The sequence below is a fragment of the Dasypus novemcinctus genome, chromosome 8 (genome assembly GCF_030445035.2).
Source record: "Dasypus novemcinctus isolate mDasNov1 chromosome 8, mDasNov1.1.hap2, whole genome shotgun sequence".
NCBI lineage: Eukaryota > Metazoa > Chordata > Mammalia > Cingulata > Dasypodidae > Dasypus > Dasypus novemcinctus.
Window position 1 is genome coordinate 13,325,042 of NC_080680.1, and position 117,446 is coordinate 13,442,487.

At 40.6% G+C, this 117,446-nt stretch overlaps 1 protein-coding gene across 2 annotated transcripts; it reads right to left on the bottom strand.

Annotated features, from left to right (window-relative positions):
• Positions 1 to 21,362: 21,362 nt before the first annotated feature.
• On the bottom strand, positions 21,363 to 79,882 carry PTPDC1 (protein tyrosine phosphatase domain containing 1). 2 transcript variants are annotated; one of them, XM_058301452.1, is made up of 10 exons: positions 79,832 to 79,882; positions 50,155 to 50,242; positions 38,980 to 39,151; positions 36,898 to 36,978; positions 36,528 to 36,646; positions 35,337 to 35,474; positions 32,244 to 33,487; positions 28,826 to 29,011; positions 26,216 to 26,326; positions 21,363 to 23,356 (listed from the first exon to the last, which is right to left on the bottom strand). In XM_058301452.1, exons 2-10 carry the CDS (start codon positions 50,234 to 50,236, stop codon positions 23,231 to 23,233), a joined length of 2,259 nt encoding a protein of 752 aa, XP_058157435.1. In that variant the 5' UTR covers positions 50,237 to 50,242; positions 79,832 to 79,882; the 3' UTR covers positions 21,363 to 23,230. The 2 variants fall into 2 exon arrangements, with proteins under 2 accessions (XP_058157435.1, XP_058157434.1); XM_058301451.1 differs by lacking the exons at positions 50,155 to 50,242; positions 79,832 to 79,882 and adding an exon at positions 39,623 to 39,950.
• Positions 79,883 to 117,446: the final 37,564 nt, after the last annotated feature.

Here is a 117,446-nt window from a genome sequence, read left to right on the forward strand (position 1 = left end):
GTTTTATTTTTAAAATTTTATTGAAATATGTCACTCATATATGAAAATATATAAACAGTAAGTGTACAGTTGAAGTTGTGAACTTAGAAAATGAACACGCGTAGCATAGTACCAGGTTCCCATACATCAACCCACCACCAACACCTTGCATTGTTGTGAAATATGTTACAAATTATGAAAGAATATCCTCAAAATCTTTCTACTAACTATAGTCCATATCTTACCTTTTGTGTATTTTCCCCCAATGCACCCTATAATTATTTTTTCTTCTTTATTTTCTTTTAAATGTTACGTTTAAAATATATGAGGTCCCCATATACCCCCACCCCCCTCACCGCACTCCTCCCACATCAACAACCTCTTTCCTCATCATGGCACATGCACTGCACCTGGTGAATACCTGTTGGAGCACTGCTGCACCACATGGACAGTGGTCTACATTGTAGTCTACACTCTCCCCCAGTGCACCCAGTGGGCCATGGCAGGACACGCAATGTCCAGCATCTGTCCCTGCAGCACCACCCAGGACAACTTCAAGTCCTGAAAATGCCCCCACATCATATCTCTTCTTCCCTCTCCCTACCACCAGCAGCTACTGTGGCCACTTTCTCCACACCAATGCTATAATTTCTTCCATTACTAATCACAATAGCTCTATAGTAGAATCTCAGTAAGCCCACTCTGATCCATACTCTATTCCTCCATCCTGTGGACCCTGGGATGGCTATGTCCAGTTCCCCTCTACATCAAGAGGGGACTTAGATTCCACACGGACGATGGATGCAATTCTCCTGTTTTGTTTTGTATTTTTAAGGAAGGTACTGGACCCAGGACCTCGTACATGGGAAGCAGGTGCTCAACCACTGAGCTACGTCTGCTCTCCTCTCCTGCTGCTTTTTATCTTCCCTAAGAATTCAGCTGGCTTGGTGCAGGCTTGGACCTGGAGTTTCCCTCCCTTATCAGCTGTGAACTGCTCAAAGATAGAAGCCAGGGTGCGCATGGCTGCCCCGAAGCCCAGGACGGACTTAGAAGACGCTTACAAGCCGAGGGCCGAGTGAAGGGCATCACCGAAAAAGAATTTAGAATGCCGGTTTTTAATTCAAATTTCTAATTAATTGCCCTAAACCCAGGCCTTTCTAATGAATCATTTCTCTTCTGCTTGAAGGCTTATTTTACACAAGGGGTTTTTTCTTCGTGAATCACAGTTTCCAGGCAGCGGCCTGGAGGCTCTGGATGTCAGGATTCCTGTGGAGTAGGACTTCTGGGCACCCTGACAAGGCCATTGCACAACGTGTCTCCCTGCCCCGCTGCGGGCAGCCAGGCTGAAACCTTGCCTAGGTTCTCCGATCAAACCTAGATTTTTCTGCCTTCAAATTAGTTAGTGAGTGCTGGTTGCCAAAATTTTAAATCATTGATGAAAGATAATTATGTGGCTGTAACAGCTTAATCCCTTTTTTGTAAGCTTTAAATATAGAAAGCAGGCAGGCAAACATCTGGTAATAGAGGTTCTATTCTGAATGGGTGCTGGCCAAAAAAAAGAAAAAAAAAAAAAATACAAGCATGAGCCAGAGTCTAGAAAAAGAAAAATAGTGTTTTACTTTTACAAGTCATATTTAGAGACAGAACTGAGGAGGGAAAGTAAGACATATGTTAAAAAAGCAGATTTTTTCCAAACTCAATCACTTGAAATGCTCAGGAAAAATTTGTTTAAATGAGAAATAAATTTCAATTCATTTAAAGATATTTTAGATTATTGAAACAAAGTTTTTCAGAGTTCTCTGGAGATTCAAAATCAACAAACACTAGAACACAGTTGTGAGCTAGACTTTTTTTTTAATCCTTAAAAAAATAACAGTTAAATTATTTAATGGCTTAATGGGTGCAGAGTTTCTATTTTGGATTTGAAAAAGTTTTCATAATGGATTATGGAGATGGTATCACAACATAATGAGTGTAATTAATAACACTGAACTGCACACTTATAAAATGGCAACTTTTATGATACATATATGCTAACACAATAAAAACAAATTAGGGAAGCAGATGTAGCTCAGGCAGTTGGGTGCCCATTTACCACATGGGAGGTCCCAGGTTCGGTTTCGGTGCCTCCTAAAGAAGATGACCAAGACAGCAAGCTGATGTGATGGGCTGGCATGGTGAGCTGATGCAACAAGGAGACACAATGAGGAAACACAATGAGAGACACAACAAGTAGGGATCCGAGGTGGCTCAAGTGATTGGGTGACTCCCTCCCACATGGAAGGTCTTGGGTTTGGTTCCCAGTGCCTCCTAAAAGAGAAAATGAGCAGACAAAGAGAGCACACAGCAAATGGACACATTTGAGCCCAAACAAGGTGGGGTGGGAGAAATAAAAAAATAAAATAAATTTTTAAAAAAATTAATTGAAAAAAAACCACAGTTCATAAGTGGGCATATTTGCATTATGAAAATTCCAATAATACAGCTAAAGCTCAAGGTCCCTTTGCGCATCATGACTTATCTCCATCCCTTCCTGGAGAAAACCTCTTGACCACTTCAACCTTTTCCTTCTAGAATGTTTTTTCACTCATTTACAAGTGTAGAGACTTCATTTTTTAAAACAGCATTATTGAGGTAAAATGGACATACAATAAATGGCACATATTTAAAGAATACAAAGTTTTGACATGTAGACACCCATGAAACCAATACCACACCTGATAGAGCGACCATACCCATCACTCCAAAGCCTTCCTCGTGTCCCTTTCTAGTCCTCCCTACCTAGCCCTCCCCCGCCCCCCGCCCGGACAACCACTGATGCACTTTCTGTCACTATAATGACTTTGCATTTTCTAGAGTTTTATATAAATGGAATAGTGCAATGTGTTCTCGTTTTTTTTTTGTTCTGGCTTTTTTCACTCAATATAATCAGGTTGAGATTCATCCATATCATTGCATATGTCAATGCACCGTTCCTCCCTCCCCTTTTTTTTGAGGGACCCTGGGCTGGGGATTCAATCTGGGACCTCGTATGTGGGAAGCCGGCACTCAGCCACTGAGCCACATCGGCGTCTCTGAGTTGGTTTTTTCATTTGTTTTGCTTGTTTTTTTTTCTCTTTTTTTCAGGAGGCACCGGGAGCCAAGTCAGGGCCTCCCATGTGGGAGGCGGGCACTCAGCCACTTGAGCCACATCCGCTCCCTCTGTTCCCTTTTGTTGCTGCATAATATTCCATGTATGGATAATACTTTAATTTGCTTATCCATTCACCTGTTGATGGCCATGTGGGTTGTTTCCAGTTTTGGGGTATTGAAAATAAAATATCTATGAATACTTGTGGATGAGTCTTTGTAGGGACAGAACTTTCTTCCTTTTGTCCAGGAGTGGAACCATATAATAGGTGTTTATTTAACTTTTCAAGATATTGCCATATCATTCTCCAAAGTGGTTGGACCATTTTACATTCCCACCAGCAGTGTATGAGAGTTTCCGGTTCTCTACATTCTCGCCAACACTTGGTATGGTCAGCCATTTTAACAGATGCGCAGCGACGCCTCCTTGTGGTTACAATTCGTATGTTCCTCATGCCTAATAATGCACATCTTCCCCCGTGCTTATTTACCAACTGTATATCTTTTTTGGTGGCATAGACAAATCTTTTGCACTTTAAAAATTGGACTGTTTTTTTCCTCAGTGTTGAGTTTAGGAGATTTTATGTAGGTTGGATGAAGTCCTTTATCAGATATATGGTTTGCAATGATCCTCTCCAAGTATGTGGCTTGTCTTTTCAGTCTCTTAACAGTGTTTTTTGAAGGAAGAAGTTTTAAATTGCAGTATAGTCCAATTTATCAATTTGCTTACATGGATTGTGTTCTTGGTGGCTTATCTAAGAAATCTCATCTAATCCAAGGTCCTACATATTTTATCCTATGTTTTCTATATAAATTTCATAGTTTTAGATTCTACATTTAGGTCTCTGATCCATTTTGAGTTGACTTTTGTATGTGGTGCAAGATACGGACCCAAGTTAATTTTTTTTCATATAAATACCCAATTGTTCTAGCACATTTGTTAAAAGACTATTCTTTCTCCACTGTGTTGCCTTTGCACCTGTGTGGAAAATCAGGCGTCCACATATGTGCTTATTTCTGGACTCTTCATTCTGTTCCATTGATCTGTTTGTCTATTTTTATACCAATACCATGCAGTGTTGACTGTTCTTCGTTTTCAAAGTTGTTTTGGTTGTTCTAGGTTCTTTGCCTTTCCGCATGAATTTAGGATCAGCTTGTCAATCTCAACAAGAAAAGCCTGCTTGGGTTTTGATTAGGGTTGCATTGAATATATAGATCAATTTGGGGAGAATTGACATCTCTGACCCATGAACAAGGTGTATCTCTCCATTTATTAAGATCTTAAAAATGTCTCTCAGCAATGTTTTGTAGTTTTCAGTGTACAGGCATAGTGAGTTGTGCATGGTGGCCTCCCAAAAGAAATGTCCATTTCCAAACCCCTGGAGCCTAAGCAGGTGACCTTATTTGGAAAAATATTTTTTGCAAATGCAATTAAGGACATTGAATGAAAAGATCATCCTTGAATATCCATATGGGCCCTAAATCCAATGACAATTGTCCTTATAAGAGATACACACAGCAGAGACACAGAGAGAAGAGGAGAAGGTGACGAGAAGACGGAAGCAGAGATTGCTATAAGCCAAGAACTGCCAAGGAACACCTGCAGCCAAGCGACGCTGGGCGAGGCAGGAGGGACTTGTCCCTAGGAACTTTGGAGAAAGCGGAGCCAGCACTGCTTTCAGACTTTGGCAACCAGAACTGTGAAGAATAAATTTCTGATGTTTTAAGCCACCAAGTTTGGGGTACTTTGTTACAGCAGCTCTTAGGAAACTACTACAACAGGTCTTTTAGCTCTTTTTCAGATTTATCCCTACTTATTTCATCTTTCTGATGCTATGGTAAATGACATTTAAAAAAAAAAAATTCAATTCTGACTGTGTCAGCCCCCCAAAGGGGTGCTGATGTAAAGTACCAGAAATCTGCTGGCTTTTAAAAAGGGTATTTATTTGGGGTAAAAGCTTACAGTCACAAGGCCCTAAAGAGTCCAACTTAAGGTTGCTTTTTCACCAAAGGCAGTTACCTCGTGTTGAAGTAGGATGGCCGCCGACCTCTGGCTCGTCTCTGCCTTCCCCCGTGGGCTTCCTCTTCCTCTCGGGGCTCCTAAGTCGTCTCTCTCCTGGCATAGGGCTTGTTTCATTCAGGGCCTCCTGTATCAGTCCCAGCAATCTTCCCTGCCTCAGCTGTAAGCTATCAGGCAAAACTGTTCATCTTTCCCTGGCGTTAGCTGTTTGAGCCTTCTCTTGCCATGGCAGGATCCAAAAATAACAGGGGAGCGGATGTGACTCAAGCGGTTGAGTGCCTGCCTCCCACACGGGGGGTTGTGTCCCAGGGTCGGTTCCCAGTGCCTCCTGAAAAAAGACAAAAGCAAACAACAAGCAAAACAAATGAAAGAACCAACTCAGGGAAGCCTATGTGGCTCAGTGGTTGAGCACCAGCTTCCCACATATGAGGTCCCCAGATTCAATCTCTGGCCCCCAGTACCCCAAAAACAGAATTAAAAAACACAGAGCTCTCCCTTCCTGTATGTCTGTTGGGTTTTTTTTTTTTTTTTTTTAAGATTTATTTACATATTTCGTCCCCTTCCCCTCCTCCCACCCTGCTGTTTTTGTTGTCTGTGTTGTCTTCTCTTTTCATTTTCCCTCCTCTAGGATTCACCAGGATTTGATCCTGGAGACCTCTGATGTGGAGAGAGGTTCCCTGTCAATTGTGCCACCTCAGGTCCTGGTTTCTGCTGTGCTTCACCTTGACTCTCCCTTTCTCTCTCTTTTGATGTGTCATCATTTTGCTATGCGACTCACTTTTGGGCACTGGCTCGCCACGCGGGCACTCGCGCGGGCTCTCGTGGGCACTGGCTCACCATGCGGGCACTCGCGCGGGCTCTCGTGGGCACTGGCTCACCATGCGGGCATGGCTTGCCACATAGGCATTCTGTCTCTTCTTCTTTTTCACCAGGAGGCCCCAGGGATCGAACCCAGGTCCTCCCATATGGTAGGTGGAAGCCCTTTCCTTGAGCCACATCCTCTTCCCCTGTGTGTCATCTTGAGTGTCCCTTTATATCAGACTCAGCAAGGGGGTGGGGACTCAGCCTGAGTCCCGCCCTCTGATGTAATTGAATCTAAATGCCTCAGCTTAACAAGTAATCGAATCAAAGACATCTCCGCTGAATTTAATGAAAAGGGTACCACACCCAGAGGAATAAATTAGTTTACAAACATAATCTTTCTCTTTTTGGGATTCATAAAATAATCTCAAACTGCTACTTTCATTGTCAGTATGTAGAAATACAATTGATTTTTGTATAGTGATATTGTATCCTGACATTTTGCTGAATTCACTTATTCATTCTAGCAGCTTTTCTGTAGAGTCTGTTTGAAGAAACATGTCACCTAAGAATAAGGATGGCTTAAATTCTTCCTTTCCTTCTCCTGATGCCTTTTATTTCTTTTTTCTTGCCTGACAGCACTAACTAAAACCTCTCAGAAAATGTTGAATGGAAGTGGTGAAAGCAGACGTACCTGATTGCCTCCTGCTGTTACAGCTGTTAGCTGTAAGTTTTTCATAGACGCCCTTTGCCAGGTTAAGGAATTTCCTTTCTTTCTTTTTTTTTTTCCTTTTTTAATTTTTAAAATAAACTTAGGTTACATAAATGTTACACAAAAAAACACAGGGGATTCCCCTCTGCCCCACGCCCTAGACCTCCCACATCAACAACATCCTTCATTAGTGTGATGCATTTGCCACAATTGATGAACACATCTGGGAACATTGCCACTAAGGGATGATTATAGTTTATATTGTAGTTTACACTCTCTCCTGCACATTTTTGCAAGTTATTACAAGACATACAATGGCCTGTGTCTGTCATTGCGATGTCATTCAGGACCATTCCCAAATTCCCAAAATGCCCCCAAATTACACCTATTTTTCCCTCTCCCTCTCCTCAGAACCTCCAGTGGCCACTGCCTCCACATCCATGGTAACAGTTCTTCCTTTGCTAGGATCACAACAAGTCTACAGTAGAGCACCTGCAAGCTCCTTTCTATTTCTAGGTTGTGGCGAGATTTTGTCAAAAGCTTTTTCTGAGTCCATTGAAATGATCGTGTTCTTTTTCTTCTTAAGTTTGTTGACGGGAAATTTCCTCCCGGGCTTCCCTGACCAGTGCTCAGCTGCAGCCACCAGCCTGCTCGGTCTCTGCGGCTCTCTTCTCCTGGTCCTCGTTCCTATCGATTCTGGCCGCCTTGGTCCTCCCGGGGCCTTAGCTCCATCTTGTCAGATCAGGGGATCTGCCAGGGGCTGTCTCGATTCCCTCTCCCTTCTGTGGCCTGGAACATCCCCGAGGCAGTAAGTGGGGAGACGGTGCGGCTCCCGCGGTTTGTTTCCCATCTCTCCCCTCTTTGTCTCTCATCGCCTGAGGTCCGTTGTCTTGAACAGCACTGCTGTGTGTGTGTCTGTGTGTGTGTGCTTGGTTGTTTCCGGGGTGGGTAAATCTGGTCCCTGTTACTCTATCTTGGCCAAAACTGTACGTCATCTATAGAGTTTTATGTGTGTGTTTTTTAAATACAGAAGTTGTGGGTTTACAGAACAATCCTGCATAAAATACAGGTTTCCTACCTAGCACCCTACTTTTAACACCTTGCATTGGTGTGGTACATTTATTACAATTGATAAATCTTTATCATTTTATTACTAACTATAGTCCATGATTTAACTTAGGATTCAGTGTCTGTGTTGTGAAGTCACAGATTTTAAAAATTTATTCTAGTAACATGCAACCGAAAATTTCCCCTTTCAATCACATTCAAATACATAATTCAGTTTTGTTCACAATGTGGTACTGTCGTCACTACCTCCCATCAACAAAACTCCCATTGTCTCAAATAGAAACTCTGTACATTTGAATCTTTAATTCCCTATCCCCTATCCTCACCCCATCTCCTGGCAACCTATCGTCTGACTCCATGGGGTTTACTTATATTAATTATTTCACATCAGTGAGGTCACACAATATTCGTCCTTTTTTTTTAAAGATTTATTTTATTTATCCCTGCCTCCCGTCCCGTTGTTTATGTTTGCTGTCAGCTCTCCGTGTCTATTTGCTGTGTGCTGTGCCTGCTTGTCCTCTCTTTAGGAGGTACTGGGAACCGAATCTGGGACCTCCCATGTGGGAGAGAGATGCTCAATCACTTGAGCCACCTCAGCTCCCTGCTTTGTTGTGTCTCTCATTGTTGTGTCTCCTTGTTGGGTCATCTTGGTGCGCCAGCTCACTGTTTGCTCATCTTCTCCAGGAGGTGCCAGGAACTGAACCCAGGTCCTCCCAAGTAGTAGGCTGGACGCCAATTGCTTGAGCCACATCTGCTTCCCACTAGTCGTCCCTTTGTGTTTGCCTTATTTCACTCAACATGATGTCTTCAAGGTTCATCCATGTTGTCGCTTGTATCAGGACTTTATTCCTTTTTAGGGCTGAATAATAGTCCATTGTATGTATATAACACATTTTGTTTATCCCTTCATCGGTTGGTGGACACTGGGGTTGTTTCCATTTTTTGGCAATAGTGAATAATGCTGCTATGAACATCAGTGTGCAAGTATCTGTTTGACTCCCTGCTTTCAATTCTTTTGAAAATATACCTAGAAGTTAGATTGCCAGGTCATATGGTACTTCTATATTTAACTTTCTGAGGAACTGCCAAATTTTATTCCATAGTACCTGCACAATTTTCAGTTCCCACAAGCAAAGAATGAGTGTTCCTATTTCTCCATATCTTTTCAACATTTGTAATTCCACCCCCCCCCCCCCGCCCCTTTTGTCTCTTCTCCATGTCCATTTGCTGTGTGTTCTTCTGTGTCTGCTTGTCTTCTCATTAGGCGTCTCCAGGAACAAATCCTGGGACCTTCTGGAGTGGGAGAGAGGCGATTACTCTCTTGCACCACCTCAGCTCCCTGTTCTGCCATGTCTTCTTGTTTTCTCTCCTCTGTGTCTCTTGTGTCATCTTGCTGCTCCAGCTCTGTGCATCGGCCATCACTCCAGTGCGGGGAGGCATGACTGCACAGGGTGGCACTCCCGCATGGGGTGGCATTCTCATGTGGGGCAGCATTCCTGCATGGGCTAGCACTCTGGTGGGCCAGCTCACCGCACAGGCCAGCTTGCCCTCACCAGGAGGCCCTGGGCATCAAACCCTGGACCTCCTATGGTAGATGGGAGCCCAACTGCTTGAGCCACATCTGCTTCCCTATAATTTTTTTTTAATAGTACTCATTCTAGTGGTTATGAAATGGTATCTCATTGTGGTTTTGATTTGCAATTCCCTAATAGCCAATGATGTTGAGCATCCTTTCATGTTCTTTTTGGCAATTTGTATTTCCTCTTTGGAGAAATGTCTACTCAAGTCTTTTGCCCATTTTATAATTAAGTTGTTTAGACTTTCTGTTGTTGAGTTGAAGGATTTCTTTATATATTCTGCATAGTAAACCTTTATTGAAGGGAAATGGATGTGGCTTAACCAGTTGGGCCCCTGTCTACCATATAGGAGGTCCAGGGTTTGATGCCCAGGGCCTCCTGGTTAGGGCCTCCTGGTGGGGGCAAGCTGGCCCATGCAGAGTGCCGGCCCACATGGGAATGTGGCCCTGTGCAGGAGTGCTGCCCTGCTTGGGAATGCCATCCGCATGGGAAAGCCGCCCTGTGCAGGAGTGCCGGCCAACATGGAGAGTTGGTGCAGCAAGGTGACACAACAAGTGACACAGAGGAGAGAAAATGAAAAGAAGTAGCAAAACAGGGAGCTGAGGTGGTGCAAGAGAGTAATCACCTCTCTCTTCCACTCTGGAAGTTCCCAGGATCGGTTCCTGGAGCTGCCTAATGAGAATACAAGCAGACACAGAAGAACACACAGCAAATGGACACAGGGAGCAGACGATGAGGTGGGGAGGGGGGAAAAATAAATAAAATAAATCCTAAAAAAAACACAAATCTTTATTGGATATGCTATTTCCAAATATTTTTTCCCATTGTTAGGTTGGAATTTTGCTTTCATGAAAAACTCCATTAGGACAACAGATTTAATTCTGATGAGACTCCATTTATCTGTTTTTTTCTTTTGTTGCTTGTGCTTTTGGTGTAACATCTAAGAAACCACTGCCCAACACAAGTTCCTGAAGATGCTTCCTGAAGTTTTCTTCTAGGAGTTTTATAGTTCTGGCTCTTACATTTAGGTATTTAATCCATTTTGAGTTGATTTTTGAATATAGTGTGAAATATGGGTCCCCTTCATTTTTTGCATACAGATAACCAGTTTTCCTGGCACCACTTGTTGAAGAGAATATTCTTTCTCAGTTGAGGGTTGATTTCTGAACTCTTAGCTCCTAGCTCAATTCCATTGGTCTGTATGTCTATCCTTGTACCAGTACCATGTTGTTTTGATTTTGTGACTTTGTAATAAGTTTTAAGATCAGGACATGTGAGTCCTCCAATTTCATTCTTCTTTTTCAAGATGGATTTGACTATCTTGAAATCTTTGGGACCTTTTACCCTTCCATATAAATTTGTTGATTGGCTTTTCCATTTCTGCAAAAAAGTTGTTGGAATTTTGATTGAGATCATGTTGAATCTGTAAATCACATTGGGTAGAATTGACAGTATAACAATATTTAATCTCACAATCCATGAACACAGAATGTCCTTCTATTTACTTAGGTCTCCTTTGATTTCTTATAGCAGTTTTGTATATTTCTATGTATAATACCTTTACATCCTTGATTAGATTTGTTCCTATATATTTGATTCTTTTAATTGCTATTGTTAATGGAAAATTTTTTCTTTCTTGATTTTTTCTTCCAATTGTTCATTAGTAGTGTATAGAAACACTTCTGATTTTTGCCTAATGATCTTGTACCCTGCCACTTTGCTGAATTTATTTACTAGCTTCAGGAGCTTGGTTGTGGATTTTTTAGAAATTTCTGTATATAAGATCATGCCATCTACAGATATGAAAAGTTTGACTTCCTTTCAAATTTGGATGCCTTTTATTTTTCTTGCCTAGTTGCTCGGATTAGAACTTCCAGTACAAAGCTGAGTAACAGTGGTGAGTGGCATCCTTGTCTTGTTTCTGATCTTAGAGGGAAAGCTTTCAGTCATTCACTATTAACTATGATGTTAGCTGTGGGATTTTCATACAGGCCCTTTACCACATGAGGAAGTTCCCTTCCATTCTTAGTTCTCTAACAGTTCTTAACAAGAATGGGTGCTATGTTTTGTCAAACATAATTTCTGGATCAATTGAGATGATCATGTGTTTCTTTCCCTTCATTCTGTTAATGTGGTGTTTTTCATGAATTGATTTTCTGTGTCAAATTATCCTTGCATACCTGGGACAAATCCAACTTTATCATGTGTGTATAATTCTTTTAATGTGCTGTTGGATATGGTTTGCTAGCATTTTGTTGAGGATTTTACATGTGTATTCATAAGAGAGATGGTCTTTCATTTTCTTTTCTTGTGGTATCTTTATCTGGTTTTGGTATGTGGATGATGTTGGCCTGATAGAATAAGTTAAGGAGTATTTCTACTTCTTCAGTTTTTTTGGAAGAGCATGAGCAGAGTTGGTGTTTATTCTTCTTGGAACATTTGGTAAATTTACCATTTATGCCTTCTGGTCCTGGGCTTTTCTTTCTTGGGTGGTTTCTGATTACTGATTAATCACTTTACTAGCTCTTCTATTTCTTCTTGATTTGGGGTAGGTAGTTTGTGTATCTTTAGGAATTTACCCATTTCATCTAGGCTATCTAATTTGTTGATATAGTTATTACTGTATTCTCATATAGTCATTCTTATTTTGGTAGTAGTTTCCCCCTTTTCCTTTCTGATTTTAGTCATATAGAACTCTTTCTCTTTTTCTTCACCTGTCTGGCTAAAAGTTGGTCAGTTTTATGGACCTTTCCAAAGAACCAATTTTTGGTTTTGCTGATTCTCTTTATTCCATTTATTTTTGCTCTAATCTTTGTTATTTTCTCCCTTTTGTTCACTTTCTGTTTAATTTGCCTTTTTTCTAGATCCTCCACTTGTGAGGTTAGTGCTCTGATTTCAGATTTTTTTTTTTAGTAAGTAGGAGGGATTGAATCTGGACCTCATACATGTTAAGAATGCACTCAACCATTGAGCTACACCTGTTCCGCCTCTTTCTTTTTTTTAATGCAAGCATTTAGAGCTATAAATTTCCCTCTAAGCAGTGTCTTTTCTGCATGCCATATATTTTGATGTGTTGTGTTTTCATTTTCATTCCTCTCAAGATATTTCCTAATTCCTCTTTAACCTATCAGTTGTTTAAGAGCATGCTTTCCACCTATTTGTGAATTTTCCATTTCTCCTTCTGCTATTGATTTCCAGCTTCATTCTGCTGTGGTCGGAGAATATACATTGCAAAATTTCAATATTTCTTAATTTATTAAGCCTTGTTTTGTGACCTAAGATATGTTTATCCTGGAGAATGATCTGGGTGCACTTAAGAATGTATATTTTGTTGTTGATGGTTGAAGGGTTCTATATATGTCTTTTAGGGCTAGTTGCTTTAGAGTGTTGCTCAAGTCTTGTATTTCTGCATTGATCTTCTGTCTATATGTTCCACTCATTATTTAAGTGGTAAATTAAAGTCTCCTAATATTAATGTAGAACTATCTGTCTCTTCCTTCAAATCTGTCGGTTTTTGCTTCATACGTTTTGGGACTCTGCTGCTGGATGAACAAATATTTATAATTCTTATACCTTTTTTATATTTTCTCATACCTTATTTATAATTCTTATACCTTCTTGTTGAATTAACCCCTTTATCAGTCCCTCATAACTGTTTTTGGCGTAAAGTCTATTCTATTTGATATAGTAAAGCTACTCATCTCTCTTTTGGTTACCACTTGCATGGTATGTTTTTTCATCCTCACTTTCAACCTACTTATGTCTCTTGTAGACAGCATATGGTCTATTCATGCTTTTTAAAAATTTTTATTTTTTAATCCATTCTGCCATTCTCTATCTTTTGACTGGAAAGTTTAATCTGGTTATATTTAAAGTCACTACTGATAATGCAGAACTTTCTTCAGTCATTTTGTGGTTTAGTCTTTGTAAATCTTTTACCTTTTTTTTGCCCCGCAATTCTGCTAATACCTGTTACCATATTTATTTGATATTTTTGTGTTACATTCCTTCTTATTTTTATCTGGATATATTTTTTATACCATTGGGTTAAAATTTTACATATATAATATTTAACAATCATATTTGATTTGATACCAATTTGACTTCAATAGCATACACATAAACTGTTGCTATACACCTCTGCCCAACTTTTTTGTACTTGTTACACATTTTATCTTTGTAGATTGTTGTGTCCAAAACTACAAATTTATTATTACTTTTTATGCATTTGCATTTTGCACCTGTAGGAAGTAAGAAGTGACATTACATACCAAGAAGTCGAATACAATAAAATACTACTGGCATTTATAAATACCTGAATAGTTCCCTTTACTGGTGGTCTTTATTTCTTTATGCCACTTTGATCCACTGCTGGTGGCCTTTCCTGTCTGAAGAACTCCTTTAGCACTGCTTGTAGGGCAGGCCTAGTGGTGATGAACTCCTTCAGCTTTTGTTTATCTGGGAGTGTCTCAATCTCGCCGTCATTTTGAAAGAATGTCTCACCAGATATAAAATTCTTGGTTGACAATTGTTTTCTTTCTGCACTTTAAAGTATTTCAACCCACTGCCTTCTTGTCTCCATGGTTTCTGATGATAAATAGGCACTGAATGTAACTGGGGCTCCCTTGTACATAACATATTGTTCTTGCAGCTTTCAAAACTTCTTGTCCTTTGCATTGAACAATTTGAACAGTCTGTGACTAGGTATATTTTTCTTCAAGTTTATCCTGTTTGGTGGTCTCTGGTTCCTTGGATGTGTGTATTCACATCTTTTGCTAAATTTGGGAAGTTTTCTGTTATTATTTCTTCAAATATCCTTCTGCCCTTATCTCCCTATAATGCATATATTGGTATTTCCCAGAAATCTCTCAGGCTATTTTGGCTATTTATTATTCTTTTCTCCCCCCTGCTCCTCAGTCTGACTTGTTTCAATTGTTTTGTCTTTGAATTTGCTTATTTTTCTTCTGCCAGCTCCAATATACTGTTGAAACCCTCCTGAGAATTTTTCATTTCAGTCTGTGAATCTCTTTTCATTCCTGATATTGGTGATTCGTATCTTCTTTTTATTTTTGTCAGTCTTGTTACAGGTTTATCAATTTTATTGATTTTTCCAAAGAACCAGCTTTTTGTTTCATTAATTTTCTCTACTGGTTTCCTCTTTTCAGTTTCATTTATTTCTATTCTTCATTATTTCCTTCCTTCTGCCTACTTTCAGTTTATTTTTCTCTTCTTTTTCTGGCTTCTTGAAGTTAGAAGCTAGAGTATTGATTCAAGATCTTCTTTTCTTATGAAGGCACTGCATCTACTTTTTTGTATTTTTTTCTAGTTGTTTCAGTTAAGTGTATGATTATTAAAAGTCTTATATGTGACATGTCCTGTGTGTACAGAAAGGTAAGTAAAACTTCAACCCTCCCTTTAGGAAGGTTTCAATTTAATGGAAGGGTGTGTTGGAATTAGTCAAGGATATAAATGACTATTCTTTATGGGTAGACATGGCAGATGAATGAATGGATAAGAAAAGGCTTAAAAGAGGAGGTGTCATTTGAGATAGGCTCTGACAACTGGGCAGCACTTTGTCTGGCACAGATGAAGAAAGGTACTCTTGGAATAAAAATACATACATGCAAGTGGTTAACCGTAGAACTTCTTTAGAGAATGCCTAATGCTCCAGATTGACTGGTATGTTAAGACAGCAAGAAAAATGGGTTTGGCTCAAATAATAGCGATCCATGATGTCAGAGTGGGGAGTTTTCAAAATGAGGCCTAAGGATACCTGGGGGACCTGAGACATTTTCAAGCCCTTGCAAAGTTAAAACTATTTTCATCATCATATTATATGTGCATTTTTCTCTTTCATGAATGTAAACTGTTACTTGGTACTTACATGTATAGGATTATGAGTTCTGATGGATTAATACTTTATCATTATGTAATGTCTCTCTGCCTCTAGTAATATTCTTTCCTCTGAAGTCTACTTTATCTGATATTAATATAACCATTCCTGCGTTTTAAAAATTATGTTTGTACAATATAGCTTTCCATTCTTTTTAGTTTTAACTTACCTCTGACATTGAATTTGTGTTTCTTGTAGATAGCATATTGTTGGGTGTTTCTTTTTTTTTAAATTAAAAAAAATTTTTTTTGGTGTTTCTTTTTTATCCACTCTGCCAATCTGTCTTTTAATTACTGTATTTAGACTATTTGCATTTAAGATAACTATTGATATGTTAGAGCTTAAGTCAGCCATTTTATTATTTGTTTGTTTCGTCTCTCATTCCTCTGTTTCTCTTTTCTTACTTCTCTGTGGGTTATTTGGACATTAAAAAAATTCCATCTTGGTTTATTCCTTTGTAGCATTTTTTTAATTGATTTTGTAAAAATATTACATTAAAAAAACAATGAGGTCCCATTCAACCCCATCACCCCCACCCCACCACTCCCCCCCCAGCAACACTCTCTCCCATCATCATGACACATCCATTGCATTTGGTAAGTACATCTTTGGGCACCTCTGCACCTCATGGTCAGTGGTCCACATCATGGCCCATACTCTCCCCCATTCCATCCAGTGGGCCCTGTGAGGATTTACAATGTCCGGTGATTGCCCCTGCAGCACCATCCAGGGCAGCTCCAAGTCCCAAAGACGCCTCCACCTCTCATCTCTTCCTGCCATTCCCCATACCCATCAGCCACCATGTCCACTTTTCCCACTCCACTCCAATGCCACCTTTTCTCTGTGGACCTTGGATTGGTTATGTCCGTGGCATCTCTATGTCAAGAGGAGGCTCAGATTCCACATGGATGCTGGATGCAATCCTCCTGCTTTCAGTTGTAGGCACTCTAGGCTCCATGGTGTGGTGGGTGCATTTTTGAATATATCCCTTTCTATAGTTTTCTCAGTGATTATATTCTAGTTATTACATATATACATATGCAATGTAACACAGCCTATTGGTATTGTTTTACTAATTTAAGTGAAGAAACAGTACTTCCATTATGTCCCTATGCCCCCCTACTTTTTAAATATAATTGCCTAAGTTATTTCCTTTCTCTATATTGAGCACATTAGATTGTGTTAATAAATTTTGCTCCAACTACCAAATATGATTTAATAAATTCATGAGGACAGTCTTGATATTTACTTATTTATACCCATTCCAATATTCTTTTTTCCTTTCTGAAGTTCCAAATCAGATTCTGTTATCATTTGCTTTCTGTTTAGAGAACTTCCTTTAGTTATTCTTGTGGATAGGTTTACTAGTGACAAATTCTCTTGGGTATATTATACTTATTTGTCTTCAAGAGTCTGTCCTCAGACACCTCTACTTTACTTTTGAGCCCTTTCAGCAAGTTTTGTTGTTATTCTACTTTCTATTTCCATAATTTCCACTTGGTTCTTTCTCATAACTTATATTTCTTTGCTGAGATTTTCTTTTTCATTTGTTCCAAGGGAAATCACAATTGTTTTTTTCCCCTAAATGATGGGTAATTTAAGATTTTTTTTTAAAGATTTTATTTTTTATTTATCTCTCCCCTTCCCCGCTCAGTTGTCTGCTGTGTCCACTCCCTGTGTGTTCTTCTGTGTCCACTTATATTCTCGTCAATGGCACCAGAAATCTGTTTCTTTTTGTTGCGTCATCTTGCTGCGTCAGCTCTCCATGTGTGTGGTGCCACTCCTGGGCAGGCTGCACTTTCTTTCGCACTGGGCGGCTCTCCTTATGGGGCGCACTCCTTGCGTGTGGGGCTCCCCTACATAGGGGACACCCCTGCGTGGCACGGCACTCCTTGCGCACACCAGCACTGCGCATGGGCCAGCTCACCACACGAGTCAGGAGGTTTGAACCCTGGACCTCTCATGTGGTAGGCGGATGCTCTATCAGTTGAGCCAAATCCACTTCCCTGATTTAAGATTCTTGTCAGATAGATCCAACATCTTGGTGTATGTCTGCTCAACTTCCTGTGGAGTACTGCCAGCACTGGCAAGCACTGACTCATGCCCCCTCACTGCATATGACTGAGGTGGAACTTCAGCTCTCCCTTCAGTCCCTCTGACACCTTCCTGTACTGCCTTGTTGCCTCTGAGTGCTAGTGTAAGTCCAGCTCCCTGCTGGGCCCCACATAGCCCAGGGATGGGGAAGCATCAGGCTGACTCACACCAGTGTGGCTGTAGGGTGTCGAATCTCAGCTCTGCTGGGCTCTTGTAACACCAGGAGAGAGGAGGGTGGGGAAGCTGAATGCCAACTAACCCTGCCTCGCATTGCCCTGCTCTGCTTTGGTGATGCCCCATGGGAGGGATGCTCGGCTCCCCACTGGGCTTTGCTGACACCAAGGCAGGCAAGGCCCGAACGGCTCCCCAGCCCTGTCTCATCCGTCTCTTGGATGCAGGATGGCTGTGGAGGCTCAGCTCTCCACTGCACCCTGCTGACACCAGAGGCTGGGGCTCGGGGATGGGGAGGCAGTGTACTGACTGGCCCTGCTTTGCACCACTTCATGAAGTACCCTTGGTGCCGAGTGGAGCTCCCTGCTGAGCCCCCCTGACACAAGGGTGGGAGGGGGTGTTATGGCAGCACAATGCCTTTTTAAATCTTAGTGCTTTCACAGCCAGAAAACACACTGTATTATTCAATTAATGTCAAGTTTAAGAACAGGCAAAACCAAGATAAAACTAATGCACACAGCATGCAATGGAAGTACTGTGGAGGACGAGGGAATTGATCTCTTCCCCTCTTCCTTGGGTTGGAGGTGGGGGTTAGTCAGGTCCTTGAATTTATTATATTTTAAAGTATTAACTTAATCTTATTTATTTATTCATTTTTTTCTTTCTTTCTTTCCCCCCCCCATTGTCTTTTCTCTGTGTCCATTCACTGTGTGTTCTTCTGCATCTGCTTGCATTATTTGGCGGCCCTGGGAAACTGCTGCGTTTCTTTTTTGTTGCGTCATCTTGCTGCGTCTGCTCTCTGTGTGAGGTGCCACTCCTGGGCGGGCTGCGCTTTTTTCATGTGGGGCAGCTCTCCTTGTGGGGCGCGCTCCTTGCACATGGAGCTCCCTACGCAGGGATGCCCCTGCATGGCATGGCACGGCACACCTTGTGCGCTGCAGCACTGTGCGTGGGCCAGCTTACTACACGGGTCAGGAGGCCCTGGGGATTGAACCCTGGACCTCCATATGGTATACGGATGCTCTATCAGTTGAGCCACGTCCGCTTCCCTAGGTCCTTGAATTTAAATACATTTAACAGGGGAAACGGACTTTGGCCCAGTGGTTAGGGCGTCCGTCTACCACATGGGAGGTCCGTGGTTCAAGCCCCGGGCCTCCTTGACCCGTGTGGAGCTGGCCCATGCGCCGTGCTGATGCGCGCAAGGAGTGCCCTGCCACACAGGGGTGTCCCCTGTGTAGGGGAGCCCCACGCGCAAGGAGTGCACCCATAAGGAGAGCCGCCCAGCCGAAGGAGGGAGCAGCCTGCCGAGGAATGGTGCCGCCCACACTTCCCGTGCCGCTGACGACAACAGAAGCGGACAAAGAAACAAGACGCAGCAAAAAGACACAGAAAACAGACAACCGGGGGAGGGAGGGGAATTAAATAAATAAAAATAAATCTTTAAAATAAATAAATAAATAAATACATTTAACAAAGAGTTAATTAGCATATATTCTATTCTGAGCAATCAGAGCTGAGTTTTGAAGGACATTTGAAATTAAATGGTTGAGAAAGTGTTGAAAATCAATCTTAACAGCATAGCATAAGTAATGGAAGTGTCTACTGCGAAGGAATCTAGGTGGAAGATAATGCAGAACTCCACTAGGGTGATGACAGAGGCAACAGAAAGATGGAGTGGACGAGAGATGGTGCAGATGTGGATATACACTAGCCTGCGGGCAGTCTAATGAGAACCACTGCAGGTCTGTGAACCCGGCAGGGATGACTGAATAAAGGATTCTTTTGTTTCTCCAGCATCAGCAGAGGGCCAGGCACAGAGTAGGCACAAATGTGTTGCTAAAAGACTATATTGTGAGTTCATACTGGTGTCTTCCATTTGTATTGGAACTCTACTGTGAGTATACTGGATAGTCTCACAAAGTAATTGGTTATCTAATCTAGACCTTACAAAAATAATTCAGTCCCAGGAACATGAAGTTTAAAGTTGGTTGAACCAAATGAAATGGCTAATATTTGACCATTCTTTGACCTACAAAAAATGTTCCATATGGTTCAACCTAATGCCTGAATAGTTTAGGTCTTTTTTTCAAAAGAGGAGGGAAAAAAATGATAAAGCTATCCACTAAAATTCACTAAATCAGAACCGTAGGGCATTTGTGCAGACTGCAATCCAATGGTCATATAAGTAGGAACAAACCCTAAAATGTAACTTCTATTCAAAACAGGCGATCTGAAGAGTAAAATTTTTTTCCCCCTTTTTAATCAAGAAAACCCAGAGTCCAGGGGATAACAGTTTCTTCTTGCTATATAAATTCTAGTAGATAAATGAAACATTTATTTTCAGTGCAAAGCATTTTAGGATACTCAAGTCTTATTGGACATAAAATTTCTATCTCTGTAAGAGACTAAGAGATACAACATTGTAACAGATGGTTTAGAATGAAGATTTGCCATAGTTCCACTACTGAATGGCTCCAGTGTGACTACTTATAAATCAGTTTTATTGTAGGTGTCTGGCTAATCAGAGACAGATCATGCCTAAAACCACAACAACAAAAATAATGTACCACTGCAGGACAGGATTTTGTTGAATTTCTCTCCTGCCATTTTATCAATAAACAATTTTCAGCTGTCGAAGCAAAGAGAAGGACTTCCTTCAAGTAAGGTGCTACTAATTTGGGACCCATTTCAAAAAACAAAAAGACCAAAGGAAATGTCATTCTTGATTGACCTGCACTGAGAATATATTAATGCTTTTTAATTTGGAACCAAACCAAAAGAGCTGATGAATAAATTGTCATTTTTAATCAATCCCCCAAGTTATTTGGGGCCTTCAGATGTCAAGAACTTGGGGCATACACTCTGCTTGCTACACCTTGTCCCTGGAAAGGTCTTTAGACTTTTAAAGAATAGTCTGAAATAGCCTGGCTTATCAGCTATCAACAAGCATTTCCCATTTAAGAGAAAATGGAGAAACTTTACCTCTATTGAATTATGGTATATGGTTATATTTATGGTGCTTAAAGCACATACTCTTTCTCAAATAAAACTGAGAAGCTGGCTGATGATATGACCAAGTAGATCAGCACAGTATTTTTGAGTTATACAAGTAGATAAAACAGTCTCTAAATCACTCAAAAGGCATCAAGAAGTCTCTGAATGGCAAGAAATCAAGAATTCATGCACTTCCTTTAAGTGTGATATGTGATATGCATATAATGATATAAGCAAAGCCAGCTCAGCCTTTTCCAGAGGACAAAAAACTTGGGATATGTCCACTGAAGTTATGGCAAGCAATATGTTTCTGACACCATCATGAAATCTACTGTTACAAAGGTCAGTTGGTTCTAATGCCCATTTGACACCTGAATCCCTTCTACAGAGACCCACCAAGCGGTGGCCAGGACTGACAGGGCACTCACTGCTGGGCAGGAGGCACTGAGAGTAAGGAGAGCATGGCTTGGAGTTAGCCAGATTTGGATTGCTTCATGATGCAAATATAAATAATCCTTCTCCCTCAGTCCATCAAAAGAATTAAAAGAGATCATGTATATGCTTGGTCCATGGTAGCAAGTTCTTAATATGGGTATGCTTTTGTCCTCTCCTACTTCTGTTGAGTCAAATTTTGCCACCCTGTATCTCTTCCCAATACATGAGATTTCTGTCCTCCGGAGTTGCTAAGAGCTCAACTAACTCCTCAGGAATATGTCAGCCTCGAGATTTTCCTCAATTGTTCTCCTTCCCTGGACATTCTGAATCAAGAGAAGATACAGTAGGAACTAACTGGAGCTTGGTGCTAGTGACTAACTAGTCTGAAACTCAACCTGCTGATCAGAAGAGCAAAATCTCATCTTTATTATGAGGACATCCTGCCACTCAAGAGCATCAAGCTAAAGAAATACAAGACTAAGGTTATGGGATGTTCTTTTTACTTTTATTCAAATAAATACAATAATTATTTACAGTCTGATTAATTTTTCCCAGTCTTATCTCTTTTTCATGGCTGTTCTAATTTACTTAAGCTTTTAGACAAACCCTGCCATTATCACATCATGACCGTGTAGTATTTGTCCTTTAGTTTGAACTGAATGTTTCAGATGCACACAAAAAAATAGTATTTGTCAAAGAAGCCAGGGTTGTCACCTGCCCACACAGAACCTACTGAGATGAGGATTAGCATTTGTTTTGGTAAAAAATATATTTTCATAATATACTTTTGGATCAAAAAGAATTGTTTTCCCCCTTCTTTACCAGATCAGGCACTTGAAAATGAGAAATTTCAGGAATGGACAATCCAACTCATTAAAATTCATTGGATTACATTTCTTCAGAAAATTAAAACTATGTGAGAAAACTGCATTTAGCATTTGCCATCGTAGTATGATTGATGACTAAAATACTTTTGATGAGCTAGAGCTTGATTTAGAAATGTAGGAGTTAGATTTCATTTGTTCTAAATTAGTCTTGCTTCCCTTGAAATTCTGTCCTTCAGATTAAGTAGTAGCTTCTTTCCTTTGAAATTGGTTAGATTAATATTAATTTTATTAAAAACTACTCTCCTCTCTGTGTCTTGGCCTCTGGTACCTCCAAATATTCATTTAAATAATAGTATGGCTTTAGGTAGTCACCCCTTTTCTTATCTAATGACTGTAGGATGATTATAATCTCCACAGATCAGATTAAATTTTAAAAATCTCAATTCTCTTGGCAAAAATTCAGCCAAAGTTAGGGCCCTGAGGCAAGTGGGTCTATGGAATCTTGGATTTGAGAGGTGAGGGGCTGGGGGTGGGCTTCTCACACTAATACACCGTCAGCATGACTTCTTCCAGCCTCAGAAGTCTGCCTCGGTCAAGTGGTGGTGCCTGGAGAGCAGGGCTGGAGCAGAGCCCCTGGCCCAGAGAGACTGTTCTCCACGTAGCTCTCCTTTCTATGGAATCACTGGGAGGACCAAGGGGAGTCCTGCTTCTTCCCACACTGCCACCTCTGATTCTACTTCCTCTATAAAGATGGCTACTGGCTAGGCAGCAACCAAGTAAAGGAGAAAGAAGTTTGATGTTTTGAGAACTGCTACTGCCTTCTTGTGAGAGCAAATGTTACAGAAGTTCTCTGGAATCTTGACACAGAGAACAAATCTACTTTCTGTAAAGTAAAACAATAACAACAACACAAAAAACCAACCACTTCACATTCAATTCTTTAAAATAAAATTACTTTGAAAAATAATACATTTTGAAACTTTTTGTCACATTTATAAAAAGAAAAGAAAAAATTTTTTAAACAAAAAAAACCCTTCAAAAATGTATCAGCAACAAATATAAAACATTTTAAGACACCTGGTGACTTCTTTAGGTGTATTAAGGGGGAATGGGTACATAGTAAGGTATTATAATTAAAATGATCTATTTGGTAATAACTCTAGGGAGAGTTCCCTCAACAAAATAATTGTTTTGGAAAGAAGAGTTACAATTTTTCCCAAAATGTCAACAAGAATAAGGATGTAAACATTATATACTTAAAATGTTAATACAATGATATTAACTCAGTTAAATAAATAAAATACAGTGGCACCAAATTTATGGCAGTTTTCAACATAAAAAAATGTAGCTCAAGGATATTTAAAAATAAATAATAGTACCAAACAGGAATGATCATTCTCAGAACAAACCAACAGTATTCTAAATAAAGTGCTATGAGAAAAAATAACTCTACAAACTTCAACACATTCATACACGAACACAAGTGTTAGCTGAATCTTCAGGTTTGAAATACGCATCGTGATGGAAAAGTTAGCTTGAATCAAAGTCAGGCTTAGGATTGTCTTTTATCATTTTTCTTTTTTCTTCCAGTGTGTGTTTAAATATTTTCTTCAGAGTATTGTGAACTATTGGCCCATTTTCAGAATCAACATTAACCTGGTGACAGAGAAAATTTACATTCAGGACATTGTAACAAGAGTCCAGTCTTTATTCTGGGAGAAAGAGGAGGGGTAGAGAGAACATGAAGACTGATGAACAAAATTACATATAATTTCTATAACTATACGCAATAAGTTTCGCACATTTATATTAACTGAAAGACTATATTAGAACTACCAACTGTACTGATACCAATCTTTTGAATGAAAACCCCAGATTAAATCTTGTGCCTGGATAGTTAGCATAATCACATAACACCTTGTCATGAAAGCAAGTAGAAAACTGAGTGTGGAGTGAGTTCTTAGTTCAGAAGAGAATTATTGATGGCACAGTAGAAAGGTCTCCTCTAGTGAAGCAAAGCACAGCAGCTTTAAGGTTTGAAATAAGAAGAGCCCCTGCGGGCCACGTGGGGCAGCAGAGTAGGAGTGACCCAAATGGGAAGCCGGGGCTCACCCCTTGCCAGCTGTGTAAACTCGGGTCATAACTAACCTCTCTGGGCTTCAGTTTCCTTCTCTGTAAAACAGATAATGAGACTTCAGGACTTTTGTGAATAATAAATGAAATCAGGTTTATATGAGAGTCTAACATATGCTTAGCACATACAAAAAAACTCAATAAAAGTTAGTTTCCTCTCCCTCTGATGGGAAGGTATCATGTACACATATTTGGATTCTTTCCCCAAGTTCATCACACTCTTGGGTCAGGAGTGATGGTAAGAGAGAGAACCAGAGCAATTACCACACCCCTCCCTGGGCCTCAGAAGGATCGGGGTCACTTGGTCAGTGCTTCTCCTCTCCTGCAATCTCTCCTTTTCTGATGCATCTTTTTTGTTAAAGATTTATTTTTTATTTATTTCTCCCTGCCCACCCGCCCCCAGCTGTCTGCTCTCTGTGTCCATTTGCTGTGTGTTCTTCTGTGACTGCTTATATTCCTGTTAGTGGCACCTGGAATCTGTGTCTCTTTTTGTTGTGTCATCTTGCTGCATCAGCTCTCTGTGTGTGCGGCGCCACTCCTGGGCAGGCTGCACTTTTTCCACACTGGGCGACTCTCCTTACGGGGCACACTCCTTGCTCGTGGAGCTCCCCTATGTGGGGGACACCCCTGCGTGGCAGGGCACTCCTTAAGCACATCAGCACTGTGCATGGGCCAGCTCCACACGGGTCAAGAGGCCCTGGGTTTGAACCTTGGACCTCCCATGTGGGAGGCGAATGCCCTATCTGTTGGGCCAAATCTGCTTCCCTTCTGATGCATCTTGACAAATAAAAGATTATTCCCTTTGTTAAGAATTGTGAAGGACCTGACATCTTACCCTATTTGCAGAAGACATAAGAAGACTCCTGGACTTTATTACTGATGGCAAAGCAAGCAGCATCAAGGCCATGTGCGCTTGGGTTCCCTTGTCCCCAAATCCCACAGGGGTGACCCAGAGGTGGGGGCCAGGTGGATGCTGTACTTTGTATCAAAGCTGAGGAATCCCAGGTTTAGGAAGCCCTAATCTTTTATAAGGCAGCTGCAAGCAAACCCGGCCAACCTTGCCCAAAAGGGAAACATAATCTTTGTTATATTAGACTGCAAAAAGAGGTACTTGGAAGCAGACACTACACAAACAGACACCATACAACCATCCTTGAAAAGCTAGTCTGAACAAAAGCTATCAGTACCTATGCTCATAAGACTGTGCAGATATGTCAGAGACCCATGGAGAACTGTCTCCTAATGTTCTTCTAAACAGATTTAGAACTGGCATATCTAATTTTTACTAACATCCCTTTAAAAATCCAATAGAAGTTGTAAGGAATTTAAGGATTTTTTTCAGTTAAACTCAGAAATTTAATTTTGTTTTTATGATTGTATCGTCTATCTTCCTATTTGTAAAAACTCATTATTAATATTAATAAGTGTTAATCGTTTGCATCCTTAAACACCAAAGCACACCCCTCCCAACTAGTAGACAGCCTCTCAGTCTACAGAAATGTAGATACAAATGTATAGGCCCATATGATTTGTTTTACAGTTCACTCTGGAGACTGTGTGAAGAATGGACTGAAAGGATGCAGGGCAGTTAGTACAATAAAAAATCAAGATGAGAAATAAGGAGAATCTGGAATAAGGATTTCACCTTGGAAAGAGTGGCAGGAGGAAGGATTGGACAAATATTAAAGGGGAGAATACTCAAACATTGTGAATGAGTACAAATAATAATTGTCATTATCATTAATATTTACCCCACTTATTTTTTTCATTCAAAGGTAGGGCTCTTTGTTTAAAGTCACTTTCATATCACATATGAGAGGTACCAAACAAATCAGCTGAGGGCAAAAAGAACTTTTTCTTTTGGCATGAACCTGGCTTCTTTCCTCAGTCAGCAAAGATTGCTGCAAGCCAAAAGGATATAATAGAAAGGAAATAATTTTTACTCTTTGCTTAGGACTTGCCAACCAGGACGCACTATAGAGTCGTCAATGCTAAATTCTCAATAGATGGTTTCTTATTTAAACCCAAGGTAGAAGTGGCCCAACAAGAAAAGATTTTCTGACTCTGACTAGGCACATGATTTAAAAATACTTTCTCAACTCCCAATTGTTTCTCTCTTCTCCTATATAAAAGCTCTTTGTCCCGACATTCTTCTTCAAAAAACCCCACAGTTCAGCTTTTCCTATATCATTGTTAGGGAAACAGTGATTTTTTTGGCTTCAACTCTGCAACTACTTAGAAGACATGTCAAAAACATTTCCATTAAGGGGAAACACAGCTAAATATTTTATTTTTGAGGAGACTGGTGACTTCTGGAATCCAATTTACAAAAATTATGCTCATTTGTGGTCCGGATGGGGGGAAAGGAAAGGTGTCACTTACCTTAGTGAAAGCTTTAATGGCATGGGCAAGAAGAGCTTCCTCCACATCCACTGGAATCGCCTGCAGATTTGCTACACAATGTAAAATGCAAAGAATGGTCTGGTGCTGTCCCTGTTTTTGCAGAAAGCAAAATCAAACAAGTTGTCAGAAAAATGCCTCAGGAAATAAACTCAAAGCAACCGAGAGCAATCTTGGTTGAATTGGTTTGGGACCAAGAACTCAATCTTGAATGCTAAAATAGCTACTAAGAGTTCTACCAAATGTTTGTTAATGCTACATATTAATATAATTTATAAAGCTTGCAGGCGATAATCAGTATCAAAGCTGGTTAGTTATTACATGGAAAGACAACTGAATCTGAAGATCAGTGTGATCTTAAAATCAAATATTTTTCCTAGAAAGATACTGCTGTTACTATTCACTCTGTGTCCCTGGCTTCTGGAGAGTAAGTTTGTCACAAGGCTTAAATGTTTTTTATATTCATTTTCATTCAAAGTTGTGGTTTTGTTATATGTGGAATCTTTGAAAATTCAGCCATAAAGACATGCAAATGTGAACATTCTGAAGTTTCTCTTAATTTTGATTTGTGGTTAAGTTTTTGGGTATAAAGAAGTTATATCAATGGTAGTAGCCTCCTCTAGTATTTGTCAAATGTGTGAAGTACTGAGAACTGTCACAATGCTGGTTTTACTTTTTAGATTATTACTCTATGTAGGTTAGTCCTTACCACAAATGTGCATTTTTAATGAGCTTTTCATGTAACTTTCCTGCAATCTAAAACCTCTTTTAAAATAAAGTTTATTGTATTTCTTTAAAAAAAAAATCAAATGTTTTTCTTGCAGTGAGTTAAATAGATTTTTCCATTCATTTCCTTTAGGCTACTAGAAAGCGACATGTCCTGGTGACACGTGGACAAGTCAGCCAGGCACTGCAGGTCAGTGCCCACATGCCCTGCCCTGTTCCAGACTCCATGGAGGGAGGAGGGGCAGAAGGAAAAGGAGAGTCAGCCCCAGCCCTCCAGGGCACGCAGGTGCTTAGGAAGCAGCTGCTCTCTTACGAGGGGAAAAACCCTTAAGAACGTGTCCAGCGACTTGACTCCTGGAGGCTGTTCACCTTGAAGAAGCAAAGGAGAAATTCCATCACCTTAAGCAGCACACGTTAAAAGCTGCTGGGAAAAAAATCACACCCTTTAGCCCAGGAATTTCACTTCCTGAAATCTACTTTAAGGGCGAAATCTGAAATAAAGAAAAAATTTTGTATACAGATTGTTACAACGATACCTCTAAAAGTAAAAAATCTGAAATTACGTTAATGTTTTATGCTTGGGAAGTGAGGGAAGGGGGGAGGTTAGGTGAGTGAATTGTGATGAAACAGCAAAATATGATGTAATCGAAAGCACTTGAACTTTGTGTCAGAGTGATCTGAGTTTGAGGCCTGCTCTGACACATGTTGTGTACCTTGGGCAAGCTGGTTCCCCTTCCCTTCCAGTAAACCAGGACAACGCCCTCTACCACTCAGGGCAAGCCAGACCAGTAAAGGAGGTCACGTAAATTACTTCCTAGCTCAGCTTCCTCCATAGCCACGCACAAAGGTGAATTTCTTCTCTTACCACCCTGCCCGTTTACCTCTGTAATTTAATTGCTGAGGATATGTCCTAAGAAAAGCACTCAATAAACAGGAAAAATCTCTTGTTCAGAGATGTGCATTGCATCCCTGTGTGTGTGTGCTGTAGCAGCAGATTTTTAGAGAAGATTTGGAAACAGAGGAGAGGATGTTTACACTGCAGCACAACACAGTAGGTAACTCATGGCTGATTATTAGATAATGTTATATCTATTTTTAACTGAAAGTAAAATATCTTGATATGGTTAGAACACTAAATTGTATAAAACTGTGTACAATCAAAAGTAAGTTTCCCTCCCTACCTAGACCCACTGTCTCCTAGCATCCTTCCCTAGAGGCAATCGCCATTACCAGTTTCTTCTTTTTTCTTCTAGAGATATTTTATGTACATAAAAATTACATACATATATGTATACATGAGTGTACATATACACATACACGTTTTAAAAAATATAAGAGTGCATATTCCAAACTACTTCATAGTTTTTCATATTTATATGCTAATAGTAAGTAACCAGAAACAAATACCCAACAGTGAAAAAATGGTTACATAAATTATGGCATATCCCCGTGAATATAACATTATATACCTATAAAGTTATTATTTATGAAAAGCCCATACCATACATGGAAAAATACCTATATAATAATTTTAGGCAAATATGAAGCATAAAATTACATATTAAAATATTTTCATTATTTAAAAATATACATTAATAAAATTGGAAGAAAAGACTTGAAAGTATCTTTTCCAGAAGTTGCTCTCCTGAATGATAGGATGATGGATATTCTCCCTGTTCATTTTTGTATTTTCTAGTTGCCTATACTGAGTATGAATTTCTTCTCATATCTTAGAAAAACTATTAATTACACCTGGATATGGAATTCTGTACGAATGTGCTTTTCTATAATGATTTTTTTTTAGGGTATGAAATTTACATTGAGGGCCTTATTTAAAGTCGTTAATGGATTTGACATGTATTTTACCTTCTCTAATAAAAACAGTGCTTCTGTGGCATCTGCATGCCTGTCAACCAACATGTCGATGTCCTCTTTGGTTATCACAGGCTCCTTCAGTTGTGCCACCCAAGACCACATCAAACTGCACAGGATGAAAGGGTCTCTTTCATCACATATTCTTTCCCAAGCTCCATCTCGGGAATTTAGTTCTTTCTAGAGAGGAAAAACAATAGTGAAAGAAAGAAAGAATGGCACCAACTGATTGACACTTAGTTGACTGAGAGAGTGGACAGGCTCAGTGTATGGACACATGGATCTGGGACTCTATCCCAGCTCCAGGGCTTCCTGGCAGTGACTGGAACTAAGAAAGTCAACTTCCCTAAGTCTCCGTCTGGCATCTGAAGTTCTCCCCCCGCCCCCCAAGGTGTCGGGTTAGTTAACTGAGAACGCAGTTAAAGCTCCCAGCACAGAGAAGGTGCCTGCCCAGTTAATGTAAGTTCTCTACTTCATTTAGAAACCACAGAAACCATTCAGGAAGCAGAATTCTTCCTTTATAAATTCCTGGGGAACACAACAGAAATATTTACTGCAGCGAAGTAGAAAGGTAGATGAAAGCACATAAGTAAGAGAACATTGGTAAATTAACCAGTTTCAGTTTTGACTGAAACTTCAAAGTACACAAAATGCTTTCTTTGAAAGTTGATGAATGTAGTAATATATATTTCTTTCAAATTCCTTTTTAGAATCCTATGTCGTATTTAATAACAAATTCCTGCATTCCAAAATTTGATATGGTGAAAATAACTATTAAATCTTGCTAATACTCCAAATGCCTATGGACAACTTAAGCGGAAGATCTAAAAACGTTCCCTCACAGAAAGCACAGTAAAAGTGATTAATTAATTTCTGACAGGGTTCAGATTTATGTTTTAGCAGAAAAAATATATTTTCGGAATAGCAATAGTCATCATGATTACGACCATTTATTTGCTCATCTGCTCAACATTTACAGACTACTTACCATGTGCAAGGAACTATACAATATATATGACAACCTAGGAGGGCGGCGTTACTGAATTCCAAACCCCCTTTATGGACACATGTACTGGGGCTCAAGAAAGACTGAGTAACTAATACAGGAGCCCAAAGCTAGAAAACAGCAAATGAAGTATTCACACTCACTTTCCTTCCTCCAAATGTCTGTGCTATTTCTGTTATTCTACAGTGATCCTCTGGTATTGGGTTTCTCTTTGTTATCTCATAAACAAGCCAATACTTTTAGTTGTTTATAGTTTTTCATACCCCACAGATCGTGGATACAACAAAGCAGCTTTTTATTCAATTTTCTGTAGCTAATATGAAAAAAAGCTGTGCAGAAATGACACGATTCAAAGACCCTCTTACTAAAATAACTATTGCATCATGTTGTTTTCAGAAATCTTTAAGTGAGATTAGGAAAGACATCATGGGACAATAGAAATTATTATACAGATATGAGTTTGTATCCTGGCTCTGCCACATACAAACCATGTGACCTAGAGCAAGTCACTTCACCTCTGTGAATCTTAGATTCCTCATTTGTCATACTTCATAAGGTGATTGTAAAGATAAAAAAAGAATCTGTAAATAATGGCATCTACTGTACAGGATTTTCATGAGAATCACGTGGAACAATATATGTGAAAGGGCCTAGTATAGGCCACAAGAGTGTTATATTATTGAAACTTTTCCAGAATTTAACTTATTTTTATTACTGAAAGGTCCAAAATAAAATCTAGAAAAAGAGGGGGAGAAAAAAAAGGCCAGGTAATCCAAATGGAAGGATTGTGATCCCCTCCAGAAAACACATTTATATATGTTACATACTGAAACAGACTGGTCCAAACCCAGTACTGAAATAATAGGTCCAGGTGAAGCTCACAGAGAGCATACTGAGTAATCCATGAGTAGTGGTATAAGATTTTTACTCAAAACCCGGAATCCTATTACTAGCTAAACTAGTAGTAAACACAGTAGATGCTCAGGAAATACTTGCTGAATGAATGACAAAGATTTTCAGTCTGGAAAGGTAAGAGTAGGAAACAAAGAAAATAATTTATCTTGGAAGAAAGCAATACACTGAAGCTGTCTGTTCAGCAAAACACTGTAATTCTGATGAACGAAACTTTTATCAAAAATCTTCTCCTACCATACAGTTCTGCTAGTGTGCATCAGTGAGTCTACAAACATAATTTTCAAGATTTTGCATCTGAATCAGTATTGACACTCTTGGAAACATACATACACAAGCCTTGTATATGTTAATGATCTAATATGGAAGAGCAGGTATTAAAATAATTTAGAGCAGATTATAGGGAAGTGGGTATAGCTCAGTGGTTGAGCATCTGCTTTGCATGTATGAAGTCCAAGTTTTAATTCCCAGTACCTCCAAAAAAAAAAAAAAAAAAAAAAAAAGTAGAGCAGATTATGGCTAACAAATCAAGATTTCACTGAGTCAGATTTCTCAAACTCAGGCTCCTATTAAGGCATTTTATCTGTTTCTGATAACTAGGATTATAAGGCCTGTCTCTTTCTTTAGACCAGGTGCTCATTCAGGGCAAAAGAAGTAGTCAAGATGTTTTCCAGTAAAGATACAACACAATGCACAGTGAAAGTCCATCACAAAATATAGTTAAAACTTAAAATTTTGCACTCTAACTTAAGTAAAAGCCATTACATGGACTCAAAGACAATCTCAGAAAAAACTCAAGGTACAAAGGTATTCTGTGGTTATTGCCATTTACTTTCCTGAATTCAGATAGCTGCCCAGTGCCTGCTGCCTTATTACGGCAGGACTGTGAAGTCTAAGAAGAGAGAGTGCTGAGAAGACATCACTCTTCTTTCTAACCCCACACAAGACTTGAGTTAGTAAGCTTTAGAAAATTATTTTATTTTTATCTCCAGGTCAGAAGTTCTCAAAGTGTGGTTCTCCGACCAGCAGCAGCATCCCCTGAGGAGCTGTTAAAAATGCCAATTCCAGGTCCCGTCCAGGCCTACTCACCCGCACGCTAAGGGTGGGGGACATGGCTGAGCAGGCCCAGGATTCTGATGCCAAGGCCAAGAGAAACTTCAAGCCAGTTCCTAAAGGTGTTTGCTGTGGATCTGTCCATAACCACAAACCCATTAAGAGAGAAGAAAACGAACAAGAGCAATGCCTTTTATGTGTCAAGCACTGTGCTAATGTGTCCAATCACTTGTAGATTTAAATGAAATAACATAATCCCTCTGAGTTGTTTCTAGTATATCAGGCTCCCTTTATAGCTGAAAAACTTCAAGTCTGAAAGTTAAGTATTAGGCAAACATGCCTTCAAACTTCTATACCAAATAAATTTGGGGAAATGGGATTTTGTTTTTGCTCTGACATATATATTTCCCACACATAAATAATTAAATGAAATACAAATACCTGCCACATTTCTACCTTCCTTTTTACTTCTTCCTTTTCTACAACCTCGTTTAAATTTGCCAGGGCTTTAGCTGCCAGGATTCTCCTTGCTTCAACACTCATTTCAGAATGCAAAGCAGCGTGAGGAGCTACTTCAGATGGATTTTTGCTGCCTTGCTTTTCATGTACAGCAGAGAACTTTGCTTTAGGAGAAGAGCTGTAGTCCAGAGGGTGGCAGCAAGTTCCACTGTCCTCCACAATGGGCTCCTGGCCCCAACTGCCGTAAGTTTCCACTTGCTGGTGACAATGGTCTGGTTCCTTATGGATATTCGCAAAGTTGGGTGTAACTGGCTCACCCGGGTTGTATAAACCCGAAATCCCAGAAGAAAAGGTTCTACTCCGCTGTACTTCCTTTGGAATATTCCTCCTATTGGAAAGTGGTGAACCATCATCTTTGAGTCCTTCCAAGCCTCCAAACTTGGTCTGATTCCAGAAAGAAAATGTATTGTGTACCAGAGTTTCTCTATTTAATTCTAGTGGTGGAAACTGTGAAATAGAAGAATGGCTTATGGTCTTCTGCTGCTTGAAGTTATGGCAAAACAAAACTTGGGCAGGCACTGTCCATGGCGTCTCCCCTTGCTCCAGAAGCAACTCAGCCCTCTTTAAATCTGAGTCACTATAGCTGAGCCGTCTTTTCAAGTGAGTCAGGGGTTGAAGGCATTCAACATTCCGCCTCTTCCAAAGAGGATCCAGTTCTTGTTCACTGGAAAGAATAACATCCTGATTATCACAAGCTGTGGCCACCGCAGTGGTAGTAAAAGGGCCTGAAGCATCACTGTCCCGCCTCATTAACTCTTTATCCAGGTGCACTGTGACCATCTCAGAAACTGTCTTCTCAATTTCGGCAGAAAGGTCAGGTACTTCTAATGCTTCCTCCTTCACCACTGGCCTGTTCTCAGCTAAGTCCAAAAGCAATTTGCAAACTAGATGAATAATTTTTGGCACATGTTTCAGATACCGTGCCTCATAACCATGAAGCAGATGACGCTGGCGAATTAGATATTGAGCTAAGGTGACAGCATGTGCTTTGGGATCACAGCAAGAAAATACATTGCGAAGAGGAATCAGAAACTGTGTAAATTCCCTTACACACAGAAGCTGTCCTCTAGTTTGTATGGAATTGGGTCGCTTGGCTCGAACAAATAAAATTGCTTGGTCACCAGTCATTCTCGTTGCAAAAACTAAATAACATGCTATTAAAACACCTAAACAGTGAAGAAAAAAGATTAGGGTTAAAAAAGTTTATTTTTTACTTATCACTCCTTGATGATTTAAAATTTGAATGTGTTAAGAAATCATATTTTAGGGACTTGTGTACAAAATCATATTTTGTAGCTTCTATAGAGGTCTTTGTTACTGCACTCCCGGTACTGTACACACGTTTATCTACTTATGTGGCCATATGGCAGCCCCTGCTCCCTGCCTGACTGAACCTTTGGAAAGCAAGGACCACCTCAGCCACCTCTGAGCACTGTGCCTGGCACCAGAACTGGCACGGTATAGAGAAGCATGTGTGGAGTAGCAGAAAGGAACACTGAGTGAACTGGTTACCTGGCCCATCAATACTCTGCACGCAAGACTCCAAACCGGAAGAAGGCAATGCCTGCTTCTGTTTTCCACTCTGTACAGCTCTTTAAATTTTCTACCTGATCTGTGTGTACACATTGTGATGGGTTCTTCTTGGTCCTGCCATCTTTTTCACTGACAGCACATTCCAGCCTGACACTCTTCCTTCTTGGGCAATATTTGTCTTTTAGGATTAGTCACATTCACAATCTACTTTTCTTCCTGACAATTCTCCTTCCAGTTTTGTGTTTATGTTATTTTGTGTTTTCCTCTGGACTATGATAAAACTCAATTTTTCCAAAAGCACTTACTATTAAGGAAGTCAGCCTTACTATTATGAATAATAGTATGTGTTTATGTGTCTTGTTAATGAATATCAAATTAAAATGAATAATTAAGATTCAGTAGTTAATCATTTAATTCGAATATAATAAAAAATTAAAAGGCAAAGTAAGGGAATCTGTGTGATTCACCAGGTTTGTGAAGATCTTGCTACATATTAAAAATCAGAAACTCTGAAAATTGGATGTACCCCCAGTACATAGTAGGGGACAATGTATCTTTATTAGAAGAACATGGCAGATGTTTAGTCTAAGTATGAAATATCTGAGGAGTTAGCATGAGGAAGGAAGATTAAATGTCTTCTTTGTCGTCTTCCAGAGGAGCCAGGTTTCGACTACACGTAAGAGCTCACTATCTCAGTCAGAACCTAGTCCACCGTAGAAGACGCTCACGAACAGGGCGGTCACGTGGTAGGTATACTATAGACGGGAGTTGAGCAGCAGACGTTTGGTGGACCATACAATAAAAATTTCACCTCTGATTTTTATCTTTGTCCTGATACCAGCACTGTAATGATATTATGCTACCTTTTTAAGTAAAATGACTGAGTTTTATATAGAATTCTAGCCACAGACTTGCCTTCACAAACAAAATCCTTACACCTCTAAAAGTAGAAAGCACATGAGCTTTGGAGTCAGAGTCCTGGATTTAAATCTTAGCCCTGCTACTTACTAAATGTAGCAAATTACTTAACCTCTCTCAAACTTCAGTTTCTTCAATTCCCATTGTTGCTCAAGATTTAAAAGGACAGCAGATGGAAAATGTCAAGAACATAGTAAGTGGAACAATGTTTGCTATTTTCGTTATTCTTTCAGTTGAGGTAAATTACATGTTTTAAAGACATTACATATTAAAATGAGGTGATTTTTTTCTTTTAAAGAAGAAAATCAGAAAATCAGTCATCATTTCGTTAGCTTTAGAAACCTACCTGTTCATTAAACATAAACTTTCAAAAATACTCTCATGAACATACAGTTATTATAACTATCTATTTAAGATGATACAAATATCTTTTATTTATTTCTTCCACTTAATTCCAAAGCTTTGGCAGGATTCTGAATAATATTTATCCTCTAGAATCAGGAAATATTATTATTATGTTTAAATATACCAACAAGACAATAATACATACTCCTACAGCATTACCTGTTCGACCAAGCCCTGCATGACAGTGGATAGCTACTCTTCCTTCTTGTAAGGCAAAAGTCATCACCTTCACCATATCTAAGATGGTAGTAAGAGATGCCACGCCATAGTCCTTCCACCCGAAATTGTAGAAATAAACTGGGGAATGAGAACAAGAAAACGAAAAACATCAACATATAGGAAAAATATTTGCAAAGATCTTAGAAGAATATTAGTGAATTTATGAGATGTATAAACTTGTAAGGCACATAGATCTCACTAGGCTATAGAGGACTTAAAAAATAGGCTTTTTATATTTTCAGCAAGCTTATTGTTATTTCTCACAAAGCACATTTTATACTACTTAAGACATTTTCTTCTGAAACTCAGAAAGAAAGAACTATAGAAAAGTAGAAATTACAAATTAATAAGAATGATCCACACTAAAACTACTCAGCTATAGAAGAAAAGCATACAATCTTTTGAAGCATGGAAATGTGTCTAAGTGACTGACAAATGGCTATAGACAGGGAAGTGGATTTGGCCCAATGGATAGGGTGTCCGCCTACCACATGGGAGGTCCAAGGTTCAAACCCAGGGCCTCCTGACTCGTGTGATGAGCTAGCCCACGCACAGTGCTGATGTGTGCAAGGAGTGCCGTGCTGCGCAGGGGTATCCCCCACATAGGGGAGCTCCATGTGCAAGGAGTGTGCCCCATAAGGACAGCCGCCCAGTGCAAAAAAAGTGCAGCCTGCCCAGGAATGGCACCACACACACTGAGAGCTGAGGCAGCAAGATGACACAACAAAATGAGACACAGATTCCCAGTGCTGTCTGACAAGAATGCAAGCGGACACAGAAAAACACATAGTGAATAGACACATAGAGCAGACAACTGGGGGCGGCAGGTAGGGAAGGGGAGAGAAAAAAAAAATGGCTATAGACAGTACGTGAGATTCACCTATATAGAAAAAGGAGCTGGACACAAGCTTCTCAAAAATATGTTCCAAAATTGTATAGGTTTGTCATTTCCAAGCTGGCTTTGAATGATCCATGTTCAATGGACTCCATTCTAAAGCTCCTGTTTACTGAGGGACCTCCGGGATTATTGCATAAAGAATCACTGAGCAGAGCCGAGGAGAGCAGAGAGAAAAAAGCCTCTCAGTGCTATCCTTGATAATTCATCAAGAGGAGTGGTGGGAAGGAACTTACTGCCAGCCTCCATGAAAGCTTCGGGAAGGTAAGTGAAGCCACTTTCTTGTTCCAGAGGGTTCCCACAGCTAGCATGCTCACCAGGACGCTGAAGGTTAATTACTGTTTTTATGCCACAGCTTAAAGGAAAAAGAAAAAAAGTGAGTCATATTGGGAGACAGCAGTAAAAAAAAAACACCAAAAAACAAAAAACATTGTTGGTATTAATAAACATTATTAATTACTCTTAAAATCTTTATTTCTTATTTGAAATAAGCTCTTCACTGCCTACTGTTAAAATGGAAGCACTTTTTCATTTGAAGTAAAAAGTAATGAAAGAAAAAAAACATTAATTCATTTATTGCAATGTGTGAACAACAAGAACCTGTACCTTTGGAACTGCTCGATGATACGGTACTTTTCAATGAGCTCGGTGGACGGGCGAGCCATGGCAAGTACATGATCAGTTATCCTGCAGGAGCGGGAGAAAAGGACTGATGAGATGCACAGGACTTAGAATGCCCAGCTTTAAGGACTTGAGAGAGCAAGATATCAAGCCCCTACTTTTCTATGATTCCAACAATCTTCTTACACAAATCTGGCTTCAGTTTTGCATCACAATTAGGGCTCTAATCCTAGCTTCTTAAAAACCCTGGAAAAAATTCTAGGACATAAAGTATCTGTAGACTTCAGTAAAGTGTTTTCAAGCACTCTCAAGAGATTCTAGCGGTCAGAATGGAGAAACCTCAGCAGGAGGCAAAGGTTAACTGTGGATCAGTTACCCAAAGGATAGTGACTAAATGAAGAGGGTCACTGGGGAGACATGCCGAATTACTGCACCATCTGACAGCAGTTACCTCACGTGTTAAGTGGGGATAATAATGTCCGCCTCCTGGGTTACTGTGAGAATGAAATACAATATGGATGTAGTCTTAAGCACAAACTCTGGTATGTAATGATGAATAAAAGCTGAGGTACTGTACTTTAGCTTTAAAAAAAAAAAAGGCTCTAGTCAGTTGGGCCTGGTTTCACATGCTGGCTTTTCTACTTTCTACCTATGTAGCAAAGTACTTAGTCTCTCTGTACCTCAATTACTTCATAAATAAAACAGCATTAGTAATGCCTACTTCACAAGAATTTTGTGAAGACTGATGAGGATAATTTAAAAGCAGTGAGCACAGTGCCCAGCCTGTAGCCAAACAAACAAATGTTTACTGAATGAATGAATGAATGAATGGACAAAGAGGCCCAATAAGTGGCTGCTCCTGTTAGGGTTCTGGCTCCACTTTGTTCTGTTGGAATCCTGTCCAGCACCTGGCAGAAGATATACAAGGGGTCTTATCAATGCCTTGAGCCCCAGAAGCTGAGAGCAGCAATGGAGACAACTGGGAACACTGGGTAGGGTCCAGAGGATACCCCTTGGTATCTAATGGGGCTCAGTGTTTGGCACTCTCGAAAGGTATTCTTAGTTTAAGATGGAGAGATGTGACTAGAAGGCAGCAGAGGTGAAAAAGACCCAGAGAGTTTAGTCAACAAAGAACCAAAAATACTAATGTGACCGTAAGCTGCATGATTAGAAATGTGGTTGCCTGACTACACCTCAGGAACAATGTTCATGTCTCTGTGTTACACTTTACAAAAGACAATGCAGAATAGAAGATAATCTGAGAGAACAAAATGACACTGGACCCCCTAATTATCTCACTACATATGTAGCCAGAAAATTCAATATGTAAAAATATAGAGTACAAGTTAAAGTGGTTAACAAATATCTAATTTATAAATGTATTCTCGCTGTATAAAATTATTCACTACTGAAGTTCTTTAAACAGAGAATTCCTCTAAGAGCATTTCAAATGTGGTTTTTCAGAATTTTTCAGATGTCACTCAATCAAAAAGGTATACTTGAATAGCAATGATATTAATTCCATTCACAAGCCACAAACAATACAAGCCATCTTATGTTGTCTGTTAAACTGGCAGTTAATACTATTCCTATTAAGGTAGACTTGAAGTATACTAGTGTGAAAATGTGTTCTTTTTATAGAGAATATAGTAACAAAATAAAAATGACACTAAACACTTACCCATATGAAATACTACTTATATACTTTATAATTTCTCACACTTAACAGCTGAACGTTTTTATTATTTCTAACAATTTCTAAATTTAGGAGCTATCTAAATTTCTCACTACTTTGAGACAATTTACTAGCATCATTTCACTTAAAAAATATATAAACCTGTGAGGTTGGTTTTATTGGAAATTGAGGTTCAGAGTGCTTGTGTGAGTAGCCCAAGATCACATAGCATCTCAAGTGGCAAAGCCAGGGTTGGAAGGCAAGAAAACTCTGATTCCAAAACCCCACACTCTTTCTTCCATATTCCACTGCTCTGGCACTACTTATGTCTCCATTCCCTTACCCTCCTCAGCATTAGGCGACAGCTACAGAAGACTGATAGAATCAATTACCAAGATGAGTAAACTCCCCTGATGGCCTGTTCCTGCTCGCTCCAGCGGGCTGGGTTCTCGTACTTGCAGGCCCTGCCACCACATGCCATGGAGCATGCCATGTGTCCAGGAATGACATGTCGTAAACGCTCTCCAACTTTTGTGTACTTTGGTGTTGCGCGTCCTGAATTTCCTAGAACATACAAGGAAGGGAAAATTCAAAATTTCACTCTCCAAATGGATTAGTTATGTGGGAAACAGAACTTGCATTTTAACTCAGGATTGTAAATTCCCTTCATCTTGTCAAGAAAAAACCCATTTCCTTTTCATCATAAGTACATGATATCTTAATATAAAAATAGCTTTTACATACAAAAATCTCCACTTATTACATTGCTAATGAAGAGGAAGAAACTATAAAAGCAGATCTTTTACAAGCGGCTAAGACTTGTTCACAAACTCCATTTTTAATGAAAAACACAAAGCGTGCGATCATTTTATCTCCTAACACATAGCCACTAAAATTCTTAGCATAAAAGACAATAAAAGTATAATATAGAATTAATTGTCAAAGTTTAAAAAGGTATAAACAGCACAACCTATTCACATTACTTATATTTAAATTCAGTGGCTTGGCAATTCATAAGAAGAAAAGCAGCTTTACTTTTCTCGGGGAAAGTTGGGTCTCTCTCCGCACCGCTGACAGCGGACACGGCCACCATCACCTGGAGAGAGGAGGAGGAGAGCACCTTGGCCACAGAGCTGCGCCGCCGCTGCTGCAGCCGCAGCAGAGGGTCCGAGGTGGAGTGCCTCCGGCCCTGGAAAAAGGTGCTGAGGAAAGTCACGGCAGAGAGCCTGCGAGGCGGGTCCTGCATGGTCGCGGGGGCTCCGGGAAGGAAAGAGCTAGAGGCAGGCAGATGTCAACCCCCAGCCTGCTCAGTGATGAAGTTACACTGAGAGACGTGCATCATTCTGTGTGATCTAACAGCTATTCAGGATAGGCTGACTCGTTTCCATAGCGACAAACAAAGAAACTACTGATTCCCATTTAGATCTGTAGAGGCAAAATGCTATATGAATGGATTGCCTTTTGGACACATTGTTCAAATACAGAGAAGAGTAATTTGTACTTTAAACTCATTATTCCTAAATCAGGACTACTCTATTTTGTTTCTCAAACATACTTAAAAGATCTGACTGCTCAAATAATTAACTCCCCAAATACTTCAATGAATTTAGAGAAAACGTCTCTGTGACACAAACATTGCCTTTTATACCACATACTAAAAGGTTTAAATTCTGTAATTCCTTTCATCTCTATTCTCTGGATATTGGGGGAAGGGGGGGGTTCTCTTTCTATGCTTCTCTGGAATGGGGGGTGGGTAGAAAAAAGTTAAATGTAATAGTGTGGGATGTGCTGGGCAATTTATAACATTTATTAAAAGATCACTCAATTTTTCACAATCAGAGATCCCCTATATTTTCTTGATAGAACTGTTAAAGAAACAGTTGGATAGGATAAAGACATCTGTAGGAAGAATTGGGTTTTTCATATCCTGAAAATATGATATTAAATGTCTTCTGTATAAATCATATTCCATATTTTCATATTTTCATTTTCAGGATATGAAAAACCCAAGTATGGCTTATGCCTTGATTTGGATAGTTACAGTAGTCATACCTCTCAAAAACATAATTCTCTGCCTTTTTTCACTGACTATGGGGAAAATAAGAAGCTTAAATAATGCCTTGGGGGAGGCATAGGAAAAAAATTCACTAAGTATCACATTTTTCACGGAACTGGATGAGGGGGAGGTTGTAACTTGAGGAAAAAGGATATAAAGAAAACAGAAACTGGAACAACCGCCCAATGTTCTCATTGTCAACCTCCTCCCTTGTTAACGGTGGCCTGTGCTCTCTGTACAAATGGGATTTCAGCCATTTCAAGCAACCTACGGCCTAAAGCTCTTTTTTGTTTTGTTTTATTTTAATGGTTAAGCTAAGCAAGATCCTTTTTTCAACGCCTCCTCCCCAACAATCTGCACTTTATCAAGTAAGACAGAGACATGGAAGCCCAAATTGCCGTCCAAGTTACTCCTACATGTATAGCACAGGCCCTTGTTATTCAGGACATAAAAATGGATTAAAAAAAAAAAAAGTAACCCAGAAAATACAGCTTCCCTCTCTGGAGGACATTCTAGGTAAGGCCTGAAAGAACCCTCAGGGGAAGACAGGAACAATAGTTCCATTTGACTGTCACGGAGATTTACAGGCGAGGAGAGAAGGGAAGAAGAGGCAAGAAAGGCAAGCTGGAACGCGGTGGCAGAAGGCTCTGACTGCTCAGCCAGGGAGTCGGAGCTTGTTATGTGGGTAACAGGGAATCCTGAAAGGCTTCTAAGGAAGGCCCTGTGCTTCAGAGGGTGCTGCATTCTGGAAGGCTAACCTAGGCTGGAGAGAGATGGTTGGAGGAACGCGTAGTAGCCTCTGCGGGGAGGACCGAGGCCTAACTGGGATGGTGGGCATGCACATGGAGGCTAAGCCTGGATGGGAGATGCTTCAGGGGGATGGATTTGGGTCCTAGAGCAAAGGAGAGAGTGGAGACGATGCTGTGACTTCCAGCTTAAGTGAGTAAGACACTGAAGCCAGTTAACACAGGGAGCCCCTGAGGAGAAGGCCTGTGGGAAAAATGAGCAAGCGCCATTTCAGACTAAAGGTCTTCAGGGCAGCAGCCAGTCCCAGCCCGTCGGTCTGCAGTGCTGTTTGATGTCCAGAGCACTGACATCTCAGGACATCTACACTTACAGAGCTAAGTCAAAAGCAACTCTGCTTTCAACTGTACTGAAGGTGAAAATTAGCTTCATGAAGGGGAGGAGTTCCTTGGACCAAGATGACTAAGGAAGGGGTAGTTTATGTATCATCTCAAGAATAGTTTCTCCTATGAAATCTTAAGAACTGGGCTGACCTCAAATAAACATGTAATAATTGAGCTGACTCAAGATATTATACGGTCAGTGACCCTGTGCCAGTATCTCTGAGGAAGTTCAGCCTAAGGCAAACAAGGAAATCTGAAAGGTGAAAGAAGCCCTTTCAGCACGCTGGCTCACTGTCCCCCAAAACAGGATGCTAGGAATGTGCCTTGTTTTGATCAGGCAAATGAAATGGAACTTTCCCCACTTTCCACTTGTGAGCAGACACAGGGACTTGAGCTTCCACTTATTCTATTAATAGACAAACCAGAAGGTTCACACCCCACTTGTCTGAAAGGTTTCTCCAAAAACTATTCCTTGGCAAAATGCTTGGTTCACAGCAAAATTACTTTTTTTTTAAATTAGTTTTTATTTAGGCTACAAATAGCTTTACAATAGTTAAACCTTAGACTGGCGTCTACTTTTCCATATATCCCTGGCCATCTTTGTTCATAAACATAACATATAAGTTATAACATATAAGTTTTCTGCACATTTGTAATCATACTGCAAAGTCATTTTTTTCCCCTGCTTTTTCTAATCAGTGTAGCAAAAATTTCCCATTTTGCTTTGTTCTCCCTGAAATTTTCATTTAATGAAAGCATAATGATTATGACACATCAAGCTCATGCATGATAATTTATCTAATCATTCCTTTGCTATTAGACATGTAGGCTATTAAAATTTAAGACATTAAACATTTTCCGGACTAGAACCCTTTTATTTCTATCTTTTTCCTTCAGTAAATTCCTAGAGATGATATGATTGGTGATCAAAATTAATTTTAAAAGTTCATACTTTTATTTAGGTTAGTTTTTACCTGTTTCAAGAACCAAGTACGAACCAAGTTAAAGACGATGAAATAAGGAAAGTTTTTGGTAACTCATCACAGGCTTCTTGTTAAGTCACAGAGAGGGTATTAGAATTCTCTATCACAAGAATAAAGAGATGCCAGCTCTAATAAGTTTTTGTGGCAACTTCCCTGACCTCAAACTTTTCACCATTTCCATTATGGATCATCTTCTAACCACAAGTTTTATTCATAGGATGTTGCCAAAAGACAATCACACAAATGACTTTAAAAGGATTCCTTTCCAATTCTTAGGATAAAAGATATTATACTTGTACCAAAGTGGTCTTTATATATTCTTCTTGAAAATACTTATTTTTAAAATTTTGTGGATTGTTTCAAACACCTGTAAGAAAGTATATTTCACCTAAAAATCAATGAAAGCATTTATTTATTTATTTACTTTTAAAGATTTATTTTATTTATTTCTCTTCCCTTCCCCCACATTATCTGTTCACTGTGTGTTCTTCCGTGTCTGCTTGCATTCTTGTTATGCAGCACTGGGAAACTGCTGCTTTTTTGCTGCATCATCTTGCTGAGTCAGCTCTGTGTGTGTGTGGTGCCACTCCTGGGTGGGCTGTGCTTTTTTTGCGCAGGGTGGCTCTCCTTGTGGGGCACCCCTATGCGGGGAACACCCGTGCATGGCATGGCACTCCTTGCATGCAGCAGCACTGTGCGTGGGCCATCTCACCACATGAGTCAGGAGGCCCTGGGTATAGAACCCTGCGCCCTCCATATGGTAGGTAGATGCTCTATCAGTTGAGCCACAACTGCTTCCCCAATGAAAGCATTTAAATTGGGATTAACTATAGGCTCCTAATGATGACCTGTTCAGCTTTTAGAAAGAAACATTTTAATTTTAATTACATTACCAATAGAGGGGGAAAAAAAAACCCAGGAGCATGAAGGTATCTATTTTTAGGTGAACAGAAGCAACAAGACTATTTCCATTTCATGTTTTACATATAAAATGGGAAATTTTAAAAGAGTAATTTTATGAAGGACAGTGCTTTCAACAGAAACTTAAAAGGTAAAAGGCCTGTATTAGTCTGCCAAAGGACTGTTAATGTAAAATACCAATAATCTTTTATAAAGGGTATTTATTTGGGGTAAATACAGTTACCAGGCCATTAAGCTTAAGTTCCTTCCCTCAGCAAAGTCTGTTGCCACGCACTGGAGCAAGGTGGCTGCCGACGTCTGCCAGGGTTCAGGCTTCCTCTTCCTCTCAATGCTCCCTGGTCCCAGCTTCTTCCACTCTCAGCTGCAGGCTGGGCTAAGTCTCATTTCTCTCCGGGCTCAGCTGCTCTGCTCTCTCCACAAGGCCCGCTGTGGACTATCTGCCATGTCTAATGGAGCCTTCTCTCCTTTCTCAGATATCTGATTCTCTGTGTGCTTATTTCCCGGGCTCCAAGATAAAAATCTCCAACTTTCTCTTCCATCGTGTCCTGTCTACTGTGACTCTCAGCCCACCAAGGGGGTGTGGACTCAATGTCCTACTGAGCGGCCCAATCAAAGCCTTAATCATTATTTAATCAAGTAAAAGTGAAATTTCTGAATCCAATCCAATCTAATATACCCAGAGGAACAGACCAGTTCATAAACATAATCCAATATCTATTTTTGGAATACATAAACAATATCAAACTGCTACAGAGCCTTTTTTCTGGAAGGCACGGAGCCTTTGGAACTTCACTATCATAAACTGTTCACCTTTCTGATATTGTTTCCTTCTCCCTCCACAGTTATAGATTATTTGTAGGTCATGAGAAGCAACACTACTGTTGCTTTCCCACTTACTTGCTAACAACTGATGTATTTTTTCTTTCTTCTCTGACAACATATTTTTCAAATTACCTAAGAAAAAATATTTTCATTTTTCTATATCCCATGAAAATAAAATCATAAAGGACCATTTCTTAGTTACATCTCAGTCCTCTCCTCAATTTCATATATGGTATCTCTAGAAAAAACTAGGGGTACAAGAAAAACTAGTAAAATAATACAAAAGAGAATCCACATGCCCAAACCTATGCTTGTCATTACATAAAAGCCTCCTCCCAGAGCAGGAAGACATGGGCGCTGTGCTATCGTCTCAGACAGTTCCTTTGTGGTCACTGGCCTTTGCACATGGGCAATCAGACTTAACCAAATTCAGGATCATATCTAAGGAACCAATAAATATTGGTCATTGCAAATGTGAAATTATCTATATCTGTGATAAGCACAATAATGAAACCCACTAAAAGGCATGTATTAGTACTCAGTCTTTTCTTCTTTAATTTTACGAGTGATTAAAACACTGAAAAGCCTAAGCAGAAACAGAACCTTGCCTGGCAATTTCCTTCTGTACTCAAGATGTCAGAGAGGGCTAATAACTTCTGTTACAACAAACTCATGTAACAAGACTTATAAATTGGGTGGAATTGCAAGAGGTCCATCTATTTCAATTCTAAGTCCAGCAAGGAGTCACTTCTCAGCCCCTTGTTTTCCACCTTTTTTTTGAGATAGCAGGCTCACTTCTCACAAGGCAACTAACCATAGAACTGTTAGACAGCTCCAGATGTTTTTTCTCATGTTCCATTTCTCTATAAACATTAGTTTTAGTTCTTCCCTCTGAAAACTAAAAAAAAAAAAAAAAAACTTCTTGTTGATTTGTAAGGTTTCAAAACACCCAAATTCAATTAGAACTGCCCAAAGACTTTCCCCATTTGGGCTATATTATCTCAATTCTCTCAGACATTCCTGGCATATGTCGTTGTTTCTAGACCCTTCACTACAACACCCTATTCCTCTTAGTGCCCTTCCTACTACCTCAGAGCTAAACTTCTTGAAAGAGTTGACTGCAGTTGCCACTTCCATCTGTGACCTGTCCCATCCTCAACCTATTTAACCCTGGTCTGGCCTCCACTGTCCATGGAAAACTGTTCCTGCCAAGTAAAGTCACCAACGACCTCTGCTTCAACATGGACTCCTCATAGTTCTCATCTTATTTGATGGCTCAGAAGCATGCAACATAGCTGAACACTTCAGTTTTAATTTTAAAATATCTTTTACTTTGAAACAATCTCAAAGTAGAGTACAAAAAGTATATTTTCTTGAACCACTCGAGAATAAGTTGCAGACATGCTGTTCCATTACCCCCACATAAATTACTGTGTATTTCCCATAAAGATGTTCTTTACAATTCCCCCAAATCAGAAAATTATGATTGATTCATTATTGCCCTAGATTCCTCAGCCTTCATTCAAGTTTCACTGATCATCCCAATAAAGTTCTTTAAAGTAAAAGGATCCAGGTCAGAATCACATGTGGTATTTAGTTGCATTTCACTCTAAAACGAGTTCCTCTTTCCTTGACTTTGATGACCTTGACACGTTTGAAGAGTACAGGCCAGTTATTTTGTAAAATGTCTCTAAATTTGGGTTTGTCTGAGGTTTCCTCATGATTAGATTTAAGAAGCCCTGACATTATTAGTGAAAAACGGCATTTATAAACCAGTTTTTGTGAGATTGCTGTGTAAGTTAATAAACATATTTATAAATATATTGTTTGCAGGAAGAAAATTTCTGCATTAAAGCTCAGCCTGCTGAATTTATGATGTAAGCATTATTTAACATGGTATAAAGATGAAAGGCAACAAAAATATCTTCATACTTCCTCTTCCCCTCATTGCAACAAAACCCTTGAACTGGGAGAATTTTATTCCCCTCATTTTGCTTTTCCTCCTTCACCTCCTGGAAACTTATAATATTCAGAGAGTACGTGGATTATGGATCTGAATAGAAAAATACTTTCAGATCATCATTAGCCTACATACCAGTAACTTATGCTCAAAGACAGGATGGAGTTGTAAAGTGTTTTTATAATGCAATATTATTGTTAAGGCAAGGGTTGACTTTTTTATTTTGACGTGGCATGTCCTGAAATAAGCAACAATTCGATATGAAAAAATAAAAGGCTTTCTGTGGAAAAAGTGGCCATGGTGGCTGCTGGGTGCAGGGAAGGGGAGGAAGAGAAGAAATGTGGAGGCATTCTCGGGATTTGGAGTTGTCCTGGGTGGTGCCCCAGGGACAATTGTCGGATGTTGTATGTCCTCCCATGGCCCACTGGATGGAACGTGGGAAAGTGTGGGCTATGGTGTGGAACACGGGACATGGGGTGCCGCGATGCCCGGAGATGTACTCACCAGACGCAATGGATGTGACATGACGATGGGGGAGAGTGTTATTGGGGGGGGGAGTGCTGGGGTGGGGGCGGTGGGGGCGAATGGGGACCTCATATTTTTTTAATGTAATATCTTTTTAAAAAATGAATTGAGAATTTGAAAAAAAAATTTAATGTATGAAAATGGTAAATAGTACCTTATGTTAAAATAGGAAGCAGAGAGTTATTTTGCAATGTTTTATATGCTTTCAATTATTAATAATTTTTCTTTAGCGGCTTGGTTTTAAAAAATAAAATAATGCTATATTTTAAAATACAAAAAAAAAAACCAAACCTGTATTTCAAACATACACTTCTATCTATGTTTGTGTGTCTGTCTGTCTGTCTCTATGTATCCTGAAAACCAAGCGTTCACATTGGTACTACCAATTCAAGTCCCACATCACAGGGTTCATTTTAATTTTGTCCCTTTCTGAAACCTGGCACCCATCACCCTTAATGCATTTACTGCAGCTGCCCTCTGCTTCTCGGTGGATACCTCTCTCCCCCTCTCTGGACTCTGACACCCTAAGGCAGGCTGCGGTTGCCTTCCCATTTGTGTGGATGTCCTCTTCATGCTGCCTGTGCTCTGCTGCCTGTTGTGGGGCCACCTGCCCTACAGGAGCCCCCCTGACCACCCCCAGCTCTGTGTGCCAGGCTTCTATGTCTGGGCTCTGATGCCCTGCATCAGGTTACCTTCCTGTGCAGACACAAACCGCTCAGCCCCCTCCCCAGCTTGCTGGGCTCTGATCCCCTCTGTGAGTCATCACCCCTGGGCACAGGTACCCTCCTCACCCAGATTGGGTCCCACATCCCTCTAGTGTGGAGGCCCACTTTACTTGGCCCCACTCAGTGGCTTTAGGATCAAATTGTTCAGGAAGGAAAGGGAAAGGAAGAAGAGAAAGCTCCTTTTTAAAAAGTATACTTAAGAACAATTTTTAAAAGATACTTAGATTATATAACTGATACATAAAGAAATCGGGGACTCCCGTATATCCTGCTACCTACCCCTCCCACATTTTCCCATGTTAAAACATCCTTCATTAGTGTGGTACATTTAATACAATTGATGAATGCATTTTGGAGCATGGCCACAAAGTGTGTACTGTAGTTTACACTCTCTCTGACTCAATTTTGGCAAGATATATAATGGCCTGTATCTGTTATTGCAATGCCATTCAGGACAATTCCCAAATCCCCAAAATTGCCCCGCATTACACTTGTTTTTCCCTCTCCATCCAGTGCCTCCACATCAATGATAAAATTTCTTTCATTGCTAAAATTACAATAAGTCTGTAGTAGAATAACAGCAAGTCTACTCCAGTCCATCATTCATTCCCTTATCTGGAGGATTCTGGGGTGGTGATGCCCACTCTGCCTCTAATTGAGAGGGGGCTTAGATCCCATGGGGCTGATGGATGGACTATCTTGCTTGTAGATGCAGACTCTCTCTGTTCCCTAGGATGGGCTTTGTCCATCATCATCTTCTTGACAGTTGTCCTGGGTGAATCTGAGAAAGCTCTTTTTTGAATATTCTTTTACATTGGATTCTTTGATTCTACCCTCTTTTGGTTTTCCTCCTTAACTTAAGGAGCTCAATGACTCATTAACTTTCTCCTTTGGAGACTCTTTTTCTTTCTAAATGCTGGTATTCCTGGAGGACTCAGTTTAGTACTGGAATTTCTTTTCACTCTATCCTTTCTATTTGTATGAACTCATATACTCCCTTGGTTTTAGTTACCATCTGATGAATACCAGAATTGTTAGCCTATACCTGTTCTTTGAATTCTAGGATGCTTATTGCTTATCTCAACTTAGATGTCTCTCTAAATAGCACCCCAAACTCAACAAATCCAAATCTTAAAAAATGATTTCCTTAAACACAGCAAATCAACCTATGAGATGGACCTCAGTGTTTCATATCTTAATAAATGGCCCTGCTTTACATCTAATTGTATAAGTCAGAAACCTGGGGATCATCTTTGATACCTCCCTCTTCATTCTTAAAGCCAATCAATCCCAGTCCTGTTCTAATCTCTTAAATATCTCTCAGATCCAGCCTCTGCAAATCCGCTGCCACTTAACCTCACCTGGGCTATTCCAGTTTGCTCCTTATTGGTCTCCCCATGTCAATTTCTGCACATCTTCAGTTATTTTATACCCAAGAACAGAGTAGCGTTTTAAAAAATGCAAATCCAATCCTGTTATCTGATGCTTTAATCACTTCAAAAGCTTTCTTTGTTCTTAAGAAAAAGTCTGAACCATTTCACGTAGTCTACAAAAGTCCTGTATTATCTGGCCTCAGTGAACTTCTCTAAGGACCTTCTTGCCACTTCGTTCCTTTATGATAGAGAGCTCCCCCTGGTGGAGTCGTCAGATTCCAACAAGAACACAATCAACTTTAAGAATTCCCAGCAGGCACTGAACACCAATACCTTTAGACCCTTACTCTTTTACTTTTCTTTATATCAACTAGTCCAGTATTAGGGCGAAAATCCTTTTAAGTTCCCTCTAAAGACTAATATGAAGATGAACTAAACCCAGACTGGGCAGTTACAAAATACTCCAAGGGGCGCTGCCAGGAAAAATTGCTCTTACCTCGTGGCAAACTTCTGGTACCAAAATGGCTGGTACGCAAAATAGCGTAACAATGCCAGAAGGTGTGAGGAAGCAAATGTGGCAATAAGAGTCAAAGTTCAAGCACACTTCCTTGCCTGAGCACCATATAAAAAATAAACAGTGTGGGAAGGTCAGAGAGAAGAGAAAAAAATGGTAAAAATAGAGCTAAAGTGCTTCTGAACGTGCTCTGTAAGTGACACTCGCAAGTAATGACAGAAGAAAGGAAAGGCTGATTCATGCATAAGCAGTTGATTATAGGAAGAAATGTGTAATTTCAGTCTAAGATAATGCAGGAGGAAAGCGCTGTTTTCAACTTTCCTTCTTAAAAGGCCAGGGTCATTATTCAGGATTTTGAAAAGGCGTTCTTACAGGCCAAAACGGTAAGACAGAAATAAATAAAAGACTTTAAGTAGTACCTTATGACTTAGGATAAAGGTGCAATTTAGGATTTCAATATGAAGAATTGAGCCTTTTCTTTCATGTTTATTCACATACAAGTACTTTTATTAAAGTTTAGTTTGCACAAAGAGAACAAAAAGTATACTGAAGAAATATTACCTTTTATGTTTGCAGCATATCCACTGTTATTCACCAAAGTAGCATATGATTGTTCATTTTGTGGCAAGACTCCCGTAGCCATGGTATTCTGTTGGGGAAAAAATTTTTCTTTTTGAAAATTTGCCTTTGGGATATTCATTAATTACCTATAATGTGCTAGACCTGTGCTGTCCAATATAGTATTCATTAGCTAATGTGGCTATTGGGTACTTGAAATGTGACTAATCCAGACTGAGATATGTCGTAAGTCTTAAACATACACAAGATTCCAAAGACTTAGTATGAAGAAAAGAATGATCATTTCAACATTTTTGACTTCCCCAAAAAATACATAATCCAATTTAGTAGTCACAGATTAAATGTACCTCAATTTAAAATACAGATAAAAACAGAAAATATCAGCTAAGGCATTTTTTAATTATAAAATTATTTTCATAAAAGGCAAGTACATAACCCAGACAGTTTATGGGCTTGACCATGATACAACAGAAAGTCACACAGAATACTGAGGTTTTTCTAAATAATAATTTAAATATTTTCTTTTACAAAATCATGTTTATTGTTTGGGCATCGGTGATCAGGGGAGATCAAACACTATAATTTTAATAGCTTATTAAATGGCTATGAGTTTTCTTATAAGTCTCTAAAACCTGTTGCAATTTCTTACACCAATAAATTAATAATGGTAATTAAATTTAGCCCTAATTAATACTTTTCCTTGGAGTATGTGTTTATTTTTGTGAGGGAAAAAAATCACAAATCCTAGTCATCCTTCAAGAATCCTAACTTTACTAACACTTTACTTCTAATTTCAAGCTTTATATGCTCAAAAGGCATATAATTTATAATCTAAGGTCCTGTTTGATGAAGCTGTGTCTTTTCAAAACAAATACTGCAATAAAAACCATAAAGTGATCTAAATGAAAGAAAAAGGAAGAATGCTTCTTGCAGTTTTAATGTCACAATCAAGTATCATAATAATGCAAAATTTTATAATGTGCAGAACATTTCAAATGAACATTATGAAAAAACATGAAGTAAAAGGACTAATGGTACAGTTGTTGCAACAAACTCATTAGCAAACACTTAATCTGAAAGCATTTCCATTAAGATTAGATTTAGAAGAAACATTTTTACTGTATATGACTTTTCATAATTTGGACTATTTTCATAAAACATATTTTGAAGAGAAAACAATTATGACCATGTTAGAATCATGGAATTTTGAGCAGTCAAGGTTCCTGTCCAAGTTTGTTGTTTTGTTAGATGAAGAGTTATGAACTATGTCCCCGAGAAGTTCCCAATTCGTTTGAGGTGGTCCGGCATTTAAGTGATAGAGTGTTGGTGACAAATTAGGACCGGTCATCACTCTGTGAAGATTTCCCTGACCCCACTCTGTGCCCTTCAGCTGTAGAGCAGTGAAACTTGTCTCCGTGACTATCATCTCCCTTAGTACCTTACGGAGTCAGTGAAAGGAGGAAGCATGATTTGTTCATCTTTCAATCTCTCGAGAGGGAAAGAGGCTGGTGGGCAGGAGCTGATCACTGCACATTTGTTGAAGTGAAATGAACCACACTAGACTGAGTCCCTTGAGTCTATTTCATGTCTTATTTATATATGGGTCCTCAATACCTAAAGCCCACTGGAAACATGGCTATTAAAAACATTTTGTTGAATTAATTGTATTCTTTTGTATCACAAAGAGTACAATTTCTTTCTAACTAGCATCTAGAAATTCAAAGTTGTAAGGAGCCTCAGAAGTCATCTTAGAATCCTAAATGAATGCAAGCATCCTCTACAATATCCAGGTGATGGTTATCCTTCTTGCCTAAACAGTAAAAGTGGCATTATTATACAGCTCTGGTAGAGAAAGCTCTTTATAATGTTGCCACTCTCTAATTTCTACCCATTGGTTCTATTTCTGCTCTTTGAGACCACCCAGAATAATAAGCTTTCTTCTATTTGCTTTAGTGTCCTAGGTTGCTCCAGCAAATATCATGAAATACCCTGGCTTAACCAATCGGGATTTATTCCACGAATGTCCAAATCAAAGCATCATCAAGGCAAAGCTTTCTTCCCAAAGACTGGCGGCTGGCAATCCTTGACCCCTCTGCTACAAGGCAAGGCACATGGTTAGTGTCTTCTGGTTTCTCCCTTCTCTTCCTGGTTTCATTGATTTCAGCTTCTTGCTTCCCTAGCTTTCTCTGTCTGCATTGTATTCTCCTGTAAAGGACTCCAGTAATAGGATTAAGACCCATTTTGATTGAGGTGGTCTCACCTTAACTGAAGTAGTCTCATCAAAAGGTCCTACTTACAATGGGTCCACACGCACAGGAATGGATTGGATTTAATAACATGTCTTTCTGGGTGGTTTTCAAACAACCACATCCATATATCTAAAGCTGCTGATCATGCTCCCCTTACTCCCAAATTCTTTCTCCCCAGATTACACATCCCAGTTTCTTTTACCGTTCTTACAGACTTCCTCACCAGTCTGGTATGCCCTTTCCTATTTACACTCAATAGTTATTAATATTCAACTGCCAGAGATGAAGTCTACTCCCTAGATATGGTGTGAGCAGAAAAAAGTCACCTCCCTTCTCCTGGATACTATATGTGACCTATTGTCTTGCCACATTAGCATTTTCAGAAGTCTCAAGATATTCTTTACTTATACAGTAAAAGTCAATGAAAAATACTGGCTAAAAGTGATTTGTAACACATTTTTGAGGTTAAAAGTAGGCATTTACTATGGACAATTAAACATATATAAATGTTCAAAGTGAAATACAATGGTACAGAATGAAAAATAAAAGTCTCCATCTTTTATCCCTCATGCCAAGTTTTATTCCCTAGAGGTAAACAATTTAATCATTTGCTTTAGCTCTTCAGGGGTGGGTCATCACTACAGTGTGCCTCTGGTTCTTATTTTATCATCTTTAGATAATACCATTGAATACTGAGTATAAAGGATGGAGAAAGTGACTCATTTACTTCCCACTATGCTAATTTAGTATAATATTTTAAATTCTTTTGATTATCTTTACAATTTTAAATATCCTTGAACCATTTCTTATTCTATCAACTTTCAACAGTATCTTGATTTCATACTATATAAAACAAGTAAATTAGCTTAACTTGTTTTGCTGTCCACTTGTCCTTTCCCCACATTCAATTTCTACTAGATATATAATTTTTTTTACGTTAAGAGTTTGAACTTTTAAGTTTTAGCTCTATCTATAATTAAGTTTTAAAATATTTTCTCCCATTGTATAGGTTGTCTTTTTACTATCATGATAAAGTCTTGAGGACCAAAGTTTTATTTTGACAAAGTTCCATTTATCTATTTTTTCTTTTGTAGCTTGTGCTTTGGGTGTAAAGTCTAAGAAACCATTGCCTAATATTTCTTAATCATACTATCATAATCATGCAATCTACTTAACCTCTTGAAGATAGTTTTTGCAGAGCACTTTGGATTTCTATTCTAATTTGGACTAAATGTCTCCTAGGCCTACTACACTGTTGTTAGCCTGAGACTCCTTTTAATTGCACCACTGAGTTGAGGCCATTTTTTCTTGGATTCTGCTTTGGCTTTGCAGATTTATCCTCTGTATTAGTTTTCCAGCTGGCAAAACAAATACTACACAATGGATTGGCTTAAACAAAGGTAATTTTTTGGCTTCTGGTTTTGAGACTCAGAGAAGTCCAAATTGAGGCATCAGCAAGTTGATGCTTTTGCGCTGAAGACTGTGGCATCCTGGGGCTGGCTGCCAGCCATCCTTAGTCCTTGACTTTTCTGACACATGGCAATGCACATGGCAGCGTCTTTTCCTTTCTCTTCTGGGTTCCATTGACTTCCAGCTTCTGGCTGCTCTGCATGGCTTCCTCTTCTGTGTCCAATTTCCTTTGCTTATAAGAACTCTGGTCACATTGGATTAAGGCCACCCTCATTCGGTTTGGGCTCCCTTAACCGATAACATCTTCAAAAGTTCCATTTACAAATAGGTTCACACCACAGGGCCAGGGTTGGGACCTGAACATACCTTTTGTGGGGGATGTGATTCAATTCCCAGCATCTCAAGGAATTTTTTCAAAAATATTGAATGGAAGGTAAACTTTCCAGGTCCCTTCATTCTTTAAGAAACTTTATTTGATCCTTGTACTTAGCTGGTAATTTTGCTACAAAGAGAATTCTAGGTTGATTCAGGCCAAAATTTTTTAAGGTATTGTTCTACTATGTTCTTGCAAACAGCATTGCTGATGAGAAGTCTGAGGTCAGTTTGAGGCTTGTGACAGCTAAGCTGTAGGATCTTTCCTTCATCTTCAGTGTTCTGAAACTGTACAAGGATGTGTACTATCAGCAGGTCATTGGTTCACCTTGATTAGTTCCTGGTGGACTGTTTCAACATGCTAAATACTGTCTACTTCAGCAGCTAAAATTTATTGCAGATCATGTACCATAATATTTACATTAAGTGCTTTACTTTATAAAATTCATTTCACTCTCAAAATAACTCTATATACTGTTACTATCGCCATTTTTTTCAGACAGAGAAAGCTTGCCCAAAATCACAAATTTTCTAAGTGGTAGACCTGGCACTTGAATTTAGTCTGTCAGACTGCAAAACTCATGCCCAACACCAATCCACTTCGCCCTGCAGAAAAATTATACCAGTGTATTAGTCAGCCAAAGGGGTACTGATGCAAAGTACCAGAAATCTGTTAGCTTTTATGAAGGGTATTTATTTGGGATAAAAACTTACAGTTATAAGGCCCTAAAGAGTCCAACTCAAGGTTGATTTCTCACCAAAGTCAGTTGCCACATGTTGAAGCAGAGGGTTGCTGATTTCTGCAAGTGTTCAGCCTGCCTCTCTCTCAGCTACAGGCTGGCATTGGGCTTGTTTCTTTCCAGGCCTTACTAGCTGTAGGCTTCACATTATCAGGTGAATGGTTCATCTCTCTTCCTGGGTCTGCAGGATCAAAGTTCTCTCCTCTGCCTTGTCTATGGAGCTCTCTCTCCTCTTGTGTATCTTCTTCTGTGTCTTCTTAAGTGAGTGCAGATTTATATCAGCCCACCAAGAGGGTGGGAACTTAACCTGGATTACACCCTACTGACATGGTCAAATCAAAGCCCTAATCTTAATATAATTTAATCAAAGACATCTCAGTTGAATCTAATGCAATCAAAGGATATCACATCAGAGGTTCAGACCATAAATAATCTCAAACTGCCATACCTGTTTAAGCAATTTATTACAAAGTGTTTCTTTTTTCTCAACCTCATTAATACTGAGTATTTTTAATCCTTTTAACTTTTGCCAATACAACAGGTTAAAAAAGAATGATTTCATTACTGTTTTACTTTGCATTTCTTTAACGAGGCTTAGTAGTTTTTTTTTTAAAGATTTATTTTTTATTTATTTCTCTCCCCTTCCCCCTCTCCCCGCCCCAGTTGTCTGTTCTCTGTGTCCATTTGCTGCAAGTTCTTTTTGTACGTGACATGGGAATCTGTGTTTCTTTTTGTTGCATCATTTATGTCAGCTCTCTGTGTGTGTGGTGCCATTCCTGGACAGGCTGCACTTTCTTTCGCACTGGGCAGCTCTCCTTAGGGGGTGCACTCATTGCACGTGGGGCTCCCCTAGGCGGGGGGCACCCCTGCATGGCACGGCACTCCTTGCGTGCATCAGCACTGTGCATGGGCCAGCTCCTTACACGGGTCAGGGAGGCCCTGGGTTTGAACCTTGGACCTCCCATGTGGTAGGCGGACGCCCTATCCATTGGGCCAAGTCTGCTTCCCTTATGAGAACTATTATTATTCCCATTTTACTGATGAGGGAATCAAGGCAAAGAGAGATCAAGTATAATGCCTAAATCTTGGCTATTAAGTAGTGGAGCTGGGGTTAGAATTCAAACACTTTAGTTCTGAAGCTTCTTTACACATTTTAGTTTCTTCTCTCAGCCTAAAAGGCACTGGAATGCAGCTGCTCTAAGTGTAAGACTATAAAATCCAAACGTTTTTACTAGAATAGTCCACGCTTATTAGCTTTGTGATCTTATGCACATTTATTAACATCTAGGAGTCTCAGTACCTACCCTACCAGATCGTTGTAACAGTTAAGTGAGAGGTACCTAATATGGTGCTTGACATGCTACACAGTCTATTCTCAATATAGCAGCTAAAGTGATCCTGTAAAACTTCGGTGAGGTCATGTCACTTCTCTGTTCAAAACCCTTCTAGTCATCCTACTTAAAATTTCAATCAGTGCCCCCTTCCCTGTGTAATTTTTCTCCATAGAAAACACATCTAACACATTATATAATTTACTTATCTTGTTTATTGTCTGCCTTCCCTCTACCCCCGACCAAAATGTAAGCACCTTGATGGAATAGATTTTTGTCTGCTTCTTCAACTGCTCTATCTCCAAAGCCTACATAGGCACTCAATAAATATTTGTTGAATGAATGTGAATAAGTATCCAATAAAAGGCAGCTGCCTGCCACCACCACCATCATTTAATCTCTCTGAATTTCAACTGTTTCATCTGAAAATAGGATTAGTAATTATGACTTACCTTTCTCAGAGTTATTGTTAAGAGCATATAAATTCTGTGACAGTATTATGCAAATACAAGGAATGGAATTATCCTTATTTTAGTTTTCCAGATCACATTGATATTTCCAACTTCTTGCCGATCTTCACCATAACAGCTTAGTCCTCTTTCTAATTCCCAGAGGGGTGGATTTGTTTTCTTTCAGCCAAATACGCATGATGACAGTAATGTCAACCCTCAGCCCAAATATTTTCTCTTCCAGGATGCCTTCCCTAATGCCAGCTACTAATTACAATAACTAGTACTCATATCAATTACACGTTTTATTCACATCCCCTCATCATACAGGGTTCAGTGAAGATTTTTCTAGGTCTATGTGGCTCGGACGCTATAAAACCAGGCCTCTTAATACACAGTATTTTATCCTTAAAGAATTAAAGCTCTCCTTATGATTCTTCATGTAATAAAACAAAAAATAGATTTATTTTAAACTGAAATACCCTCGCCTTTGAATCTGCAACCTCAAAAAAATAAAACAATGACAGAACTATTTAAAAAAAAAAACACCTTTTCTCCTCAAATTACCGCCAAATGCATGCAGGCAACATTTAAAAATTAAGAATTTTTTTCAGATCCCTCTACCCTTTCTAACAACATTAGTCCTCAGGGAGAGGACTAACGACCGCCCTTAAAATACATTATGCCTGGAGGTAAGCTATTAAGTTTCACTGGCTTCTGTGATTTCACACTTAAATATACCTTAGGGATGGTTCCAAGTTTCTCAGGAGACTAGCTGCAGAGCAGGGAAAAAACAACACTACAGCAGAATCCCCACTATTTCATCATTTAAAGAAATATGTTGTTTGATTCAGACTTTTTAGAAAACATTATGATAAATTAGATGGGTAAAATGTTAACAATTGGTGAAGTTGGTGTTTATAACAGAGGTTTCCATAGTCACTATTTTTTCCCCACAAACATTTACACCTGGCTATTTATTCCGACAGGTTTCAACAAAACTTAAATCAATGACACCACAACAGATACCTGTAAACTCACTCAAGAGGTCAACAATTCCTAATTCAACACATGAGAGTCACCTATAGAGCTTTTTAAACAAATCAGATTGTCGGGCCCCACTTCCACAGGTTCTGATTCTATAGGACTGGGGTAGGACTAAAAATCTGCCATTCTAACTAGTTTCCAGATTATGTTGATTTTCTGAGAACCTCTGCATTAGGTAGATAGTTTGCATTTACCTAACAACAGATATTCATATATAGGTTACTGGTGAAGGGTTCTGTTTAGCTGTCAGACATTAAAAATCTTCTTTTTACAGTTCCTGAGCCAGTCTTCACAAAATCATGAACTGCATTAAGAAGGCCCAGATCTACAAAGAGCCTCCTATTTCTGGGTAAGACCTGGGTACTAATGTCCCTATCAAAATTATTTTAAACTGAACATATCTTCTCTTCTGGAGATGGGGCATTGCTACGTGGGTGAGATCAACAAGAACAAAGATTCTTGCTGTGGTGCTCCACAGATCAGTCACTCTCTGGACATGGTACTGTATGAGACATGAGACACTATTATTTGGCTTCCAAACCAATAGATATTCACTATGTGAACACTTCTTTTAATAAATATATAGATAATATGGATATACAATTATGTTCATCTTTAAATAAATATTTTTGACATACATCATTTAAATTTTTTTCAATCAATAATTTCAGCCAGTTCAACATGAAAAACTTAAAACACTGGGTATAGCAGTATTTTGCCATTTTTCACTTTACTATTCCTATTTATTTATAGACGGGGAAAGATAAGATTTTCTACCTCTTCAATTCTTGAACTATTTCTCATTTAAGAAAATCGGTGGAAAGCAGATATGGCTCAAGGGATTGGGCTCCCACCTTCCACATGGGAGGTCTCCAGTTTGGTTCCCAGTGCCTTCTAGAGAAGAGGGGTAGGACAGGGAGCTGGTGCAATGGGCAGGCATGGTAAGCGGACGCAATAAGATGATGCAACAAAGGAGACACAAAGAGGAAAGACAATGAGAGACACAACAAAAGCAGGGAGCTGAGGTGGCTCAGGCGATTGAGCACCTCTCTCCCACATGGGAAGTCCCAGGTTCTGTTTCGATTCCTCCTAAAGAGAAGATGAGTGGACTCAGAGAGCCACAGCAAATGGACATGAAAAGCAGACAGCAAGTGCAGACAACAAGGTGGGGTATGTGTGTAAATAAATAAAATAAATCTAAAAAAAAAAAAAAAGGAAAATTAGTTATTCTGTAAAACATATTTGAAGGGCTTGATAAGGATGGACTTAAAACATACACAGGTGTGTAGCCCCTTGGAATTTATAAGAATTAGATCAGACCTTCCATAGAAAGTACATAGTATTCCTATTTAAAGAAGTGAACTGTGCTCATATATTAGCCTGCCCTTCCCCCAGAGATGCTGGTGGAAAGATGTTACAGAAACTTATAAAGGAGTAAGTCTAGGGGAACAGATATGACTCAAGTGGTTGAGTGCCTGCTTCCGCATGGGAGGTCCTGGGTTTGGTTACAGGTACCTCCTAAAAACAAAACAAAACAAAGCAAAATAAGCAAAACAAATGAAAAAACCAACTCAGGAGAGAGCTGATGTGGCTCAGTGGTCGAGTGCCAGCTTCCCACATTTGAGGTCCCAGGTTCAATCCCCAGCCTCTGGTACTTTAAAAAAAAAAAAAAAAAAAAAGGAGTAAGTCCATAAGAACTATGAGCTGGAGAGGTTTATCAATGGATTTGATATTTCAATAAGCTTTTGGAAGACAGAAAGCAGTTGAAGTGAAGGGGTCACTAAAGCTGAATGGAAGAACTTGTCGCCCAGAGTATGACCATGAAGAGGGTACCACAAGGAAACTAAAGGGAAGGTAAAAGATTGTCTCCCTGTCAACCTTTCACGAGGTTCTTCATTTAGAATCTGCTGGTAAGGAGGGCTAGTGAGAACTAGGCTGAAAACAGAAGTCGTCTATCTAAGGAACAGCTGTGCCAAGACAAGCTCCCTTTCTACCTCCCTCAAAATTTCTGATCAGAGCAACTGCATTCTGGCACTTCCTTGCAAGCAAAATACTGCATGCCTTTCCTCCAAAGAATGTGAACAGACTGGCCAGGTAAAGCTAAGGCCTTTAATGTAGTTGTTTATACCCTAGAGAAAAACCCTCCTCATTCTGGTTTGTGTAGATACCATTAACCTAAGACCAAAAGTCCAAAGCAAACCCTGCCAGTTGGCAACCCTCACTCATTTCACAGGGTTTCATCTAGCCTCCCTGTGCTAAGCAGAGACCTGCTGGGGAAAAAGACTTAGAGTAGATGGAACCCATAACAGCCATGGAGAATAACCAACCCATTCCTTCCTTCTTAAATGTGAGTCTATAACCAAGCATGACTAGAGAAAGAGAAAACGAGATGCAGAAAAAAAAGATATTAAGAAAACAAAAAATGGATCCTGAAAGAAACAAATAGTTCAAGAAACAGAAGGAAACACTGAAAATCATTCTAATCAGTTGATCCAAAGAAATTTGAGAAAATACTAAGAATACCATAGTATCAAACAAAGTATGATCAGAAAGCAATAAAGCAATCTTAGAAGTTAAATATATAATTGCAAAGATTAAAAAAAAATTCCACAGAGGAGGTAGAAGCAAGTTGAAGAAATTCCATAAAACATTGTATAAAAGGAGAGAAAAAAAAAGAGGAAGAAGTCACAAAGTATCAATAAAAGAGACTGAGCATTTGTCCAATAAGAAATCCAAAAAGAGGAGGTAGGAAAAATATCTGGAAATAAATTATCAAAGAAATAACAGAAAATGCCCCCAAAATAAAAAGAGAAAAACTTCAGAATAAAAGGGGCCAGTATCTATCTAGCAAGATGAATGAAGAGAAACAGTTATATACGCATCCTTGTAAATTTCAAAACACTAAAGATAAAGATTATATTACACATTTCCAGACAACTAGAATCAGATGACTCCAGACTTTTCATGGGCAAAACTGATGCTAGATTACAATAAGGAAATACCTTCAGTATTCTAACAGAAGCTACCAATCAAGTATGGTGACAGAATAAAGAAGCTATTAAAAGAAACCAAATGAAAATCAGCAAGGATATAGAAGACATGAACACAATCAGCAATGGGATCTAATTGACATATTGAGGATACTTCCCCAAACAGAATAAACTTATTTTTCATGCACCAATAGAACATTCACCATGACAGACCATATCCTGGGCCATCAAATAAAGTTTGAAAGATTTAAAAGAATTAAAATGCATGTTTTCTGTATGTTCTCTGACCACAATAGAATCGATCTATTTATCAATTACAGGAATACACTTGGATATACTATATAAACAATTAGAAATTAAATAACACTCTTATAAAGAATCCATGCATCAAAGAGTAAGGCTGAAAAGAAATAACAAAGTATATACAACTGAATGAAAATGAAAATACATGATATCAAAATATGTGGGAGGCAGGAAATCAGTTTTCAAAATGGCAGAGTGTGGACCTTGGTAAACTCACTCTTCCTCTAAATCAATAAAAGTATGGCCAAAACAACTGAAACCAACCATTTCAGAACTCAAGAAATTAATCAAAGCCAGAAAATGAACTGAAAAATTATCTACTAAGAAAACCACTGAAGCTCAGTGAACTCCAGCAGAATAAATTCAAAGGGATTCACAACCAAGAGACATGATGTTCATATCAAGAAAAGTCAAAGACAAAGAGAAACTCTTACAGTAGCAAGAAAAAAATAACTTATCACTTACAAATGACCTTCTGATTATGTCTCATCAGAAAAACTAGAAATTAGAAGATAGATGAAATCTTCAAAGTGTCTACAGCAATAGCTGGTCAACCAAGAATTCTATATCTAGTTAAACTCTTTCAAAAAAGGAGAAATTAAGACATTTCCAGATAACAAAATGTGAGAGACTCTGCTGCTAGCAGATCTGCTACTGAAATACTAGAGGAGACCTTCAGGCTGAAATGAAAGGACATTAGGGGAAGTGGACTTAACCCAGTGGTTAGGGCGTCCATCTACCACATGGGAGGTCCGCGGTTCAAACCCCAGGCCTCCTTGACCCGTGTGGAGCTGACCCGCATGCAGTGCTGATGTGCAAGGAGTGCCCTGCCATGTTGGGGTGTCCCCGGCGTAGGGGAGCCCCACGCACAAGGAGTGCGCCCCGTAAGGAGAGTCACCCAGCGTGAAAGAAAGTGCAGCCTGCCCAGGAATGGCACCATGCACACGGAGAGCTGACACAACAAGATGATGCAGCAAAAAGAGACACAGATTCCCGTGCCGCTGATAACAACAAAAGCGGACAAAGAACACGCAGCAAATAGACACAGAACAGGCAACTAGGGCGGGAGGGGGAAGGGGAGAGAAATAAATAAATAAATAAATAAATAAATCTTTAAAAAAAAAAAAAGAAAGGACATTAGATGGTAACTCAAATCTGTACAAAGAAATAAAGAACACCAATAAAGGTAACTACATAGATATTATGAAAATATGTATAAATGTATATTTGATTATAACACTATTCTTCACCTATTTTAAGATACTTATAAACAAATAATTATACAAATGACTTGATGAGCTTATAATGTGTAAAGATGTAATCTGTACTATATGACAATAACAGTACAAAGGAGGGAGAGGGAATGGAAATATATTGGAGAAAAGTTTTTGTATACTACTGACATAATATTTCTGAACATGTATGTGTGCATCTAACAATAGAGTGTCAAAATACATGAGACAAAGACTGATAGAAATGAAAGAAGAAATAGCCAAATTCATTATTATAGTTAGAACCTTCAACCCTGTGTCTCAGTAATTGATAAATCAAGCAGGCAGAAATTCAGTAAGGATAGAGATGACTTGAACAGTACCAGCAATCAACTTGGTCAAACTGACATTTACAGAATATTCTGTCCAACAACAGAAGTGCACATGGACCATTTACTGAGACAGACCAGCATATTCTGGGATATGAAACACACTAACAAATGTAAAAGAACAGAAATCATACAGTTATGCTCTCAGAGCACACCAGAATTAAATTAGAAATCAGTAACAGAAAAATAGTTGGACAATTCCAAATATATGAAAATTAAACATACTTTAAATAACACATGAGTTAAAGAGGTCTCAAAAGGCCCTACACCTACTCTCCAGTTCATTGGACTTTCCCAAGACAACTAACAAAAGGATGGTGATGGACAACACCCATACCAAAAAACAGCGTATCTACAAAGGCAAGCAAGACAGTTCCATCTATCTGCCCCATGGGATCTAAGTTCCCTTCTCAATCAGAAAGAGTGGGCATCATCACCCCCAAATCCTCAAGATTGAGGAATAAACAAAGATAAGGGGGAAATGCAACTATGTAGTAAAGTAGACTTATTATTCTAGCAATGGAATATAAATGGCAGTAGCCACCAGAGTTTTCGAGGGAAAGAGGGAAGAATAGCTATAACAAGGGCATTTTGGAGACACTGAAATTGTCCTGCATGACATTGCAATGATGGATATAGGCCATTATACATTTTACCAAAACTATAAAATGGTGCAGTGCAAAGTATATATTACAATGTAAACTATAGTCCATGGCTCGTAGCAATGCTTCAATATTTGTTCATAAATTGTAACAACAGTACCACACTAATGAAAGATGTTGTTAAAGGGGAAAGTGTGGGAGGGGGTGGGGATGGGGCATATGGAATTCCCCTGTATTTTTGATGTAGCATTTATCTAATCTAAAACTTCTTTAAAAATAATAAAAAAGGTCCCCCAAAAAATTTAAAAATATTTTGAACTAAATAAAAATGAAAAAAAAAAACCTTACCAAACTTTATAGTATAAAGCTAAAAATAGTGCTTAGGGAGTGATACATAGTATTAAATGCATATAGCAGAAAAGAAGAAAGCTTTAAAATCAGTAACCTTGGCTTCCACCTTAGGAAACTGGAGAAAGAATAGCAAATTAAATTAAAGCAAGCGAAGGGAAGGAAATAATAAATATCAGAACAGAAATTGAAGTAATTGGAAATAGGAAAACAGAGAAAATAAAACTAAAACCTGGTCCTTTGAAAAGACTAGCCCAAGCTAACCAAGAAATAAAGAAAGAAGGTACAAATTACCAATATAAAGAATAAAAGAGGCCTATAATTAGTACTAGAATTGATAGGCGTATGTCCAAGAGACTTAAATCTTTGGTTTGTCCATGTACCAGCTGGGCCCTGAATCTCAACAGAGTTGCAACACCTACTCTCCAGTTCATTGGACTCATCCAGGACAATTAACAACTCCCTGATGGACAACGATCATCCCAAGGAACCAAGAGAGTCTACAACTGCAAGCAAGAGAGTCCCATCCATCTGCCCTACGGGATCGAAGCCCCCTCTCAATTAGAGATGGAGTGGCATCACCATCCCAGAATCCTCAGGTTTGGGGAAAGAATTATGGACCAAAATAGACTTACTGGTATTCCACTCTAGACTTATTGTGATTCTAGCAATGTGGAGGCAGTGGCCACTGGAGGTTCTGAGGGCAGGGAGAGGGAAAAACAAGTGTAATATGGGAGCAATTTTGGGAATTGGGAATTGTCCTGAATGGATGGCAACAAGAGATACAGGCCATTATACATCTTGCCATAACCTACAAAATCGTGTGCAGGAGAGTGCAAACTACAGTGTAAACTATAATCTACGCATAGCAGCCATGCTCCAAAATGTGTTCAATTGTAATGAATGTACCACACTAATGAAGGATGTTGTTAATGTCGGAGAATGTGGGAGGTGTGGGAATCACCTTTATGTTTTATGTAACATTTACGTAATCTAAAGATCTTTTAAAAAAATAAAAAATAAAAGAATATAAGAGGGTCATCCTTAGTGGCTCTTACAGACATTAAAAAGATAAAAAGGGAACATTATGAACAACTTTATGCCCATAATTTTGATAATTTAGATAAAACAAACCAATTCCTTGAAAGACACACATTTCTGAAACTCACTCAAGGAGATATATTAATAGGAACAGCCCTATATATAACAAAGAAATTGAATTAGTAGTAAAAAACCTCCCCCCTAAAGAAAACAGCAGGTCCAGATGGTTTCACACCAAACATTTTAGGAAGAAATAACACCAATTACATACAATCTCTTCTAGAAAATAGAACAGGGGGAAAGACTTCCAAACTTATTTTGTGAAGCCAGCAATACCCTAATAACAAAATCAGATAAAGACATTACAAAAAAAAAGAATACTACAGACCAGTATCTCTCATGAACCTGGAGGCAAACATTAGCAAATCAGATCTAGTAATATATAAAAAGGATCATAATATAATATATTATCATTCCAGCAATGCAAGACTGATTCGATATTAATAAGTCAACTGATGTAACTCATAATAGACTGAGAAAAATCACATGATTAAATTAATATGTGTAGCAAAAGCATCTGACAGACTTTAACAACTATTCATGATAACATCTCTCAAAAAACTAGAAATAGAAGAGAACTTCCTTAACCAAATAAAGACAATTTTTTAAAAAATCATAGCTAATATCAAACTTAACAGCACGAGACTGAATGTTTTCCCCCTAAGACTGGGAACAAGGAAAGGCTGTCCTCGCTCTCCACTTCAATTCAGCGTTGCATTGGAAGTTCTATCTAGTACAGTAATCCTAGCCAATATACAGATTGGAAAGAAAGAAATATAACTATATTCATTCATAGATGACACGATTATCTATGAAGAAAAGCCCAAAGCACCTACCCCCAAATTCCTGGACACAATGAGTTTAGCAGGGTCACAGGACACACAGTCAATACACAAAAGTGAACTGTTTTCCCGCATATCAGCAATGAACGTTTGTAATTTGAAATGAAGAAAATACTATTTACGACAGCACCACAAAAAAATGAAGTACTTAGGCATGAATCAAACTGTGCACAGGATTTCTGTATACAGACAACTACAAATCACTGGTGAAAGAAATCAAAGAAAAACTTAAAAAATGAAGATTCTGTGTTCACAAATTAGAAGACTCAACTTAATGAAGATGTGAATTCTCACCAAATTGATCTATACTTTAATGCGATTCCTACAAAAATCCCAGCCAGATGTTTTAGACATAGACAAGCCTAATCTAAATTTTATGTGGAAAGGGAATTGCTAATTTGATTCTAGAAAAGAAGAACAAAGTTACAGGATTAATATTACCCTATTTCAAGACTTACTAAAAAACAATAATGAACACAGAAGGGTACTGGTGAAAGAAGAGACATATCAAGCAGTGGAACAGAATATAGAGCTTGGAGATAGACCCATAAAAATAAAGTCAAGCTATTTTTGACAAAGGTGTAAAGACAACTGAAAGGAGAAAGAATAGGGTTTTCAATGAATAATGCTAAAACAACTGGAAGTCCGTAATCAACAAAATGGACCTCACCAAAAAACTAATTCAAAATGGATCACAGGCTTTGGTGTAAAATATAAAACTACAAAACTTCTATAAGAAAACATAGGCAAAAATCTGCATGACCTTAGGTTCAGTGATGCTTAGATATAACACCAAAAGCATAATTCATGAAAGAAGAAGTTGGTAAGTTGGACTTTATTAAAATAAAAGACTTTAGCCCTGAGAAAGACACTGTTAAGAGAGTGAAAAAGCAAGTTACAGACTGGGAGAAAATATTTGCAAATCACATATCTGATAAAGTATGCATATCCAGAATACACGAAAAACTTTTAAGACTCAACAATAAGAAAACAAACAACCCAATTTTAAAAATGGGCAAAAATTCTGAACAGACATTTCATCAAAAAAGATATACAGATGGCAAATAAGCATATGAAAGAAGATGGGAAATGCAAATCGAAATCAGTGATATACCATTACACAGCTATTAGAATGACGAACATACAAAAACAAAAACAAAGACAGATACAAAGAAAATTTTTAAAAGTAGCATACCAAATGCTGGCAAGAATGGAGAGCAACAAGAACTCTCCTTCCTTGGTGGTGGGAATGCAAACCTTTTCCTAAAGGTTTGGCAGTAGGTTTGGGCAGTTTCTCATAAAGATAAAAAAGACCTATTAACCAATCCAGATATTAAAAATCCTAGGATTTTACTCAGTTGATATGAAAACTTCTGTTCACACAAAAAAAACCTACACACAAATGTTAAAGCAGTTTTAGTTTTAGTCATAAATGAACAAAACTGGAAGCAAGCAAGATATACATCCATACTATGAATATTACTCTGTGTCAAAAGGAAGTCATCAATATATGCACCAAGATGGATATATCTTCAGTGCATTATGTTAAGAATCCAGTGTGAGAAGGCTACATACTGTACGATTCCATTTTTATGACTCTCCGGAAAAGACAAACTACAGAGACAAATCAGTGGCTGCAAGGGGTTTGGAAAGGGCAGAGAGGGCTGACTAGGTAAAGAAGATGAATTTTTACGGCCATGAAACTATTCTGTGTATTACTGTAGTGATGGATACAGGGCACTATCCATTTGTCAAAACCTAGGAACTTTGGAGCACAAAGAATGAAACTTAATGTATCAAATTTAAAAAGTATGAATCAATATGGCAGGGGACATCAGCACGGAATGCAGGACTGTGACACAAGAATCTAACTGTATTACAAACATATGGCATAACCTTAAAGAATGGGAAAAGGAGTGTGGGTGACCTTGGAAATGACTGGAAACTAAGACAAAAACAAAAGGAACTGTACTTAAGCACTTTAATTGATAATGTTGTTTCACATGGGGGTTACAGATAAACAATTCAGATCCTGCTGTACATGTATACTAGAATTCAAAAAAGAAAAAAGATGGTAAATGGTGGGAGCCTGGTTGATCACTGCTGGAGTGGAAGTGGGGGACGGCTAGAATGAAGAATGTACTGACACATAAGTGTGAACTCTTGTTTAGCTTAATATAAATACTGATGAATAGAAATAGAAATAATTACAGATATGTGCACATACATTTCCAGGCTTTTTTTGTTAAGAAGGCCTGGGAGCAATGACATTCAGTAGCAATGAGCACTTTAAAACAGATTTGGTTTCTAATATCTTGCTCTATTAAAAGGAATCAGGACTTCTTGGAGAAATGGCTGATTTTAGGGCTGGGGCAGAGAATATAGTGCCAGAAAGTAGGGAAGTGCTCAAAACACAAAACAATGGGTGTAAGGCAAAGGAATACTAAAGGCAACTGAAAGTGTGCCCAAAGGCAAAAGACAGAACTATTTCACCAACAAATAATGTAGTATTCATTTATAATGGGCCAGCAAAAGAAAACCACGGCATGCTCACCAATAATAAAATTAGGTAATTTTTTGTATTTTTCCAAATCGACCATATGGATACCTGTATCATTGTACAGGTATATTTTTTCAAAGTAGAAGGACAAAATATATCAGGAACATACCTTAAAAGGGATATAGATGAACTGCAGGGTGTTCAGAGGGAAGAGACCAGGATGATCAGGGACACTTGTGAACAGTCCAATTCAATCTGATTTGTGCTCCTACTAGGCACCAAGAACTATGAGAGGCGTGGGGGATGCAAAGATAAAATTGTCCCTGGCCTTTCTGGTAGAAAGGACGAAAGAATCAGGCTTTCCACTCAGAGGGGACCTAAAGGGAGAAGTCTTAATGAATGAATCCAAATATTTGAAGGACTACTGTGGAGAAAAGGAATCAGATTTGTGCATTGTGACCAAGATGGATGTAAAGGGAATGAAGGGCAGATACAGTAACAGGCTGAACCAGGCTCAATGTCTGGCACGCAGATATGTTAAACTTCCTTCCCCAAATGCCCAACACAATAACAGGATATGCTCTGATAAAGCAAGAAATTTCACTAGTTATGCTACAAAAGTATATTACTTCTATTCTATATTGTGATAAACACCTAGGAAAGTTATTTTTTGAAAAATTTAATAGTCCAAAACTTGAAATGAAAAAAAAAGTTCAATTTTTATCTTTGCCTTCACTAATTTGAGGGATTTTGAAGTTTGATTTGTCTATAAAAGAGGTTTACCATTGATTAAGTAATAAAAACTTAGGAAACAGAAGTTGAAAGGTATAAGCTAAAAGTATAATTATCTAGAACTCTTTATAGCAATTTAAACCATTAAGGACATGTGCACTTTAAAAATTCACAAATAATTAGCGGAGCTCTGTTTTCTGTGTTTTGAAGTATCTAATCATTTGTGTCAGAAGAGGAAAATCATTTAAATGAGAACACTTTTTCTTTTGTGCACCAGGGAACACACACTAGTCTCAGAGAGAAGAAAGCTTCCCCTGTGTCTCTTGCCTATCATGTCTGTTTTCAATGAGCTTTTGCCAAAAGGAAAGAGAATATCGAACTAGAGTTCGTTTATTCTGCACAGTAGTCTACTGACAAAACTAAGACAGACTATGTTGAAGGCATGCTAAGATCTTTGCAAAGTGGGCTTGTAGAGTGGAGAAAGGTGAAGAGATCAGTCAGCATGGGGGCTGAAAAAACAAATTTAGGTATGGGGTAGAAAGGAATAGGTAGCAGTCTAATAAGTCTAATAACAGTGTCCAAAAGGACATGGTAAAACTAGGCTTGTTAAGGTAGATCATGAAATAATAAAGTGACAGAAACATAACAAGTGTTTAAGAAATGATAGCAATGATGATAATGAATATTATAAATTATCAGGTCAGGACTGTCAGCATCTAGGAAGAGCTAAGTCTGCAGGAGACTTCAGGTAGGAGAAGCTGGAGAAAATATAGGCTGACATTAGCTGTGCTACATTATTTCAGCATCATATTATAATATTAAAAATTAATTTAAGACATTATCAAGAAAGTGAAAAGATAAGCTACGGAATGGAATAAAGTTGCAAATCATGTATCTGGTAAGCGTTTAATATACAGAACAGATGGACTCCTACTACTCTACAAAAAAAGACAAACACCCCAGTTAAAAAAGAGACAAAGGACTTGAATAGACATTTTCCCAAAAGATGTGCAAATGGCCAATAAGCATATGAAAAATGTTCAATATCATAAGACATTAGGGAAAAGAAAATCAAAGCCACAATGAGATATTTCACACTCACTAGGATGGGTATTATTTTTAAAACAGAAAGTAAGTGTTGATGAGGATGCAGAGAAATTGGAACACTGTTGGTAGGAATGTAAAATGGTGCAGCCACTGTGGAAAACAGTTTGGCGGTTCCTCAAAAAGTTAAACATAGAATTACAATATGACCCAGCAATTCCACTTCTAGGTATATACCCAAAAGAACTGAAAACAGGGACTCCAGCAGGTACTTGTACACCAATGTTCATGGAAGCATTATTCACAACAGCCAAAAGATGGAAACAAACCAAGTGTCCATTAAAATTTGAAGGGAAGAATAAAATGTGGTATATACACATATTAGAATATTATTCAGCAATAAAAAGGAATGAAGTTCTGACACAGATTACAATATGGATGAGCCTTGAAAACGTTATGCTAAGTGAAATAAGCCAGAGCAAAAAAGGATAAATATTTTATGATTTCACTTACATGAAATATGTAGAATAATCAAATTCATAGAGACAGAAAGCAGATTAGTAGATTATCAGAGGCTGTGGGAAGGGTAAAATGGGGAGTTAGTACCTAATGGGTACAGTTTTTGTTGGGTGTAATGAAGAAGTCTTGGTAATGGATGTTGATGATAATAGCACAACATTGTGAACATAATTAATACCACAGAAGTATATACTTACAAATTTCTACAACACGAAATTTTGTGTTATATATATGTTGCCACAATAAAGTACTTTTTGCAGAGGAAAAAAGACTTGAAAGAGATTGAACAAAATGCTAATAATGGGACTATAGTTGACTTCTTTTTCTTTATACATTTCTATATTTTCCATGTATTTTATTTCTTATTTGCAATTCATGTTCTTACTCATATAATTAAAACAAACTTTTAAAAAATGAGTTTACTCATACCTTTTCCTGATGACATATGATGGAGACCCTAATGTTTATAGATACCCAGTGGAAGTCAATTTGGGATTAAAAATCTGCTGCAGTTTATATACAAGATAGATGAAAGAAATCTCTCAATTAGTCTATCAATTCATGAAGTTCAAAATAAATAATTTATACATATTCAATTCAAATATGGAGGGTCAGATATCACTTATAGGAGACCTGTCATTTTATATGACTATTATAAACAGAATCCATCACAGATTAAGAAAAAGAAAGGTAAATTAGATTAGTAAACTAATGGAATATTAACAGTGGTGGGATTATAGATTTTTTTTTCATTTGTTTTATTGGTATTAAGCATTTTTTGATATTCATTGTTTTATAGGACTAAAAATGTTATTTTCAAAAGACTATAGTTGATGGATGTGATTCTCCTGCTTGGAGTTGTAGGCACTTTCATTTCCCTGGTGTGGTGGCTGACCATCTTCACCTCCCTGTTAGCTGACCTGGTTAAGTCCAATGAACTGGAGAGTAGGTGTTGCAATTCTGCTGAGGCTCAGGGCCCAGCTGGCACATGGCTAGTCCAGAGATTCAAGTCTCCTGGGTTTACACCAACCCCAGTGCCAAACACAGGTTCAGTAAACGTGACAGAGGAGGCGTGTGTAGAAAGGTCACATCTGAGTCCAACTGCATCACACTCAGGAACACAAATTCCAAAGTAGGGCCCACTGACAAGGCACTGAACTCCAGAGCCAACTGCCATTACAGTAGAACTTGTGTGTCTCTGTAGCCCTCAGGAGCATCTACTTTGGCTGTCTCTGGGATCCTGCTGAGGAGTGCGTAAGCGCAACCCCTCTGATGACCTCCCGACTCTTTTTGGAAGACTCTTAGCCATATAAATTCATTTGTCTTTACCTTTTCCCCCTTTAATTCAAGGTCTTTTTCTAGTTGCATCACCAGCTGGTGCTTGGTAGTAATCCCTCGGCGCCAGGGAGGCTCATCCCTGGGAGTCATGTCCCACGCTGGGGGGTGGGGGGAAGGTAATGCATTTACATGCTGAGTTTGGCTTAGAGAGTGGCCACATTTGAGCCTCATGGAGGCTCTCAGGAGGTAACTCTTAGGCACCCTGCAGCTCTATGCTTACTTGAAATTTCAAGCACACAACCTCATAAGCATAGTCATCAGTATCAAGCGCTCATCACTGGAGCATCCTTCTTCACTGGTCTTTGCCCTTGCACTTGCGGGATTGTTGCTGTTCCATTGGGGAATGTAACAGAGTTCCCCTGGTTAGGAACTCAGCATTCCCTCAGTGGTCATTTGTAACCATAACTATTATGAAAATACCCAACATATATCTGAACATTTTTATGAACTCTATCTACATGCCCTGGAGAACTCCCTCCCAACCATGTGTCCCCCATCAATAACAGCCCACACCAGTTTTCCTCCCCTGCCATAGTCGAACCCCTCTGTAGTCCAAAATTTCTTAAAAAAATGAAGCCTAATATATTGCCAAATTCAATAAATAGGATAATGAAATAGTAGTGATAGGGATCTAAGCCCCTTTTCGATATAGAGGTGGGGTGGACATCACCAACCCAGGGTCCACAGGATGGAGGAATAAAATATAGATTAGAGTGAACTTACTGGTATTCTACCATAAAACTGTTGTGACTAGTAATGGAAGAAACTGTAGCACTGACCTGGAGAAAGTGGCCAAGGTAGTTGCCGAGGGCAGGGAGAGGGAAGAAGAGATGAGATGTGGGGACATTTTTGGAACTTGGAGTTGTCCTAAATGATAATGCAGGGACAGATGCTAGACATTATATATCCTGCTACAACCCACTGAATGTACTGGGGGAGAGTATAAACTACAATGTAAACTATAACCCATGCACTGCAGCAGTGCTCCAAAATGTATTCACCAAATGCAATGAATGTGCCACACTGATGAAAGAGGTTGTTGATTTGGGAGGAGTGGGGGGATGGGATATGGGGTATGTGGGAACTTCTTATATTTTTTAATGTAACTTTTTTTTTGATCTATGTATCTTAAAAAAAAGACAATTTAATAAAAAAAAAAAGACTATAGTTTCACTCATTACTATTATACATACTTTTAGGTATTTACTTTCATGCTACATTTACAAATACATTCCTAACATTGTTTTCAATATCTGTTATAAATTTAATCTGTGGTCTGAGTCATTTGTATACAATTTCTTATAATGAAGACAAAAATATTGAGTATTTCAAAAACAGAGAATTTAATAATCAAATAAAATATGGGTTAGAGTGGACTTACTGGTATTCTACTATAGAACTATTGTGACTCTAGCAATGGAAAAAATTGTATCATTGATGTGGAGACAGTGGCCATGGGAGTTGCTGAGGGCAGGGAGAGGGAAGAAGAGGTGTGATATAGGGGCATTTTTGGGACTTGGAGTTGTCCTGAATGGTATTGCAAGGACAGATGCAGGACATTATATATCCTGCCATATAACCGACTGAATGGAGGGGGGAGAAAGTAAACTACAATGTAAATTATAATCTGTGCTGTGTAGCAGTACTCTAAGAGGTATTCTTCAAATGCAAAGAATGTGCCACCCTGATGAAAGAGGTTGTTGATGTGGGGGGTGTGGGGGTGGGGTGGGGAGTGGGGTATATGGGAACCTCTTGTATTTTTTAATGTAACACTTTGTATGATTTATATATATCTTAAAAAAAAGACATTTAAACATTTGCTAAAAAAATAATCAAATAGATTTGTAGAATAACAGTAGATTATAACAAATGGATAGAAAGTTTGAGTTCATATACGAAGAACAAAATGGAATTCAAAAATTGGTCCATTTTCTTTGGAATATAAAAATTTAAAACCTGAACACCTATTACTTAAGTACATATTTATATTGGTGTCTTTCCTTTCCCTATAATTCGGAGGTAAATTCTAGCATATGATCTCTTTTTTCCCTACCGTACAATCTTAGTTTCCCATATTACTCCAAATCCTCTCAACATCACTCCTGCTGATTTGCCAATAGCAGCAATAAAAATTCTGAAGGGCTGGCTGGAAAGGTCTGACTTAATTACCATATATTATTAGATTAAAAAAATACAAACTACAAAATAGAACAGTGTATCTCATTTTCATAAAAGAAATATATATAATATGTACATAGAAAAAAGACTGGAAGTACAAATGTTATACTGCAAATGTCTAGGAAAATAGAACTGGGAACAGAATAAAATAAAAATACAGTGACAACACTAACAGGCCATTTAAATAGAAGATTCAGGAAAATGGAGAAAATGTAAATTCTCTAGAATCTTTTCCACCTAGAGCTGAATTAGCCTTTAAGGTATAGTTGTAAGGTATCAAGAAATTGACTTTGCACAGTCATTATTCTAAATGAAAAAATGTTGCCATGAGTAGCTAAGTTACATGGCCGTTCCTAAAAATACAGGAATTTGGCACTGAATCTTAGAGTAAATCCATTTACGCTATCACAATGCCTGGCACACAGTAAATGCTCAAAATTTTTTTGATGAAAGAATGTCCTGATTTCATGTAGAGGACCAAGTAACTTTTTTTTGGTAGGATAGAATGCTCTGGTGTCAGCCGGAACATAAGGTGCTATCTGAACTAAAATGAGCGGAAATGACTATCTGATAAAAAAAAGTATAACTTTATTTCCTTGCGTCATCTCCTATCTATTCTCCACATTTACTACCCTGCAACTTCTGCTGTAAATACAGCAGCACTCAGGAAAGTATGATTCAGAGATTGGCAACTTTATCCATACACAGAAAAACTACTTCGAAGAAATATCCTTTCATAGCCATTGGAAATCAGGCTAGGTGAAGGTCTTGTGGAAGAACCCGCCATTCAAAAGGTTATGGATTAAAATCATAAGGTTTACCATCCAGGAGGAGGAAAAAAATGTTCCATTTGAAACAATAAAAAAAAATTGTAATCTGTTCAAATACTTCATTAACTAGGTAGCTCAGAAAACACGATAAATAACAAACCAAGGAGATGCTAAAGCAGAATTCCTATTAATATTTTAAAATAAATTACTTTTTCATACAGGTGTTATCAAATAGGGAGCTAAAAATTTTCATCATTGCAAATAGTCCCTTGCAAAATTCACAATTTCATTAAAAATCTAATCAGTTCAATTTGTTGTGACCAGATTGATCACTATTTGATCAACTATAAAAATTAAAATATGTAATTTCTAAATCATGTCTCAGGTTACTCAGTTAGTTGTTCTTTCAGACACCTGTATAACAATCAAATGCCTTAAGCATTGAAGCTCCTGGGACATGACTCCTGGGGATGAGCCTCCCTGGCACTGAGGGATTACTACCAATCACAAACTGGAGAAAGAGACCTTGAATAAAAGGGTCAACTCAGACCAGCAGAATATCTCAGCCTACATGTTGGATCAAGTGTTAAAAACTGCTCTTTGACCTTGAATAAAAGGGAGAAATGGCAAAGACAAATGAGTTGATATGGCTAAGAGTCTTCCAAAAAGAGTTGGGAGATCATTAGAGGGGTCGCACTTACACACACCTCAGCAGGACCCCAGAAAAAGCCAAAGTAGGTACAACCTTAGGTACTGCTTCTCCTGAAGGCTACAGAGATCCATAAGGTATATAGTCATGGCAGCTGGATTTGGAGCTCTGTGCCATGTCAGAAGGCCCTACTTTGGAATTTGTGCTCCTGAGTATGATGGAGCTGGACTCAGATGTGACTTTTCTACACATGCCTTTTCTGTCACTTTTACTGAACTTGTGGTTGGCGGTAGGGATGGTCCGTACTCAGACTTGAATCTTTGGACTACCCATGTGCCAGCTGGGCCCTGAGCCTCAGCAGAGTGGTGACTCCTACTCTCTGGTTCTTGGTCTTACCCAGGTCAGCTAACAGGGAGGTGAAGATGGTCAGCCACCACACCAGGGAATCAAGAGTGCCAATAACTGTAACCAGAGGAAATGAATCCATCATCCATGTGGAATCTAAGCCCCCTTTTGATCTAGAGGTGGAGAGGACATCATCATTGCAGGGGCCACAGAATGGAGGAATAAAATATGGACTAGCATGGACGTACTGATATTCTACTATAAAACTACTGTGACGAGAAATAGAAGAACTTTTAGCATTGAGGTGGAAAGTGGTCACAATAGTTGCTGAAGGCAGGGAGATGGTAGAAAACATGTGATGTAGGGGCATTTTTGGAATTTTGAGTTGTCCTTAATGATAGTGCAGGGTCAGATGCTGGACTTTATATATCCTGCCATAACCCACTGAATGTACTGGAGGAAAAGTGTGAACTACAGGGTAAATCATTATCTGTGCAGTGCAGCAGTGCCCCAAAATGTGTTCACCGAGTGTGATGAGTGTGCCACAATGATGAGGGAGGTTGTTGGTGTGGGAGGAGTGGGGTGTGGCGGGGCTGGAGGGTATACAGGAACCTCTTATATTTTATAATGTAACAGTTTTTTTGAGATGTGTATATCTTCAAATAATACAACTTACAAAAATGATGTTGTGGGGGTGGGAATGGGTTATAGGGGAACCTCATGTTTTTTTATGTTTTTTAATGCAACATTCCTCATGATCTATTAACTTTAAAAAAAATAAAAACAGCATTGAAGGAAACTCTTATTTTTTAAAAAAAGGCAAAGCAAAATTGTCAGCTCTTTCTGAAAATGAAAGCTGTTCAACAGAGCAAGATGCTGTCTCATAAACCTTGGCTTCCTCCTAACAGAGGTTTCCCTCCCCACACTTGGATGGTCACCTGTCTGGAAGAGGTAGAATCTCTACTTGGAAAGGGAACTCTGAGTTCCTTGGATATAGTCCCATCAAAACATTGGGACTGGGTGGGAAATAAGACTACAGCAAATGTTCTCAAAATGGTTCCTGGAAAACCAGAATTGAAATTACCTAGGGAGTTTGTTATAATGCAAATTTTCAGGTTCTGCAACAGATAATGAATTTACCTATCTGGGGGAGAATCTGCATTTTTAAAAGACCACAAGGTAGAAATCTTGTGTAAAAAGACCTTTGGACATCGCTGGACTGCAGGATGGTAGACGACATGGTGTGTGGATGGTTTTGGAGCCACACAAACTTGGGTCAAATCAGTTCTTCCACTTAAGAGTTCTGTGACTGTGGACAAGTCGCCCAAACCGTCTGAGCTGCCCAGGAATGGCGCCGCCCACACGGAGAGCTGACACACAAGATGACGCAACAAAAAGAAACACAGATTCCCGTGCCACTGACAACAACTGAAGCGGACAAAAACGACGACGCAGGGAATAGACACAGAGAACAGACAACCGGGGCTGGGGGGAAGGGGAGAGAAATAAATAAATAAATATTAAAAAAAAAAAAAGGAATGAAATTAATGCATATGTCTGTATTGTGTGCACTGGCTAACAGTGCCTGGCATGCAACTTTTATATTAGAGAACCTCTCAGGTCCCTTCCAGCCCTCAGATTGTATGAATGCTAATATGTTTTATTTTATTTATTTAGTTTTTATTTCTCTCCCCATCTGCTCCCCCAGTTGTCTGCTCTCTGTGTCCATTTGCTGTGTGTTCTTCTGTGACTGCTTCTAGCCTTATCAGCAGCACCGTGAATCTGCTTCTTTTTGTTGTGTCATCTTGTGTCAGTTCTCCGTGTTTGTGGCGCCATTCTTGGGCAGGCTGCACTTTCTTTCAAGCTGGGTGGCTCTCCTTACAGGGCGCACTCCTTGTGCGTGGGGCTCCCCTATGCCGGGGACACCCCTTCGTGGCATGGCACTCCTTGGTGCATCAGCCCCATGTGGTAGGTGGACACCCTATCCATTGGGCCAAGTCTGCTTCCCGCTGATGTGTTTTAAATCTTTAACATATTCAACTATAACATGAAAATCTGCTTATATATTTCCTAAAACATGTTTCTCAGTCTTTTTTCCATTAACCTTCCCCTCCCAAGAAGTCTTTTTAGACATTTTCTTTACTATTCACCTGTCCCCTCCATGAAATGTTAATGTCACAGATGTGATGTCTTTGTACCACAATCCTTTGAAAAACCATGGACCTTTTGTCCCCTGTCTTAGTTTGCCAAACGGCTGCTAACGTAAAGTACCAATAATGGCTTGGCTTTTATAATTGGGATTTTATTTAGGGTAAGAGCTTCCTGTTCCAAGGCCCATCATCAAGGCACATCAGAGATGCTTTCTCACCAAAGTCAGCTACTGGTGATCTTGGTGTCCTACCACGTGGTGAATATGGCAGTTCATCTCTGCTGAGGTCCCTGTCTTCCCCTCCAGAATCTACCATCTCCTGGAGCTCAGCTGTGGGCAACCAGGCACAGGGCTTATCTCTTTCCAGGTCTCCTCTTTCAGTCAGCGGCTCTGCTTTCTTCCTGAATTTATAGAGTATCAAGCATGTAGTTCAACTTTTCAGCCCTGAGCTGTTCTGTGTGCCCAGCCTCTTGGGGGCTCAGTGCTTAATCTTTGGCTGCTAGCCATCCTCAAGTCCTCTCTCACGTGGCAGAATAAAAAAATGGCAGCTTCATTTCTCTGTGTGTCTCCATTCATATAGTAACAGGGCAGAGACCCAACTTGAGCCATACCTCACTGACATAATCCAATCAAAAGGGCTCCACACCAGAGGAATGGATTAATTCAAGGACATAGTCTTTCTCTTTTTGGAGTCATAAAATAACTCCAAACTGTCACACCCCAAGAACCAATTTTCACTTTCTCAGGTGATATCATGTCGAGAATGCTTGTTGAAAAGTGATTGAAACAAGGTCACGCCACTAATTACTGGCAGAATTAGGTCTATGTCAGAGGTCACAGTCCAGAATCAGCCTACAAATTTCTTTTGTTTGGCTCCCACAGTATTTGATTTTCTTTTTAAATTAGTTGCCAGCATTTGAAAATCAAGAGATTTCACATTAAAATCTAGATCTTCAATTACCCATGAAAACTCAGATGAGATCACTCTGAGCTTGCATGCCTGGCCACAATCGGCTACAGTTTCGGGGTGGCTTCTCACTTCAGGTAAGGTTCTCCTTAGTTTCCTCACTCCCGACTTGGCTCCATTAGGCATCTGAGTGTGTGACCCTTAAACCCAAGTGTGTTCCCACTAAAACTCATCACCTCAACAATTTACCTTTAAGCACACATCTTAAAAACACTTGATGTTAAAAAAAAAAAAAAAAAAGCCTTGCGAGTAGTATACAGTATGTCAAGTTAATTGCAAATTCCTCACCTTTTTCTTGTTTTGCATTTAGAAATCCTTTTTACTGACTCTGGATTTAGAAATTCAGAGACTGGCATGGGGTTTAGTTTTTTTTTTTTTTTTTTTTCTTGCCTCAAATACAACTGTCACGTCTCTCACCTGCTCTTCCAGAGGAAGCAGCGGAGGCACGAGCACGGGACGGACTTTTGGGTGTGCCACCCGAGCAGCTGCGTTTGGCACCCCTCCCGCTGTCCCCACTTAACCCGGGAGCCAGGCTGGGAAGGAGCTGTCCTTGCTGATCTGCCCGCGGGCGCCTCGGCTGCGCTCAGCGCAGGAGCCCGGGTCCAGAGGGCTGTCCCCCGCGGCGCGCCGGGCCTGGGCCGCGCACACGCCCGGGTCTGAGGGGCGGCGGGCACGCGCCAGCACGCGGTGCTCCTGGGGGAACCCGGGCCCTGCCTGCTCCAGGGCCCCCTGCCCGCCCCTGCCGCCTCTCGTTCACGCAGGTGGCCTGCAGCTGGGGGAAACTGAGGCCTCCGCGTCGGCGGCCCTTCCCAACTCGGTGCGGACCGCCAGCCGGGATCCCCAGAGGCCCTTCCCGCCAGGCGCCCGGAGGTGGCAGGGGGTCGCGCCGCCTCGGAGGCCAGCGCCCGGGGGCTCCCCCTCCTGACGACTTCCCGCGGGCCCGGGCGCTAGCGGCGGGTCCCTCAGCCACCCGCGGGGTCCCCGCTCCCGCGCTCGGCCCGGCCCACCCGACGCCCCTCCCGCCCGCCAAGGCCCGACAACCGCCCGCCGCACCCCCCCCCCCCCGGCTCGCGCGCCCACTCACCGCCGCCGCCCGGCGCCCCCACAGCGCCCGCCGCCGCCGACGCCGCGCCCCCGCCCGCGCCGGCAGCCCCGCCCGCGCCGCGCCAATCGCAGCCGCGCGCCGCCGCACGTGACCCGCGCCGGCCAATGGCGGCCCGAGGCGGTGCCGCCGACGCGCCCGGCAGGCCTCGGGTCGTTTCAAACCCCGCGCGCGGGCGCGCGGCGGGCACGAGGCTCCGGCTCTCCTCTGCCCTCTCCGGACTTGGTTCTGGAGGTAAGTGACAGAAGGAAGAGAAAGAAGAGCCCGTGGGAGGAGGGTTGGCAGAAGCCGGGGATTGGAGCAGTACGAAGCCCCGGGACAGGACCTGGAGCGTGTTTCTCCTGCATCCCGACCGCCCAGCTCTTACTGGCACCTCAGCCTCCCACTGGTTCAAACGCGAGCGTGTTCCGAACAAATTCAGAATGCATGGGCTGAAAGCGCAAGTACCCGCAGTTAGACCCACAACCTACTCTGTTAACAGATTGGCATCTTGGGTTCACTTGAATACGACAGAAACTCCAAAGTTCCAAACAAAAGCCACTAAGTTTTTTATTCTGTTTTCCTTTCTCATAAAGGAAGTCTGTGGGTAGGTAGTCCAGGGACCCCAAACTCTATCAACCCTTCTTTTCTATCATTTTTGCTTCCATCCACAAGTTTGCCCCAAGGGCCAAAATAGTTGTTGGAGCTCCAGCCATCATTTCCAGTATCTTCCAGATTAGAACTTTGGTAACATGGTTTAACTTCAGCTAGGTGCATTGTTGCCCTGAATAAAATACTCTCTGAGAAAAGAAGGAAGAATTTGAATAGGCAGATGGCAGTGTCTGCTATTTCCTAGTTTTCTACTTTGCAAGTGGTCCCATACCTCATACAGGTAAGTAGAAATAAGCCCTTACCTTGGGCACGTGTTACAACTTGGGTGTATCCATATATACCCAGTGGCAGGCCCTATGCTAGAAGCTATGCATCTGTTCTCCTATTTAATTCTCAACTGCTCAGCAAGGCAGGCATTACTATTCCTACAGTGCAGGTGAATAGTGGAAGATGTAAATGATGATAATTTGTAGGATGCAAAGGACCTTTTAATATACCACATGATCTAATATAATATAAGTTGACTGTATGAGCACGTGGGCCTAAGAAATATAATTTTGCATACTAAGTCGACAAGAATCACTGTCTAAAGGTGACAGCAATCAGCAAACAAGATGAAGATAAGGTACCTCCCTATAGCTCAGGAAGCAGGCTCCGTATAATACACCAATGTAAAAAACTGTCATGTCAAAACACTCCATATAGTGAGGTTATAGAAACAAAACTTTTTGGTAAATGGTAGAGTCTAAAAAAGAGAATTGAAAAGTTGCATTTGGTATTTTTCAGTACTGTCCAAGGGAAAACAGTGTCCATACTAGGGGTTATTAATAAGTAATGGGACTGTTTTATGCTTTGAGTGAGCATTAACGCCTATTATGAACTAGTTGCTGCATTACGCATCAGTTAGAGAAGGGGATTAGACATTGCCCTGCCTTTAGGGAGCCCACAGTCCATGGGTAGATAGACTAGTACACAGACCATCTGAGCACGTTATAATTGTATGAATGGTATGAGAGCACGAGTCAGGGGCACCCAACCTGGAGAAAAGGATGGAGTGTCAGAAGAGATGAAGACTGGCCTGAGTCTTGAAAGTTGAACTGGAGAGGACCAAGCTAAGTAGGGTAATGGTCCAATCAGAAGATTAAGTTAGGACAAAAGTATGTAATGTATGTAGAGGGTAGCATACATGACTGTTGAGTGTGAAGAGAAAGGAGCTGGACGAGCATGCTAAAGGGGCTGGAATTGTTCCAATCATGAAGGCTCATTTATACCACACTGAGCATCCTCTGGCCACTGGCATCCATTCCTCCCCTTCATTTGGGGGAATTACTTCACTTTGCATGCAGTCTTTTTGACATGATTAATTAAATGCCCTGTGCTCCCCCAGCTAATGGATGGGCAGATGAATCCAGCTAGGCTAATCAGATCATCTTCCAGGCATGAGAGGGAAAGCAGTGGGATAGAGAGTTGAGGAGCATGCTTAACCATTCCTGCTAGAGAAGGGGTGAAAGGGTTGCCATGAAAAGATTTCTGGGTTGAATGAGAGCACAACCAAGATAGAGATTATGCACATGAGCTTTCTTTAGCAAACTCAATAGTTCAGAGTCTCATGCCTTCATTTTAACATTTTAGAACTGGATTTAAATATGGTATTTCAATCATTGAAAAGCTATGATCTCTAATTATTGTGGTCACATTTTCTAACCAAAGTCAAATACTTCATATGACAATAGGCCAGGGTATTTTAAATCAATGCTGTTTTGGAAAACCTGAAATATAGACATCATTTCTTTTCTTTTCTTTTTTTTAAAGGCAGACTGCCAAGTGCAGCACCTCTTTTGGATGTGTCTGGAGTCTTGGAAGCTTGACTACCCTACGTTCTCCTGCAAATGGACCTTGAGAGCTTGTTTGGAGGTTCTAGCAGGCGAGCGCAGCTACTCATATACCCTTGACTGAAGAACAGTCCTCCTCTAGAGGGGAGGATTGTCCTCTTCGACCGAGTGTGCAGCTTTGGGAGTGACGCACGTGGATCAGTGGCGGAGGAAGGGGACACCCGCCTAGCCAGCCAGATCAGCCAAATCAACCCTGGCAATCAATAGGGTGACAGATGTCACAGTCAGATTGCCCTCACATCCGACATCATTTCTTAATTATAACTTGGATGGAATATTGTACACACACACACAAATTTGAGTAATATGTGCAAAAATCTATTCAACTTTACTGTCTTTCCATGTTCACCTAACAACCTTCTTGGAGTTTCAGCCCAACAAGTTTCTCTTCCGCAGTGGAAAAATAGTTACTACATGAAGTTACTATGTTATTTGAGTTACACATAAATTACTTAATTCCTCAATTTCTAAGGACTTAAAGCTGTTGTGTCATCATGGTATGAAAATGACAGTTACAAATGAACTCCCTCCCAAGGTTTTAAATATAGATTTTGTTCCTTTAAAATGAGAATACATCCATCTATAATTATATTCAAACATAAGTGTATTTTCAAATGTGACTGTATCATGCATACTGTTTCATAACCTGTTTTAAACTTACCATAATTTAGATGACTTTTGGTAACAAATCCCTTCAAACTTAATGGATTAAAACAACACAGATTTATTATCTCGCAGTTTCTGTGGGTCAGAAGTGCTGGTACTTTTCTGTTGCCAGGTTTCAGTCCAGATGTAGGCTGGGCCTGCAGTCTCATCAGAGGCTCGAGTGGTGAAAGATCTGTTTCCAGGCGCCCTCAAGTTGTTGGCAGAATTCATCTCCTTGCAACTATAAGACTGAGGTCTCCAAATTCCTTGCTGACTCTCCCACTGTGGGCTGTTCTCAGCAATTAGAGACTGCCCTCAGTTCCTCGCCACGTGGCTCTCTCTCAAGACCCTCACAACATGGCAGCTTCTTCAAAGTAGCGAAGGAGAGAGAATTATTACAATTTTAATAGAAGCAATATATTTCATTGTATAGATGTAATGTATTTTACTTAACTACCCTCTATCGATATTAGGTTGCTGCACTAAGTCAGCAATTGGTTGCCTCGAAAGGAAGGCGATGCAGAATTTTATGAAATAAAGGATAGACACGAGAGGAGATAAAGATGGGACCAGGGGACTCATAGCTTCTGAAACTGAGAGCCTCAACCCTAGTTTCCACATCCTATTTCTTTGAAAGCTAACTAGCTACAGGAAGCAATTTGCAACATCTTAAATAGCAGGAAGCAATTTGCAACATTTTCTACAATAGCAGGAAGCAACTTGCAACATCTACAGTAAGGTAATTTACAATAACAGGAAGCAACTTAAGACATCTACAATAATAGGAAGCAACAAATTAGGTAAGCGAGTTTCCCACAACATTAGATTGCTTCCAATTTTTCTTTCTTGTAAACAATGCTATAATGAACATCTTCATGCATATACCTTGTGATTTGTCCCATTATTTCCTTAAGGTAATACCTAGGAATGGAATTACTAAATCAGATATGCACTTTTTAAACCTTTTTTTTTTTTTTTTAACATATTGCAAAATAATCATCCAGAAATAAAGTCCATTTATGTTTCCACTAAGAATGTTTGAGAGTACTGGTTTGTGCATATAACTTGCCAACATTGGGCATTATATATAAATTTAATCCTTGTCAATCTAATGGGTGAAAATTATATCTCATTGTTTTAACTGTATTTATTTGATTAGTGAGGTCAAACATCGTTTCTGGATATTGTGTTTTATGAATTATCTTCATGGCTTTTGCCCATTTTGCAATTGTAAAAGCCCTTTGTGTATTAAGTGCTCTTTTTGGATTGCAAATATTTTTCCTAATTTATATTTGTTAATATTTGGGGAGATTTGGGGCCATGTAAAAGTTTTAAATTTTTTTCTGAAGTCCGTTCTATTGATCATTTTCTTAATTATTTTTGCCTTTGATGACATTTTTAGAAATGCCTTGCCCACCTTGAGTATAAACATCTTCACCCATTTTTGGATCTAAAATTTTTATGGTTCCCTCTTATATTTAATCTTAATTATTCTGGAATTATTGTGCTGGAAGGCTGGTAGAAAGTTTGAGTAATTCAGTGACCATGAAAAGTATTTTTTTATTTATTCTAGATGGGCAACTCTAGAACTATTTTAAAAATGAGTAGCTTGTTGCTGTAGATGTTTTGCAAAGAGACGAAATCAGCACTCTGGAATGTTTTCATCATTATGCGGTTCTCCAAGTCCTTCCCCCACCCCCAACATCCACTCTTGTCTGAAATTTTATGGAAATGTGTGTCTCCTGCTGTAATAACATGATGTAAGTGGTCTGATTTAGTGACAGAATTTACAAGAGGGAACAAATTAGCATGATTGACCAGGAAGACTTAACACAGGACAAAACCACAAATGCTTTTCATTAGGAGGGCAGGATCACTGCCACTACATGATTACTCTCAAAGGCAATCATGTTGAGGCCAAGAACGTCGAAGCATCTGCTGAGAGAGTGGAGTCTTTCATCATTGCAAATGGGGAATAGCAGATGGTCAGGAAGCAGCCGTAGACTGAGGCCGTGCTCAAGCCTGGCTGAAGGGTAAATCGAGGCTCTCAGGTGCACTCTTACACCCTGGTCAAATTCAGAAAAAGAAATTCTTGCAGCCAGGAAGCCACTGTGGCTTTCATGAGCTATGATGTTTCTGACTGTATGAATGTGGGAAATAAGAAGCAGAAGCAGATATTAAATTCAAATGCTGTGGCTTATTTGCCTATAATTCCCAGCTCTTGGTGCAGTACCTGGCTCAACATGAGTTCTCAAGAAATGCTGATTTCCTTTCCCTTTCTCCTAAACCTTCCCCTTATTTGTCTTAATCCTCATCACCTAGCACAGTGATTAGCGTATTTTAGGCACTTAGTGAATATTTATGGAATAACTGGTTAATTGGTCTGAAGAAATAAAAGTAGAAATAGGTATCCAAGGGGGAATTTATAATCATAGTAGCCCATTTATTGAATGCCTATTATATACTAAGCATGTTACATACTAAGTTCATTCAATCTTCAAGACAGTGCTACCAGGTATAGAAATTTTTATTATTCCCGTTTTACATATGGAGGAAAAAGGCTCAGAGGGTAAAAGAAACCAAAGATTTGAAAGCTTGGACTGACTACAAAGCCCAAGTAGTTTTCCAGAATTCCTTTGTAGCCTGTGAGAAGTTCAAAATCACTGTGGGAGAAAAAACACAACCATCCACCTCTAATCTTCGTGTAGGCATATACACACATAAAGGCATTTCAAGTGGGTGTTTATCTTCTAAAATGGACAAGACCCAGACCCACAGATTGTGCAATGGTAAGACCACATGAGCCAGTGAGAACTCATTAACCTCCCTGAATTCCTGTAACTCAGACTCCCCAGAGAAGAAAGGCAGCAGATGGTTAGCATGCTGTCCAGCTCCTCAGCTGCACAGCTATTTCTAGAGATGGTTTCAACTTTACAGGTGGGCTTGGAATTTCTCAGCGACTGTTAGAGCTGGCATGTTCGAGTTTAACTATAACTTTAATATCTGTTTATTAAATCAGCTAAAATGCAGCCATCAGGCCTATACAGTGGAAAATAGAGGTGTATTAGAGTGGTGGGCAGGGAGATTGGAGACCTGGGTTCTAGCTCACTTGTTTTGTGATAGGCTTAAGTGGAGCGCTCAACCACACAGTGCCAGGTATCTGACCTACAGAACTGTGAGCTATAGGAGTTGTTTGTTCTTTCACATATTCAGCAAATACTTACTGAAATATAACTTTTTCTGTTCTATATATTTAGTAAGAGAAGGGTTGAAATCACATAATGATTTCTTCTGCTTAAGGGGAAGATGGGATTATCACCCTGTAATCATTATTCTCGGACAAATTAAATCAAGGTCTCTGTTCCTTTTTCAAAAAATAAGCCATAGTGAAGGAAGGAAAATAGGAACTCCTACAGATCCATGTGTTGGCTTTCTCTCAGTGATGTTTTCATGCAATTTAGTGTTGCTCTATTAAAATGAAGAGAGTACGATTAGGTGTTGTTATAACTCACATTTCTGCACTAGGGAATGTTCACATGTGGTGAGGGGTAGACAGACTACATCCCTGCTAACATATTTGCTGATTATCTCCACAGGGCCCTGCTCTAATGGGCAGGGCAGTTCTTCTGAGTGAAGGCACAGGGTTGTCCTGTCACGTGAATAAATCCCGCCTTCAGTTAAGGGCCAGAACCAATCCACATATCTCTGAATGTGGCTTAACATTGCCTTGGATAACAAATAAAGGACCACTGGAAACACTTTAGCTGCGCTCTGATTTTTTGTGCCCTGAACATCTGTCTCACTGTGATTAAAAAGAAGTAAGGCTCACACAGCAGGGGAGACAAACAATGATTTTGATAGTTCCTAAGAGACATAGCATCTGACTTAATCAGCTTTTGGTCTAGTAAGGGAGACACATTTATTATGCTATACACTTATATGTAAGTGTACAACTTGTATGTAAGTTGTACACATCAAGTGTACATCTTGACAATAACTAAACCCTGCCAGGTAGTGCTTTATACCTTAAGTGTACTTTCACATCCTTCTCATTGACCGTTGCAAAAACTCTGTGGGGTGTTTATTATTTCTATCTTATAGATGAAGAAACATAGGTGCAGTAAAATGTAATGATTGCCCAATTGCAGAGATGGTGAGTGGGAAAGCAGATATAAAACCCCAGTGTGTAACTCCAAAACCTGTTTGTGGTAGGCAGGATTCTAAGAGGTCTCCCAAGGTGCCCCTTTCCTCCCCTGCGCCCATGTATGCACCTGTATAAGCCTCGGGACTATGGATTTGATGGATTATGCTCCTGCAGTTAGGTGATATTACTTGGCACAGTTGACTTTAATAAAAGAGGTTCTCCAAGTGGACCCACATGAACCCTTTAAAAACAGAGAGGCTTCTCTGGCTGGTAGCTGCAGAAGTCAGATTTGAAGTGCAGGGAGGATTTGACACACTGTAGCTGGCTTGAAACTGGAGGAAGTCATGTGGAAAGAACTCCAGAGCAGCCTCTTGGAGCCAAGAGCGACCCCGGGCCAGCAGCCAGCCAGAAAATGGAGACTTCAGTCCTGCAACCGAAAAGAACCAAATCCTGCACAAAAAGATCTTTCTGCAGAGCTTCCAGGTGAGAACTGAGTCCAGCCAAGAAATTCATTTCAGTTTCATGACACACTGAGTGGAGAGCTCAGCCCCGCTGTGCCAGGCTTCTGGCCTACAGAACTGTGAGCTAATAAATAAGAGTTGTTTTACGTTGCTAAATATTTGGTAATTTGTGATGCAGCAATAAAAAATTAATACACTACTTTTCCCAGTAAATCTTCAGCTCTTCAGCAAAAGTTTTTTAGCAAAAACTTTCAGCAAAAGTTTTTCAACTTTTCTGGTCTTAATTTTCATTAGAAAGAGGATTAGATCTGATTTCTAAGGGTCCTTCTGGCTCCAAGGAGATGATTCTAAGATAGGTAAAATGGTGTTGTAAAATTGAAAGAAAATAAAATAGCACATGAAAGCACTTTAATCTTGAGAAAATGTACAAATGAAAGGGAATATTCTTCAGTCAAGTAATATTTCTAGTCTCGCCTCTTGAGACCTTATGGGATAGTCAACCTGCACCTTAGAGGGTGCAGAGAGGGAGTGCCATTCTATTCAAGATCTTGAGAACACACATGAGTAATTGGGAGGCTGCAGGAATGAGGCTGGCTCCTGCCCTCACTGTCCAGCTGGGGCAGTGTCTATATGAATAAGCACTTAGTACATGTGCTCATGGAGGGAAACGGACTTTGGCCCAGTGGTTAGGGCGTCCGTTTACCATATGGGAGGTCCGCGGTTCAAACCCCGGGCCTCCTTGACCCGTGTGGAGCTGGCCATGCGCAGCGCTGATGCGCGCAAGGAGTGCCGTGCCACGCAAGGGTGTCCCCTGCGTGGGGGAGCCCCACACGCAAGGAGTGCGCCCGTGAGGAAAGCTGCCCAGCGTGAAAAGAAAGAGCAGCCTGCCGAGGAATGGCGCCGCCCACACTTCCCGTGCCGCTGACGACAACAGAAGCGGACAAAGAAACAAGACGCAGCAAATAGACACCAAGAACAGACAACCAGGGGAGGGGGGGAAATTAAATAAATAAATAAATAATCTTTAAAAAAAAACAAAACATGTGCTCATGGAGTTGCAGAGGAAGGAATGAGGCTCCATTAAAGGACATCAAGCCTGGCTGGGGTTTCAGGGTAAGTAGTTTACCAGCCAGGGGGGTTGAAGCAGCACAAACAGGCAACAGCCTGTGCAAGAGTGCAGAGCAACAGTGTGGATTGTACTTCCTGTTTTTAGAGTCACTGGTAGGTATGCAGTAAATGAGAGCTACTAATATAGTCTTGCTGGAAAGAAAGATGAGTTGGGAGCCTGGAGGTAGTGATGCTGGAGAGGGAATTCTGTCAACAAGAGACCTCTATGCTCAGCACTTTGAGTGGCCAGAGTTTGATATCCCTTCTCTAATTTTAAATTTACACTAGCTGTACTTACCCATCATTTAATCTTATGCATATCCCCCTGAAGAATAGTTTTGTTAAACTTTCCTTTCTGTAGCTAGAATTATAAAATCAATAAGCATATATTGAATATATGCTTTTAAATAACTACATCATCTTTTCCTCCCTTCCCCACCCCCCCGCCCTCACTGCTCAGCCCAAAATTCTTTGAGGATCTCCAAAGGTTAAGAATCACTTGTCCCCTCCTTATCACCTTTTCCCAGAGAGTGCTGGTCACAGGCACTTGGCCAAACCAGATTCCAGGGAAGGCACTTCAGTCTTGCTCAAGTTGGTTATATGGTCACCCAATTCTACCATGAGTTTTCACCTCCTTTTTAGGCCAGGAGTCTAAAGGAAGTCATCCATGTGGGGGGCACTTTTGTCAGTGGCCAGTGGTGCAGTTCCAGTAGTGACTGATTAACATATTTTTTTCCCCCTAACGGGCTGGTCCCTTTACACCCTTTAGGAAGATTTGGCCACCTCATTAGTTCCACAGCTTCATTGGTTTCTCGGCACATTCCCTCTCATGAGATTGCTGAGGGAGCTATTTGACAAAGTTTGTCAAGGCCACAGCACTGCAATTAAAGTAATAAGAGAGGGCAGGCAAAGACCAGTGAAGAAGGATAGTCCAACGATGATGAGCCCTTGTTAGTGATGACTATGTTTATGAGTCTGTGTGCTTGACATTTCAACTATGCCTAGACCTGCAGAGTGCCTAAGAGTTACCTCCTGAGAGCCTCCATGTTGCTCAAATGTGGCCACTTTCTAAGCCAAACTCAGCATATAAATGCATTACCTTCCCCCCAGCGTGACATGACTCCCAGGGATGAGCCTCCATGGTGCCAATGGATTACTACCAAGTACCAGCTGGTGACACAACCAGAAAAAGACCTTGAATTAAAGGGGGAAATGGTAAAGACAAATGAGTTTATATGGCTAAGAGACTTCAAAAGAGTTGGGATGTCAGCAGGGGAGTCATGCTTACACATGTCTCAGCAGGATCTCGGAGACGGCCAAAGTAGATACAACACCAGGTACTGGTGCTCCTGTGGGTTACAGAGACACCCAGGACCTATGGTCATGGTAGATGACTCTGAGTTTGGGGCCTTGCCAGTGGGCCCTACTTTGGAATTTGTGCTCCTGAGTGTGATGGAGTTGGACTCAGATGTGACTTCTCTACAAATGCCTCTTCTGTTGCTTACTGAACATGTGGTTGGAGCTGGGGTTGGTGTATGCTTAGGAGACTTGAATCTCTGGACTGGCCATGTGCCAGCTGGGACCTGAGCCTCAGCAGAGTTGCAACAACTACTGTCTAGTTCTTTGGACTTACCCAGGTTAGCCAACAAGGAGGTGAGGATGGTCAATCACCACACCAAGGAACTGAGAGAGTCTAAAACTGCAAGCAGGAGAATCTATCTATCCTATCTATCTATCCTATCTATCAGCCACGTGGGATCTAAGTCCCCTCTCAATTTAGAGGTGTAGTGGCCAATGCAATCCCAGGGTCCTCAGAATGGAGGAATAAAATATGGATTAGAGTGAACTTACTGGTACTCTACTATAGAATTATTATGACTCTAGCAATGGAAGAAATTATATCATTGATGTGGAGACAGTGGCCATGGGAGTTGCTGAAGGCAGGGAGAGGGAAAAAGAGGTGTGATATTGGGGCATTTTCGGGACTCGGAGTTGTCTTCAATGATATTGCAGGGACAGATACAGAACATTATATATCCTGCCGTAACCCACTCAGTGGACTGGGAGAGAGTGTTTACTACAACTTAAAGTATAATCCATGTTGTGTAGCAGTGCTCTAAAATGTTCTCATCAAATGCAGGAAATGTACTGCACTAATGAATGAAATTGTTGATGTGGGAGGTGTGGGGAGTGGGTATATGGGAACCTCTTATAATTTTTAATGTAATGTTTTGTGTAATCTATGTATCTTTTTTAAAAAAGATAAAAAAGATGAAAAAAAAAAAAACCAATGAAAAGCAGGGTGGCAGAAGCCTGGGACCCGTGGTTGTGGCCTATGAGCCCCAGGCAGAAGTGGGCGTCATGGTGGCAATGGTGGAGGCCCAAGGTGCTGCAGGTTGCCTGGGCTGCTTCTGCTCCAGCCTCTATTTAGGATCCTAGACATGTTGGCAGTGACCGACTGGAATCTTGCCGAAACTGGGAAGACCTACGTCTACTTTTGCTATGACCTTTCAACACAAAGTACTGGACTTGGGGAACTGGCTTTGCTGCAGATAATGGCTCTAGAGCCTCCATAGTTGCTTGCTCTCTCCATCTGGTGATTGTGGCCTCAGAGCTTAATCGTTGCATATATGTCCTCTTAACGCATTGGGATGTTAAAAACAGAAATACATCAGAGAATCGGTGTTGCAACTTTGATCCCTAAAGAAGCCAACACTTCTGAGACTCCTGGGAAAAAACAACCCAAGTCTACACAGTGAAGATTTTGTCGAAAAATGAATTTGGACTTTAACTTAAAATGTTGTGGATTTGAACTTTTGACTCACAAGGTAAAAATAATTTGAGTCCAGATATTAAGGCATTTGACATTTAATATTCTGTGGCCTTAACTTGGAAGGGAATTTAGCCATTGAACTTTAAATTCTCCCTTGAATTTGATAACCAGAGAGTTTTTTTAATTCACATTGGTTTATCTCCATGCTGTGGGTCTTTTTAGTATTGGAATGTGTTAATTTATTTTTTTTTTAGATTTTTAAATTTTAATTTCTCTCCCCTTCTCCACACCCTCTCCCCCCATTGTCTGCTCTCTGTGTCCATTCATCATGTATTCTTCTGTGTCCACTTACATTCTTGTCAGGTGACACTGGGAATCTGTTTCTTTTGGTTGCATCATCTTGCTGCATCAGCTCTCTTTGTGTGTGGCACCACTCCTGGGGGTGCTGTGTTTCTTCACGAAGGGCAGCTCACCTTGCGGGGTGCACTCCTTGCACGTGGGGCTCCCCTACACAGGGGACACCCCTGCGTGGTGTGGTAGCATCGTGCGTGGGCCAGCTCACCACACAGGTCAGGAGGCCCTGGGTACCGAACCTTGTACCTCCTATATGGTAGGCGGACGCTCTATCAGTTGAGTCACATCTGCTTCCCAGAATGTGTTCATTTAATGCCACTGCAGAATTTCTGTAATGCTGTGCAGAGAGTGTTTTTGGTTATAATTTGGGATGGCCATTTGAATGGGGAATGGATTTTCACTCTGAGTACAAAGTGGTCTTGGAACTAACTAAAGCATACATTGTTCTGATCCATTTTACCAAAATCTAAAGTGACTACCATTGGTCCAGGGAGGATTTCCAAAGAGTAGTGGTTGATAGTGGAGATGCAGCCTTGTAAAGGAAGAAAAAGAGTTTTTCAGAGAGGCCATTCATCCTCTTTTCCAAAGAGGATTCAAACTCCTGCTTGACCATAGTCATAATGAAAAAGCCAAATGGGTTTGGAGGGGAAAAAGAGAGGGCATTTTATGGGAAACGTTTAGTCCTCTCTCCTGATGTTTCCTCCCTGTAAAACAGGGGTTCTTAACCATTTTTATTGCTCAGACCCCTTTGCCAGTCAGGTGAAAACCACAGACCCCTTACTAAGTCCGCACTTCACTATGTATTATTTAATAAATATGTCATACCTGCACCAGCACGTCCCCACAAGAATAAAGTTTTTCTTTTTTTTTCATTTAAATTCACGCTCGACCCCTGGTTAAGAACCCCTGCTGTAAAAGAAGCTCAATTAGTCTCTAAGTTCGTTCACTCCAACCCATGGACAGTGGAGTAACATATCTGGAAAAATTCTGAGGAAAATATAGTCTACTCAGATCAAATCTACCAGTTCTTCCTCTTGGAACCGAAATAAGCCTCTCACTGAGAGCACAAGTTGTTTAGTTTTTCCAGATAGTTTTTGCTGCCTCTGACCATAAGAGGCCTAATTCATGGGCTCAGTTTTAGGAGTCTATTTAGTTGTCCCATATAAGCTATGACCTTTAACTTAGCATTTAAAGTAAAAAAAGTAACATTTTGGCTTCCATATATGCCACTCTTTGTCTTCTTGCTATGGTCAGAAACTAAGCAAGTAAGTTTGCTGTTTTTTGGGGGGTGGGGAATCCTCTCTCAGAAACTGCAGCAGACTATATACAAGCAACTATTTCTTTTATATACTAGGCATATGGATGAAGGATGAAGAGGCTTTGTCAATTAAAACACACATACACACCACAAGTTTATTGACTAAAGATAGCTGTGGAAATTTATTAACCTTTTCACAAGTGACAGTGTCAACATCACTCTCAGAACAGGTGTGTACTTTTATGTTAAAATAAATTATTCACTTGCTAATATTGTGGAAATGTTTTGTAGCATATGAGAGTTAAAGGAAGCCAAAATAATCTCCATCCCTTGCACTATGCACTGTAGCATTAGAAAATCGTTATTGATTTTGGGAAATACTTAACGAACAAGCTCTCTTTTTAGTCCCAGAGGTATTATAGTAAATAACAGAATAACATCCGATTAAAAAAAAATCACTTGTCCAAAATATAAACTTAATGTGAATTATAAAATAATAGTGCCAAAATAAGAATGACTGGATTGTAAACTTCTTGAGGACGAGAACCCTGCCTTTCACAACTCAGTATCATTTAAAGCACTTAGCACAACTTTTGCACATGCCAGATACTCAATGTTCAATTAAATTTAGATTGCAAATGAAAAAGGAGCAGAGATCATATTAAAGCCTTCCTGACAGACTGTGCTCAAGCTTTTTGCATGCACCAAACCAGATTTGCTTTAAAACACAGAGCCAATTAATTACAGCATACTTCTTCAGGAGACTGCCACATTGCAGGCCTCCCGTTCCTAGTGAAAGAAGTCATTCAGCTGCCAGGGGGGCTGTGAGGAGGAAACTCCCTTCTCCAAGCTAGCCCCGAACTGAGGAGACACCGTTATTACTCCTTGATGACTTCTCCATGAGTTGATGGCTAAATTGCTTAAGTATATGGATGAGAGCATGATGCTAAAGGATTATTAAAGCAATTCCTAAGCATTTCTAGTCTCTTCCCACTGTTTTACAGAGTTAAAGACCAGATAAGATGGAAAATTAGTTGATGGCTAGGGGCTGATCTTTTGTTTAGTTTTGGTGAGGACCCCTCCACCCCCAAATCATTTGATTCTGGAAGAAACCTTAGAGAGGATCTATTTTTCTACTATTTAGTCTACCATTTAATGTATTCACTGAACAAATGTTTACCGAGTGCCTGCTATGACTCAGACGCTGGGCTGGTCTCCAGGGTTCGAGCTGCAAATGAGATCAGCATGGTTCCTGGCCCTTATGAATCTTAAAATCTAGATGTTAGAAATTTCACAAGTGTTAGGTATTGTGATGGCAAGCAAAGATGTTCTGGGAGTGTATGCTCAGGGAACTAACCTTGTCTGGGGAGGTGGGAGTCTCTTAGGAAATATTATAGGTGAAAACTAGGTAAAGTCAGTGAGTTAAAGGAAGGGCAGGGGAGGACGGAAAGGGTTACAGGGCCGAGGAATAGCCACATTCATGGAAGGTAGCTTTTATTGAATAGGAAAATCAAGTCTGAGTTTCTCAGGAAAGGGACAGTGTTCTAAGTGGTGAAGGCAAAGTCTGGAATTTCAGAGTTGGACCAACCATATTTCATTTGCTGAGAATTGTGCCACCTTGTGGCAGCTGGCTATCAATGTATCGTAATAGGTATTAGAATCCTAGTTTTGTTTTTTTCTTTATCATTTTTTATCCTTTTGTTAAATTTATTTTTCCTATTGAAGAAGGTGTAGATTTACAGAAAAGTCATGCAGAGAATATAGAGTTCCCATATACCTCCCTCACAATGCAGTTTTCCCTACTAACACTTTGCTTTAATGTAGTACCTTTGTACTACATTTGATGAAATAATATTATTATAATTAACTATATTCCATTAACTATATTCCATATTTTACATTAAGGTTCTCTGTTTGCATTGTACAGTCCTATGGTTTTTTTTTATTTGTTTGCTTTCTTTTTTTAGTTAGAGAAGTTGTAGGTTTACAGAAAAATCATGCAGAAATATTGTGGGAAACTGGCTTACCTGTTCCTTATTGTAAATGTTACACCTGTTCTATTGTAGATGTTGCAGTTGTTCGCTGTTATAGATGATGTTGCAGTTCTGATAGCAAACAGCTGCTCAGTAGTTTCCAATAAATACAATGAACTAGGGTCGAGGCTCTCAGTTCCAGAAGCTGTGAGTTCCCTGGCCCCATCTTCATCTTCTCTTTTTTTTTTCTCTCTGTCTATTTCGTAAAGTTCTGCATCACCTTCCCTTCGAGCCAACCTATTGTGAGCTGATTGCAGCACATAAAATACGTAGTTCCCATATACCACCCTCTTAGTAACACCTTGCATTAGTATGGGGCATTTGCTGCAATTCATGAACATTTTAATAATTGTACTATTAACTATATTTACAATAGTGCTTGTTGTTTGTGTTGTACAGTTCTATGTTTTCTTTAAATTCTTATTCTTGTACTGTATACATAACCCAAAATTTCTCATTTTAACCACATTCAAATATATAATTCATTGCTGCTAATTATGTTCACAGTATTATGCTACCATCACCACCATCCATTACCAAAACTTTTCCATCAACCCAAATAGCAATTCTGTATAATTTAAGTATAGACTCCCCATTTCCTATCCTTACCCTGGTGCCTGGTAACTTGTATTCTAGTTTCTGATGGTATGAATTCCAGTCTCTAATTATTTCATATCAGGGGATAATACAATGTTAGTCCTTTTGTGTCTGGCTTGTTTCCCTCAACCTGATGTCTTCAAAGTTCATCCATGAAAGTTCATATGTACCAGAACTTCATTCCTTTTTACAGTGGAATAAATAATATTCTGTTGTGTATAAGCCACATTTTGTTATCCATTGATATGTTCTTGACACTTGGGTTATTTCTGTCTTGTCAATTGTGAAGAAAGCTGCTGTGAACATTGGTGTGCAAAAATCTGTTTTAATCCCTGCTTTCAATTCTTTGGAATAGATATCTAAAAGTGGAATTGCCGTATCATATGATAATTTTATATTTAACTTTCTAGGGTTCTGCCAAACTGTTTTCCACAGCAACTGCACCATTTTACATACCCACCAACAATGAATGAGTGTTCCTATTTCTCTGCATTCTGTCCAACACTTGCCATTTTCCATTTTTTAATAGTAGCTATTCTCGTGGGTGTGAAATAGTATCTCATTGTGGTTTTGATTTGCATTTCCCTAATGACTAATGATGTTGATTATCTTTTCATGTGCTTTTTGGCCAGTTGTATATCTTGTTTAAAGAAATGTCTATTCAAATCTTCTGCCCATTTTTTAATTGGATAATTTGTCTTTCTGTTGTTGAGTTGTAGGATTTCTTTATATATTCTGGATATTAACCTTTATCAGATATGTGATTTCCAAATATTTTCTCCCATTCTGTAAGTTGCCTTTTTACTCGTAATACACAAAAGTTTTAAATTTTGATGAAGTCCCATTTACCTATTTTTTCTTTTGTTGCTTGTGCTTTTGGTGTAAAGTCTGAGAAATCATTGCCTAACACAAAGTCCTATAGGTGCTTCCCTATGTTTTCTTTTAGGAGTTTAATGGTTATGGTTTTTATATTTAGGACTTTAATCCATTGTGAGAATAGTTTTGTACATGGTGTGAGACAGAGATCCATCTTCATTCTTTTGCATATGGTTATCCAGTTTTCCCTTGCAATATTTGTTGAAGAGTCTATTCTTTCCCCATTGAGTAGACTTGGGACCCTTGTGAAAAAATCAATTTGATCGTAGATATGAGAGATGAGGATTTATTTTTGAACACTCAATTCCATTCTGTTGTTCTGCAGTCTGTCTTTGTGCCAGTACCATGCTGTTTTGATTAATGTTCTTTGTAAAATGTTTTAAGATTGGGAAATGGGAATCCTCCAACTTTGTTCTTCTTTTACAAGATGGTTTTAGCTATGACCCACTAGGAAAATTGTTGCTTCCTGTCACTTACCCTTCTATATAAATTTGGTAATTGGCTTTTCCATTTCTGCAAAAAAGACTTTGAATTTTGATAAGAATTATGTTGAATTTGTAAATCTACTTTGGGTAGAATTGATATTTTAACAATATTTGGTTTTCTAATCCCTCAACATAGAATATACTTCCATTTATTTAGGTCTTTAATACAACTTTTTTAGCAATGTTTTCTGTTTTCCATGTACAAGTCCTTTATGTCCTTAAATTTATTCCTAGATCTTTGATTCTCTTCATTGCTATGGTAAATGGATTTTTTTCTTGATTTCCTCTTCATTACTAGTATGTAGAAGCATGACAAGAGATATCTGTCAATAGTATGTGACTCTATAAGAGTCTCTCACGCAGCCATGGGGATGCGCCAGTCCAGGTTCCGCAGGCAGGCTGTAACCAAGGGCCGCAATGAAAGTCCAATGAAGATTCTTGATGAGTTCTGGGAGATGTTGGCTGTCCAAAGTTGAGCTGGGAAATTCTCTCTCAATGCTGGAATCAATTCCTTTTTAAGGGATTCAACTGACTGGATTAGCGTCTCTCATTGTTGATGGCAATCTCCCTGATTGATGTAATCAGCTATCTATGATTCACTGCCGCAGTAAAATCAATGGTGACTAAAGGCCATAAATGCCCTTGTATTACAGTTAGCCCAGTGCTTGCTTAACCAAACAAGTGGGCACAATTACCTGGCCAAGTTGACACAATAGCCTAACCATCACAGTCCACCCCTTGTCAACTCGGCAACCATATGCATTACCTTAAACCATACTTAGTATCTAAGTAAAAACAATAACAGACGTGCATTATATATATATGTATTTCTACCTAACAATGTTGAACTCTCTTGCGTATAACCAGAAACACATTAATTCCATACAGAATAGGGTGCAAGTTCTTGGGTAATATTCACTCTCAAACTTGACATTCTCAAATATCATGACATGAAACAGATACAACTTGTTATATGATAAAGGGAAAGTTTGGGAAAGAAGACAAAGAAATTCATTTTGTGTGCATATACAATCATCATCATAATAAAACAAGGAAGAAAAATTCATACCATTATAGTCCGTGTTTCTGTAACTGGTCACATGGTTGAAGTTCATATTTATCATTACCTTCTTTCACTCCTCATTCCATGTTTCCATTACCCTCAGCAAGCACTTCAGCTGCTCATGGTTCTTTGCCTGCTGGGTGACCCAAACTTTCATTCCTGAAGTTTCTGGGCCATTCTTAGTCCTGCTTGGATTGGGTTGTTGCAATTTTCCATTGATTTTAATCATAGGACATGGCAGTACTAGGAGGTGCCCCAGAAGATCTGTATTCCAGGCAAACTCTTCTTTACCCCCATCATGTAGATACAGTCCTATTTCCCCTTTATAGTCGGGATCAATCACCCCAGCCAGTACAGTAATTCCCTTCTTTGATTGTTGATTCAAAGGTTAGAGGAGCCCAAAGTGGCCAGGTGGCAGTTTTAACTTCCAGTTAATGGAATCATTGTTGTGTTCCCTGGTGACAGCACTCCTCCTTTTGGGACTGAAACCTGTAAACCAGCAGAGTTTGAGGTTGCAGGGACAGGAAGCAAAAATTTTCCTAGTGGGCCACTAGGGGTAATAGTGAGTGGTGCCAGTCCCATTTCCACCCCTTGATTCCTGGACCCATGGATCCTGGTTATGGGAGAAAGTGCACCATAGAGTAGATGCTGATTTAGAGCATACACAGCCTCCTGGAGAACATTGCCCCAGCCCTTCAAAGTATTGCTACCTAGTTGGCACCATAACTGAGTCTTTAAAAGGCTATTCCACTGTTCTATCAATCCAGTTGTTTTAGGGTGATGGGGAACATAGTAAGACCAGTGAATTCCATGGTCATGTGCCCATTCCCGCACATCATTTGCTGTGAAATGGGTTCCTTGATTGGAAGCAATGCTGTGTGGAATGTTATGGCAGTAGATAAAACATTCAATAAGTCCATGGATGGTAGTTTGGGAAGAAGCGTTGCATGCAGGAAATGCAAACCCATATCCAGACTATGTGTCTATTCTGGTTAAAACAAATTGCTGCCCTTTCCATAGTGCAAGTGGTCCAATGTAGTCAACCTGTCACCAGGTAGCAGGCTGGTCACCTTGAGGAATGCTGCCATATTGGGGGCTGAGTGAGGGTCTCTGCTGTTGGCAGATTGGGCACTCAGCAGTGGCTGTAGCCAAGTCAGCCTTGGTAAGGGGAAGTCCGTGTTGCTGAGGCCATGCATAACCTCCATCCCTACCTCCATGGCCATTTTGTTCATGAGCCCACTGGGCAATGACAGGAGTGGCTGGGAAAGAGGCTGAGCATTAGCCACAGAGCCAGTCATCTTATCCACTTGATTATTAAAATCTTCCTCTGCTGAAGTTACCTTCTAATGAGTATTCACGTGGGACACAAAAATTTTCATGTTTTTTGCCCACTCAAAAAGGTCAATCCAGGAAGCGGATTTGTCTCAACTGATAGATGTCTGCCTACCATATGGGAGATCAAGGCTCAAACTCAGGGCCTCCTCACTCATGTGGTGAGCTCGCCCATGCACAGTACTGATGTGCGCAAGGAGTGCCATGCCATGCAGGGGTGTCCCCTGAATAGGGGAGCTCCATGTGCAAAGAGTGTGCCCCACAAGGAGAGCTGTCCCATGCAAAAGAAGTGCAGCCTGCCCAGGAGTGGCGCCACACACACACAGAGCTGATGCAGCAAGATGATGCAACAGAAAGAGACACAGATTCTCGGTGCCACTAACAAGAATGCAAGTGGACACAAAAGAACAGTGAATGCACACAGAGAGCAGACTATGGGGGCGGGGGGATAAATAAAAAATAAATCTTAAAAAAAAAAAGGTCAACCCACATACTTCTTTGTCACCAATTTCCCAATCATGTTCCTTCCAATTCCCTGACCATCCAGCCAAACCATTGGCAATAGCCCATGAATCAGTGTACAAATGCACCTGTGGCCATTTCTTCTTCCAAGCAAAATGAACAACTAGGTGCACTGCTTGAAGTTCTGCCCACTTTGCCCTCACCACTGTCCTTCAGGGATGTCCCAGAAAGGGGCTACAGTGCATGTGTATGTGATGGTTTTCTTTTCTCTTGCTGCTTTTAGAATTTTCTCTTTGTCTTGAGCGTTGGATAATTTGACAAGTATATGTCTTGGGGTGGGCCTGTTGGGGTTTATGATGATTGGGGTGCCCTGTGCTTCTTGGATATGTACATCTGTCTCTTTCAGTAGAATTTGGGAAGTTTTCAGCCATTATTTCCTGCAACACTCCTTCTGACCCCTTTCCCTTCTCTTCTCCTTCTGGGATGCCTATAATATGTATGTTTGAGCATTTTGCATTATCATTCAGGTCCCTAAGTCCTAGCTGGGTTTTTTCTATCTTTTTATCGACCAATTCTACTATCTGTTTGATTTCTGATGTACTGTCTTCCACATCACTAACTCTCTGCTCTGCCTCTTCTAGTCTGCTGGTATTTGCTGCAAGTGTATTTTTGATTTCTTGAACTGTGGTGTTCATTCCCATCATATCTGTTATCTTTTTGTGTATGTCTGCAATTTCCCCTCCAAGTGTTGTCTTCATGTTGTTAACCTCTTCCTTTACTTCATTAAATTTGTCGGTGATAAATGTTCTGAGATCTTTAATTGCTTGTGTGAAGTTCTGCTCCCCTTCCTGGTTTTTAGTTTGTTCTTTGGATTCAACCATGTTTTCCTGATTACTGGTTTGGTTTGTAGATTTTTGTTGCTGTCTGGTCATCATTTTATCTTGATGGGTTTAATCAGTTCCTTAGCTTCTTTGTCTAGTCTTGGGGATTAATTAGCTGTTGTTTTTGCGTGTTATATCTTCTCTTTGTCACTTTGTTCTTCTTATTCTGATTTCTTATTGCTGGTTGAGTTCACTTTAAAGGAAAGTATTAGGGCCAGGGAAAGGCAATTGTGTAAGCAAGGAAAAAGTGTAAAGTAGTATTGGTGATAAATGTTAACAGAGAAACAATATGAGATCTGGGAGGATGGATATTAGATTCATGTAAGTTGTGTAGAGTTATAGCAGTAGGTAGAGTACCTATAATGAGGTAGTCGACTGAATATGGGAGGAATATGGTATGAATTCAAAAGCTATTGTTTTCGTGAGAGAGGGAAAGAGAGAAGAAAGGCAATAGTTTCAAGAGTGAATAAAAGACAGAAAACAAAATAAAGGTATTAGAAATCAAGAGTTAGACACTTTGGGGATCAAAGAAAGGGAGGTGGAATATAGGAGAGACAGTAGATGATGGGGGATATCAAAATGTAGGGGAAAGGGGATAGTGTAGGTAGCCAAAATCTATTTCACACAGAAATGAGGCAGCGGAGGATGAGGAAACCTAGGAAATGTGAGGTGTTCCCTGCAGCACCTATTGTATAATTAAAATAAAATAAAATAAGAATAAAATGAGGGACAAGAGAGAGAAGAAAAAAAGAGAAGAAAGGAAGAAAGAAAAAGGGAGTGGGTAAAGGGTGGGGAACAGGTAGGGAAAAGAAAAAAAAAAGATACAGAACAACCACAACAGCAACAACAACAACAACAAAAACCCTAAATAACTAAAAAAAAAAAGACTTTGGGGGATACACTGGGAGAAAAGACTAGGAGATAATGGATAATGCAATGTTAGCAATCAGGACATTAAAAAAATAAAAAATAAAATAAAATAAAAATAAAAACAAAACAAAAAAGAAAAAATGCAAACGTTGAGGCTAGGACATTCACGGACCTCAGATAAACCTCAGGGCGTGATGAATTCAGGGATGGAAAGTCTGAGATATTGAAGACTCAAGAGGTGTGAGTCTCTGGGGTGTGGGCCACCAGGGTTTAGGGGACTCAGACCTGGCAACCTCAAGTCCAGTTAACAGGGAGCCTGGGAGCACTGCAGTGCAACACAGCCTTCAGGGATCCCCGCAGCTGGGTGCCAGCCCTATGGGTGAGGTCACATCCGCAAACTCTATCCTGTGTGTCTGAACCCTGCAATTCACTCACTCACTGGGGTCTATTCTGTGGATGTATCACCAATTCGACTTCAGGACCCCTCCCACCCTGTAAGCCCCCGGAACGGCCACCTGGGGGTGCCTCTACACTGCAGCCAATTTAATGACGCAGATCAGTAGCCAGGTCAGGGGGTGGGGCTCAAGCCAGAAACGCTGACAACAGAGTCCAAAACCGAAATTCCCATGCTTTGCAAAATATTCCCCTAATCGGCTTCCAGACGTCTCCCACCCTGCCAGACCCTGCAACAGCCTCCTGGTGGCATCTCTTTATTGCTATCAATTTAAGTCTGCTGCAGATCAGCAGCCGGGCTTGGGGAGGGCAGGGCTCTAGGCGGAAGTGCTATTATTTGTGTCCACAATCAAAAATTCCCCGCTTCGCAATAAAACTCCCGTTTGTCTCCCCAAACCGGTCTGCAAAGGCCTCCTGTCCTGTTAACCCCCCAATAGCCCACTCGGGACTTATGAATTCCCCAGTACCGCAGAACCTCCAGAAATCGCGGCCGCAGCACCTTTGCCGCGGCTCCTCCCACCCCAGGAAGGAGCGTCCCGCGTGCAGCCCCGACCTCCATGTAATAGAGTCTCAATTATATCTTATAGACGCATTTTCTCTGTTACCTTCCCACCAAATCGATGTCCAGACACCTCCTGCCCTGCAAAAATCCTGAAAAAGCCTGGTCCCGAAGAGCCTCCAACGCTGCCCAGCCGCTTCTTTGTAGGAGAGATTATCAGGTAAGCTCACTCAGCCACCATCTTGCCCTGCCTCTAGAATTTTCTGTATATAGGATCTTGTCATCTGCAAATAGGGAGAGTTTTACTTCTTCCTTTCGAATTTGAATGGCTTTTATGTCTTTTCCTTGCCTAATTGCTCTTAAACTTCCTGTACAATGTTGAATAATAGTGGGCAGTGGGCATCCTTGTCTTGTTTCTGATCTTAGAAGCAAAGCTTTTGGACTTCAACCATTATGATGTTAGCTGCAGGTATTTCATATATGCCCTTTAGCGTGTTGAGGAAATTTCCTTCTATTCCTAGTTTTCTAAGTGTTTTTTATCAAGACTGGGTGCTTGGAAGTGGACTTTGCCCAGTGGTTAGGGTATCCGTCTACCACATGGGAGGTCCATGGTTCAAACCCCGGGCCTCCTTGACCCATGTGGAGCTGGCCCATGCACAGTGCTGATGTGCACAAGGAGTGCCCTGCCATGCAGGGGTGACCCCCGCGTAGGGGAGCCCCACGCGCAAGGCCAGCGCAACAGAAAGTGCAGCCTGCCTAAGAATGGCACCACCCACACGGAGAGCTGACACAACAAGATGACACAACCAAAAGAAACACAGATTCCCGTGCCGCTGACAACAGAAGTGGACAAAGAAGAAGATGCAGCAAATAGACACAGAAAAAAGACAACCTGGGGCGGGGGTGGGGGTGGGGATGGGGGGCAGAGAGAGAGAGAGAGAGAAAGAAAGAAAAAAGACAAAGACTGGGTGCTCGATTTTGTCAAATGTCTTTTCTGCATCAATTGAGAGGACCATGTTTTTTCCCCCTGTGTTTCTATTAATATGGTATATTACAATAATTGATTTTCTTATGTTGAACCACCCTTGTATAAGAGGGCTAAATCCCACTTGATTGTGGTATATAATTCTTTTAATGTGATGTTGGGTCATTTTTTTTCTAGTATTTATTTTAGAATTTTGCAACTATATTCATAAGGGATATGGATTTGAAATTTTTCTTGTGATATCTTTATCTGACTTTGTTTTGACAGTGATGTTGGCCTTGTGGGATGAGTTAGGTATTCACTCCTCTTCAGTTTTTTGAAAGAGTTTGAGTAGCTTTGGTGTTAATTCTTTTTGGAATGTGTGGTAAAATTTACCAGTGAAGCCATCTGGGTTATGGGCTTTTCTTTCTTGGGAGGTTTTTGATTACTGACTCAGTCTTTTTTTTTTTTTTTTAAGATTTATGTATTTATTTCTCCCCTCCCCGCCTCACTTGTCTGCTCTCTGTGTCCATTCACTGTGTGTTCTTCTGTGACTGCTTCTATCCTTATCAGCGGTGCCACAAATCTCTGTTTCTTTTTGTTGTGTCATCTTGTTGTATCAGCTCTCTGTGTGTGCGGTGCCATTCTTGGGCAGGCTGCACTTTCTTTCATGCTGGGCGGCTCTCCTTATGGGGCGCACTCCTTGCACATGGGGCTCCCCTACGCAGGGGACACCCCTGCGTGGCAGGGCACTCCTTGCGCTCATCAGCACTGCGCATGGGCCAGCTCCACACGGGTCAAGAAGGCCTGGGGTTTGAACTGCGGACTTTCCATGTGGTAGATGGATGCCCTATCCATTGGGCCAAGTCCGCTTCCCTAGACTCAGTCTTTTTACTTGTTACTAATCTGTTGAGATTTTCTATTTCTTTTTGAGTCAGTGTAGGTACTTTGTGTGCTTCTATGAATTTGTCCATTTCATCTAGGGTTATCTAATTTGTAGGCATACATTTTTTCATAGATCATCTTATAATCTTTTTTTATTTCTTTAACATCGGTTGTAATGTTCCCCCTTTCATTTCTCATTTTATTTGAATACTCTGTCTTTGTCTGTCTAGCTAAAGGATTGTCAATTTTATTGATGTTGTTCAAATAATCAACTTTTGGTTTTGTTGATTCTTGTTTTTTTGTTCTGTATTTCATTTATCTCTATTCTAATCTTTTTTATTTCCTTCCTTCTGCTTGTTTTAGGTTTGGTTTGCTCTTCTTTTTTTCTAGTTCTTCCAGTTTTGAGGCTAGGTCTCCAATTTGAAGTTTTTCTTTTTTAATGCAAGCATCTAGAGCTACAAATTTCTACAAAAGCACTGCTTTTGCTGCATCCCATAAGTTTTGGTATGTTGTATTTTCATTCTCATTAGCCTCAAGATACTTCCATTGGTTATTTAGGAGTACAGTGTTTAATTTCTACATATTATAAATTTTCCATTTCTTCCTATGTTATTTATTTCTAGCTTCATTTCACTGTGGTTGGAGAGGACACATTGTATAATTCCAGTACTTTAAAATTTATTGAGACTTGTTTTGTGACTCAGCATACTGTCTACCCTGGAGATTGACCCATGTGCACCAGAGAAGAATGTGTATTCTGCTGCTATTGGGTGTTCTATGTATCTGTTAGATCTAGTTGGTTTATAGTATTATTCAGGTTTTTTTATTTCCTTATTTATTTTCTGTCCAGATGTTCTATTAATTACTAAAATTGGTGTATTGAGTTCACCTACTATTAATGTAGAACCATTTATGCCTCCTTTCACATCTGTCAGGATGTGCTGCATACATTTTGGGGCTCTGTCTTTTCTTTAATTGATCGCTTTATCAGTATGTAGTGCCTTTCTTTGTTCCTCATAACAGTTTTTGACTTCAAGTCTGTTTTATCTGATCTTAGTATAGCTACATCAGCTCTTTTTTGGTTACCATTTGCATGTATACTTTTCCCCATTCTTTCACTTTCAACCTACTTGTATTTTTAAATTTGAGTGTCTTGTTAAACAGCATATATTTGGGTCATGCTTTTTCATCCATTCTGCCAATCTTTGGCTTTTGACTGGAGAGTTGTTTATTTACATTAAAGTAACGACTGATAATGTAGGACTGACTTTCCCCTGCTATTCTTCATTTGGTCTTTGTAAGACTTATACTTTTTTTTGTCCTTCAATTCTTTCATTAAAGTCTACTTTCATTCATATTTATTTTATTTATTTTATTTTTTGTAGTGTACCATTTTGAATTCCGTCTTATTTCCTTCTGTAGGTATTTTTCAGATATTTTTTCTGTGGTTGCTGTGGAAATTAAATTTAACATCTTAAATCTTTAACAATAGCATTTGACTTGATACCAACTTAACTTCAGTAGCATACACAAACACTGTTCCTATGCCCTCCTCTTCCCCACCTTTTTTGTTGTACTTGTTATAATTATATCTTTATGTATTATATATCTGAAAACAGATTTATCATTAATTTGTATGCATTCTATTTTAGAACCTGTAAGAGTAAAGAGTGGAGTAAATACCAAAAGCTTCGATATAATAGCACTGGCATTTATAAATACCCATTTACTTTCATTTACCAGAGGTCTTTATTTCTTTATGCCACTTTGATTCACTGTCTGGTGTCCTTTTATTTTTGTCTGAAGGCCTTCCTTTAGCATTGCTTATAGGGCAGGTCTACTGGTGATATACGACCTCAGCTTTTATTTATCTGGGGATGTTTAATCTTTCCCTTGTTTTTGAAAGACAGTCTTGCTGAATATAAAATTATTGACTGGCTATTGTTTTCTTTCAACACTTCTGGCTTCCCCTGGTTTCTCCTGACTGACATTGTCCAAATTTCCTCCCTTTATAAGGCCTTCAGTAATACAGATTACTGTATTCAACTTAGGCACCCCTTAACTAATAATAACAACTTCAAAAAGTTCTGTTTACAAAGAGGTTCACAGGATCGCAGATGCAGATGAAGAACGTGTCTTTTTTGGGGGTGCATGATTCAGTCTACCACAGGCCTGAAGAGGCAAACTAAGGCCTAAATTATGCCGGGTCTTCTTGGCCATTTTAACTATTCTGGTCCCTACCTTTGGGCATGGGAAACCAATAAAGAATTTTAATTATCAGTTGAAATTTTGAAACAGCTTGACAACTACACCTTTCATTTTTCTTCCATGTGTTTGGAATAGTTGAACCACAGGCTTAAAGTTGTAAAGTATTATTGTGGAAGCTGACAGCAAGACTGCGGTCTGTCTCCAATGAGGACTAGCACCAAAAACTCTGGGCTTAAGTAGACAAAAGAGATTAGGGTTGGATGTGGAAGGAAATTCTTGACTAAGTATTGCACAACACCGGACAGATATATTGCTAAGGGTTTTCTATCTCAGAAAAGCATATCTAGGCAATAGTATTCTTGGAATAGATCACTATGAATCCAAGGGTTTTCAAACTGCAGTCTGTGAAGCCCTAAGATGAAGATTTCAACTGTTTAAAGAAACTTTTACAATGTTTTTTTAAAAATTTTTATTGTCTTTTTAAAGATACATAGATCACAAAAAATGTTACAATAAAAAATATGAGGTTCCAAAATACCCCACCCCCACACCCTCACTCCTCCCACATCAACAACTTCTTTCATTATTGTGGCACATTCATTATATTTGGTGAATACATTTTGGAGCACTGCTGCACTGCATGGATTATAGTTTACATTGTAGTATACACTCTTCCCCAGTACTTTCAGTGGGTTATGGCAGAATACATAATGTGCAGCATCTGTCCTTGCAATATCATTTAGGACAACTCCAAGTCCTGAAAATGCCCCACATCACATCTCTTTTTCCCTCTGCCTTTCTCAGCAATTCTGTGGCCACTTTCTCCACATCAGTGCCGCAGTTTCTTCCATACTAGTCACAATAGTTCTATAGTAGAATACCAGTACATCCACTCTAATCCATATTTTATTCCTCTATCCTGTGGACCCTGGGTTGGTGGTGTCCACTCCACTTCTATATCGAGAGGGGGCTTAGATCCCAAATGGTTGATGGCTGCAATTCTCCTGCTTGGAGTTGTAGGTACTCTCAGTTCCCTGGTGAGGTGGTTGACCATCTTTACCTCCTTGGTAGCTGACTTGGGTAAGTCCAACAAACCAGAGACTCAACTCTGCTGAGGCTCAGGGCCCAGTTGGAACATGGCCAGTCCAGAGATTGAAGTCTCCTGGGTATACACCAACCCCAGCACCAACCACAGGCCCAGGAGAAGTCACAGAAGAGGCATGTGTGGCAAGGTCACATCTGAGTCCAGCTCCATCACACTCAGGAACACAAATTCCAAAGTGGGGCCCACTGACAAGGCACTGAACTCCAGAGCTATTTGCCTTGACCGTAGAACCTGGGTGTCTCCATAGCCCTCAGGAGCACCAGTACCTGGGTTTGCATCTATTTTCACTGTTTCTGGGATCCTCCTGAGGTGTGCATAAGTGTGACCCCTCTGATGACCTCCCAAATCTTTTTGGAAGACTCTTAGCCATATAAACTCATTTGTCTTTACCATTTCATATTGGGGTTCCTTGTTTGATTTTCTTTACATCCTCAGAAATGGGGCGAGGAGTTTGAAAACCACTGGATCCAGGGTTTCTTTCATAAAAAATATAGGTCAGTGCTCCCAATACCATAGCAGTATCTTAGAATTATGTCTATCCCAGATCTCCCTCCTGTGCTCCAAAGCCCTATGTTTAACAAGATAAGACACCTCTATTTGTTTATCACACAGTACCTCAGCTTGACATTCTGAAATTAAATTCACTCTTTTTCCCATTCTTCCAGTTACTGAGTGGATGGAACCACCATCGATTCATCATCCCAAATCAGAACCCGGGGAGTCACCCGTGTTTCTTTCCTTTACCTCCCTGCCGCCCAAGCTGCAGTTCCATCTCCTCAGAACCACTTGAATCAACATGCTCGTCTCCACTCCCAGGTGGACGGCCTTGACTTAGAGCCTGGACACCTCTGACCTGCATCCTGAATCTTGACCCTTTCCTATTTATCTTTGTGCTGCCCTCGAGTGAGCTTTCTAAACTGAGTACCTGATCATGTCCCTCCCCCCTCCTCCAAAAGTCCACAGTCCTTAGAGCGACACGCACAGCACTTCATGATCTTCTCCTCCCCAGATCCCTGGCGTGATCTTTCTTCCCACCCCTGTTTCCCTGCAGTCCTTAAGTCTAACTGTGTACATTTCAGGCAGTTTTCCTGAAAACTTCCCCGTTCCCTTGGACCTTTGCCATGCACTCTGTTGGCCTAGAGGAACCTCTCTTTCCTCTTCGTCATTCTTCATGAGTCAGCTCAGTTTTCATTTCTTCCGGGAAGGCTTCTCAGACTCTCTCTCCCCCAGCCTGAGTCAGGTGCCCATCCTGTGAAAAGGAATGTATAATTGTAGTATGTTGCCATTTACAAAGTGCTTATGCATACATAACCGTTGAAGTCTTCTCAAAAGTGTAGACCAGGTAGATTTATATCCTTTCTATAGAGGAGGCTAAGGAAGCTGAAGTGACTTGATCAAGGCCATGCAGCTAGCTGGCAGCAGAACTGGGACTATCACCCAGGTCTTTTGACTTCTAGTGCAGGTCTCTTTCCCTTGTATCCTGCTGAAACAGGATCGGAATGAGAGAGGGTGTGCGGCGGCTTGCTCGGTCGGTAGAGGTGGGGTCTGGCTGCGGACGAGGGGTCGGTCCAGCTCTGGATGAGGGGTCGGTCCCACTTGGGACGAGGGGTTGGTCCGGCAGCAGATGAGGGATCGGTCTCACAAGGGGTTGCGCGGTTTGGCTGACGGGGTCGCCCGGCGAAGCCGGCGACGAAGGGGTCGCCCGGAGAAGCAGGCGACGAACTGGGGACAAGGGAGGCCAGGCCCTTGTTGGGGGCTCTCAGGACTGGAGGGCGCACGGCAGAAGAACTACCGCGGAGACAAGGTAAACACGCAAGTCCACTTTATTGAGGGAGAGGCAACAGTTTTATAGGGGCTGGGGAAGGCTGATTGGTCAAAGCCACGCCCTTTTCTGATTGGTTGCCGGCGAAAGGTCAGTGGGCGGTACTGGATGGGGGAGGGGTGGTGGTTAGGGATTGGCTGTCGCTGTTGCTGGGGGAAGGGGCAGGGTTTAGGGATTGGTGGCTGCTGTTGCTGGGGTGGAGGGCAGACTGGATTTTTCCGCCCACGCCTGGCTGTTGCTGCTGTCGGGGGGAGGGAAAAGGGCAGACTGGATTTTTCCGCCCACGCCTGGCTGTTGCTGCTGTCGGGGGAGGGGAAAAGGGCAGCCTGGAATTTTCCGCCCTGCGCCTGTGCAGGGAGAAAGAAGAAGAAGGGTGCCGCCCCACAAGGCATCGTGTGGCGCCATCCGGGAGGAGGGGCGGCCGCGGAAGCATGGCTGCCGAGAAGGGGAGACCCGAGGGCACTCTGCGCCCATGCCGAGCTCCCTTCAGGGGTGGCGATGAGTCCGACCACCACCCTATTATGGGGGCAGTGGCTTGGCCTGCCGCGGCTGCTCCCCCGCCAGGCCAGCAAACCACACTTCAGCCCGAGGGGTGACCGCATTTCCCCCTTCTTTTCAAATAATGGCCAGGATGGCAGCAGCAACAAGTAGCTGAGGCCCAAGAGGCAGTAAGCAATGAGGGAAGCGGGGCTGGAGAGGGAGGTGAGTATGACGGGGATACAAATGTACAATTTGGGGGGTGGTATCTTGCCGTTGCAAGCAAGGGTGGCCAGTGTCCAATTCTCGTTGATCTCGGTGGCTATAAGGTCTATCTGTTGTTAAAAGTCCCGAATGACAGCGCGTTACAGGTAGTTGATCTCTTCTTGGTGGCGAAGAGCGGTAGAGGCAGACTGTGTGATGGTCTGGAGGATCGCAGCTGTGAGGACAAGTCGCGTCAGGGCACCAGCGGTGGTGGTGGCGGCAGCGTCGGGAGTGGTGGAGATGTAGGCGAGGACAACAGGAAGGTCAAAGTCTCCACGGGCGCAAGAGAGGCCGATGTTAACGGGGCGGGCCGACATGGGGCGTCCCAATCTGCAACGCAATGGGGGTTCAAGCAAAAAAGGAGGGGGGCGGGGGACGAGAAAGGACGCTTTGGATGGCTGAGAAGAGGAGTGAGGTCGAGACAGGAGAAGCTCCGCAAAAGTATGGGGAGCTGTTAAAAGCAGAAGCATTATTAGATTGCTAGAAAGCAGGCCGCGGGCCGGGGAAAGCGGGTTGTGGGCCGTTTAGCGGGGCTGGAGCTGCTTGAGAGCGATGGCGGCATGGAGGGCCGCGGTTACAGAAGACTTGGGGCTGTTTCAAAGAGATCTTACACCGGTGAGTGTCTAGGAGACCGGCGAGGGCCCGAACTTGCGGGGCTTGCTTAGCAGATAGGATGTTACCCATTGCTAATGGCCTTTTGGAACCGATAAGAAAAGGGGCCCTTACCTTGAGAGCGCGGCGATGGGAGCCGAGGTGCGCGGTGAGACAAGGGGTCGGAGCCGGTGGGGCTCCGACGGTGGTCGCGGGCCAAGAGAAGGCCCCGACGAGGGGAGGGCGGAGCGACGAGCAGTGGAGCAAGGCAAAGGGGAGCAAGTGCGGAGGGGAAGAGGCAGAGGTGAAGGCAGGAGTGGAGGTGCTCAGGCACGCGCTCCTGAGAGTTTTATTGGCGCCTCTTAATCATAGCGGGTCGGTATAAGCCCCCGACATGGAAGGAGAAAGCCATCCAGCGATTCTCCCAGACCGCCGTGGATCATATGAGGTCACCAAGGTTCAGGAGCAGCAATGCAGAGCGAAAAGATAGGGGTGAGAAGAGAGGAGAGCGTAGGGCTATGGTAGGGTTACTTCAGACGTGCAAGTGCGTGCTCCCGAGAAATCCAAGGCTCCTCTTAATCATAGCGGGTCGGTATAAGCCCCCGACATGGAAGGAGAAAGCCATCCAGCGATTCTCCCAGACCGCCGTGGATCATATGAGGTAGCCAAGGCTCAGGTAGCAGCAGTGTTGCATGAGAGAAGTCCCAAGGTGAGAAGAGAGGGGGAGGGGGCCGCCAGGTTATGGAGTGAGGCTGTGGTGGAGTTGCCTTGCCCCACGTTGGGCGCCAACTGCGGCGGCTTGCTCGGTCGGTAGAGGTGGGGTCTGGCTGCGGACGAGGGGTCGGTCCAGCTCTGGACGAGGGGTCGGTCCCACTTGGGACGAGGGGTTGGTCCGGCAGCAGACGAGGGATCGGTCTCACAAGGGGTTGTGCGGTTCGGCTGACGGGGTCGCCCGGCGAAGCCGGGGACAAAGAGGTCGCCCGGAGAAGCAGGCGACGAAGGGGTCGCCCGGAGAAGCAGGCGACGAACTGGGGACAAGGGAGGCCAGGCCCTTGTCGGGGGCTCTCAGGACTGGAGGGCGCACGGCAGAAGAACTACCACGGAGACAAGGTAAACACGCAAGTCCACTTTATTGAGGGAGAGGCAACAGTTTTATAGGGGCTGGGGAAGGCTGATTGGTCAAAGCCACGCCCTGTTCTGATTGGTTGCCGGCGAAAGGTCAGTGGGCGGTACTGGATGGGGGAGGGGTGGTGGTTAGGGATTGGCTGTCGCTGTTGCTGGGGGAAGGGGCAGGGTTTAGGGATTGGTGGCTGCTGTTGCTGGGGTGGAGGGCAGACTGGATTTTTCCGCCCACGCCTGGCTGTTGCTGCTGTCGGGGGGAGGGAAAAGGGCAGACTGGATTTTTCCGCCCACGCCTGGCTGTTGCTGCTGTCGGGGGAGGGGAAAAGGGCAGCCTGGAATTTTCCGCCCTGCGCCTGTGCAGGGAGAAAGAAGAAGAAGGGTGCCGCCCCACAAGGCATCGTGTGGCGCCATCCGGGAGGAGGGGCGGCCGCGGAAGCATGGCTGCCGAGAAGGGGAGACCCGAGGGCACTCTGCGCCCATGCCGAGCTCCCTTCAGGGGTGGCGGTGAGTCCGACCAGCCACCCTATTATGGGGGCAGTGGCTTGGCCTGCCACGGCTGCTCCCCCGCCAGGCCAGCAAACCACACTTCAGCCCGAGGGGTGACCGCAAGGGTGTTCTCCCCAAACTGAAAGACTCTTGTGGCCTGGTGAGGATCAGTAGATTCCTTCTCTAGCTGGGAGGGAGGGGATAGGCAGGGGGAGGTGTGGGCAAACTGCTTTTTTCCCCCAAAACTCATGAATCCCATGAAGAAAGTGGTGACTGTAAGAAGAATCTACCTCTCACCCCTAAAGCACCTCCTCAGTTTCCTCTGGTCTGGCCTAGCAGGATACCTTCTTATGTAGCCCAGCATTTCAGGCTAGGGAAAACAGTTTTAAACTCTGAAAAATGTCATTTCTCCTGACATTTCTGGAAGTGCTTCCAGAAATGAAAGTCAATTAACCAGTGACTTTGTTGATTAATTCATTACACAATGTTGGGAGGACGCTTTGAAATCGTCAGATGAAAGAGACTGCAAAGGGCAGTGAGAGCAGGTTTTTTCCTGAAGTTCCAGGTCCTGTGGTGGGGAATTTGGGTAGAAGCGTTTCTTTTGAACAGAAAATGCATGGAGAACTTTTCTCTGAAGACAGATATTGGAGTTCTGATTAAGTTGGCAACAGGAAAACCTCTGGGGAAATGAAGATGGGGAAGAACTCACTTCTCCCCCCAAGATTCCTATGACCACCTCCATTTTGGTACAGCAAGAATAAATAGTTCAGTACAGAACTCAAATGTAAGAGCCGGAGGGATTTCTGCCTGCTTTTACTTCCCGGCGACATTTATGAGAGAAGAAATGAGGATGTAATAATGCCTTCTTTGCTAGTGGGTGTCCTTTTGTTGACTTTTGTCTTTTTTAATTTATCATATTTAGATCAGTAATTATATAGTGCATGGCTATTTCAGGCACCATTCTAAGCTCTTTACAAATATAAACGATCCCATTTAGTTTGTAACCTCTGCATAAGCAGGTCATGCCTCACCCTTATGCTTCTTGTATATACAGTAGACTCTAGGTAACCTTTATTTGCTTCTGCTATCAAACAATTTAGAAAACTCAAGAGTAGAAGGGGGAAACGGACTTGGCCCAGTGGTTAGGGCGTCCGTCTACCACATGGGAGGTCCGCGGTTCAAACCCTGGGCCTCCTTGACCCGTGTGGAGCTGGCCCATGCGCAGTTCTGATGCGCACAAGGAGTGCCGTGCCACGCCGCTGTGTTCCCAGCGTAGGGGAGCCCCACGCACAAGGAGTGCGCCCCGTAAGAAGAGCCACCCAGAATGAAAGAAAGTGCAGCTTGCCTAAGAATGGTTCCACCCACACAGAGAGCTGACACAAGATGACTCAACAAAAAGAGACACAGAATCCCGTGCTGCTGACAACAGAAGCGGACAAAGAAACAAGAGGTAGCAAATAGACACAGAGAACAGACAACTGGGGTGGGGGGGGGGGGGGAGAAATAAGTAAGTAAGTAAGTAAGTAAATAAATAAATAAATAAATAAATAAATAAATCTTTAAAAAAAAGGGTAGAAGGAAAGTCTATTATATTTACCTATACTTTCACTCTTGACATTGTTCTCTTGTCCTGCTGGATATTCTAGAATTCCTTATCATTTCCTTTCTGTTTCAAAAGAATATCTTTTATCCATTCTTTTAATGTAGGTCTGCTGATGACAAATTCTCTTAGCTTTCCTCCTCTGAGAATGTTTTAACTTCCCTTTCATTCCTGAAGGATTTTTTTCACTGGATATAGTATCTTGGGTTGATCTTTTCTCTCAGAACTTAAAAAATGTTGAGCCACTTCTTTCAAGTCTTCATGTTTTCTGATGAGAATTCTATTTGAATTGTTTTTCCCTTATAGTTAAGATGTTTCTTTCTTGTTGCTTTCAAGATTTTTTCTTGGTCATTATTTTTCAGAATTTGACTGTGACGTGCCTTGGCTGGGATTTCATTGGGTTCGTTTACTGTTTGGGGTTAACTCAACTTCTTGAATTTTTAGGTTTATGTCTTTTGCTAAATTTGGGAAGTTTTCAGCCATTATTTCTTTTAAAACATTTCCAGGTCACCTTCTTTCTCCTGTCCTCGAGGGATTCTAATAACATAAATGTTAGATCTTTTATTATTGTCCCATAGACCCTGAGGCACTGTTCTTTTTTTTTTTTTTTCCCCCAGTCTATTTTCTCTCTCTTGTTCAGATTGGGTCATTTCAATTGTTCTATCTTCAACTCCACTAATACTTTTGTCTGTCCTCTCTGTTTTCCATTAGGCCCATCCTTTGAGTCTTCTATTTGTATTTTTCAGTTATGAAATTTTCATTTCGTTCTTCATTATATCTTCTGTTTCTTTGCTGAGACTTTCTACTTTTTCATTTCTTTCAAGTATGTTCATAACTGCTCACAAAACTTTTAAAATCCTTTATAATCTTTGTCCAATACTTGCAACATCTGTGTCATCTCAGTATTGGCATCTGTTGATTCTTTTCTCTTTCCTGAGATTTTCCTCATTCTTGGATTGATGATTGATTTTCTGTTATATTCAGGACATTTTGAGTATTATGAGACACTAGTTCTGCTTAGTCTTTGCTTCAGCAGGCCTTCTCTGAAGTGGCACTGGTGAGGGAAGAAGGGGTGCTACCTGGTTACTTGCAAGCGGAGTGGAAGTCCAGGTTTCCCACTTCAGAGGGAGGGGCTCCCCATTACTGCAGGACAGGTGTATGAGTTCATGTGCCCCACTGGGCCTCCACTGATACCATGGGGGCTGGGGGGCAGGGGGGCAGGGGAGGTGTCCTTCTTAGCATCAGGTGGGGATGAAAGTCACAGCTCCCTGCGTGGCCTTCTCAGATATCACACCGGTGGGAATGAAGGGAAGGCCTTGTTACGGCCATAAGAGAGTGAAAGTCTAGGCTCCACAGATAGCTCTTTAGTGATGGGGTAGAGCTGCAGTTTTTGTTATCATATTTGTTTAAACTTTTTATTTGTATTTTGCAGTTCCAAAACTTCTGTTTGGTTTTTCTAGCCTAAAAGTGATGGTCTAAGAGTTTTGCCTTGCTTGACTGTCCCTTTCCTGTTCCTTTGACTAAGAGAGCCGGCTTTTGTTGGGGCTTTTCTGTCTGTGCCCAATGGCATTCTGGGTTGTTGACTTCTTCAGCTCCAAATCTGGGATATATAAGTTAAGAGGAAAACCCAGGGAACTTCCTTCCATACCATTCCTCGGGTCTCAAGGTCCCTAGCCAGCCTGCCGCCTTCTCGCCGCATTTCAGAATCTTGTTTGTTTTATGTGTAATATCCAGGTTTTTTAGCAGTACAAAATGGGAGGCATAGGGAAAAGTACATCCATTCCATCTTGTCTGGAACTAGAAATCCCTTTCGTCAGCTTTGGAAGATCATAGAAGATATATTCCTCATCCTAAATAGAACCCAATGGAGTAGACAGTTGCAGTAGCAGTTCTGTGGTGACTAGAAGCTGGTTCTTGTCTGATCTCATTTAGTTCTTGCAGCAACCCTGTGAGATGGGGATAATTATACTCATTTAACAGAAGGGTTTAAGGTTAAAGAAGGCAGATGAAACCCAAGTGTCCCTTGTTCTACATACTAAAGTCAAAAGATAAACGACTTTACTCCCATCATTTCTACTCTCAGGAAGCCACCTTGCTTTGCACTTCACAGAGAAAAAGAAGATGCCATGTGTCATTTCCCCCATACCTTACCCACATCCTTAACTCCATACCTTACCCACATCCTTAACTCCTAGAGAAAGGGGTGCTAGTTTTGCTATATGAAAGCTAGCCTCTACCTGCTGTAAATCCTGTGGCCTCCTCCTCCAGGAGCTGCCTTTCTAAACATCTTACCTCTCAACTATGTCTTCCATCTTCTCCTTGGCTTCTTCCCCTTTGACTATAAAAGTGCTCAGGACTCCAGCAACCTAAAGATATTATCCTTGAACCCTTTCTTCCTGTGGGCTTCAGTGCCTCTGCTTTCTCATCTCTTACTCGCTTCTCAACACGCTGCTCTCTCCTACTGACTTTTGGCCCCAAAGTGGAACCAAGTTGCCCTCTGTGAGGACCAGTGACCTCTCTTCAGTCCTCATGCTAGTTGACTGCTCTCCATCCAGTCTGGACAGACTATATCAGAATTATGTATGGAGTTTTAAAACATACCAGTTTAATGACCTCACCTCTCTCTGCTTTCAGTCTTCCAAGGTGATTTTGATGTGTGGGGGCTTGGGCAACCTTGCTGCAGCTACCCCTGCTCAGGGCTCCTTCCTTGGCTCTGAGGACATCACAGCTCCTCCTTCATCTCTGCCCATATTAGGCTGGATGGGAGGACAGACTGCTGCCCCAGAGCTGATCCAACTTATAACAGCAATAATAAAGAGTAAACACTTGCATAATACTTAGTGTACCAGGCTTTTTACTATTTCACATCTATCTATCTATCTATCTATCTATCTATCTATCTATCTATCTATCATCTATCTATCTATCTATCTAATCTATCTATCTATCATCTGTGTATCTATGTATCTATGTATCTATGTATCTATGTATCTCTCTCTGTCTCTGTCTCTGTCTCTCTCTCTCTCTATCTATCTTAGCCTCCTCAAGACCTGCCCTACCCCTTCACTTCCAGTCAGACCCCAGCATGAGTAAGTGCTAGGTCTGACCCATAGGGACATGGGTTATACATGAAAAGAATTTTTGAAAAATTCTACTGATTTATGTCAGCAGGAACCAGGAGAATCTGTGTGGGAAAAGATTCTGAGGATGTTAGTCTTAGGAGAATAATTTCAACTTGAGAATAACTCATCAACATGGGATGCCATTATATGAAATTCTGGATTAAATGCTTACCAC

What these genes read in the sequence shown, in the direction of transcription:
- PTPDC1 (XM_058301451.1), bottom strand. Translation starts at nt 39,833, where the DNA reads ATGCAGGACCCGCCTCGCAGGCTCTCTGCCGTGACTTTCCTCAGCACC. An exon ending in CCCAACTTTCCCCGAGAAAA is followed by an intron (nt 39,152 to 39,622) that starts GTAAAGCTGCTT and finishes TGTATGTTCTAG; the next exon opens with GAAATTCAGGACGCGCAACA. An exon ending in GGAAGGTAGAAATGTGGCAG is followed by an intron (nt 29,012 to 32,243) that starts GTATTTGTATTT and finishes TTTCCTCTCTAG; the next exon opens with AAAGAACTAAATTCCCGAGA.